We start from the raw sequence: 122,571 nt of genomic DNA on the forward strand, positions 1-122,571 counted from the left end.
GAGGAAGCTGAGGCCGGGGACTCGGAGGGGGACTCGTCCATTACCCTGGCTGAAGTTGCTGAGGTAGTCAAAAAACTCTTCGGTGGCAAGGCTCCGGGGGTGGATGAGTGTTCCAACTATAGGGGGATCACACTCCTTAGCCTCCCTGGGAAAGTCTATGCCAGGGTACTGGAAAGGAGAATCCGACCGATAGTCGAACCTCGGATTCAGGAGGAGCAATGCGGTTTTCGCCCTGGCCGTGGAACACTGGACCAGGTCTATACCCTCACTAGGGTGTTGGAGGGTTCATGGGAGTTTGCCCAACCAGTCCATATGTGTTTTGTGGACCTGGAGAAGGCATTCGACCGTGTCCCTCGTGACATCCTGTGGGAGGTACTTCGGGATTATGGGGTTCGGGGCTCGCTGCTACGGGCTGTTCATTCCCTGTATGACCGGAGCAGGAGCTTGGTTCGCATTGCCGGCAGTAAGTCAGACCTGTTCCCGGTGCATGTTGGACTCCGCCAGGGCTGCCCTTTGTCACCGATTCTGTTCATTATCTTCACGGACAGAATTTCTAGGCGCAGCCAGGGAACGGAAGGTGTCTGTTTTGGTGGCCTCAAGATCTCGTCTCTGCTTTTTGCGGATGATGTGGTCCTGTTGGCTTCATCAAGTCAAGACTTGCAGCGTGCACTGGGGAGGTTTGCAGCCGAGTGCGAAGCGGCAGGGATGAGAATCAGCACCTCCAAGTCCGAGGCCATGGTTCTCAGTCGGAAAAAGGTGGATTGCCCCCTCCGGGTTAGGGGGGAGTTGCTCCCTCAAGTGGAGGAGTTTAAGTATCTCGGGGTCTTGTTCACGAGTGAGGGAAAAATGGAGCGGCAGGTTGACAGACGGATCGGTGCGGCGTCCGCAGTAATGTGGTCATTGTACCGGTCTGTTGTGGTGAAGAAGGAGCTGAGTCGTAAGGCGAAGCTCTCAATTTACCGGTCGATCTACGTTCCTACCCTCACCTATGGTCATGAACTCTGGATCATGACCGAAAAAATGAGATCGCAGATACAAGCAGCAGAAATGAGTTTCCTCCGCAGAGTGGCTGGGCGCACCCTTAGGGATAGGATGAGGAGCTCAGTCACCCGGGAGTAGCTCGGAGTAGAGCCGCTGCTCCTCCACATCGAGAGGAGCCAATTGAGGTGGCTCGGGCATCTGTTCCGGATGCCTCCTGGACGCCTCCCTGGGGAGGTGTTCCAGGCATGTCCCACCGGGGGGAGGCCTCGGGGCAGACCCAGGACATGTTGGAGATACTATGTCTCCCGGCTGGCCTGGGAACGCCTTGGGGTTTCCCCAGAGGAACTGGAGGAGGTGTGTGGGGAGCGGGAAGTCTGGAGGACTCTGCTCGGACTGCTGCCCCTGCGACCTGGTCCCGGATAAGCGGAGGAAGATGGATGAATGGATGAAGATAGGCAGTCTCTCCTTAGCTCTTAAGTCCTGCAGTAGACAGTGATCTGGCAGTATATTAAACTAACAGTCTCAGATATACTTAGAAACTGTGGCATGTACTTCATAGTCTTTTAAATAAGGTGTGGCTCATGAAAGTGGTAGCATTCCTGCAGGAGGCTGCTTCATTCACAGCATTTTTGTGAACGCATACTCTATCTTTGCAGCTGAATTACTTTAAAAAGGGAACTATAGAAAAAACAGCCACTAGGAGGAGACAAAGAGTGGAGAATGGATCTGTGTTGAGTGAGTTTATTGACACACAGTATTTCAATGTGATAGGGGGTGCGGTGGCGCAGTGGGTTGGACCGCAGTCTTACTCTCCGGTGGGTCTGGGGTTCAAGTCCCGCTTGGGGTGCCTTGCGGCGGACTGGCGTCCCGTCCTGGGTGTGTCCCCTTCCCCCTCCTGCCTTACGCCCTGTGTTGCCGGGTAGGCTCCGGTTCCCCGTGACCCCGTAAGGGACAAGCGGTTCTGAAAATGTGTGTGTGTGTGTGTGTATTTCAATGTGTTTGTGTGTGGAATTGAAGGACTTGGAAAAATGGAAAATAGTTTAATTTCATGATGAAGCTCAGCTACACATTAGCCATTGTATCCTTCAATTTAATATGGTGCTTTCAGAGCATTTTGGTTAAATTATTTTAAAGTTTTTGGAAAAAAACATGCTTTAAAATGAATCATGTAATTTGCTCCAACCAGTGAGCCACAAAAGAATGACCATTTTTTTGTAGTGGAAATGTGCCAATTTTATGACCATTCCCAGCCCTAGAATAGGTGGGCTGACTGTTAATATACCAAAATAATTGATACTATGGCCAGTGAGCTGGAACACGCACAGACACACATGCACGCACACAGGATATCGGCTTAGTCCCGGATTGTGGGCCTGGTGCTTTGGATTAGGATTTTGTCTTTCCTCTCTGAACCTTACTTAGCGGTTGCCTAGCAACTGGAAGGTTTGACACGCCATTCTGTCTTTATAAAACTAGGATTATTTCAGCAACCTGACATCTCCTTTCATTTTTGGAAATGATTAGTATATGTTAGCCATGGAAGTTATGTAATCACAAAAAAAAAAATCAACTCTTATTTGACTGAGCAGCAGTCAAGTCATTCGTTCAGCACATTGTTCAGAGATTCACTTCTGCAGTAAAACTGTGCACCATATGAAGCAGAGTCCAGTTTTTTTATTATGGCTCAAAGCTGGAAAAACAAAAAAATTGCACCTTTAATGTTGTGCACAAATAATTGCACTGAGATAATCAGAAAATCTTTAATTATTAATTTAAATTAATCTAATTTAAATCATTAATCTTTTGTATGACTGCTATTCTCTGAGCAACAGAAGAAATTTGCATATAGGTAATCAATCTTCACAAATATGTAGTGATTCCCAAAGACATCTGCCACAAACAACAGTACGGTGTGACACATAACATCTTCTCTCAGTTCCATATGCCATGTGAAATAGGTGGGCACTATCCATATATACAGTAGCAAAACCCAGCATCCTCACGGCTTACTTGATCAACAGCTGCTTTACATGTAGTGTCTGCTTCACTGTTCCAGCCAAAATTCTGAGTGCCCTTGATGAAAATAGTTTTTTTCATGAGTCATTTAGACTTCAGGGGGGTGTGGTGGTGCAGTGGTGTAGTGGGTTTGGCCAGGGCCTCCTCCCTGGTAGGTCTGGGATTCGAGTCCTGTGGGGGGTGCCTTCTGACTGATGTCCTGTCTGGCGTGTGTCCTCCTCGTGCCCTTTGTTGCCAGATTAGGCTCCAGTTCACTGCAACCCAGCTTGGGGTCAGTCAGTCATTTACACGTCAATACAAAGTCATTCTGCATATTTTATGCAAGCATTTTATGTTTCTAAGCATGTAGCATAAGGTTAGATCTGCTGCCTCTCTACTCAGAGGTTGTGGGTTTCAATCCCATCTCCTGTGTGACCAAGGTGTTTGCCCTGAAATTCGTCCACTCCAGAAAATGTCCAGCTGTATGAATGTGGAACTGATTTTAAGTGCTTTTGGGGAAAAAAGCCCTGCCTGGAAGTAGGTTGTTTTGCTTTGGCACTTCTGTCCAGTTCAATTCATACAGTTCAATTCATACAATTATTGCCCAGATGTACTATTTTGTGGTATTATGGCTCTCACATAATATGCCATCATCTGTTTTCACCTGGGGGGTATGGTGGTGCAGTGAGTTCCGCCAGTGGCTGCTGTGTGGCAGCTCTGAGGTTTAAGCCCCACTTGGGGTGCCTTACGGGGGATTGGCACCCCATACTGGGTGCGTCCCCTCCGGCTCACCACGACCCCACTTGAGACAAGTGGTTACAAACGTTGGTTAGTTTTCACCTGTAGTGAATGATGGAAAAGTGAGCTGTTAGCTGGTCTAAAGAATGTTGTCTTATGCTACAACACTTTGCAGAACACTGTAACGACCCGCGTTACTGAGGAGTGGATATTTATTCTAAATAATTGGAAATTGTGGGAATAATGTAATGTCCAACGACTGACGGGGGTTATAAAGGAGATGAGTGCCCGTGGTGGAGTGTAAGAAGGATAAGAAAAGCTTGAAAAAAGCTAAAAAAAGAGCTGGAAAGGTTGACTTGAGGTGCAGGCCCTTGAGAAAAAGAGGTACTCTGACTGAGAGTATTATTTCTATTGGCTCGTGCTGAAACCTCTTGCTGTGTGCTTTTGTTTTAATAAGTGCTCCTAATGAACATGTCTGTGCTTCCTTCCGTGTCCCATCTGAACTCAGAGTGTCACACTACTTCTAAAATCTTATATTGTGTTAGTCCATTGTACCAGTTTGTCCCAGGCCGAATCTTATAGATATTAAATATGCCATATGTCCATCATATCTAATGTGATGGAAGCTATTACCACATCCAGGCTAAGAAAATTACATTATTATCTGTACTACACTGTATTCGTTTTTATGCTGCCTTATCCACCTGCAAAACATTTATTTTATCTGTCATTTTAGATGCAAAATGTGCTGTGATTTTATGTGCCTGTGCTTGCTTGAAAAACTGCGTTCTCGTAGAGTAACTGAGTGGATAAAAATGGACAGCTATATTTCCAGAATTTATTCGAGCTGCATATTCATATCACAGAAAAAGTCAATGCCATTTTATGGGACAGGCTTTGTCTTAAAACAGTCTGTTTAGTTTTTCCTTAAGCAGTCAGTCAATGGTGAATTTCCTTGTATTGGAAATAAGGACAGATATTTTATGAGCATCTAAACATCTATTACTTTTGAGACTGCTGAGTATGGAGTACTTTTTCAGTTATTATCAGTTTTTTAAACATGTATTTACATGTATTATACAGTACATGAATATACTAATCTTTTTTAGTGATTTTTTTTTCTTTTTTTGCATCGGCTCGTAACGTAACTGAGCGTGTCTCAAACAAGCAAGATCACTAAATGACACCGGTCACTTCGCTTATATCAGCGCTGCGATGTGGGGAGTGAAAATAAAAATTCTGGAAACCTTTCTCCGTGTATCATAACTCACAGACACGACTTCTGCGCTAGATCATATGTTAAGTACAAAAGAGCAGGTTGCCCAGTGTAAAATGCATCTACATCGCCTCGGCTCCGCCGCCGTCCTTCGTTCACACACAGGAAGAAGCGGCGCGCGGAGACGACGGCCGCGGTTCAGCAGGAAGCCACGTGCGCGGCGCATTAGACATCGTGGGCGAGGGCTGAGCCTTGTTCTTGGCTTTGCATCCGTGACCTCAGGCTGAATGAATGCTGACGGACACGAACTCAGCAAAGGAAGCTCCTCTTCCGAGGCTTCACATGGAAACAGTGTTTTGCTCTCGTTTGAAACGCGCGCTCTGACAGACTCTTGAACGCGCCCTGGCCGGCGCTGGTTGGGTCTCGATGCCATGTCCTATTTCAAGCCTCGAAACAGACTTGAGCATTTTGATGGACTGTCCCTCATCTACTGGTAAGTGGCGGGACAAATTGCCGTGTCCACGTTAAATATACGTGTGAAAAACACGCTTTGCAGAGCTCTGCTGAGCGCTAAAGCGCAGTTGTAATATCCGCTCATTCAGTGTACAGGCTACAGCAGTGAATATAATAATATAATAATCTATAAATGAGGGGGGTGCGGTGGCGCAGTGGGTTGGACCGCAGTCCTACTCTCCGGTGGGTCTGGGGTTCGAGTCCCGCTTGGGGTGCCTTGCGGTGGACTGGCGTCCTGTCCTGGGTGTGTCCCCTTCCCCCTCCGGCCTTACGCCCTGTGTTACCGGGTAGGCTCCGGTTCCCCGTGGCCCTGTAAGGGACGAGCGGTTCTGAAAATGTGTGTGTGTGTGTGTGTGTAATCTATAAATGACAGATAAATATTAATATTCTCAATGCACAACTACATAATCATACATATAACCTGCAGTAATACACTGTTCCTCGACGACGCGGCATTTCTACTTCGAAGCATCCTGCGTTTACGAAAACTGAAGGATATGACTCGTAATAATAGTAGATAAATAGGAGACCCAGAGGCAGAGCTGGTTATTGTCTTATTTGCCTTTATCCCGTACTGCAAAAAACTGATCAGTTAAAATCTTCACTTCAAGGCTTCATATATTTATTAATAAATCAAGTTTTAGAAGGTGATTGTAAAGGCACTAATTTAGGTTTAACGAAGTGCAGTTAAATATCATTTTGTTACTTGTATATATATATATTATGTATTCTTGTAAATATGAACTAAATGGAATAAATACAAGTTCAATATATTTTAAAAATTATTTAAAAAATATATTTATTGAATATTATTACTACTACTACCACCACTACTAATAATAATTGTTAATAAAAAGTACTAAGCTTTAATGCGGTACAGTGAAACTGTTTGAATATTCTGTGATTTTATTCTGTGGATGCAGATAAGTGTCACATGATGCATGTTGGTCCTGCAAAGTCTCCACATCCTCTGTAAACCTATTATTCTGATAATTGACTTAATGGCCATTCTTGTTGTGTGTTGCCTGGGCGTTCGAAAATATGCTACACATTTACTTACACACATACACACACACACACACATTTGCTGAAGCCACTTGTCCGAAGCAGAGCCGGAGCCTAACCCAGAAACACAGGGCGCAAGGCTGGAGGGGGAGGGGACACACCCAGGATGGGACGCCAGTCCGTCGCAAGGCACCCCAAGTGGGACTCGAACCTCAGACCCGCCAGAGAGCAGGACCTGGCCAAACCAACTATGCCACTGCACCCCCTGAGCCACACATTTTATGTCAAGGCAATACTGAACAAAACATCTGCATTTGCTTGGACATATTTTTTGGATTTGCTGCATTATTCTCTCCATAGGACATAGGTGCAATGTCCCTCTCCATCATTTAAGTGTATTTAGTTTTGTACCAAGTTACCTAATCCAAGCTATCTGGTAATCTATTTCAAGTACATTTTTATGATGTGTAATTCTTTGCACTGAACTTGTAATTTAAAATGAACTAAAAATGCTTAACACACACACACACATTTTCTGAACCGCTTGTCCCATACGGGGTCGCGGGGAACTGGAGCCTACCCAGCAACTCAGGGCATAAGGTCGGAGGGGGAGGGGACACACCCAGGACGGAACGCCAGTCTGCTGCAAGGCACCCCAAGCGGGACTCAAACCCCAGACCCACCAGAGAGAAGGACCCGGTCCAACCCACTGCGCCACCACACCCCCTAAAAATGGTTAACAGACTGTGCAAATATTTATCACGGCAGGAATTACAGTATTTTGGGTATTAAGGATATTACGTGGGAAGTATGGTTCTGCCCAGTGACAAACTGAATTCAGAGTCTAAACTGAAACCTTTTTGGACAACAGGGCAAGGCTCACTGATGTGTAATGCCAGTTATCCAGCTATGTATCTTTGAGTTCTTTGCTTTTTAATATGACTAATTAGGTTAAATCTAGGAACAAAAGTCTCCTGATAAATGTGGGGGATTTTAGCCCTTGTTGCCAAGATGGGAGAGGATAATGCACTTTCGGTCACACGCATCCCCAGACCGATTCTGTAACGCAAGGTACTTGTGTCATATATCATAATACATCTACAAGAAGAAACTGTTGCCATAAAAGTAGTACATACACATACATACACACACACACACACACACACACACACACACACACACACACACACACACACACACATTTTCAGAACCGCTTGTCCCATACAGGGTCACGGGGAACCGGACCCTACCCGGCAACACAGAGCGTAAGGCCGGAGGGGGAGGGGACACACCCAGGACAGGACACCAGTCCATCGCAAGGCACCCCAAGCGGGACTCAAACCCCAGACCCACCGGAGAGCAGGACCGCGGTCCAACCCACTGCGCCACCGCACCCCCCATTCATAAAAGTAGTAATGTAAGGAAAAAGATTTTTGTGACTCTTATAAATCCAAAATTTTATTAGTTTGAATAAGTAACTTCTTGTACAGATACTCAGACTCTTTCACATACAGTATCTGGAGCTAAATACATGTATTTTTTAAGTCTTGGCTTGATGTCATCAGTCTATTTTAAAACACTGAGTGCTTTATAACTATACACATCAAACTATTGGATTAGTTCAAATGTTTTTCCTTTAAAGTCTCAATTTACATTCTAGTCATACAGTTATATAGCACGTTTCATGTTACATCTTGAAAAGACAAATGTTTTATAACTACAGTATACTTTTCTGCATATGTTGTTAATATTTCTCAACTGAGTCTCCGGTTATTCATTTATTCCACTATATTGTGGATAAGGGGGTGCGGTGGCGCAGTGGGTTGGACCACGGTCCTGCTGTCCGGTGGGTCTGGGGTTCGAGTCCAGCTTAGGGTGCCTTGCGACGGACTGGCGTCCCGTCCTGGGTGTGTCCCCTTCCCCCTCCGGCCTTACGCCCTGTGTTGCCGGGTAGGCTCCGTGACCCCGTATGGGACAAGCGGTTCTGAAAATGTGTGTGTGTGTGTGTATTGTGGATAAATGGTTTCATCATGGGCTTGAAAATACATATGCATTCTGTTGTAATATGTGCACACATAACTGTATGTTGTCAATCAATAAATTCTGCTTTAGAATGTTTCCACTAGAATAGACTTTTACAGCATATACGTTTGCTGACTTGAGCCTGCTGCATAAAGTATCCATCAGCCAGTTGAAGTTTATTCAGTACAGTGCACTTTTGCAAACAAATGCTTTACAAGCAAGCTAGAGAGATTCAGAACACAAAACAAAGCAATCTTCTGATATGGGAAATACTGAAAAAATATCTGAAAAATCTCTGAAAATATCTGAAAAATTATCCCATGCTGACTGAAGATGCTGACCGACTGCCATGATGGATGAGATGTTCTATGCTGAGCTGGGGATTCAAGATACCATATAACAACAATATCATTATTACTTGTTTACTGGCTTAGAATTGTTACTTAATCTGAGTGACCAGGAGGGGTGGGCAACCACTGGCCCTTGGACCCCCAGAGATTTTTTTCTCCCTCAATTTTCAGTTGGGAGTTTTTGTTCCTTTCCTCCATGGATAAGTTTTTGTTCCTTTCCTCCACTTATAGCTCTATAAAAGTACTTTATTATGGTAGTCATTAGTCAACTCTCTTCTTTGTTTGATGTATTTGTTTTTCTTGCCTTATGCCTGTGTTAAAGCGCTCTGTGTCACTGCATGAGAAGAGCGCCCTATAAAAACAAATTGAATTAAATCAGAAAAATTAAATTGGAGAAAGTTACTTTAACAGTTAATGCTAATTATCTTAAAACAAGATAATAGTGCAGTTACCCTTAAATAATCACTCTATAATATTGTATGGCTGTCTACTTGCATTCATTCGGCTCTTGTGTCACTACTATGCACACTCAACAAACATTCACAAACAAAATATAAGTACAACTACATGTGATACATCGATACATATGATACTCAATGTTTAAATATTAATTTAACCCTTAATACAAAAAGCAAAACAGAACAGTAAATATAAAGAAATCAGCAAAAAATGCAAATGAATTCACACTTACCAAACAAGTTGACATGGTCCCACAGTTCTCAGTTCCAGTGTACCTCCAATATGGGGGAATGATCCCCTTCTCTTTCAAAACTGCTGATTCCTTCTCAACTTTCAACGAGGGTCTCAACACACATTTCTTTAAAATTCACTTTTCTCCTGGTCTCCTATGCATTCCATTCTATATGTTGCTACTCATGTAATGCTATTGTTAATATTATTGGTTTAAAAACAACAACAAATACAATCAAAAACAAACAAATTGGCTGTACTTTGTGTGGTACAGTGAATCATACTGCTGTCACGCCCCTGGGAATGAGCAAAACGGCAACACCTGCGGCCAATTAAGAAGATCCAGGATAAAAGGAGCCCCGTGCCCACACGTTAATGTGGATTTTTGCAGTTGCTTTGTGCCCTTGCAGTCTCAGTCTCAGTCTCAGTCTCAGTCTCAGTCTCAGTCTCAGTCTCAGTCTCAGTCTCAGTCTCAGTCTCAGTCTCAGTCTCAGTCTCAGTCTCAGTCTCAGTCTCAGTCTCAGTCTCAGTCCTCTTCGTGCCTTGCCTGGTCTCCTGTTTTGACCCTTGCCTGTTCTTTATGCCTACTGAGTTTGGATTGCCTGCATTGTGACGTTCACACTCAGAAAGACCTTTGCCTGTTCCTGACCTTGATCTCTTCTTGTCCTTCAAACCTGATTGCTAGAATAAAACCCACCCGTGATTGGGTCCTCTACTCACCTGTCTCCAGTGCCTGTGCCTGACAGCTACTGTCTCACAGCCCCTGGGTAGTGTGAGAGGACATGGGCTTAATTCCTGCTCATTCTGCTTGGAGTCTGCATGTTCTTCCCATGTCTGTGTGGGTTTCCTCTAGGTGCTCTGGTTTCCTCCCACAATCCAAAGACATGCTGTCCAGGTCCAGTATGTGAGTGACAGAGAGAGTGTGCTCCACTGAAGTATGGATAAGTGACCCATTGTAAGTAGTGTATCTAACAGTGTAAGTCACCTTGGTGAATAAGGTGTGTGGGCTGACAGCACTACATAGAGTTCATTGGAAGTTGCTTTGGAGAAAAGTGTCTGCTAAATAAATGTACTTTTAGAGTTGTGCTTCTAGAAGTACAGTATAGCTATTCATCTGTTGGTGTAATTTCTGGGGGGCGCGGTGGCGCAGTGGGTTGGACCACAGTCCTGCCTTCCGGTGGGTCTGGGGTTCGAGTCCCGCTTGGGGTGCCTTGTGGCGGACTGGCGTCCCGTCCTGGGTGTGTCCCCTCCCCCTCCGGCCTTACGCCCTGTGTTGCCGGGTAGGCTCCGTGACCCCGTATGGGACAAGCGGTTCTGAAAATGTGTGTGTGTGTGTGTGTGTGTGTGTGTGTGTGTGTGTATTGTGGATAAATGGTTTCATCATGGGCTTGAAAATACATATGCATTCTGTTGTAATATGTGCACACATAACTGTATGTTGTCAATCAATAAATTCTGCTTTAGAATGTTTCCACTAGAATAGACTTTTACAGCATATACGTTTGCTGACTTGAGCCTGCTGCATAAAGTATCCATCAGCCAGTTGAAGTTTATTCAGTACAGTGCACTTTTGCAAACAAATGCTTTACAAGCAAGCTAGAGAGATTCAGAACACAAAACAAAGCAATCTTCTGATATGGGAAATACTGAAAAAATATCTGAAAAATCTCTGAAAATATCTGAAAAATTATCCCATGCTGACTGAAGATGCTGACCGACTGCCATGATGGATGAGATGTTCTATGCTGAGCTGGGGATTCAAGATACCATATAACAACAATATCATTATTACTTGTTTACTGGCTTAGAATTGTTACTTAATCTGAGTGACCAGGAGGGGTGGGCAACCACTGGCCCTTGGACCCCCAGAGATTTTTTTCTCCCTCAATTTTCAGTTGGGAGTTTTTGTTCCTTTCCTCCATGGATAAGTTTTTGTTCCTTTCCTCCACTTATAGCTCTATAAAAGTACTTTATTATGGTAGTCATTAGTCAACTCTCTTCTTTGTTTGATGTATTTGTTTTTCTTGCCTTATGCCTGTGTTAAAGCGCTCTGTGTCACTGCATGAGAAGAGCGCCCTATAAAAACAAATTGAATTAAATCAGAAAAATTAAATTGGAGAAAGTTACTTTAACAGTTAATGCTAATTATCTTAAAACAAGATAATAGTGCAGTTACCCTTAAATAATCACTCTATAATATTGTATGGCTGTCTACTTGCATTCATTCGGCTCTTGTGTCACTACTATGCACACTCAACAAACATTCACAAACAAAATATAAGTACAACTACATGTGATACATCGATACATATGATACTCAATGTTTAAATATTAATTTAACCCTTAATACAAAAAGCAAAACAGAACAGTAAATATAAAGAAATCAGCAAAAAATGCAAATGAATTCACACTTACCAAACAAGTTGACATGGTCCCACAGTTCTCAGTTCCAGTGTACCTCCAATATGGGGGAATGATCCCCTTCTCTTTCAAAACTGCTGATTCCTTCTCAACTTTCAACGAGGGTCTCAACACACATTTCTTTAAAATTCACTTTTCTCCTGGTCTCCTATGCATTCCATTCTATATGTTGCTACTCATGTAATGCTATTGTTAATATTATTGGTTTAAAAACAACAACAAATACAATCAAAAACAAACAAATTGGCTGTACTTTGTGTGGTACAGTGAATCATACTGCTGTCACGCCCCTGGGAATGAGCAAAACGGCAACACCTGCGGCCAATTAAGAAGATCCAGGATAAAAGGAGCCCCGTGCCCACACGTTAATGTGGATTTTTGCAGTTGCTTTGTGCCCTTGCAGTCTCAGTCTCAGTCTCAGTCTCAGTCCTCTTCGTGCCTTGCCTGGTCTCCTGTTTTGACCCTTGCCTGTTCTTTATGCCTACTGAGTTTGGATTGCCTGCATTGTGACGTTCACACTCAGAAAGACCTTTGCCTGTTCCTGACCTTGATCTCTTCTTGTCCTTCAAACCTGATTGCTAGAATAAAACCCACCCGTGATTGGGTCCTCTACTCACCTGTCTCCAGTGCCTGTGCCTGACAGCTACTGTCTCACAGCCCCTGGGTAGTGTGAGAGGACATGGGCTTAATTCCTGCTCATTCTGCTTGGAGTCTGCATGTTCTTCCCATGTCTGTGTGGGTTTCCTCTAGGTGCTCTGGTTTCCTCCCACAATCCAAAGACATGCTGTCCAGGTCCAGTATGTGAGTGACAGAGAGAGTGTGCTCCACTGAAGTATGGATAAGTGACCCATTGTAAGTAGTGTATCTAACAGTGTAAGTCACCTTGGTGAATAAGGTGTGTGGGCTGACAGCACTACATAGAGTTCATTGGAAGTTGCTTTGGAGAAAAGTGTCTGCTAAATAAATGTACTTTTAGAGTTGTGCTTCTAGAAGTACAGTATAGCTATTCATCTGTTGGTGTAATTTCTGGGGGGCGCGGTGGCGCAGTGGGTTGGACCACAGTCCTGCCTTCCGGTGGGTCTGGGGTTCGAGTCCCGCTTGGGGTGCCTTGTGGCGGACTGGCGTCCCGTCCTGGGTGTGTCCCCTCCCCCTCCGGCCTTACGCCCTGTGTTGCCGGGTAGGCTCCGTGACCCCGTATGGGACAAGCGGTTCTGAAAATGTGTGTGTGTGTGTGTGTGTGTGTGTGTGTGTGTGTGTGTGTGTAAATACTAGTTAGTAATCATTGTAAGTTGCTTCCTTTGGAGAAAAGCATCTGCTAAATCAATAAAGGTATATTAAAAAGCTTCTTGCAGTGCTCAACTGTCGGGAGACACAAGAAATCCAAATGTAGTTCTTGAAAAGAAGAAGTTATACCCTGTAAGCCAAAATGGGTATTAAATGAAGCTCCTTGTAAAGTTAAATTCTCACAAGTGCATATCTTAGGTTATGACTGTATTTAGAAGAACATTCTGTTAACATATATTGCTGTATATTCACACACACACACATTTTCGGAACCGCTTGTCCCATACAGGGTCGCGGGGAACCGGAGCCTACCCGGCAACACAGGGCGTAAGGCCAGAGGGGGAGGGGACACACCCAGGACGGGATGCCAGTCTGCCGCAAGGCACCCCAAGCGGGACTCGAACCCCAGACCCACCGGAGAGCAGGACCTGGTCCAACCCACTGCGCCACCGCGCCCCCTGCTGTATGTTCAATTCAATTTATTTTTATAGAGCTCTTTTCACACAGTGACACAGACCACTTTAACACAGGCATAAGCCAAGAAAAACAACAATCAGAACAAAGAAACAAAGAAGACAGTTGACTACAGCCTATCATAACACAATGCTTTTATAAAGCAATAAGTAAGCCTACTGGCCACGGAGGAAAGGCACAAAAACTCCCAAACGAAAATTGAGGGAAAATAAAACCTCTGGGGGTCCAAGGGCCAGTGGCTGCCCACCCCTCCTGGGCATTCTAGATTAAATAAGACTTCTTAGCCAGTTTAATAAGTAAGTAAGTAATAATGTGATTATTGCTGTATGGTAGCTTGATTTCCCAGTTCAGCAAGGTATGTCTCGTCCATCATGGCAGAGGGTCACCATCTTCACTCGGCATGGGGTGAATCTGTGACTGCTGGCCAGCCTCCTCAGGTCTTATTATAGGGAGACAATGCTCAACAAGAAAAAAAAGTTAGTAATTTGTAGCTTAAACAAGTAAATTTAATATGCTTTGGTTTAGAGGTTGGAAAAGCAAACACAGCCAGGATTACATTTCGAGGTGGAATACCTGAGTAAACATGTAAGTCTCTAGTCTGGATTTGAAGACTGATACAGATGGGACATTTCTGACAATAACTGGTTGACTATTCCACAGTTTAGGTGCTCTATAACTAAAGTTGCGACCACCAACTTAGGTCTTATTGATCACAGGTACTTTAAGGTAACCTGCATTCAGTGAATGAACATATCATCCTGGGATATAAGAATCAATAATCTCACAAAGGTAAGCCAGAGCAATGCCATGTACTGCCTTATAGGTCAAAAGAAGGATTTTATAATCAACTCTAAATGTGACCGGGCAAGTCAAGCACAACTTGGGCAGCAGCATTCTGTATCAGCTGTACAGATTTGATGGCAGTAGCAGGAAAGCCAGCCAGGAGAGAGTTACAGTAGCTCAGATGGGATGTCACCATGGCCTGGACAAGTAGTTGCGCAGAGTCTGTTGTGAGATAAGGACGGATCCTGGTTGTGGCTTCGATGTGCTAAGAGAAAGACAGACTCGAGTCAGTCGTCACTCCCAGACTCTTAGCCAAGGAGGTAGGCAAAATGAGGGAGTTGTCCAGTTTGATCGATAGATCATGACAGGAGGACAGGCCAGTTGGGAGGTGAAGAATCTGTTCTAGAGAGGTTGAGTTGGAGGCGGTGACCAGACATCCATGCAGAGATGTCCGACAGGCAAGCAGCAATGCGCACAGAAATGTCTGATGCTCCAACTTCACTTACTCCACTTAATGGATTTAAAGAACACAGGTAATATAATATATATCCTTGATATTGCCTCCTTCTCTGCTAAACAGTATCATATGCAGTTAATCAAAATTTTTACTGCTTTGTGTATATATTTGTAAAAATTACGAATCAGCATCAGCTGACTGCATTGAATTTAGGCCAGTTGATGCAGACTAAAAAAGATGCTTAATTTCCCAATATTTGACATTTAAACAAAAAGGTTATTAATGAGTTTTTTAATTACTAGTCTTCATTCTTCACCCAGCCTCTTGTATGTTGTCATGTATTGATTTTCTCTACATCGCTGTATTGATTTCATTTTTTTTTTTCTGCCAGCAGTCTACTGTAGCACATCTTTACAAACTGCTGACAGATTTCCTAAGAGGAAACATTCAGGATTTTTGCCATCAATCCAATAACTGAGTAAGCTTGGTTAGGAAAGTTTTGCACTCCTGATGTCAATGAGCATCGATTGTGTTCATTCTCAGGCCTATGGATGTACTCCCCACACTAGACCAAAAGATGGCAGAGAAGACATAAGGTCAGATTGCTGCCCCCATATTTGCAGATCTCCATGAAAACATTTTAAGGCCTTCACCAGTAATCTCTTGATAGCAGCTCGATTCACTGTGCATCCCAGTCCCTGACTCATTCTCACTCAGCTCTGTGCTCTAGGCTGGTGAGATGCATGGGTTTGGCTGTTTTTGGAGGATATGGTAGGAAAAGGAGAATGGAGCCTTGGGTTTGGGACTTGCTGTTATGATTCCTTGATGTGGCTGGGATTATCCTTTAATCTCATAACAACCTACTGTGCAGATTTTGTGATTAATTTTATGATGCAAACAGTGGTTGCCATGACTGCTGTAGGGCAAGGGGATTGTTATATTAGTGTGCAGGAGAGAGCATGCTTCCTGTTTTTTAAATTTTATCTGCTTTTTCCATGCATACTGATTTATTTCTGTACTATCTCATTATGCAGTACTTTCCTAGAATAATAATAATTACAGCTTTGCTTCCATATAGAATGTGTAGGTATTCATATTCACATGAGAAAAAGGTTTCAATTTTCCAAAGTACACTTCAGTGAAAATCACACACACACACACACTGTCTGAAACCGCTTGTCCCGAGTGGGGTCGTGGTGAACCGGAGCCTAACCCGGCAACACAGGGTGCAAGGCTGGAGGGGGAAGGGACACACTCAAGACGGGATGCCAGAAAGCCCAGACCCACCAGAAAACAGGACCCAGCCAAACCTGTTGCCCCACTGCACCCCCTGTCTTCAATGAAAACGAGTTGTTGAATTTATTTGTTTATGCACAGCTTTTGTCTAGCATGAATTATAAAAACATAATGAACATAACATGAAATACAGAAATCATGATTATATTGAAATAAGAATCTTCAGCCAACTATACTGTATACACAAGCTATTTCTATCTTGTAGATTCTAGATTATCTCTGTAATTTGTCTGTTGTATTTGTTTCTTTGCTCTATGCTTGTGTTCAAATGCTCTGTGTCAGGGTGAGAAGAGAGCTCTATCAAAAAAATGAATTGAATTGAATTTGTGATTAGAATATTTCAAGTATAAAATTTCAGGAAAAAAAAAATAATCAAAAATGATTGACACTTTAAATTAGAGAATAACAATAACATTGGAGAAGCCACAGTAAGAATCAGTACTACATGACATGTCAAAATGTATTTAGCTTTGCTCATTTAATTGTCCTATATTATTATATAATTATCCCCTCCGGCCTTACGCCCTGTGTTGCCGGGTAGGCTCCGGTTCCCCGCGACCCCGTATGGGACAAGCGATTCTGGAAATGTGTGTGTGTGTGTGTGTGTGTATTTAATATTATTTAATAAAACTATTTAATTTGAAGGGGCGCGGTGGGGCGGTGGGTTGGACCACAGTCCTGCTCTCTGGTGGGTCTGGGGTTCGAGTCCTGCTTGGGGTGCCTTGCGACGGACTGGCGTCCCGTCCTGGGTGTGTCCCCTCCCCCTCTGGCCTTACGCCCTGTGTTGCAAGGTTGGCTCTGGTTCCCTGTGACCCCGTATGGGACAAGTGGTTCAGAAAGTGTGTGTGTGTGTATTTAATTATATCCATCCATCCATCCATCCATCCATCCATCTTCCTCCGCTTATCCGGGACCAGGTCGCAGGGGCAGTAGTCCAAGCAGAGCCCCCCAGACTTCGGTCTCCCCACACACCTCCTCCAGCTCCTCTGGGGGAACCCCAAGGCATTCCCAGGCCAGCTGGGAGACGTAGTATCTCCAACGTGTCCTGGGTCTGCCCCGAGGCCTCCTCCCAGTGGGACATACCTGGAACACCTTCCCAGGGAGGCGTCCAGGAGGCATCCGGAACAGATGCCCGAGCCACCTCAACTGGCTCCTCTCGATGCGGAGGAGCAACGGCTCTACTCCGAGCTACTCCCGGGTGACTGAGCTCCGCACCCTATCCTTAAGTGTGCGCCCAGCCACTCTGCAGAGGAAACTCATTTCTGCCACTTGTATCCGCGATCTCATTTTTTCGGTCATGATCCAAAGTTCATGACCATAGGTGAGGGTAGGAACGTAGATCGACTGGTAAATTGAGAGCTTTGCCTTACGACTCAGCTCCTTCTTCACCACAACAGACCGGTATAATGACCGCATTACTGCGGACGCCGCACCGATCCGTCCGTCAACCTGCCGCTCCATTTTTCCCTCACTCGTGAACAAGACCCCGAGATACTTAAACTCCAATCCACCTTTTTCCGACTGAGAACCATGGACTCGGATTTGGAGGTGCTGATTCTCATCCCCGCCGCTTCGCACTCGGCTGCAAACCTCTCCAGTGCACGCTGTAAGTCTTGACTTGATGAAGCCAACAGGATCACATCATCCGCAAAAAGCAGAGACGAGATCTTGCGGCCACCAAAACAGACACCCTCTGTTCCCTGGCTGCGCCTAGAAATTCTGTCCATGAAGATAATGAACAGAATCGGTGACAAAGGGCAGCCCTGGCGGAGTCCAACATGCACCGGGAACAGGTCTGACTTACTGCCGGCAATGCGAACCAAGCTCCTGCTTCGGTCATACAGGGAACGAACAGCCCGTAGCAGCGAGCCCTGAACCCCATAATCCCAAAGTACCCCCCACAGGATGCCACGAGGGACACGGTCGAATGCCTTCTCCAGGTCCACAAAACACATATGGACTGGTTGGGCAAACTCCCATGAACCCTCCAACACCCTAGTAAGGGTATAGAGCTGGTCCAGTGTTCCACGGCCAGGGCGAAAACCGCATTGCTCCTCCTAGATCCGAGGTTCGACTATCGGTCGGATTCTCCTTTCCAGTACCCCGGCATAGACTTTCCCAGGGAGGCTAACGAGTGTGATTCCCTTATAGTTGGAACACAATCTCCAGTCCCCCTTCTTAAAAAGAGGGACCACCACCCCGGTCTGCCAGTCCAGAGGCACCCTTCCCGAGCTCCACGCAATGCTGCAGAGGCGTGTCAGCCAAGACAGCCCCACTACACCCAGAGACTTGAGAAACTCGGGGCGGATCTCATCCACCCCCGGAGCCTTGCCACCGAGGAGTTTTTTGACTACCTCAGCAACTTCAGCCAGGGTGATGGACGAGTCCCCCTCCGAGTCCCCAGCCTCAGCTTCCTCTATGGAATGCGTGTCGGAGGGATTGAGAAGATCCTCAAAGTACTCCTTCCACCGCCCGAGGACATCCTCAGTTGAGGTCAGCAGCGGACCACTTCCACTGTAAACAGTGGTGGCGGAACACCGCTTCCCCCTTCCGAGTCGCCGCACGGTTTGCCAGAATCTCTTTGAGGCGGACCGAAAGTCTTCTTCCATGGCCTCACTGAACTCCTCCCAGGCCCGAGTTTTTGCCGCGGCGACTGCCAGAGCTGCATTCCTTCTGGCCCACCGCTACCCGTCAGCTGCTTCAGGAGTCCCATGAGCCAGCCAGGCTCGATAGAACTCCTTCTTCAGCTTGACGGCATCCCTTACCTCCGGTGTCCACCACCATGTTCGGGGATTGCCGCCGCGACAGGCGCCGGAGACTTTATGGCCGCAGCTCCGAACCGCCGCCCCGACAATGGAGGTGTGGAACATAGTCCATTCGGACTCAATGTCCCCAGTCTCCCTCGGGACCTGGTTGAAGCTCTGTCGGAGGTGGGAGTTGAAGACCTCTCTGACAGGGGCCTCTGCCAAACATTCCCAACAGACCCTCACTATGCGTTTGCGCCTGCCAGGTCTGTCCAGCTTTTTCCCCCGCCATCGAATCCAACTCACCACCAGGTGGTGATCAGTTGACAGCTCAGCCCCTCTCTTCACCCGAGTGTCCAAGACATATGGCCGAAAATCAGAAGAAACGACTACAAAGTCGATCATCGACCTCCGACCTAGGGTGTCCTGGTGCCAAGTGCACTGATGGACACCCTTATGCATGAACATGGTGTTTGTTATGGATAAACTGTGACTAGCACAGAAATCCAATAACTCACTACTCGGGTTCAGATCAGGGAGGCCGTTCCTCCCAATCATGCCCCTCCAGGTGTCACTGTCGCTGCCCACGTGGGTGTTAAAGTCCCCCAGTAGAACGACAGAGTCCCCAGTGGGAGTGCTTTCCAGCACGCCCCCCCAAGGACTCTAAAAAGGCCGGGTACTCTACACTGCCACTAGGCGCATAAGCACAAACGACAGTGAGAGACCGTTTCCTGACCCGAAGGCGTAGAGAGACGACCCTATCATTCACCGGGGTAGACTCCAACACATGGCGGCTGAACTGGGGGGCTATTAATAAGCCCACACCCGCCCGCCGCCATCTCACCCAGGGCAATGCCAGAATAGTGGAGAGTCCACCCCTGGTCGAGAAGAGTGGTTCCAGAACCCCAGCTGTGAGTGGAAGTGAGCCCAACTATATCTAGACGGTATCTCTCAACCTCCTGCACTAGCTCAGGCTCCTTCCCCGCCAGTGAGATGACATTCCAAGTCCCAAAAACCAGAGTTGGCGTCCGAGGTTTGGGTCGGCCGGGCACTCGGCCTCGACCACCGCCCAAATCACAATGCACCAGCCCCTTACGGCCTCTCCGGCAGGTGGTGAGCCCACCGAAGAGTGGCTCCACGTCTTGGCTTTGGGCTAAGCCCGGCCAGGCCCCGTGGGCATAGACCTGGCCACCAGGCGCTCGCATGCGAGCCCTCCCCCCCAGGCCTGGCTCCAGGGTGGGGCCTCGGTGACCCCATACCGGGCGGGGTAAACGAGAACCTTGATTTTATAGTCATAAGGGGGTTTTGAACTGTGCTTTGTCTTAGCTGTCACCCAGGACCTGTTTGGCAATGGAGACCCAACCAGGGGCATATAGCCCCAGGCAACATAGCTCCTGAGATCATTCAGGCCCTCAAACCCCTACACCACGTTAAGGTGGCGGTTCGCGGAGGGGTATTTAATTATATTATTATATTAATTTCCTTCTTTAATTTTACATAACACTGTATAAAGCAGTGAGAGGGTGTGGGGGCGCAGCGGGTTTGCTCAGGTCCTGCTCTCTAGTAGGTCTGGGGTTTGATTCCTGCTTGTGGTGCCTTGCGATGGACTGGTGTCCTGTTCTGGGTGTTTCCCCTCCCCCTCCAGCCTTGTGCCCTGTGTTTGCCAGGTGAGACTCGGGTTCACTGCAACCCCTGCTTGGGACAAGACTGTGTGTGTGTGTGTGTGTGTGTGTGTGTGTGTGTGTGTGTGTGTGTGTGTATAAAGTGGTATCAAAGTAGTACCTAGGTAATAAATAATGTGGTGTCAGGATTTATAAGGATTAGACTGAAGGTGAATGTGGGGGGTGTCAGTGGCAAGGAACACTCAGCTGCACTGACATACCTGGACTCAATGAACACCAAATTCCCAGCACTATAAAGGGAATGAAGGACAAACAACTAGTATGGATTCTTGGTCAGTTCTTCACTGCAGTTCCTCCAATCTCACTGTGTTTCTTGTTTCATGTTTACTCACCTGCTTCTGAAGTTCTATTCACAGTGTGTTTGTAGTCTAGTCCAAGGCTTCAGTCTTGTCTGCGTCCATCTTCCGGGCTCTTGTCCCAGTCCTATTTCCCAGCCTGGTCTAAGTTACGTTTCTGTGTACTAATTCAGTTTCCCTTAGAAGAACACTCGGCGCAGTTCTTCGCTCCGTGTTCCTCGTCTCACTTAGACACTTCCTGTTTTACTATGCACAGTGCACATACTGTTTACAGGTATGCGCTGCTTTATGATGTTTAGGGTAGCGACGGACCGCATATATGATGGTGGTCCCATAAAAATACATGTGTCACTTAATGACGGGGATACATTCGGAGAAATGTGTCATTAGGCGTTTTCGTTGTTGTGCAAACATAAAATGTTCTTATACAAGCCTAGATGGTATAGACTCGATGCAGTCAAGAGACGCGGTAAACTCAAGATTTATGACCCTGGTCCCTGCTGCCGGCGTAACACAGCATACTGTTTTACAGTAAAATTTGTTTGTTTACACCAGCAGCACCACCACCTACACGTGAGTAACATACTGCGTTACGACATCGCTAGTCAATTAGAATTTTTCAGCTCCATTCACCCTCTTATGGGACCACCGTCGGATATGGGGTCAGTCGTTAATCGAAACATCGTTAAATGGCATTAAACCACTGTTTGTCATAGTACACATGGGAAACTGGGGTTCGAATCCTGGTCATGGCCTACCTCCAGTAGGGGGTCCTTAGGCAAGACCTCCTTACGGCTGGCTCTGCCTACCTCTGATATGAGAGCGAAACAAACAAAGAGAGTCATGCCAGCTCAGATGTCGCCTGGATTAACAAGGTCTGCGCCAGATGTTGGGGAACCAGGACATAATGACGATAAGTGGGCTACTGGAACTAGAACAAGGCATGCATGGACAAGAGATGAGAATAGGGAACTGTTGGAATGCTACTACACAAGTAACCCCAGTGAAAGGGGTTACATGAAGAGGATGTGGGACCTATGGATACTTCGAAACCCAACATCAAGACTAACGCCTAAACAACTAGTAGCTCAGGGTTACAACATCCGCAAGAAACAACTGCTATCACAACTAGAGATTGATGAGGTACAACACAAATGTTACGGCATGGGAGAGCCAGGACAGGTCAAGGGGGAGATATCATCATCCCCACACTCCGAGATTGGGTACCAAGCCCCAAGAACAATGAGCCCTTGTAAGCTGAATGCAAGAGCAGCTGACCTAAGAGATAAGATCATGGCTAAGAAGGACACCTGGAGCCGATTACCAAGACCAAGTGAAGTACCTACTGAAAGTCTACTAGAAGATGTGAATGCAGCACTACGAACAATCCCAACTGTGACCATCACTGAGATCAACCAGCTGATGTACAACACAGCAACAGTGATCCTTGAGATGCTTGGATACAAGATGAATACCAAGCAGAAGAAGCAGTATCCTCCATGGAAAAGAAGGCTAGAGGCCAAGATCAAGGCAGCATGAAGGGAAGTTAGCCGGCTATCGGAACTGCAGAAAGGGGTGATGAAGACCCTGCCTAAGAAGTACAGCAGGCTGTCTATACCTGAGGCCTTTGAAACTGCCAAGCAAAGCCTCATAACCTTGGCTAACTGCCTGAAGAGGTACACAAGAGAGATAGAGGGCAGAAGAATAAACCAGATGTTCTCCACAGAACCATCCAAAGTGTACTCTCAGTGGCAGGGTAATAACATGAGAGCAGACCCACCAAGGCTGGAGACTGAGCAATACTGGAAAAACATATGGGAGAAGGAGGCATCACATAACAACAAAGCCCAGTGGCTAGTGGATCTAAGAGCAGACCACAGCAATCTCCCTGAACAGGATCCAGTAACCATCACAGTGGCAGACATCCAAGAAAGAGTCTCAAGTATGAAGAACTGGACAGCACCAGGCCCTGACATGATCCACGCCTTCTGGCTAAAGAAGCTAACTGTACTCCATGAGCGCCTGGCTACACAAATGAACCAGCTGCTAATGGATGGGAGCCACCCTGAATGGTTAACAGAAGGCCGGACAGTCCTGATCCTGAAGGACCCCCAGAAAGGAGCAGTCTCATCCAACTATCGCCTGATAACCTGCCTCTGCACAACATGGAAGCTGCTCTCAGGTATCATAGCGGATAAGATGAACAGGCATATGGCTCAATACATGAGCGGGGCCCAGAAGGGAATTGGTAGAGACACCAGAGGAGCAAAACACCAGCTACTGGTAGACAGAACAGTCACTCGAGACTGCAAGACCAGACAGACCAACCTGTGCACCGCCTGGATTGACTACAAGAAAGCCTATGACTCGATGCCTCACTCATGGATCCTGGGATGCTTAGAACTATACAAGATCAACAGGACACTAAAAGCCTTCATCAGGAACTCAATGGGGCAGTGGAAAACAATCCTAGAGGCTAACTCCAAGCAAATTGCGCAAGTCACCATCAAGTGCGGCATTTACCAAGGAGATGCGTTGTCCCCACTGCTGTTCTGCATAGTCCTGAACCCCCTCAGCGAGATCATCACCAAGACTGGCTACGGATACTGACTACGGAATGGAGTAAACATCAGTCACCTCCTCTACATGGATGACATCAAGCTGTATGCCAAGAGTGAACGAGACATCGATTCCCTGATCCACACCACCAGGATCTACAGCAATGACATCGGAATGTCATTCGGATTGGATAAGTGTAGCCGGATGGTAACAAAGAGAGGGAAGGTAGTCAGAACTGAGGGGATTGTACTACCAGAAGGCAACATAGCAGATGTTGAGGATAGCTACAAGTACCTTGGAATCCCACAGGCGCATGGGAATCATGAAGAGGCCGCAAGGAAAGCAGCAATCGCCAAATACCTGCAGAGAGTAAGGCAAGTCCTGAGAAGTCAGCTGAATGGGAAGAACAAGGTCCGGGCTATCAACACCTACGCCCTGCCGGTCATCAGAAACCCCGCTGGCATAATAAGCTGGCCAAAAGAGTAGATAGAAGCCACTGACATCAAGACAAGGAAGCTCCTGACAATGCATGGAGGGTTTCACCCCAAATCCAGCACCCTGAGGCTGTACGCTAAGCGGAAAGAAGGAGGCCGAGGACTAGTGAGCGTCAGAGCCACTTTCCAGGATGAAACAACAAAGATCCTTGACTACATCAGGAAGATGGCCCCGACTGATGAGATGCTTAGTGAATACCTCAGGCAGCAGAAACCCGAGAAGGAGGACGAGGAAGAACAGGAACCATCGTGGAAGGACAAACCCCTACACGGTATGTACCACCGGCAGATTGAAGAAGTGGCTGATATCGAAAAATCATACCAGTGGCTGGAAAAAGCTGGACTGAAAGACAGCACAGAGGCACGCACTAATCATAGCAGCACAGGAACAAGCTCTAAGTACAAGATCAATAGAGGCCGGGGTCTACCGCACCAGGCAGGACCCCAGGTGCAGGCTGTACAAAGATGCCCCTGAGACAATCCAGCACATAACAGCAGGGTGTAAGATGCTAGCAGGCAAGGCATACATGGAACGCCATAACCAAGTGGCTGGCATAGTGTACAGGAACATCTGTGCCGAGTATGGGCTGGAAGCCCCAGGATCAAAGTGGGATACACCCCCAAGGGTGGTCGAGAATGACCAAGCTAAGATCCTGTGGGACTTCCAGATCCAGACTGACAAACTGGTAATGGCTAACCAACCGGACATAGTAGTGGTGGACAAACAGAGGAAGAAAGCCATAGTGATAGATGTCGCCATCCCAAGCGATGGCAACATCAGAAAGAAAGAACATGAGAAGCTTGAGAAATACCAAGGACTGAGAGAGGAGCTAGAAAAGATGTGGAAGGTAAAGGCAACAGTGGTCGCCGTGGTAATCGGAACACTTGGGGCTGTGACCCCTAAGCTGGGAAAGTGGCTCCAGCAGATCCCGGGAACAACATCGGAGATCTCTGTCCAGAAGAGCGCGGTCCTAGGAACAGCTAAGATACTGCGCAGAACCCTCAAGCTCCCAGGCCTCTGGTAGAGGACCCGAGCTTGAAGGAGTAAGACCGCCTGCAAAAAGGGGGGGTGAGTGGGGAATTTTTTTTTATATGTGACAACCCACATTACTGAAAAGTGTCAAGTTGGGGTGGGAACAGATGTTCATTGTAAACAGTTTGGAATGATGGAAACTGTGGGAAAAATGTAAAATAGTTGTTCAACTGCCGTGGGTGCTGAAAGGGATTATAAGGGGCTGAGTGCCATTTGGGGAGTGTGGAAAGGCTAAGAGAAAGGCTGTAAAGACTGACTAGAGGTGTGGGCTGCTTCTTGGCCAATTGGCTAAGATCAAAGTGTGGGTCTTTCAGGAAAATGGGTCCATGGACCGAAAGCATAATTTCCATTAGTTTGCACCAATACCTTTTGTTGTGTACCGGAGTTCTAACAAACATTCATAATGGTCAGTGTCCGTGTGTTCTTCTTTGTATCTGAATGCAGAGTTCTGCACGGTACTATATATATTCAGTCTGTGGTTTGAGAACGTAACCCTTCTCATCCGCACAGCAACACACATCCGTGTCCTAATTATCTCTGGGTATTACATTTGGTCCCTATTTCAAGTGAAAACTGAAACCAGTGGCATTGTGCAAAGCTATTTGAACATTATGTTGACTATACTGATTTGATCCACATAATATATTTGCACAATGCCACTGGTTTCAGTTCTTAATTTGCCAACAGTAATCCTTAGTGTTAATGTCATGCCCCCACCCTCGAGCCAAACGACTGCACCTGCCCTGAATCAGAGCTGCAGGGTATAAAAGATGCCATCCCAGCTCGCCTGGTTGCAGAACCTCATTGAGTCAAACCACTTCTCCTGCAATATGAAAAGAACCGCACTTACCTCCTCTTCTTTCCATTCCCTCTTCACCCTTTGTCCTTCGTTCCCTGTTTGCTGCCTTTCTGGTTTCAGATCCCCTGCCTCACCTGATCAACTTAGATTCCTGTTTTGTCCCAAGAACAATGTCTGCGCCTTGAACGGCCCACACCTGTTCCTGACTACGACCCTGGATTGCCCCTTGACTGTTCCACAATAAATGAACCTGCGAATGGGTCCACAATAACTCGTCAGTCTCTCACCCTCATCCCCATGACAGTTAAAAACTTTAGATTTTTTTTAAACCTGCTGTCTTTAAAAAAATGTGCCATCTGTATGTTTCAAAATCGCGCGGAATGGTTGCTTTCTGCATTTTTCTTGGTCATCATGCTTTAACCTTGTGTTTTGAAGGATTTGCAACATTGATTTTTGATTCCCACAGGGAATCAAAAAAACCTGCTCATCCCTCATCAGGAAGCACATCACATGTTCTAATTAGCTTTGCACATACCCCTCAGTTTGAGCATTCTGACTTACTAGGGTCCATCTGGATATTGTCTGGATTTAGTCTACTGTACCAGTGACTCCTGTGACACTGCTCTCTTACTGAAATCTTATTAATCATGGATACTGTAAGATATTCAGCATCTAAGGATTGCAGAAAAAAAGGATACTTTTTGCACCAGGGTGGAAATGTTCAACTTCAACAGCTAAAACATGCCTTGGAGCAAACTGTGAAACTGACTATGAACGACTGATGAATAAACTGAATCAGAAATATACGTGAAACTTTTAGGAAGATAGAGCAAGAAGAAATTTGGCAAATCAAAAAAAACATAAAGAAAAGAAAAGATGTGAAGAGATTGTTGAAAGTAGGAAGAAGACACCTAAATGGTATTGATGAAGCATATTGATCTTATAAAGGAAATGAACAGAGAATTTAAAAAAAAGAGATGAAAGTAGCATTTAAACATCTGAAAAGATAATGAAAACAGAATCAGGTGTGGAAGAACAGAAGGTCTTCCAAAAATTAAAAAAATCAAAAAGTTCCAAATTCAGTCTGGAATTCTCTAAGAGGAAAGTGGGAAGATAAATAATATAGTGCTGATGCAAAAATGTAAGAATGAATATAGTGAAAAAAAGTATAACAACAGGAAACATGTTATGCTCTTTGCAGTGGAGAATGAATTATGATTAGCAATAGTCATTACCAAGAGAAAAATCCACTGTAAGAGATTAGAAGTCCACTGTAAGAGAAGGCATCAGTCTCAAAAGTGTCACAGTGGCCAACAGTCTGGAAAAGGTCTATTTCCGTTACAATTCTGTATTTACGCTTATTCATTCAGATGATGCTTCATACCGACTTATAGTATTAAGCAACCTGCCATTATTTAAACAGCTGGGTAATGTTTTACTTGAGCAGTTCAAGCAAGTTCCTTGCTCACTAGTGTTACACCAGGGGAGAGATACAAACCTGTGAGCTCTGAGTGAAAAAGTAGCAGCACTAACTACTACACTATGTGCTGTCCCTCTAGAGAAGAGATGCCGTTAGATATGAAGTAAAATTTCCGACCCCCTACTGTCACACAGAGCCATCACCTGTTCGCTCAGTCCGATCCCATTGACTCTCCTATAGCCCATCTCCCCACAGCTCTCCACCTTCATCTCCAAGATCATCAACTCCTCGCTCTGCTCTGGCTGCTTCCCATCCACTTTCAAAACTGCCCTCATTTCACCTCTTGTTCATTACTCTCTTTGGATCCTGACTCAGTCCAAAACTACAGGCAAGTCTACCCCTTATCAAAAACATGGTTGTATTTCGTAGTTCTAGTAACAATTCTCACAGCCGCATTTTGTACCAACTGTAGCCTGAATACTGTCTGGTATGAACAACCCGATAATAAAGCATTACAATAGTCCAGCCTGCTTGAAACAAAAGCATGAACTAATTTCTCAGCCTACAGAGGAATCGCCGTAATTTAGCTATGTTTCTTAACTGAAGGAAGCATGACTTAGTCAAAGTATTTACATGAGATACAAATGGCAGCTTCCCATCCAACAGGGTACCCAAATGTTTGACAGAATCTGTACGCTTGAAACTAATACCATTTGTTGTAAATATTGGCATGATTGTGTTGAGAGCTTTGGCATCACCACCCACCACAAGTACCTCTGTTTTACTGGCATTTAGAGATAAAAAAAATGTTTACTCATCCATAGTTTTATATTGGTAAATCAATTAGCTAAAGATACCACATGTGATGGATCATCAGACTTAAACAAAACATATAGCTGTGTGTCTTTGTCATGAGAATGGAAATTCATACTGTGTTTGCGAATACACACGCACACATTTTCAGAACCGCTTGTCCCATACGGGGTCACGGGGAACCGGAGCCTACCCGGCAACATAGGGCGTAAGGCCGGAGGGGGAGGGGACACACCCAGGACGGGACGCCAGTCCGTCACAAGGCACCTCAAGCAGGACTCGAACCCCAGACCCACCGGAGAGCAGGACCGTGGACCAACCCACTGTGCCACCACACCCCCGTGTTTGCAAATAATGTCACCCAATGGTAACATATATAGTGAGAGGAGTAATGGACCTAACAGAGCCCTGTGACACACCATACTGAACCATAGTTGAGATGGAGGGGGTGCAGTCCTCAGATTTCAGTACAAATTTAACAGGAAGCGTGGGTTCTTCTGATTTTCATCAATTAAATCGGATCTGGCATGAAAAAGTGCTTTTCTGTATTTTTTTAGACAATTGGACCAGGCTACATAATAAACGTTTAGTTTAGGTGAATGCCATTTATTGTCTAATTTATGACATTCTAACTTTCTTGCACAAGTTGAGTCATTCAACCACGGGGAGTTCTAATAAGTTGAGTTTTTGGTGGAGCCGCAGAATCGAAGGTGAATTTGTGAGTTGAGGTGTACACCATCACGTGTGAAAAACCTGGGCCTTTCCCAGAAATCATCTGAGTTATTAACAAATGATATGCAATTAGAGTGGCACCACGTCTCCAACCACCTGTTAAAGGACACCAGTCTACTGTAGACTGTGTCCCCCATGAAGAGTCTAGGTAAAGGACCAAACACTATTGGATTATGACATTTCCTTGTGGCCTTATTACACATAGAAATAAATCGGCTTTTTAACACCTCAGACTGCTGGTCTAGGCAAGATGAAGAAAAATATCCCAGGGCAGGTTCAGATGGTAAGTGTGGTCATGTTACTTTATTTAAGATGATCTTTAAGGTGTGCATATCTTCCACAGTTCAGTTTGTTTTTCAGGTCTACAGGAGCTGCTTGTGTGGATCAGAGACAAAGATTAAAGTTTGTCACAAATCTTTTGAATAGCTAAATGAATGTTGTTCCTCTTAGCCTGCATCTTACCACATTCCTAGAACAACTTTATCCTTTATAACTTGAGCAATATAAATTTATATTGCTTAGAGTGGTCTTACATTTAAAACACAGCTGATCTTCTGTAGATGTACTGGAGTAAGATAAATTCTGTGAATGGACTTTGAGTGAAACACACTCCTCTGTGATACAACAGAGCATATGAAGTTTGAGCTATGACCAGACATGGGCGTTTGTCGTTGATCTTGCGCTTACTTTTATTCACAAACTCAAACTTTCCAAATCAAACTAAGAGAAACAGAACTTCAAGCCTAAATCCTACAGCTAACACAATATACCAATTATCAAGTCACTTCTAACTGTTAAAGTCACCACACCAGCAGCCTTCCAGCACTCCATCACACCTGCTTTATACAGTCCCATTGTTATAGGTAGGCACACTTGGTACTCGTTTCATAATAAGCCGAGCCAAGATGTGGGTGTCACACTGAGTGGGAAATGGGTGTGGTCAGGCTGTAGACTGCCACGTCCTCTTAATCAAAATGCCTGTATGTCTCATGTTAAATCTAAAGGAAGAAAATAAAGCTTGACCAGCCAAGAGTCTTAAAAGTGTTTCATGTTTTGTTGAGCAGATATGGGTTTCTTGCATTAATGCTATTTTTCTTTTTTTTTTTTTTTAAGAATGCTCAAGTCCAATCTCAGTCTTACTCTTAATTACATTATAAACATTACACCTGTGGTAAACATAATGGAATGTGATCATCTGTATGTTGTTTATCTTGCAAAATTACTTGAACTATTTTTCATTGTATAGCAGTTGAACCTGCAACATTTTTGACAAATGTGTATGTCCAAGCACACTCACATGGCAGAGTTCAGTTCTTCCACTGTTTGTCTGATTAAACTAATTCTGGCTGTAGATTTTCTGTTTGGGAAAATAGTTGCATCATGTAGCCTATATAGAACTGATAGACAAGATTGTCTAAATAAAGTATATAATTTATATTGATTTTGGCACTGGAAGATGATATTCATATGACTGCGGACAGATAATTATGGAACAAATCTGTATACCTATATTCCTTGCCGATGATAAACAGATTCTTGTTGTTTTTTTCACTTTTTGCATGAATGCCAGCGAAAATATTATTAGTCAGAGAAATACATTTACCTGGCAGTTTCCTCCAAAGCAAATTAAAATGTTGAGCTTCTTTAATATTATTTGCCCCTTTATACAACTGGAAAACATCTACAGGAGCAATTTAGGGTGAGTATCTTCCTCAAGAGTACTACACTTAGAGGTGAGACTCAATGAGACCAGCAACCTTTTGGTCCAAAGGCAACAGCTCATCTCACTATGCCAGAGACAGCAGCACTGGCTTACAAACACAAAAAGTTTGACTAAATATGAAAATCACAAAGTAAAAAGCTTAAAAAACAGCAGAAAGTACACACCTTGTCTGAAGCCCCTCATCGTGAGCAGGGTCACAGCAAGCCAGAGCCTAGCACGCTACACAGGATGCAGGGATACACCGAGGACGAGATGCCAGTCCGTTGCAGGGCGACCCAAGCAGGACTCAAACCCCAGACCCACCAAAAACAGGCACAGGGCAAACCTGCTGTGCCACTACGTACCCCAAGGAGAAAGTAGGCTAGTAACAATTTAAAAATGAGTGCACATTTCTTCCATCGTTATCAAACTATAATCTTGTTTAATAAAGATGTAAAATCTGGATTAAATTCCTTTTAACAAAATACCGCTATTCAATATCACCTTATTTAAATAGTGAGCATTAGATCATATTGAAATGCTTGCTGGTGCTGTCATTTTTTCATTTCTTGTGGTAATTTGCAATACGCAAAAACAAATATAGATTTAAAAAATGGCATAACCCTGGTTTGTTTCCATATTGCATAAGAGTTAATCTGCTCTCAAAGTTAGTGATGTTTTTTGGATGATCTGTTAAACAGCGAGTGGAATTAAAGAGATGTAAGAGAGGATCATGTGGCTTTACTGAAGCAGTGAGGGAATGGGCAGGTTGTGGTTGCGACTGAATGCAAGGATTCAAATGTGAAAAATGCCAACCTTTTCCGTGATGTACAAAGGCGCCGTCATGATAAGCAGGTAAGTGGGTGCTGGAATTGCAGAGTGAATTTGTAGTCAAAGTGCAATGAATCTAGTGTTGGTAGCTGCTTTCAAAAGTTAGAGAAAAGCAGTGTCTGGTTGTGTACAGAGAAGTAGATCCTCTGTGTGATATATTTACGTTCTCACTATTTGCACATCAGAGTCGGAAGCACGGGTTAAGTTTGAAATGTACATGTCTTACGCGTTGTTGGTATCATCTACAGTATATTCTAGCTGTGTACTGAAACTCCAGAATGTTTGGTTGCAAGATGTTGCTACAAGCAGAATTAATTGACTAGGAAGGTGATATTCCTAATGTAATACACAAATTCTGTTTCCTCTGAGATGAACATCGCTTTGGAGAAAAGCATCTACTAAATGAATAAATGTAAATGTACTTGTTTCTCTATATGGAAGCATTTGAAAACTTGATGGAATCAAATTTCAAGTCATTTGATTTTTCAGTTTTGGTGTTTGAAAATTTTTACGTAGCAGAAGCAATCTCTCAGTTAAATACAGTGGTGTTGCGTCCTGTGCACATTTGACTTTATATGGTTACAGTCTTATCCTGAGGACGCATTAATAATATGTATATATTTTTTTGTGCTGTAAAAAAATTATATGCAAAAATAATTTCCATGTGTGCCTAATGCTTCTGAACACACCTCACCCCTGCTGAGATACAGTTATAATTTAATTAAATTCAATTCAGTTAATTTTTATAGAGTCCTCTTCTCATACAGTGACACAGAGCACTGAACAAAGGCTTAAGAGAAATAGACAAAAAGATAAGACAAATGGATTGGTGGCTGTATATTAATTAAAAGTATCCATGTTGTTATTAAAGTTGTAAGTAAGCCAGTTGGCTATAAAAGAAAGGAACAAAAAATTCCCAACTGGAAGGAAAAGGAGAAAAAACCTCTGGGGGACCTTGTGGCCTCCTGGGCATTCCAGAATTAAAAAAAAGGCTTTTAATTCATTTTGATAGCATGCAGTCATTAGCTTTCATCAACAAGTAATGCTCGTATCAAGGCTGACCTCCTCCTTCAATAATTTACTTGACTCTTTTTTTACAGTGCAATTTACAGTGTTAAGGTATAGAATTATTCACCCATGTATACAGCTGGGTAATTTTACTGGTGAAATTCAGGATAAGTACTTTGCTCTAGGGTACTATAGCAGTACGTGAAAATCAAACTGATCTATTACTGTTTTGTAAGCGCAAGCTTATGGAAACATATCTCATGAGGTTTATCTGGTTATTTATTGGCCTTATACAGAAACAGAAAAAATCCTGTATTGTTAATGAAAGATGATGTGAAGTAACTCAAGTACTAAAACACTTCCAATTTTATCAATTTTCAAATTTCTACTCACTTTACTAATTTTCTTTAAACCTGGAGAGGCATGCCCTTACAACAGAAGAATGTTGCCTCTACTATAGACTGACTGCCTAGTCTACATACTGGATTCACATCTGCCTATCAAGGACTTTAAAAAGGAAGTCATCAGAGAGGGTTGTTGTGGAATCTTATCCAGTGTTTTCCTTCTTATTTTGATGTTCTGCTTTGGGTTTGTCCCATTAGGTTATTTGTGACCCCTTTTCTGATATCTGAGTTTCTTTAAAGTTGTGTCCTTGTAATCACTGTAAAAAAACTGCACTTATGTCCAGCACAATTGTCTATCCCGGTGTCTCTGATACAGAATTCTGCCAGCTATGAATGGATCCACTAAGCAAAATTACATTTATTTTTTTAGCAGACACTTTTCTCCAAAATGACTTCCAGTGAACTCTATGTAGTGTTATCAGCCCACACACCTTATTCACCAAGGTGACTTACACTGCTAGATACACTATTTACAATTGGTCACTCATCCATACATCAGTGGAACACACTCTCTCTCTGTCACTCGCACACTATGGAGGAACCTGAACAGCGTGGCTTTGGACTATGGGAGGAAACCCACGCAGACATGGGGAGAACATGCAGACTCCACACAGACTGAGCAGGGATTGAATCCATGTCCTCTTGCACCACCCAGGCGCTGTTAGACAGCAGTGCTACTCACTATGCCACTGTGCCACCGTGCCACCCACTACAGTGAGAAGTGCTACCTTCACCTAGCAATCACTCTGTGGTACTCATGATCAATATCTACAATGTTTTAGTGACTCAAAGAAAGTGCTCACAAAGCTTCAAAGAAGGATCAAAACACTACCTGTACTTCCAATACATCTGGTTGCCATCTCACTACCTTGAACAGCAACCCTCCAACCAAACACCTGTCTTGCAGTGCTAGAGAGATACGATAACTCACAAGATCACTACTAAAGATTCCTCCTGCGGTTTTTGTTTTTGTTCTTGCCCCAAATCATTGTCTAAACCTCAAATGCTGCCTGGATGCCTTTCATAATATCTCTGCTATAAGGTAAAACTCTCAAGTAGGCAACAGCAGTATGGAACTAGGAAAGCTCCATTTTCTCTCTGTAAAACTTCTACACAGAATACTTCCAGGACGTGTTTAATCATCCTTCAGAAGGGAAGGCTGCAGGAAACTTTATGCTGGAAATAAGCTATAGGAGTCAGCTGGCAGCTGAGTGTATACTTGATTTTTGTGCACTTGCAGGTGCCAGCAGATGAAATGATGCCGCTCCTGTTTCAATTTCACTAAGGATTAAACCAGAAGCTCCAAATAGAGCTTGTATCATGTTGTACAAGGGAGATGTTCCTGGAGGACTCAGGTGCAGGTGCTTTTATTGTGAGGGGAAATCCACAAGAATAGTTGGGGACAGTCAGGGTTTGCTTGATTCACAATAGTCGTTCAAAGGGGCGTTCAGTAATCAAAGTTGAGGACAGGAGCACAAGTCAGGGAGCCAAAGGAGATGTCAGGGGGGCAACCAGGAGAAGGGAGCAGGGAAACACAGCGAGTAGAGCACAGGGCATGGAGCATTGGATGTGGTGGCACGTATGAGGTTCCGCGATCTGCTCCGGTCTGGTTACGTCCTTTATGCTCATGTGCCTGGATTTCTCGCAGGTGCGGTGGCGAGTGAGACAGAACCCCTCTTCCCTAAAGGCGGCACCGGCCTTCCTACAGCGGGAAGGAGGACACTCTTTGGGATGAGGCTCTGGCCGGTCTGGGTGGTACCTGTGAAAAGCAGAGATAAGGGCAGGGTCCAGAATGTCGTGGGCCGAAACCCAACACTGCTCCTCCAGCCCATACCCCTCCCAGTCAACAAGGTATTGCAAGCCGCCCCGTCGACGGCGGGAGTTGAGGAGGGCTTTCACCATGTATGCGGAACCCCCATTCACCTGAACTGGAGGGGCCATCTGCTCCAGTCTGGAGACCTGTAAAGGGATGTACCACATGCATCTTGGGGTATCAACCTGCTCTATTCCCTTGGCGATCAACTCCCAGCCAGGTCCCCACTGTGGACGCTTGGTACAAGGACAGCGAGGATACCTGGCGAATTCTGCGGAACATCCTGACAACACAGACCCAACGGTACAAACACCAGGCAGACAGACACTGTCACTATCTCACCTTCACGCTAGGACAGCGGTTGTCCACTAGGAACCTGAAGCTACACCTCCTGTCACAAAAACTTAGCCCCCGATACATAGGCCTATTTAAAGTCCTCAAACGGTTTACCCCAGACACCTACAAACTCCTCCTGCTGCCCTGATTGCAAGTACACTCCATGTCTCCTTGCTGACTGGAATGGTGACATTCCTGTGGATGTGTGGGGCTGGGTGTTATGGGCGTATTCTTCCCAAGGCAGGAAGCGGGCCCACTTGTGCTGCTTCACCAAGCAGTAGCTCTGAAGGTACTTGCTGATCTCTTGCTGTAGATGCTCGACTTGCCCGTTGGCTTGAGGGCAGCAGCCCGAGGTCAGGCTGACAGACACTCCGAGCCTGTCCCAGAATGCTTTCCAGACCCTTGAGTTGAATGGTGGCCCTCCGTCGTACATAATGTCATCCGGGAGGCCATAGCACCAGGAGAAGTGCTGCTGTTTGTAGAGCTGTGAGGAGCTTTGGGAGAGGGATCAATTGACAGGCTTTGGAGAAGTGGTTGACCAGAGTGAGGATTACGGTCTTACTGTCCGATGTGGGTAGGTCAGCCAGGTAGTCTACAGCAACATGGGTCCAAGGACATGATGGGATGGCCAGGGGTTCTAATAGGCTTAGAGGCTTTTGTGTAGGTGTTTTCACCTGGGCACAGGTGACACATGCCCCAACATAGTCCCACACGTCATCAGGCATCGATGGCCACAATAATCACCCTTGTAGGCAGTAAAGTGTCCGGTGCACCCCTGGGTGTCCTGCTTCAGGAGCGAGCATCATGAGCCCATTGTAGGACCGATGACCAGAAGCGGCCTGGCACATATACTGAGATCAGCATCTGCCTTGGTGTTCTTAGAGCCTGGTCTGTAAAAAACAGTGAAACTTAAACGGATGAAAAATAAGGCTTACCTTGCTTGGCGAGAATTCAGCAGGCATGCTGTTTGGAGGTATTCCAGGTTACAGTGATCAGTTAGGACCAGGAAAGGGTGCACTGCTTCCTCCAACCAGTGGCGCCACTCCATGAGAGCCAGTTTGATAGCTAGCAACTCCTGGTTCCCGATATCATAGTTCTGCCAACTGAGCTGAGTTTGTGAGAAAAGAAAACGCCTTGTATAATTTTCATGAGGCGTTCGCTGGCAGCTTGAGAGGACATGGCGTGGATGAACACACCATCGAACCTTTTCTTAAACTCCTCATAGGTCGCCAGGGAGCGGGTTTTCCAGCCCACCATTGCCCAGTGCCATGGCAGACCCATCAGCAGGGAGATGAGGTACTCCACTTGGGTTTCATCGTTATGGAACAAGTGCGGGGAACATGAGAATACCAGCTCACTGCTCATAAATCCTTGACAATTTTCCGGAGACCCATCGTACCTCTCAGGAGCGGCCAGAGGGGGGGCTGTTGTGGGGTGCTGCCAGAGCGGAAAACGTCTCTGGAGGGGTTGGGGCCGTGGCACTGGGGAGCTCTGGCGATGCTGGCGTTGTAGCTACCTGTACTATCCCACTCTCCTCCAGGACGGAGACCAAACCACTGAGTGTCTATTCAATCCGGCGCAGGAATTCCTCATGCAAGCTCAACATGGCACCTTGGGAGGAGACAGCGTGGTTCAAACAGTCGAGCACCGTTGAGTCCGGGTTGTTAGCAAAACTTTCTATCATGTTGTACACAGGAGCGGTACGTGGCGGACTCAGGTGCAGGTGCTTTTATTATGAAGGGAAATCCACAAGAATAGTTGGGGACAGTTGGGGTTCACTCAGTAATCAAAGTCAAGGACAAGAGCACAAGTCAGGGAGCCAAAGGAGACATCAGGGGAAACCAGGAGCAGGGAGCAAGGAAGCACAGCAAGTAGAGCACATGGCATGAAGCACTGGTTGGGGTGGCTCATTGTTATCATTATGTACCACCTCATTCACAGTTTTATAGTCATGTATCTGTTGTGGCAAGAGCAGACCATTTCCAGGTGTCTTGCTCTTCTAGGAAGCACTGAAGAACTTAATTAGTGGTGAGTGGTGTTCCTAAACCTACCTCACAATTTTTTACATTAAGGCTGTTACAAGGTACTTTGGTGCATGATTTTCTAGCCTGTACACTGCAGGTTCTGGAGGAACAGGGAATTTTTTTGTATATATTTTTTATGTGTTTTTTTCTTGGACTTCAAGAGAATTGGTTTCATGGCAGAAAAGATGTCTTATTCTCCCTTGCCATGTTATTTCTATAAAGCCATTGACATTCTCCATAGCAGCTGACCACCCTGAGGAAGAGTGTATTGCCTCTCTCTGCAGAAAAGTTATGCAGGCATACATTTCCAAGACCTTTCCTGGATCTGGGCCTTAGCATGGTGGAAGGGCTTGCATGATCTAGGGATCTCCAGAGCTATGTCATCTGGAGCACTATGCTCCTGGTAGGGTCTCCCAAGGCGAACAGGTCTGGAGTGAAGATCCAGACTAACACGATCCAAAAACCTCCATGGAAAAAGTAAACAGGAGATCGTTTACCCTGCCCGGAATAGGGTCACCAGGACCTACCCCTGGAGCCAGGCCTGGGGGTAGTGTTCCTAGGCGAGCACCTGGTGGCCGGGCAGCCCACATAGCCTAGCCGGGCTCAGCCCGAAAAGGCATCGTGGGGGGGCCATATGGGCCCACCACCTGCAAGGTCCAGCACAGGGGTCGGGTGCAATGTATACCTGATCTGATGGCGGGAGGGGGCGAGGTGGCGCATGGCGTCGTAGCCCCTTGCTGCGAAAACTGGCTCTTGGTACGTGAAATGTCACCTCACTTGGCGGGAAGGAGCCAGAACTGGTGCGGGAGGTTGAGAAATATGAACTAGATATAGTTGGGCTCACCTCCATTCACAGTGTTGGCTCTGGAACCAAACTCCTTGATAGGGGGTGGTCCCTCTCCTACTCAGGAGTTGCACGAGGTGAGAGGTGCCAGGTGGGTGTGGGGATACTCACAAGCCCCCGGCTGGCTGCCATGCAGTTGGAGTTTGCCCCGGTGGACAAGAGGGTCGCCTCAATGTGACTTAGGGTTGCAGAGAGGAAAACTTTGACTGTTGTGTGTGCTTATGCACCAAACAGCAGTTCAGAGTATTCGGCCTTCTTGGAGAAGGTGGGTGGGGTTCTGGACAGGGCCCCGCCTACAGACTCCATAGTCCTGCTGGGGGACTTCAACGTTCACTTTGGCAATGACTGGGAAATCTGGCGGGGGGTGATTGGGAAGAACGGCTTGCCCAATTTGAACCCAAATAGAGAAATCTTATTGGACTTCTGTGCTAGTCATGGTTTGTCCATAACAAACACCATGTTCGAACACAAGGATGCTCATAAATCTACTTGGTACCAGAGCTCTTTGAGCCAAAGGTCAATGATCGACTTTGTAGTTGTTTCTTCTGACTTGAGGCCACATGTTCTGGACACTCGGGTTAAGAGAGGTGCTGAGCTGTCAACCAATCACCACCTGGTGGTGAGTTGGATCAGATGGCGGGGAAAACTGATGGACAGACCTGGTAGTCCCAGGCGTTTAATGAGGGTGTGCTGGAAACGGCTGTCAGAGGACCTTGTCCGGAATGATTTTTACTCGCACCTCCAAGGGTGCTTCTCCCATGTCCCAAAGGAGGTAGGGGACATGGAGTCTGAATGGACCCTGTTCAAAACCTCCATTGTGGAAGCAGCCTGGCACAGCTGTGGCCCAAAGTTTGTTGCTGCCAGCCAGGGCCGCAACCAGAGAACCCGCTGGTGGACACCAGTGGTGAGGGATGCCGTCAAGCTGAAGAAGGAGGACTTTAGGGCCTGGTTAGCTCTGGGGACTCCTGACTCAGCAGACAGGTACCGGCAGGCGAAAAAGGCAGCAGCGGCTGTGGTTGCAGAAGCAAAATCCCGGGCATAGGAAGAGTTTGGAGAGGCCATGGAAAACGACTATCGGTCGGCTTCAAAGAGGTTCTGGAGAACCATCCGGCAGCTCAGAAGGGGTCGGAGGAGTTTCGCTCAGGCTGTGTTCAGCAGGAGTGGAGAAACTCTGACCTCTGATGAGGACATTATCGGGAGGTAGAAGGAACACTTTGAAGAACTCTTAAACCCGAGTGATATGCCTCCCTTACAGGAGTCAGGACCAGAGGCTTTCGGGCTGTCAGAGTCCATTTCCCTGATGGAAGTCACTGAGGTAGTCGGTAAGCTCCACAGTGGCAAAGCACCGGGGGTGGATGAGATCTGTCTGGAAATGTTTAAGGCCCTGGATGTTGCAGGGATGTCATGGTTGACACACCTCTGCAATGTTGCATGGACCTCGGGGACAGTGCCCTTGGATTGGCAAACTGGGGTGGTGGTCCCTATTTTTAAGAAAGAGGACTGGAGAGTGTGTGCCAACTATTAGGGTGTCACGCTTCTCAGCCTCCCTGGGAAAGTCTATGCTGGGGTGCTGGAGAGGAAGCTCCAGCCGATAGTTGAACCTCAAATTGAAGAGGAACAATCCGGATTCCGCCCTGGCCGTGGAACAGTGGACCAGCTTTTTACCCTCTCACAGATAATTGAAGGGGCATGGGAATTTGCTAATCCAGTCTACATGTGTTTTGTGGACTTGGAGAAGGCCTATGACCATGTTCCCTGGAAAATTCTGTAGCAGGTGCTTTGGGAGTATGGGGTACCGGGGCCACTACTGCGGGCCATTTGGTCCTTATACATACGGAGCGAAAGCTGTGTCCGCATACTCGGCATTAAGTCAAGTCTGTTCAGTGTGGGTGTTGGACTTCGCCAAGGTTGTGCCTTGTCTCCACTCGTGTTTGTGGTTTTCATGGACAGGATATCAAGGCGCAGCCGCAGTCAGGAGGGCATTCTGTGTGGGAGTCGGAAGGTGACGTCTCTGCTTTTTGCAGATGATGTTGTCCTTTTGGCACCGTCACATGGTTGCCTCCAGCATGCACTGGAACAGTTTGCAGCTGAGTGTGAAGCGGTGGGATGAGGATCAGCACCTCAAAGTCTGAGTCCATGGTTCTCTCACAGAAAAGGATGACATGCCCCCTCCAGGTAAGGGGAGAGTTTTTGCCCCAGGTGGAGGAGTTCAAGTATCTTGGGGTCTTGTTCACGAGTGAGGGAAGAAGGGAGCGTGAGATCGGCCATAGACTGGGAGCAGCGGCAGCAGTAATGCGGTCGCTGTACCGGACTGTAGTGGTGAAGGGGGAGCTGAGCCATAAGGTGAAGCTCTCCATTTACTGGCCAATCTACATCCTTACCCTCACCTATGGTCATCAACTTTGGGTGATGACCGAAAGAATAAGATCGCGGATACAAGCGGCCGAAATGAGTTTTCTCTGCAGGGTGCTGGGACTCATTCCCTGTGACAGGGTGAGGAGTTCGGACATCCGGGAGGAGCTCAGAATAGAGCCGCTACTCCTCCACATTCAGCGAAGCCAGTTGAGGTGGTTCGGGCATCTGATAAGGATGCCCCCTTGGCGCCTCCCTTTGGAAGTATACCAGGCACAGCCAACTGGGGCGAAGCTCTGAGGTCATCCCAGAACCCGCTGGAGGGATTATGTCTCGCAGTTGGCCTGGGAATGGCTGGGGATCCCCCAGGCTGAGCTGGAGGAAGTTGAGGGGGACAGAGGCGGCTGGGCCTCTCTGCTCTCCCTGCTGCCGCCGCGACCCTTTTAGGACAAGCGGGACAGAAGATGAGATGAGATGAGATGAGATGAGATGAGATGACACATTTCCAAGACCTTTGACTCATAAATCATACATCCATCCACCATAGTGGTGTTGAGAAGAAAGACATCCATCGGTCTTTCAGACATTTTCTAATGACATACTCAGAGATATTACCTCTCCAGTTTCTCCTTGTTTACTTTGATGATTATCACTAGAAGGAACCAGTAGGTATAAGGGGTGTGGTGGTACAGTGGGTTTAACTGGGTCCTGCTCTCCGGTGGGTCTGGGGTTCAAGTTCTGCTTGTGATAGACTGGAGTCCCATCCTGGGACTCCCTCTTCACCTGCATTACCTGTTCTCCTTTCAATAGCATGTTGTCTCTATCACTGCCTCAATCACTCTTGTTGTGGTTGTTCTCTATCGTTCTCCTGGCCCTCTTCGGCTGCTTCTTGGATGACCTTGACATCTTGTTGAACTTTCTCCCTGGAGACAATGCTCCGTTGATTCTCCTGGGTGACTTCAACCTGCATTTCAACGACATTCATGCAAGCGGCCTTCTGTTGCTCCTACAGTCCTTCGACCTCTCCCTGTTCCAATCCCCTGCTACTCACAAAGCAGGCAATTGTCTTGACCTTGTATTTCCCCACAACTGTGGCTCTCCTGTCCTTTCTGTCACTCGAGTCGAGTCGAGTCGAGCTTTATTGTCATTCCACTACATGTGTGGACATACAGTGGGACGAAATGTCGTGTCTCGCAGGACCACGGTGCTGTGTAAATAAGCATAAATATAAACATACAACACTAGACATAAGGACAGTTTTTAGACCTACATAGCTAACTTACTAAGTCGGTAATCTAAAATTAGGGCAAATATACATATACTATAAACCGTTAACTATACATACACATAATCTAAGGCAGACTATACAAGTACTTACATAATAACTGTACATGATATTGTGCAATAGAGGTATTTAAGAAGGAAGTAGTGCAATATGATTTGTAGTGCATTCACAAGTAAACACTTCTGTTATCTTATTAAGTCCTTGTAACATGGGGGGTTTTATAAGAAAGTGTCTGGTGCATATAGAGAAAAAAAGTATGTTTCTACAGGTGGTTTGCATATAGAAAGGAAAAGAGTGTGTTTCCACAGAAGGTTTCCAACAGTTTACATGTGGTGCGTGTGATGTGGTGGGTTGGGGGGGAGAGAGGATCCTGGTTTCAGGAGCTAAGGTTGTGGATGAGGTTTCAGAGGGTGGTAAGGTGATTGCAGTTGAGGGCTCTCACAGCCTAGGGGAAAAAGCTGTTGAGCAGTCTGGCAGAGCGGGCTCTGATGCTCCGATACCGTCTTCCTGATGGCAAGAGCTGGAAGAGACTGTGAGAGGGATGAGTGGGGTCTTTCACAATACTGGTGGCTTTACTGGAGTATTGTGCAAGGAAAATGTCCAGAATGGAGGGGAGAGGGGCACCGATGATCCTTGCAGCTGTGTTCACTGTCCGCTGTAGGGTCTTGCGGTCTGCTGCACTACAGTTCCCATACCAGACAGTGATGCAGCTGGTTAGCACACTCTCAATTGTTCCACTATAGAATGTGGTGAGGATGGGAGGAGGGAGACTTGCTCTTTTAAGTTGGCGCAGGAAGTGGAGCCGCTGTTGCGCCTTCTTGGAGAGTGATGTAGTGTTGGTGGTCCAGGTGAGGTCTTCTGTAATGTGCACCCCCAGGAATTTAGTGCTGCTGACTCTCTCCACAGTCGAGCTGTCGATGGTCAGTGGGGGGTGGTCAACAGAGTTCTTCCTGAAGTCCATCACAACCTCCTTTGTCTTACTCACATTGAGGGACAGGTTGTTTGCACCACACCATTCAACCAGTTGTGCCACTTCCTCTCTGTAGGGTGTTTCATCATTGTTGCTGATGAGACCTACCACCGTTGTGTCATCAGCAAACTTGATGATGTGGTTGGAGCTGAACCTGGCAGTGCAGTCGTGGGTCAGCAGCGTAAAGAGCAGCGGGCTGAGCACACAGCCTTGTGGGGCACCTGTGCTCAGTGTGGTAGTGCTGGAGGTGTTGTGGCCGACACGGACTGACTGAGGTCTTCCGGTTAGAAAGTCCAGGATCCAATTACAGAGGGAGGCATTTAGGCCCAGCAGGTTTAGTTTGCTGATGAGCTGTTGTGGGATTATTGTGTTGAATGCTGAGCTGAAGTCGATGAACAGCAATCTAACATAAGAGTCTTTGTTTTCCAAGTGGGTAAGAGCCAGGTGGAGAGTGGAGGAGATGGCATCGTCCGTAGAGCGGTTTGGACGGTATGCAAATTGGAGCGGGTCAAGTGTGTTGGGGAGATTGGATTTGATATGGTGCATGACTAACCTCTCAAAGCACTTCATCATGATTGGGGTCAGTGCTATGGGGCGGTAGTCATTCAGGAAGGACACAGGTGACTTCTTTGGTACTGGGATGATGGTGGTGGACTTGAGACATGTGGGGACAACTACTTGGCTTAATGAGATGTTAAAGATGTCTGACCTTGAATTTCCCCGCAACTGTGACTCTCCTGTCCTTTCTGTCAGTCCGCTGCATGTCTCTGATCACTTCTTCATTTCCTTACAACCCTGCCTTTCCACTAATTCCTCAACTTTTCTGCACCCGTTGTCACCTTCTGCTGCAACTTAAAATCTCTTGCACCTTCCTGCTTTGCCTCTGCTACGCTGTCCACTCTCCCTTCTGCCGCACAATTCTCGGCTCAATCAACAGACGGTGACACTTGACTCTCTCTGTCCACTGTCTTCCAGACCAGCACGCTCCAGTGCCACCCCATAGCTGACTGATTTGTTACGTGTTAACAGGACCAAACTCCGGGCTGCAGAGCTTCTACCACAACAAAATACAGTCTGCAACTAAAAACCACACAGACTCTGTGCCACCTTCTTATCCCTTCTGTGTGCTCCGCTGAAGTCAAAGCAATCACTGACAAGTCCTCAGCATCACCCTGCCTGGTTCGCGCTGGACCTCCCTGCAAAACTATGCTCTCCAAATTCAAGCTGCTCTCCGAATCTGAAATCTCCGACCTCCTGATATCGCTCTCCTCTGGCTGTTTCCCAACTGCCTTCAAAATTGCTCTCATTTCACCTCTGTTGAAGAAACTCTCCCTGGATCCCAATTCATTCCAAAACTACAGACTGGCCTCCCTCCTCTCCTTCCTGTATACAACTCTAGAGCGGGGGGCCTGTGATCAGTTATCTGATTTCCTCACCCAGAACCATCTCCTCGATGGATATCAGTCTGGTTTCAAAGTTGGTTACTCCACTGCTTTCCAGTTTGCTAGAGCTGCCTCCCTCTCCTTGGTCCTCATCCTCCTCGATCTGTCTGCAGCATTCGACACTGTCAACCACCGGATTCTACTCTTCTCTCTTAGTCACCTTGGGATCAAATGAGCGGTACTAAGATGGTTTGAGTCGTACCGACAGATCTATCAATTGGTCTAGTGTAGCTCTCGTTCTTCTCCTCTGCCTCTCTCAACTGGTGTCCCGCAGGGCTCGGTACTAGGTCCTCTTCTCTTCTCGATCTACACCTCTTCCCTCGGCCAGGTCATAACCTCCCATGGATTCAAATACCACTGTTATGCTGATGATACCCAGCTCTTCCTCTCCTTTCCACCTGGAGCATCAGACATTTCCGCATGCATTGCTGCCTGACTGTCGGACATCTCTGCGTGGATGTCTAATCAATACCTCAAACTCAACCTCTCCAAAACAGAGTTTCTTCTCCTCCTGGCTGGCCTGTCCTCCTGTCCTCCTGTCATGATCTGTCGATCAGACTGGACAACTCACTTGTTATGCATACCTCCTCAGCTAAAGTCTCAGAGTGACAATTGACTCAAGTCTGTCTTTCTCTCAGCACATCGAAGCCACAACCTGGTCCTGCAGATACATCCTGCATAACATTCATAGGATCCATCACTACCCCACAACTGACTCTGCCCAACTACTTGTCCAGGCCATAGTGACACCGTGTCTGGACTAGTACAACTCTCTCCTGTGTGGGCTTCCTGCTACTGCCACCAAACCTTTGCAGCTGATACAGAATGTTGCTGCATGAGTTGTATTTCATTTGCCAAAGCATTCCCATGTATCTCCTCTACTCATTTCTCTGCACTGGCTTCCTATAGCTGCCGGATCAAATTCAAGACCCTGATTATTGTCTACAAATGCATCAATAGAACTAGCTATTTACAAAACTTGATCAACTACTACACCCAAGCCAGACCTCATCGCTCCTCTACTTCTGCTCACTTAGTGGTCCCGTGCACGAAAATTAAAGCATGGAGGTTCTCTGTTTTGGCTCCGTTGTGGTGAAATAACCTCTTCCTCTCACTCAGAACTGCAGAAACTCTGTCTACATTGAAGAAGGGTCTGAAAACTCACCTTCTCCGGACTCCAAGATCTCTCCAGCTCATGTATGGTGTAAATGTTCATGCACCGTAACTTTATGATCATCCCCAGATAAGCCTTTACACAGCCGCTACTCCTGCATTGCATATGAATGTTTGTGTACCTTAAAAAAAAAAAATTGTAGGAAGGTTATCAGGATTCATCTATCCTGCGTTTTATGCAGCTACTCGAGCAATGAAGATCGCTGCATCAAGTGGAACATAACAAACTAGGTTTACTTAAGAATCACGTCTGCAGCTATGTCTCTTTCTCTTAATGTAATGCACAAATTGTATTTTTGCTGAGATGTACTTCACTTTGGAATGCGTCTGCTAAATGAATAAATGTAAATGTAAATAAAACTTTGTCTGAATATCAATGATTCCTTCCTAGTAATAATATAGATGTTTAACAATTCTGATATCCAAGTTATAGTGTATGAACATTTACACATTGCATGGACTTTGTAATGGATCATGGGTGAAGTGAGTGAGCAAAATAAGAAGGAAAACACTGGATAAGATTCCACAACAACCCTCTCTGATGACTTCCTTTAAAGGTCCTTGATAGCCAAATATGAATCCAGTGTGTAGACTAGGCAGTCAGTCTGCAGTAGAGGCAATGTTCTGCTGTTGTAAGGGCATGCCTCTCCAGGTTTAAAGAAAACTAGTAAAGTGAGGATAAATTTGATACAATTGCAACCTGCTCATTCCATTTGACCCAAGCAGGGGTTGGGGAGAACCAGAGCCTGGTCCGGTAACACAGGACACAAGGCTGGAGGGGCCACACCCAGGATGGGACTCCAGTCTATCACAAGGCACCCCAAGCAGAACTTGAACCCCAGACCCACCGGAGAGCAGGACCCAGTTAAACCCACTGTACCACCACACCCCTTATACCTACTGGTTCCTTTTAATGATAATTATTTTAGAATTCACAAGCAGGCAAACAATACAGGGTTTCTTTGCCCACATTTCATTTTTTGTATCTTCTCTTAAGTTGAAAAGTTAATTTCGTAATGTTATCAATCTATTTTCGACAAGGAGTATACTTGAGGGGACGCAGTGGCGCAGTGGGTTGGACTGGGTCCTGCTCTCTGGTGAGTCTGGGGTTTGAGTCCTGCTTGGGGTACCTTGCGGTGGACTGGTGTCCTGTCCTGGGTGTGTCCCCTCCCCTTACGCCCTGTGTTGCCAGGTAGGCTCCGCAACCCTGTGTGGGACACGCGGTTCAGAAAATGTGTGTGTGTGTGAGTATACTTGACTTTTGAAATTTCTATGGAACCGTTTTAGTACTTGAGTTACTTCACATCATCTTTCATTAACAATACAGGATTTTTTTTGTTTCTGCATAAAGCTAATAACCAGATAAACCTCACGAGATATGTTTGCATAGGCTTGCACTTACAAAACAGTAATAGATCAGTTTGATTGTCACATACTGCTGTAGTACCCTAGACCAAAGTACTTACCCTGAATTTCTCCAGTAAAATTACCAAGCTGTATAAGTGGGTGGATAAGGTACCTTAACATTGTAAATTGCACTGTAGAAAAAGAGTCAAGCAAATTATTAAACGACGAGGTAAGCCTTGATACCAGCATCCCATGTTGATGAAAGCTGATGACTGCATACCACAATAGGCAAGACTTGCCTATGTATTTACATTTATTCATTTAGCTGATGCTTTTCTCCAAAGTGGCTTACAATGTTAAGATGAGAACAAGATGTGAACCAGGAAATTAAGTTATAAGCGTTTAGCAATGATGTTATAAATACTGGGGTGCGGTGGTGCAGTCGGTTGGACCACAGTCCTGCTCTCCGGTGGGTCTGGGGTTTGAGTCCTGCTTGGGGTGCCTTGCGGTGGACTGGTGTCCTGTCCTGGGTGTGTCCCCTCCCCCTCCGGCCTTACGCCCTGTGTTACTGGGTAGGCTCTGGTTCCCCGTGACTCTGTATGGGCCAAGCGGTTCTGAAAATGTGTGTGTGTGTGTGTGTGTGTGTGTGTGTGTGTGTGTGTGTGTGTGTGTGTGTGTGTGTGTGTGTTATGAATACCAGGGGGCATGGTGGTGCAGTGAGATTGACTGGGTTCTGCTTTCTGGTGGGTCTGGGGTTTAAGTCCTGCTTGGGGTGCCTTGCAGCAGGCTGGCATTCTGCCCTGTGTGTCCCCTCCCCCATAGCCTTACACCTTGTGCTACCAGGTTAGGCTTCAGCTCCCCATGAGCCTGCATAGGCAAAGCAGTTCAGATGATGTGTGTGTATGTTATGAATACCATCAAACTGAATTAAAAGTCTTCTTTCTTTTTTTTTTAAATTCTGGAATGCCCAGGAGGCCACAACTGGCACTTGAACCCCCAGAGGTTTTTTTTTTTTTCCTTTTCCTTCCAGTTGGGAATTTTTTGTTCCTTTCCTCCATAGCCAGCTGGTTTAGTTACAACTTTAATAACAACATGGATACTTTTAATTAAAATACAGCCACCTATCCATTTGTCTTATCTTTTTGTCTATTTCTCTTAAGCCTTTGTTCAGTGCTCTGTGTCACTGTATGAGAAGAGGACTCTATAAAAATTAACTGAATTGAATTTAATTAAATTATAACTGTATCTCAGCAGGGGTGAGGTGTGTTCAGAAGCATTAGGCACACATGGAAATTATTTTTGCATATAATTTTTTACAGCACAAAAAAAATATACATATTAGTGACACGTCCTCAGGATAAGGCTGTAACCACACACACACATTTTCAGAACCGCTCGTCCCATACGGGGTCACAGGGAACCAGAGCCTACCCGGTAACACAAGGTGTAAGGCCGGAGGGGGAGGGGACACACCCAGGATGAGACGCCAGTCCGTTGCAAGGCACCCCAAGGGGGACTCGAACCCCAGACCCACTGGAGAGCAGGACCTGCTCCAACCCACTGCGCCACTGCGCCACCGTGCCCCCCTGAGGCTGTAACCATATCAAGTCAAATGTGCATGGGCCGAAACGCCACTATTTAAATGAAAGATTGCATTCTGCTACGTAAAAATTTTCAAACACCAAAACTGAAAAATCAAATGACTTGAAATTTGATTCTGTCAAGTTTTCAAATACTTCCATGTAGAGAGACAATTACATTTATTCATTTAGCAGACACTTTTCTCCAAAGCAACGCACATCTCATAGAAAGTGCAATGTGTGCATTACATTAGCAGAAAGAAAGACTTAGATGCAGATGCATGATTCTTAAGAACACACACACTTTCTGAACCGCTTACCCCATACGGGATGGGGGGGAGCCGGAGCCTAACCCGGCAACTCAGGGCGTAAGGCTGGAGGGGGAGGGGACACACCCAGGATGAGATGCCAGTCCATCGCAAGGCACCCCAAGCAGGACTTGAACCCCAGAACCCCTAGAGAGCAGGACCCGGTCCAACCCACTGCACCACTGCACCCCCGCACCCCCCTTCTTAAGAACAGTTAGTTTCTTTCTACCATATGAACTGATATACATCACACGAGTAGCTGCATTAAACTTTTTCCAAATATCAACGATTCCTTTCTAGTAATAATACAGATGTTTAACAGTTATGATCTCAAAGTTATAGTGTATGTACATTTACACATTACATGAACTTTATAATAGGTCAGGGGCGAAGTGAGTCTAGAAGAGGTGAGTTTTAAGACCCTTTTTTAAATGTGGCCAGGGATTCAGCAGGTCTGAGTGGGAGTGAGAGGTCATTCTACCACACTGGAGCCAGATCCAAAAACCTTTGTGCTTTTGCTTTTGGACCTTTTGTGCTTGGGACCACCAAGCAAGCAGAGGTGGAGGAGCATAACTGTGTGGTTGGGGTGTAGTGGATGATCAAGTTTTCTATATAGTTGGGAGCAGTTCTATTGATGCTTTTGTATGCCATAACCAGGGTCTGAAGTTTGATCCTGGCAGCTATGGAAAGCCAATGCAGAGAGACGAGGAGGGAACATACAGTATGTGGCAATGCTTTGACAAGTCAAACACAACTCGTTCAGCAGCATTCTGTATCAGCTGTAGAGGTTTGATGGCAGTAGCTGGGAAGCCAGACAGGAGAGAGTTCCAGTAGTCCAGGCAGGATATTATCATGGCCTGGACAAGTAGTTGTGCAGAGTCTGTTGTGAGATAAGGACGGATCCTCTGGATGTTGTGTTGCCCTCCATGATGTATCTGCAGGTCCAGGTTATGGTTTTGATGCGATGAGAGAAAGATACACTTGAGTCAATCATCACTCCCAGACTCTTAGCTGAGGAGGTGGGCAAAATCAGTGAGTTGTCCAGTTTGATAGCGAGTTTACAACAGGAAGATGGGACAGCTGGGAGGGGAAGGATCTGTTTTCGAGAGGCTGAGGTGTAGGTGGTGATCAGACATGTCGGACAGGCAAGCAGTGATACACATGGAAATGTCTGATGCTCCAGGTGTGGAAACGGGAAGAAGAGCTGGATATCATCGACACAGTAGTAGTGTTTGAATCCATGGGAGACCATGACGTTTCTCCTGATTCCATCTTGCCTGCCTTTTGCATCATGGCGTTAGTCCAAAGGGCAACAGTAAATGACTTCAAGCCTGCACAGGCAACAAATAGCTTCATGAAGTTGGCACCCCTAAACGCACACACACACTTTCTGAACCGCTTGTCCCATACAGGGTCACGGGGAACAACCAGGACAGGACACCAGTCTGTCACAAGGCACCCCAAGCGGGACTTGAACCCCAGACCCATCGGAGAGCAGGACCCACGCCAACCCACTGCGCCACCACACCCCTGCAGGCACCCTTACAAACAGCACAAATAAAAAAAAAAACTTGAATCATTAGTGCTACATTTGTACCATTTTTTGCCATAAAAATTAGAATTTGTGCTGTTGCAGTTTTTGACATTTAACATTTATTTATTTCAAAAGTGATGTCACTCCACCCCCTTCCAATACCGCAGGAACTCAAATTTGGGCTCATTCGTTTGTGTTACATTTATGCCGTTTAAACCACGGTTCTACCTACTTTGGTTTTGGAGTTATATATGGTTGTTTACATGGTATGTTACCTCATGACCATGCGTTTAAAAAATACTCACAAAAAAATACATACATGCGATACTCATTGTTTATATAGTAATTCAACCTTTAATATACGAAAACAGAAAACACAAAAGAAATTAATGCAAACAAACAAAAATCTATGCAAATAAATCCAACTCACCAAACAAGCTTAAATTGTTTATATAGTCTGAACAGGGAACATGATTGCAAAACTTTAACAGGTGAAATGAGCAAAGAAAGGGTTATGGAGGTTGAGAACATAGGCCAAATTATAACTGCACAGAAAACTGCATGGTGGCACTGATCATTGGTCTGGATGGCAAGGTAATGTAGTTATAGTATGTCTCACAGTGCCAGGACTGTGCAGTTTAATGTGCATTTGATCCCTGCTCTGTGTGAAGTTTTGTGTTCTAGTGTTTGCATGCATTTCTGTATTATCGACTATATTATCGCAAATGCTGAGATAATGGAAACCCAGGTGCAGAGCTTTTTACATTTATTTGTTTAGCTGATGCTTTTCTCTAAAGCAACTCACAGTGTTTATCTAATAATAGATATTCACCCATATAAACAGCTGGGTAATTATTTTACTGGAGCAATGTAGGCTAACTACTTGCTTAAAGGTACTGCAACCCAGCTGTATTTGAACCTGTGGGTCCTCAGGCAGCAGCTCTAACCATTATACTACCACACACACACACACACACACACACACACACACACAAATGGGGTCATGGCAAGCCGGAGCCTAACCCGGCAACACAGGACGCGTGGCTGGAGACACACCCAGGACAGGATGCCAGTCCATCACAAGGCACCTCCAGCAGGGATTGAACCCTAGATCTGCCAGAGAGCAGGACCCAGCCAAGCACGCTGCACCACTGCACCCCCCAATTATACTACCAGCTGTCCCAAATAGGTTTTCTTTATAATTTCATTTACTGACAAGGCATTAACATGCAACTACCAGACAAAGTGCCTAGGCAATAACAAGGCAGGAACAGCAGGTCTTCTGGAACACACAAGGCAAAATTCCTCTGGGACTGTTTGTACTGGTTTCACTTGTGAAGTCTTCCTTAAATGTATCATGTGAAACTGGTGTGGGGAAACAGAATAGAATTTAAGATGTAAGAACCAAGGTTCCATGGGACAGAACTCCTGGTGTTGTTTGTTCATAATGTATTGGAAAAGGTTGTTGGCAAATTAAATTCTAGTTTCAATTTCATATATATAATTATAAGTATGCATGAACATAATAGGAGAGAATTTTTGTGTTGTTAAAGCAGATGCAGTTGGCATTGCATGGCAGCTTTTTTTCTCAAGTTATTATATATTTACATTCCTTTTATGTGAATGAGTAAAGAGTGATATTCATTTGTTTATTGTAGAAATTAGGAAAATTATCAGTATTTAAAGTCATTAAATTATACTAAGTATATGTTTTTTAGAAATTGAAGGTGATTGATAATCAGCTTTTTTCTTCCTTCGAATCCTACCATGGCATGAAGGACACTGATGGGTCCATATGGAATAGACCGAACAGTGCACAATCTGGAGTTTACAGATTGCGAGAATGGGCTGGGTAAGTTTTTGCCTTCTGTTCTTGTATATGGAGGAAAGAAAACAACAATATAGTAGAATGTTCCTTAGGCTACAGTCTCAGCTTTGTTGCCAACATCAAAAACCTCACACGTTCTTACATTTGTATAGGTCATCTTCAAGCAAATGTAGAGAAAAAAAACATAAATGTCTCTTGAGGAGTGGTCCTTGATTCTGCAAGGCAACTTCACATTCTCCAGATCTCCACAACTTCATATCTTTTCAAAAGATTAATTTTGTATTCTGATTTGTTATTATGCAATCCATGCAGATGTTCTTCAATTTGCACAATACAGGTTTAAATTACAGGGGGATATGGCATTCCAAAAACAGGGTTGCAGACCTCTGTTTTAATCTGACTCCCTTTGTTAACTAAGATTCTATCTGGTGGAAAAATGATGAAACATTTTTAGGACTGTTACTGTCTTTTCAAAGGCATTCACATATGGAAGCTGTTTCATTTGCTACAAAAAGCAAAACAAAATGGCATCGGTTATGCAAGATGACCTTAGCACGAATTAACCTAAATGTTGAAAATGAGTAGCAAAACAGGTATTCTTTTAATAAATAATGTATCAGGCCTGTACCAACTCTTTTACATTATATTGTCACTTTAAGACACAAATACCTGCAGCTCTTGGTAACACATTAAAAGTCCAAATGGAAAGCAGTGGTTGTACTATATTGTGTATCTGATCCTAATAATGTTTTACAGGCAGTCCCTGGGTTACGAATGTCTGATTTACATACAGCCCGTAGTTACGAACCATTCCCTTGCTGACCAGAAGTTAATTTCTTTTGTTACCCTTAACTAACAATCAAATAAAAACTTCATAATTAAGTCTGTTATATTCAAAATTTGAGTAACATACAATGGTTTGTAATAACAAACAGGTGCTATTTTGTGACCCGCATCAAAACATTGAGCATCTACAGCGATTCGTCAGCTCGCGGGTGGGGCACGTGAGCCCACGGTAGGGCAAAGACTTCCTTTTATGCAGTCAGACCATGTTGCCGTTAGCAGTGTCTCATATGTTACTGTATTTGACTTTAATTTTTTTTCTTTTTACCCTCCTAAACATTGCACTAAAGCTTAAATGTGATGCAACTGATGGCGATGCATCAAAGAAAAGGGAAATGATCATGACTGAAACTAAAGTGGAAATAAAGAAGCAAAAGGTGAAATGCCAACAAACATTGGAAAACCAAACAAAGTTTCTTTCATGTTTTGCACGCATGCGCACGCGAACTCTCTCTTTCTCTCTCTCTCACTCTCTCTCTCAGAGAGCACTCTGCTATAAAAGACTCTGCTTCTTCCCAGTTGCAAAATCTCACTCATGACAACCCTCCCCTGGGTTCTCAAACCTCCCTCACTTTGCTCTTCCGAGGCCTGTCCCTCATCATGTCCCAGTCCTGTTTCATGTCTCCAACCACGGTTTCAGATCCTCGTCTCTGTTCAGTTTGCCGATCGAACGACCATTCATCCGTCCCCGATCATAAGAAGTTCAGTCCTTTGATTCTGAATAAACAATCCTGCACTTGGGTCCAGCCTCCTTTGTGTACTCTGTTCATCATGACCGTAGTAAAATTTATTATTTCCTCTCTTTCTTTCTATGTAACTCTGTATTATAAATACTGTAATTACATTCTATTATTATTATTGTTGTTGTTGTTGTTATCATTACATCATTACATTGTATTATTACTGTTATATTAAAGCTTTAGTGTATCCGGAAGTTTTTGTTTAATTTTCTGTTATGCATAGAAAGGTACACTATATACTATATATTAAGAGAAACATTTGACAAACTGACATTAGATACCCACCATACCTAACTGTTCTGACTTACACTAAAATCCGACTTAAAGACAGACTGAGGAAATGGAACTCTTTTGTAAATTGAGGACTGCCAGTATTTATTAAAAACGGGAAGATTTTGCTTAAAAAATCTTGAAGATAAATCATTGTACTTAAAAATCAGACCTGGCAGAAAAGTTCTGTAGAGTCATCAGAGGTGCAGAATGCCTGCGGGGTTATTCATTAGAATGATGTTAACATGAAGTGAAATCATTCACATATATCTCTGTACTGAGGTTAATGAAGACCTTTGTGCTAGATTTGCAAATTTAGTTAACTGTTTTATATTCTTACTCCAAACGGTAAGGTAGAATTAAAATAAGTATCAATTTAAAAAAATTGCAACCCATGTTCTTTCAAGGACAATCTTAGTAAAAGTTGCAGATAAACACAGATGACATGGTTAAAAATGAAGGCAAGCCTCAAAATAGTATGGCCTGAAAGTCATCTGCGACACGCAACTGTCTCCTCTAATTTCTAACTTCCTTTTATTTACACTAAATATTTCATATGCAGGGGGTGCGGTGGCACGGTGGGTTGGACCGGGTCCTGCTCTCCAGTGGGTCTGGGGTTCGAGTCCCGCTTGGGGTGCCTTGCGACGGACTGGCGTCCCGTCCTGGGTGTGTCCCCTCCCCCTCCGGCCTTACGCCCTGTGTTGCTGGGTAGGCTCCGGCTCCCCACGACCCCGTATGGGACAAGCGGTTCAGAAGATGTGTGTGTGTGTGTGTGTGTGTGAAAAACCCTATGAGAAATGGGAACAAGAGAATGTTTACCCTGCCTGGAATAGGGTCACAGGGACCTCCCCCCGGGGTAGTGAACCTAGTGGCCGGGCAGTCATATAACACGGGCGGGCTCAGCCCAAAAAGGCAAGGAGGCTTTGGAAAGGAGGCTGATAGTTGAACATCAGATTGAAGAGGAACAATGTGTATTCTGTCCTGGCCGTGGAACAGTTGACCAGCTTTTTACCCTCTCACAGATAATTGAGGGGGCATGGGAGTTCGCTAATCCAGTCTACGTGTGTTTTGTGGACTTGGAGAAGGTCTACGACCGTGTTTCCTGAGAAATTCTGAAGGAGGTATTTCAGGGGTATGGGGTGCCAGGGCCACTACTGCAGGCCATCCGGTCTCTGTACAGATGGAACAGGAGCTGTGTCTGCCTACTCGGCATTAAATCAAGCCTGTTCGATGTGGGTGTTGGACTCTGCCAAGGCTGTGCCTTGTCTCCTCTCCTGTTTGTGGTTTTCATGGACAGGATATCAAGGCGCAGCTGCAGTCAGGAGGGCATTCTATGTGGGAGTCGGAAAGTGATGTCTATACTTTTTGCAAATGATGTTGTCCTTTTGGCACCATCACATGGGTGCCTCCAACATGCACTGAAATGGTTTGCAGCTGACTGTGAAGCAGTTAGTATGAGCATCAGCACCTCAAGGTCTGAGTCCATGGTTCTCTCACTGATAAAGATGACATGCCTCCTTCAGGGAAGGGGAGAGAATTTGCCCCAGGTGGAGAAGTTTAAGTATCTTAGGTTCTAATTCACGAGCGAGGGGAGAAGGGACCTTGCGATCAGCTACAGACTAGGAGCAACGACAGCAATAATGTGGTCGCTGTACTGAACTGTAGTGGTAAAGGGAGAGCTGAGCCATAAGGCAAAGCTCTCTGTTTACCAGTCGAGCTACGTCCCTACCCTCACCTGTGGTCGTGAACTCTGAGTAATGACCGAAAGAATAACATTGCAGATACAAGCAGCTGAAATGAGTTTTCTCCGCAGGGTCTTGGGACTCACTTTGCATGACAGGGTGAGGAGTTTGGACATCTGGGAGGAACTCAGAGTGGAGCCGCTACTCCTCTACATTGAGAGGAGTTGGGCTTCTCTGCTCTTCCTATTGCCACCACAACCCTAAAAGAACAAGAGGGCAAGAAAATGGATGGATGGATGTGGATGGATGGATAAAATAAAATTAAATTCCAATGCATGAATACACTTTATTGTTTTCTAAATGTTGTTGATATGTGTAACTAATCACACAGTGCAGAAACAAATAATGGTTTCCATGTAGCCTGCTAAGAAAAGGTCTTCAAAATATGAAGACAAACGTCATAACTGAATAGAATTCTTACAGCATTATAACTTGGTTTAATTTGATCTCATTGCTTTTATGTCACTCTGGAGATACCTGCAAATCTTCATCTTGATCTTCTATTTCATATTGTATGTATGAAGCAAAATGAATCTATGCCATTTTGACTCATCTAATTCGAAGTCATTCTTAAAGATAATTGTTTATGGCATTTTGGGACACCATGTTCAGACAAAAATATTGGACATTTTGCTGAAAAATAAATGGATAAGTCTTTAATCATGAATTGCTAAGTAATATGTAAAAGTTAAGTAGACTATAGCTAGATGTAGTTTCAGTGACTATTCTCTGTAGCAACACATTTTATCCCCCCATTAAGGTATGAATAGGATGTGGACCCGTACTAGTTCTGGACTAGTATTGCCATGTTGATAACATTCAGTTTCAATTCACTTCAATCTATTATGGCACTTGGTGCTTTGGGTTTGGATTGGGTGAAGAAGGATGCACAGGCAGCGTTCATAATGAATGCTTTATTAAAACAGCAGCGTACACAGAGAAATAATGCTTTTGGGTCAAGGACGCTGGTTCCTCAAGGAACTGCGCCTTAAGCCAGCCTGCTTAGCACCCCTGGGCTTTTTCTCTCATTGAGAAACACACACACACACACACACACACACACACACACACACATACATTTTCGGAACCGCTCGTCCTATACGGGGTCACGGGGAACCGGAGCCTACCTGGCAACACAGGGTGTAAGGCCAGAGGAGGAGGGAACACACTCAGGACGGGACGCCAGTCCATCGCAAGGCACCCCAAGCGGGACTCGAACCCCAGACCCACCAGAGAGCAGGACCTGGTCCAACCCACTGCGCCACCACACCCCCCATTGAGAAACATTGTCACTCCATTTTTTTGCCTGTAAGTCCCCCCAGTGCTTGTACACTTACATTTCACATTTAACCCAGAATGCAACTATTTACAATAAACATTTTGCTGCTCAAACACAGAGTAACGCAGGTCGTCACATTGCCCTCCGTCAATAAAAATGGCAGCGTCCCTGCTGCCACCTGCCCCAGAAACATCCACACTGTCCGGCGCTGTCTTGAATGTGCCTCCGGTCGGGAGTGCAGGCCCCGGACGCTCAGCACTGGTTGTTGGGGCAGGGACAATCAAAGTGGTGGCATGCACGGGGGTTGAGGCGGCCATCCTCGTTTCTTGTCAGCCCAGCCTCAGTCCCAGCACTGCTCTTCTCCACACACCACTCGCTGCATGTCGAGTCCGCCACAATGTTCATGTGTCGGTTTGCTTCGTGCTGCGAAGTACTCCTACTTTTGCGGCGTTATAGCTCGCTCCACCACGTCGCCCTTTTTCACAAACCTCATGGGGGCTGCAGGCAGGCTAGGCGATTTCTTCATGAAAGGGGCAATGTCTTCGCCCGTGAGTGAATTCGCGTTCAAAGGTTCGCTCACCTTGGCCATGATGCCTTGCCTGTTTGTCGAGGTACACTGTTCCTCGTAATACGTTGTCTGACCTTTTCCGGAAAATGTTGCTTTCTGCGGGGAAACTTTCCTCAGCACCCACGCTCAACAGCTGTTCGCTGCCTCCTTCAGCCGCATTTTCCCTTGGCCCAGGGAGACCCCACTTGACCTTCTCACCCCTCTCCAGAGGCATCTCGCAGCTCTTCTCTGCTGTCTTCACCATAGCGTGCACTTCCCCGGGGTCCCCTGAACACCCGTGTTCTGCAGCAGCTCCCCTGCTTTGATCTCTACTGTTGCAGACTCTTCTTCTGCTGGACGCCATTCCATCGTCCTGCTGGCTTCTCTCCTTGCACCGATTTCCCCTTCTCCGTCTTTGGTGTTTCACAGCTCCTGAATTCAGTCTCTCATCATTCTGCCCCATTCCACTTCAGACACCAATGTGGCATGCGGCACTCTGAGTTTGGATGGGAGAAAAAAGGATGTGCAAGCAGCGTTCATAATGAACTTTCTGTTCGAACACCGGCACACTAGGAAATAGTGCTCTCGGTCCAAGGACCCCAGTTCCTCAAAGATTTAATTCAACTCATTTCAGTTTATTTTCATAGAGCGCTCTTCTCACACAGTGACACAGAGCGCTTTAACACAGGCATAAAGCAAGAAAAACAGATACAAACAAAGAAGACAGTCAGCTAATAGCTACCATAATAAAGTACTTTTATAGAACTATAAGTATGCCTACTGGCCACTGGGGAAAGGAACAAAAACTCCCAACTGAAGATTGAGGGAGAAAAAAAAACCTCTGGGGTCCACAAGCCAGTGGTTGCCCACCCCTCCTAGGCATGCTAGAAAGTAACAACTGTAAGCCAGTGTAACAAGTAATAATGATAATGTTGCTAAACGGCATCTTGGATCCTCAGCTCAGCATGGAACGTCTCATTCGATGAACTACACCTCAAGCCAGCCTTCTCAATCTGCTAAGCACCCCCAGGCTTTTTCACCACAGACTGCCAAACATAGCCACCCCATTATATTCCCCAGAATTCCCCCCAGTGGTTGAACACCTTATTTACAATTCATCCAGACTCCAACTATTTACAATAGACCGAGCTCTCAGAAACGCAGGTCGTTACACTATTTTTATAAAGCACTTTTCTCACAGAGTGACATATAGCGCTGAACAAAGGGATAAGGCAAATAGACAAATAGAAAGTTGGCTATACATTAAATTACTACAGTATACATTCAGTTATTAAAGCTGCAGGTAAACCTACTAGCCATGGAGAAAAGGAACAAAAAACTCCCAACCGAAAGGCAAAGCGGAAAAAAATTCTCTGGGCATCCAAGTGCTAGTGACTGCCCACACCTCCTGAACATTCTAGATTAAAAAAACACTTTTATGTCAGTTTACAGCTAAAAATTTTCATCGTTCCGAAGGACAGGACAAGAGACCAAACTCAGGTGCAGGTGCTGTGTTTATTGAGGGGCGAGACAGGAGAATGGTTAGGGTACAAGCAAGAGTCAGCTGAGGTTCGAACATTGTCCTGCAGATATCACAATACTCAGAAAACCAGAAAGACAAAAGTCAGAGGTGATGGAGCTGGGGGAAGCAAATGATGGGACAGAAGCAGGATTAAGGGGAAACAACAATGCTAGCAACAGAGCACAGGTGAGATGCGAAGGAGGTTTCACATTCTGTCCTCTAGCAAGCTGCTCCTTTTATTGCCTGCTGATGATTGCCTACAGGTGCAGCGGATGGGCGTGCTGCCTGGGGTGTGACAGTAAACCCCCCCATGGGCAGTAATCGTCGCCCATTCCGGGATTGAGGACAGCCTCACGGGGTGAGGCACCAGCCAGTCCCTCTGGAAATCAGAGATGAGAGAGGGATCAAGAATGTCATGGGCCGACACCCAACACTTCTCCTCTGGCCCGTACCCCTCCCAGTCCACCAGGTACTGGAGCACTCCCCATCTGCGGCAGGAGTTGAGCAGGGCCTTCTCTCTGTAAGCAGGACCCCCATTAACCTGTACCGGAGGAAGCGGTTGGTCAGGGGAGGCAGCCTGAAGGAGAGAGGTACTGCAGGGCTTTTGGAGGGATACATGGAAGATCAGATTGACCCTCCACCTTGGGGAAAGGAGGAGACGGTGACCCTGTGGGGGACCTTAAATGAGCTGATGAAATGGGGACTCCATTTTTTTGAAGGGAGCTCCGCTTTGAGATTCCAAGTTCACATATTTACCCTTTGCCCTGGGTGGAGGATGAGGTGGCGCTGGTGTCAGTCCGCCTGTTGCTTGTACTTGTTGGCACTGTTGCTGGACCGCTCGCCTGGTGTTGCCGCTGTTCTTGTACCAGTCCTCCATCGTCGGGTTCTGGCTTGGTGGGGAGTGCCAGGGGAACAGCGCTGACTGGAAACCTAGCACGCACTGGAACGGGGACGTACCTGTAGATGTACTCGGCCCAGGGCAGGAAACTGGACCACAGGTGCTGCTTCTGGGAGCAGTAACTCCTGAGATAGCGCCCAATGTCCTGCTGCACTTGTTCCACCTCTCCATTATCCTGTGGATGATACCCTGAGTTTAAGCTCACAGTGACCCAGAGTCGGTCCCAGAACACTTGCCACACTCTGAAAGTCAATTGTAGGCCTCAGTCCGAAACAATGTCCTCGGGGAGTCCGAAGAACCAGAACACCTGTTGAAAGAGGACTTTGGCAATCTGTAGTGCGGTCGGGAGTTTTTGAAGCGGGATCAGTCGGCACACTTTGGAAAACCAGTCCATGAAGGTCAGAATTACCATCTTGCCTTCTGAAGGGGGCAGGTCAACCAGAAAATCCACAACTATGTGGGACCATGGACGTGACGGGATTGGAAGTGGCACCAGGAGACCGGCTGGTTAGTGGGTTGGGGTCTTGGCTTATGTGCAGCTCGCACAGGCCCCCATGTACTCCTGCATGTCGGCTGGCATCGAGGGCCACCAAAACCTGTTCTGAAGGAGGGAGAGTGTGTGATGAGCATGAGGATGTCCTACCTCCGGGGAGTCATGAACCCAGTGTAGGGCAGTTGGGAGCATGCTGATGGGGACGTATTCCTGTCCTTGAGGCTTGTTGGTGGGCTCCGGCTCCTGGGCCTGGGCGGCCTGGAGTTCTTGGAAGAACTGCCATCAGACCAGCGCCATGATGCAGCACTGGGGGAGAATGGCCTCAGATTGACTGGGAGGTGGGTTGGGGTCATGGATGCAAGACAGAGCTTCGGCCTTGGTGTTTTTGGAGCCGGGTCTGTAGGAGACGGTGAATCTGAAACAGGTGAAGAAAAGCACCCACCGGGCCTGACGTGGGTTCAGTCGCCAGGTGGACTGGAGGTAGTCCAGGTTCTGGTGGTCAGTTAGGACCAGGAATGGATGGGCCGCACCCACCAGGCAGTGGTGCTACTCCTCAAGAGCCAGTTTGATGGGAAAGAAACAAATGCATCAAAGAAGGAAAGAAAGAAGACAGTTGACTACAGACTAGTGTAATATGTTATTAATGCTTTTGAAGATCATAGAGAATATTGGTGGTCTTCGTAGCTCGGGTAGATGGTTGAGGTGTTCGGTTGTTCGCTGAGCTTGGCCGAGTTGATTGACCAATCAGAAATCAGAAGAACTGCTCATGCTCAAGGTCACATGAAACCAACCAATCACCTCCAAGCTTCAGGCAATCCCATCCATCAAACCATATATAAAGGAGGAAGCATCCAACACAAATCACACAATTTGTGCACTGATGATGTCACCTCGACCGGTGACGAAACGTTTGCAAACTAAATGCCAAGCTCGGTGAACAACTGAACACCTCATTAATGCTTTTATAAAGCTATAACTATGCGTACTGCCCACAGAGGAAAGGAACAAAAAACTCACAGCTGAAAGTCAAGAGAGAAAAAACTTCTGGGGGTCCAAGTGCCAGTGGCTGCACACCCCTTCTGGACATTCTAGATTAAATAACACTTCTAAGTCAATTTACAGGTAATAATGGCATTGTTGCTGTATGGTAGCTTGATTTCCCAGTTCAGCAAGGTACGTCTTATTCATCATGGTGGTTGCTCATCATCTTCAGTTAGCATAGGGTGCTTCTGTAACGACTGGCCAGCCTCCTCAGGTCTTGTTGCAAATAAATGATGCTCAACAAGAAGAAATTGTTAGTAACTTATAACTTAAAGAAATTAGTTTAATACGTTTTGATATAGAGGTGGGAAAAAACGGGAACACGGGCAAGTGGAATTACATTTCATAGTCATATGCTTGAGAGAACAAGTAGGGCTTTAGTCTGGATTTGAAGACTGAGATGGACGGGGCAATTCTGACAGTAACTGGTAGACCATTCCACAGTTTAGGTGCTCTATAGCTAAAGGCGTGACCTCCTACTGAGGTCTTACCGATCACAGGTACTTTAAGGTAACCTGCATCCAATGAACAAAGATATCATCTTGGAACGTAAGAATCAATAATCTCATAAAGGTAAACTGGAGCAATGCCATGTACTGCCTTATAGGTCAGAACCAGGTTTTTAAAATAAACTCCAAGTGTAACTGGGAGCCAGTGCAGCGATTTTAGTACTGGTGTTATATGGTTGTGCTTCCTAGCTCTAGTGACAATTCTCGCAGCAACATTTTGTACAAACTATAGCCCGGATACAGTCTGGTATAGACAACCCAATAATAAAGCATTACAAAAGTTCAGCCTGCTTGAAACAAAAGCATGAATCAATTTCTCAGCATTCTTCCTACATAGAAATTGCCATAATTTAGCTATGCTTCTTAACTGAAGAAAGCATGACTTAGTTAAAGCATTTACATGAGACACAAGTGACAGCTTTCCATCCAACAAGACACCCAAATCCTTAACAGTTTGTACATTTGCACCTATACCATTTGTTGTAAAGATTGGCGTAACTATGTCAAGAGTTGTGGTATCACCACCCACCACAACAAACTATGTTTCAGTGGCATTTAGCTATAAAAAATTTTTACACATCCATAATTTTACATTGGTAAAATAATTAGCTAAAGACACCACGTGTGACGGGTCATCAGGCTTAAATGAAACATATAGCTGTCTGTCATCGGCATATGACTAGAAACTTACATTGTGTTTGCGACTAATATCATCCAGTGGTAACGAATAGAGTGAGAACAATAATGGACCTAACACGGAATCCTGTGGCACACCATATCATAGTTGAGATGGAGGGAGGGGATACAGTCATTAGATTTCAAAAGAAATTGTTCCTGGTTAGCTAAATATGAGTCAAACCACTTCAGGACAGTACCCCTTAGTCCAACGAGGTTTTCAAGTCTACTCAGTATGATACAATGGTGTACAGTATCAAATGGAGCACTCAAGTCCAGTAACATAACAACAGAGATATTACCGGAATTTTAAGAAATGAGAATTACTATTTACAATAAACCCCTTTTCCTGAAACTCCCTAGTAATGTGGGTCTTTACATTATGATGCACTTTTAAATTTTTAGTTTTCTTCAGTATTTATATCATGCTTTTAATTGTTGTTTCACAACGATAATTTTTAAATGCAAAATGTTAATTTTGTCTGTCCAGGAATTAAAGTTATAGGTGGCATAAAGGCGCTCACTGGAGAGGAGTATGGGGTATATGTGAAAAGAATTTTACCCGGTGGCCTTGCGTCAATTGATGGTAAGTATTTGTATGTGATTAACATATTCTTATAATTTTATTACAATTGCTCTTTACATTTACATGTATTTATTTAGCTGATGCTTTTCTTCAAAGTAGCATACAATGAGTTTTAACTAATATTTGGCTTACATTGTCACCTATTTAAGGCAGAAAACAGTATTAGATTCACACACACAATTGCTGCAACCACTTATCCTGTGTGGGGTCATGGCAAACAGGAGCCTAACCCAGCAACGCAGGGCGTGGGGCTGGAGACACATCCCAGGCGGGGTGCCAGTCCACCGCAGGGCACCCCAAGCAGGACTCAAACCCCAGACCCTGCAGAGAGCAGGACCTGGCCAAACCTGCTGCATCACCTCACCCCCAGTATTAAATACATACATCTTTATAACAGATCAGTATAAAACATAAAGTAAAATATACCTTTAATGGGAATTTTACAGTCAAGTATTCACCTTAAACAAGTCCCAACACTGGGATGAAATCAGAGTACCCAGACGAAACCCAAGTGAACACAGAGGACAATGTGCCAACTCCACACAGACTGGGGAGGTCAAACCTGTGTTCCAAAAAGCAGCAAACATCCTTTGAGAAACCAACATGATCTGATACTGTGCTGTGCTATCACTTACTATCACAAAGTGAATCCACACAGTTTGGAACACCTTGTGCTTTAAATAACCAAAGATTAGTCATCTCATTAATAGAGATGAAGGGAACAGAAAGGCAACTAAGATTTCACTAAGATTGCAACTTTAAATATTTTGCTGATTTAGTAGGTTCAATACACAAACAACTCAGAAGTAAAATTACAGATCTGGAAACTGAAAACTTTTGAGGTTACTCTTACAAAGACAGGGAAACATCCTACTCTGTTATGTTCTCAAATATGCTAGAGACATTAAATCAGTCTCTCAGATTACAGAATGAAAGTTGACCTTCAGCTTGTTTTGTACATAATGTAGCATAGTATAATACATTACAAAAAGTTGTGTTGGTGGTGCTGCAGTTAGAGCTTCTGCTGTTGGACCCAGTGGTGGCTGGTTCAAATCCCTTCTCCAGCAATATTGCCCAAGCAAGGTACTTACACACTGAATTGCATCAGTAAAATCATCCAGATTTATAAATGGGTAAATAATTGTAGGTAGCTTAACATCACAAGTTCTGTTGGAGAAAAACATTAGCTGCATGAGTAAATGTATTTGAAGATATGTTTATATAACTCAGTGACAGACCCAGGTAATGTGATAGTAATTACCATTGCTCTTTGAAAGACCATTAATGTAAAATGGCAAATTCCCAGCAATAATCTTGTAAACAAAACAACTGCTAGTGAATGTAAAGAAATATAACAGGTAAACCAGAACATAACAAACAATGTCAGGTAAGAGAAAAAAATTGACTCATTGTGATAAGTATTTCACTGTTCTGCATAATTTAGCTGTATGTAATCCCTCCAAGTCAAAGCTACACTAAGCCTGTAATAAAAGTAGACGATCTGCTTTGCTCCCGTTTTAGTTTAACATTGAAAATAATACAGTGGCAAGGGGTGAAGTCACTTATATTAAGTAATTTGAAAAGCATGATGACAGTATTCAGTGCTGAAGATGGTCACAGTGAACAAACACAGAAGCTAATACATAAAATACTGTTAATACTGTAGTATATCTACCCACACCTACCTGCTCCTTTATTCTCAGTTGCATTTAACCTTTTTATAGGGATTTGATCCCTCAATAACCTCAGTGTTTTACCCAGCAAGGTCTGGGTTTATGTTTATATCACCAAGTTTGTTTCATAACTTGCCACAAGTACTCTTCCTTTTAGAAGACTGATTCAGTCAATCCAACTTTAAAGTGACTTTCATATAAAACATTTAAGTGTTTCCTTATTATTTTTATACTGAGTCTCATGTCTTTCCTTTCAGTTTAAACAACCATTATGTGATGTAGGTACAGTGCAATATTCCTCAAATGTTGGACATATGCACACAAACATGAACTGTCCTGCATATTTACAATATACTGATGCATTACTACCATGTGATTAGTGACAAAGAATATTTCATGCAAATGTTACCTGTAATAGCAGTCGCTTTTGTGGAAAGAATTACAGTACAGTAATTATAGCAATAAATACATTTTATGTATAAAATATATACATTGATTATAGTTAAATTATTGACAGTAGAATATACTGATTCATTGACAGAAACATACATTTAAGAAAACCGATATTAGGTGAAAAAAATCTTGAATTCAGTATGAATATGAATAAAACAAAAGTATATTACAGATAAAGGGTTCTTTACAGACTTAAACTGTGCTGTGAGATTAGGTGGGGTCAAATTACCATTGATTAATTACCATTATTGCCTACAGAAAACTATATGCATTCATGTGCCTCAAAGGCACTGAAACAAAATAAAGGCACTGAACAGTAAAATCATCACAACACACTGTCTGTGTGCAGGATATGATGATGATGATGATGATGATGATGGTTGTGAGAAATGCTGATTTATTTCCTGATTATCCTCATTGAAACAAAAACATTGGCTGATGAAAAACAAGAAACATTCAATGTCAAAAAAGTATAAAAGTAACAATGAAAAGGTAATTTTTGAACAATGTGAGCATTTCAACAATGCAGTTAATACAGAAAACACACACACACACACACACATTTTCAGAACCGCTCGTCCCATACGGGGAACCGGAGCCTACCCGGTAACACAGGGCGTAAGGCCAGAGGGGGAAGGGGACACACCCAGGACGGGACGCCAGTCCGTCGCAAGGCACCCCAAGCAGGACTCGAACCCCAGACCCACCGGAGAGGAGGACTGTGGTCCAACCCACTGCGCCACCGCACCCCCTTATACAGAAAACAATAACAAATTATTATTTTAGTTTTACGAAACATTGTCAAAACCAAACAGTCTACTCACTTTTTTGAGGAAGCAGGTGTTGAAGAAGAGGGCAGAGGATGGCACTTTACTGATTTGGAATGTGAATCCCTTGACATCTTAAGCTGGCTCAGTGCTATATGAAGGTTTTCTTAAATTTTTCCCTCCTTCAGTATTGCAAAATCCCAGCGAAACTAATTGCTCTTATGTGAATCAAAGGGTATTTCTCTTCATGTAAATTATACTAAGCAAGGCTTTCTGCAGGGAGGAGTATAGTTGTGAGGATATATGTACATGCATGAAAACAGCACATAAAAAGTATCTTACTTCACAGTGGATTTAATTTACAAGAAACTATACAGTGAATGCAGGGTATTGAAACTGAGAACAAATGTCCCACATAATCATGTGGTTGCAATCACAAGTAGGCTGTTTATAACAATCATTGTGTTTTGTTATCGACGCAGGACATCTGCAACCTGGTGACCAGATTTTGGAAGTGAATGGGGAAGGTTTAATAGGAGTCACAAGTGAAAGGTAGTGCTTTTTATTGTCCCTTATTTAAATGAAACCTTCCCAAAGATGGGCTTATTGTTGGTACATTTGTATCAGGGTTTTTTTTTTTCTGTTTCCTACTGCAGAGCTGTGGAAATTCTTAGAGCAGCATCCTCTACCAACCACATGCACCTTCTGATAGCTAGAGATGAAGAAGCCAGGTACGGCATAGCTAATTTTAGAAGAGTTCAGTCTTGTATGTACTGTGGTTTTCACACAGTCCTTGAATTCTCACAGTGGCATGATTAACCTAATTCGCATAATCACTGGCTTTAATGCCGAGAACGCAAAGCAGAGTGAACAGCAGTCTGATTTATTTCCTTTAAATTTCTGACTTTCTTTATTATGGACATATTTACTACTGTTATTTGTGAAGAAATGTGTTTTCAAATTTTATTCCTGTAATTTGAAAAAAAAAATATATAGGGAGTTAATGATTTTCTTCATGAACTACAATATGTCTGTATTTCTGTTGTGGGCAGGCGCTGCCTTCTTGAGCTTGACTTGATAGCAGCATTGGCTGCTACATTGAAGCTGGGGACATGTGGGGCATCATCAGCTTACTCATGATACCAAGTGGTGCCAATAGAAGTGTGGCTAGTAAAGCATCCCCTGGTGCAATAAACATTCCAAAACTCTTCTGGGCTAGTTTACCTTACTGAAATTACCCATCATGAAACACCTGTAAAGCAAAAGGATTTCTGTACCATTGGTAACATCCAGTTTTGTTTTGATGCATATACTTTCGGCTGTTCCTTTCTGGGAAAATTAACACTTTGAAAATAAGGTATCTGTCATGCGTAGCAGAGAACACAGGGAAGGCAGGATCCGAGTGCAGGATACTTCATTCAAGGCCAAGGAGATAGACTTGTTCTCATTGTCAGGGACAGGCAAACGGTCATTTGATCGGCGGTCAGGGTGAAAGCGAAGATCCCTGGGCAAAGTCGGGAAGCGAGGCAAATGGTCAAGAGCCAGGAAATGAAGGTGAGGACATGAGGATGATGGGGACCAGGACCGGGACCGTGATAAGTGCTGTTAGCACAGAGTGGACAATTATCTCAATGAGATTCCAAAAGTGAGAAAGAGCCGAAAAGTGTCTTTTAAAGTCTGGTGCTCCGATTACCGCCAGGTGCTTAATCGGAGTTAGGTGCTGCTGGTTGAGGTGTGGGTTGCAAGTTCACCATAAAGCAGGTCCTTGAGGATTCTTTCATCTGCCATGTGATGGACATAACCAAGTCATTCGAGATGGCACTGTTGCAGCAGAGTATAGATGCACAACATCTTTGCTCGGTTTAAGACCTCTTCGTTGGTCACTCGGTGCTACCACCGAACGTCAAGGATGCACCTGAGGTTGCGCATGTGGAAGGCATTGAGGTGTCATTCTTGCCTGGAGTACGGAGACTGAGACTCAGTTCCATACAGCAGAGTGCTGAGGATGCAGGTGCTGTAGACAGTCATCTTGGTGCGTACCATCAGATTGCTGTTATTCCAGACTCTCATCGTCAGCCTGGTGAAAGTTGCTGCAGCTAGCCGATCCTATGGTCGATCTCAGAGTCCAGAGAGAGATTGTCAGTGTGTTCTGTGTTCTCCCTGTGTTCTCATGGGTTTTCTCCCACAGTCCAAAGACATATATTTCATATGAATTGGTGACTTCACATATCTCAAACTGTTTTTGTGAGCATATACAAGTGGGAATGAAAATGTTTCCTTTCCATGTAAATGATTTGTTTTGTTTTTATATTCAGCACAGGTAGAGCTTACAGGCAGAGACAGTACACTGAGAAACTGCAAATATGTCCACAAACATGGGGCGCAGGCTCAGAGTTAAAAGATTACAATTTATCACCGATATGATCATAGAGCACTTTCCAATAACTCCCAGAAGGGTGTCCATATATTCTTGAATTCATTAAAATTGTCATATGAATCAAATGTCAGTTTTTCAAGTGGGAGAAATTTAGACACTTTGGTCATCCACATGTTTGTAAAGGAAATGTTAGTTGTGAACAACATTAAAATAAATTTTTTTGCAAAATATGTTAGAGTAGTTAGCCTGTATACCATAACATCTTGAGAGAAAGGAGTTTGGAATGGGATTTAACACGAGGAATAGCTGGAGAGAAATCAGATTTTTTGTTAAAGGTTTCATGGATAGTTGTATGTACCCCAATCCAGTAAGTTTGTACCTTATCACATTTCAAGAATAGATTTATCAAAGTGCCCGGAAGGCCTTTGCGTTTAAAGCATAGGCGAGATGTCCTTGAGAAAAATTCTATGAAGGTGTGTAATTGATTTGTAATTGAGTCCCATTATGGATGTACCTTGTATCACACACTATACTTCCGAGACAGATTCCAGACCACCACAACCATGCACTAGACAACATGATAAATAGTGGATAGAATTATATGTTCAATTGGTACCTAAAATCACATTGTCAAATTTTGTTTAGTATTCATTTAGTTCGCTCCTTGGTCCCTAGACCTTTAGTTTCATGCAAAACTGGACTGTGTAAAAAAAAAAATGTTTAAAGAGACTCAGTCATACTTTTGCTGAAGTAGACTTCAATACCAGCACAATGAGAAAATAGTTTTATAGTGTATTTCTATTTTTTTTGTTATTCTATGTTGTGTGTTTAAACAAATTATAGTGTGTTACTGATTTGGCCCTCGTGAAAGGGATTGGAGTCTCAATGGGATTATTTGTGGTAAAATTAAAGTTGAATAAATGAATAAACATAACAGCTGCCTTGAGAAATGTTAGATGAAATTGTGATGAGATGAGATGGGTTCCCTTGATCTTGTGTGAATTAATCTGAATTCTGTCTGCACCACCCCAGTCTGAAGGATTATGTCTCTCCTTCTGTACTTCAGTGGGCTATTTGTAATGCCCTTCATCAGTGTTACCCAGTGTTAGAAAAACACTCCCAAGCCCTTCCCAGCCAAATTAATGCAAACTGTCTTCAGACAACAAGATATGTACAGTCTTAACTACTGACTTAGATGCATAACCCCCTTTGACCACCAGCACGCTAGTTCGAGTGATAAAATTCCATCTCTGGCAAAAGGACATTCTGAGGGCCAGCGTTTATTTAAAAAAATAAAATGTACTTAGTGAGGATCTATTGTTATTCAAAGATTATTATTAAATGAGAGGGGGGTGCGGTGGCGCAGCGGCGCAGTGGGTTGGACCACAGTCCTGCTCTCTGGTGGGTCTGGGGTTCGAGTCCCGCTTGGGGTGCCTTGCAACGGACTGGCATCCCATCCTGGGTGTGTCCCCCTCCCCCTTCGGCCTTACGCCCTGTGTTACCGGGTAGGCTCTGGTTCCCCGTGACCCTGTATGGGACAAGCGGTTCTGAAAATGTGTGTGTGTGTGTGTGTATTATTAAATGAGGTGGAAAAATATGGAAATGTAATTGAACAATGTAACTCAAAATTTCTGAGAGTAGTCATCACAAAGCAGACTCAAGGGTTGAGGTTGGAATCTGAGCCAATTAAAATTAAACACCATTTTGAGATGTATACATTGTAACTGTCCTTTGTGAACAGCACACTTTACAGAATCCAATAATCAATTATTTATGGAATGCACTAAAATTATAAGGATTAAGAATTGCAGTCCAAAAATTGATTTAAAAACAATTCATTGTTGGATTATATAACCAGAAAAGAACAGCTTTTAATAAAATGTTAAAACCTGATAGTAAGACAGTTTATGGCACCTTGCAAAGTAAGTAGGACAGTTTAGGAGTCAGGGGTGTACTGTTTCTTGCTGCACTTTTTGCAGGTTTTATTGTACTCCATCATTTAGGCACTCTACATGAATAATTTCATAGTTTACTTTCCATTAATTTGGCACAGATAATCCACAGGTTTGAGTTTCTCATTTTTTAGATGTGAATGATGTTTTGATGATTAGTTGATTGGTGGGTTTGGTTATGGGGGGTATGTGATGGTGCAGTGGGTTTGGCTGCAGCCTGCTCTCTAGTGGGTCTAGGGTTCCAGTCCTGCCTTGTGTGCATTGTGAGAGACTGGTGCCCTGTCCTGGGTGTGTCCCCTGCCCTGTGCCCTATGTTGCTGGATTAGGCTCAAGTTTGCTGGGACCAGTGACTTTTGACAATGTCTGTGTATGTGTGGTTTGTTTACAGGGGGGTGTGGTGGCATAGCAGGTTTGGCCAGGGCCTGCTATTGGGTGTGTCTGGGGTTCAAGTCTTGCTTGGGGGGACTCGAACAAAGGGTGCCTTTCAACACACTGGTATCCCTCCCAGGGTGTTTCCCTTTCAGCCTTGCACCCTGTGTTGCCAGGTTAGGCTCTGGTTCACCACAACCCCACTTGGGACAAGCAGTTTCAGAAAGTGTGCATGGTTTGTTTATCCATTGTTGGTGCACATTTTTGACACTCTGGATAATAGCGCACACACACACGCACGCACACGCACACAGATTTCTGAACCGCTTGTCCCATACAGGGTCGCAGAGCCTACCCAGCAACACAGGGTGTAAGGCCAAAGGGGGAGGGGACACACCCAGGACGGGATGCCAGTCCACCGCAAGGCAGCCCAAGCAGGACTCGAACCCCAGACCCACTGGAGAGCAGGATTGTGGTCCAACCCACTGCACCACCACACCGCCACTGGATAATAGCAAATTCAGCAAAATAAGAGTGAAAAACAGAATTTTATAAAATAACTTTTAGTGACAATTAACATAATTATATCATTTACATTTATTGAACCAACCACACCACTGTACTTTATTCCAGTATTTTTAGTTTAGTAGTTAGTTATTGTGAACTTTGCTGTAGTAGTAATAGTAATATAACATAACTTAGTAATGTTGAATATCTTGTCCTCTGTGTCACACTGTGGTCCAAAAGAAATGCTACTTGACTCCGATGTATGTTCTAAACATACTGTGGAAGTGACATTAAAGTTGACTTTGACTTTTTCTCCTTTTTCAAAGGAAGGAGTTTGCTGAGCTTCTGGAGAAGTATGGCTCCAGTGGAAGCATTGGCTCTATGCGGAATTCCCCAGTCCAGCATGGTAGGAACACTGCTGTATGCCAGCATGTTTCGTTTTCTGACAGGTTGTGTAGCTGAACTTTGGAGTAAATGGGTTCAGCATTTTTGCATGCATGTCATGAAAAGTGCTTGATTTACAGAAGAATCTATTAAAACATAGTCTGCATGTGCTGCCCCATGCTGGGAAGAGGAAAGAACAATTCTCTGAAAAGGGCTTATGCCAGCATGCTTGCCAATTATGTAATCCTCAACATCTGTTTCTCCCTGAAAAAAAAGGCATTTATATATATATATATATATATATATATATATATTTTTTTTTTTAAATTTTTTATTGAGCTGACACTTTTCTAAAGCAACTTTCAGTGTTAAGCTACTTACAATGAGTTATCCATTTACATATGTGGTTGGATAATTTTTACTGGAGCAATTCAGGGTACGTTCCTTGATCAAAGCAACTACAGAAGGAAATGGGATCTGGGTCATACAAGTGGAAGGGAGTACAACTAATTACTACTGAATAAATGAATCAGGAAAGCTGGGTTGGTCCTTGGAATTAGGTTGTAAATTCTTCAGGAAGGACACTTATCCCTTATTAATTAATCAGGAAGTGTACTTCCTCCAGAGAACACAACCTAACTGCTAGGATCGAGTCATTGCATCATTAGATCATTTTTTTAATGTCACTTTGGAGAAAAGTGTCTGTTAAAGGAATAATTGTTAATCTATTTTTACTCTGAAAAAAGATCACCATACACCATATCCTCTAGTAACCAACTGCAAGAAAATTGCAAAATTCAGTTGTCTGGCTTCTTGTAGTTAAAGACTGAGTTTTTGAATAACAGCCTTGTTGTGCTTTGTTTAGAAAATCTTATAAGTATAATGGACTAAGGTATATTTTTAAACTGGAGCAGTTCATTTCATTTTTCCAGCTTGTTCTCCTTACCAGCTTTGTTTCTATGGAACAGGCAGGTACATGGACAGCACTTCATCTGGGTCATCGTCCCGGTCACAGAGCCCACTGCTGCTTAGCCCTGCTGGTTCTCAGTGCACCTACAGCAGCACAGGACCTTTACTGCGGTCTCTAAGGTAAAATTCAGGGATAACCTTTCAAATCCTTCATTCTCCTCCATTTAAACAGACTCCACCAAAAGCCATTGTCTCCTGTTTCTTTGGTTGTATCCATGCCATTACTTCCCTATGAAGTCAGCATTGCTCTCTCCATGGGCCTGATCAAGCGAGTAATGCCCAGGAGATCAAGTGTAATCAATAGTCACAGGGAATAGTGGGTAGAATCATTTCATGTAAGTTTCAAAGATGATTTTAAAATCATTGTTTGTACAATTTGAGTTTCTGTGGAATAATGTGGACTCGCTAAACTTAAATGTCAAAATAAGTTTGAAATGTAAAGTTTATATACACATTGTCTGAACCACTTCTCCCATACGGGGTTGCGGGGAACTGGAGCCTAACCCAGCAACACAGGGCGTAAGGCTGGAGGGGGAGGGGACACACCCAGGACGGGACGCCAGTCCGTCACAAGGCACCCCAAGCGGGATTCAAACCCCAGACCCACCGGAGAGCAGGACCCAGTCCAACCCACTGCGCCACCGCACCCCCGAGTTTATATATTTAATTGAATTTTATATTTAATAATCCTTTTTTATTTAATTTGATTTAATATCACATAGTTGCAGATCAGATAGAGAAATCAGAGGGAAAAACATGAAGAATAAATATTTCTGCCATGTTTTCGTCCGGAAGGAGAAGGTGGACTCAGTTGTGGAGTATACTGGAGTTTATTTAGGGTCTGGACAGGAACCGTAGTCATGGACAGGCGTGGGTCTTCGGACTGCAAACATCGTTTATCAGGAAATCCAGAATCGTGGTCAGTAAACACAGGCAACAGGTCAAACACGAAAAAACGGATCAGATCACAGGAAGGGAAGAGGTTCCAGGAGAAGGACTCAGGCGGGTGGGCTAGGAACAGGGATCAAGGATCAGAAGCGAGAACCAGGATGACTCAGAACGAGTGAGCTGTTGGCGAACAAGGTTACGCGTCCTTCTATGTTTGCTTCTGCCTTATATCCTGCCAGGTCCCAGGTGTGTCTGATTATGTTGATGGCATGGGTGTGGCAATTTCAGTTCAAAGTCTACAGTTATATAACGGATATAGTGTTTTTTTGGTAAGTCGAATTCATATATTCATTGTTTTAATGATTTTTAAATAAAACCTTCAGCATATAACCTTTTTAAGTTCTCCAATGTCATGTCGGGAATGAGTGATGGACTCAGGTGTGGGCTTGTCTTTTTATTGAAAACAGGAGAATGCCAAAAGAATGTTCGAAATTCATGGAGTCGATTGATCAGCAAACATCGTTCCGGGGAGAAACACAAGAATCGTAGTCGGTGAGGCAAAACAGAGATCAAAACTAGGAAATCTATAACACAGGGGGGCAAGGAAACAATCAGAAGTAAAGCGCTGCGGCTTCTTATCTGAGGTTCCGCACTGTGGAGCTTCCAGGACGCCCTTTTATACCGTTGCCCTTTGATTGGCTGCAGGTGTTGTTGAGAGGCCATGACAGTTTGGGGAGCAGGATCAGGGGACAGGCTTTAGCAAAATGGTCAACCAAGGTGAGTATGGTGGTCTTACCTTCAGACAAAGGAAGGTTGACCAGGAAATCGACTGGCACGTGAGACCAAGGATGGGAGGCTATCAGTAGGGGTTGAATTGACGACTCCCGTGTGTCCAACGATTCCTGGCCTTTTCAAAGTTCCTGATCTCCTGACTACCGACCTCTGCTTTGTCTCGTCGTTTACACCCCTTGTTTTCTCCAAGAAACCCTGAGTGCTCATCGCCCGACCCTCACTTGTCCCCAGCTACAGCTCTTTATCTCGCTCCTTGGCTTTGTTTCTTAATAAATGGAATCCGCGATTGGTTTTTACTCACCTTTGCCCCGGCTTCCATTGTTCCATGTACATTGCTTTGGAGAAAAGCATCTGCTAAATGAATAAATGTAAATGTATGTTAGCAAACCCCAGGAACCGTTGAAGCACCTTAATGGTGGTTAGCCTATGTCATTCCAACACAGCACGGACCTTCTTAGGGTCTATGGCCACTCTCTCTTTACTGAGAATATATCTCAGGAAGGACACCTGTGGCTGGTTTCTCTCCCTTGACGTTGAGGCGAGCAGCCGTTTTTGAGATATTAACATTTATTTCTTCCAGTATGTGATGTCACTCAGCCCACCAACAATGACAGAGACACTAAAATTTGGGCTCATTCGTTTGTGCTTCGTGTGTGCCCATTTGTGCCATTTAAACTGCGGTTGTATCTCCTTTGGTATGGAGATATTAAAGGTTGTTTACATGGCACGTGACATCACTCCAGCTCCCCGAATCTGGGTTCATCCATTTGTGCTATGTTTGTGCCGATTTGTGCTTTTCAAACTTCGGTTACATCTCCGTTTCTTTTGGCGATAATGGAAGTTGTTTACATGGCACGTGACATCACCAGCCCCCCATCTCAAAAGCAGCAATGGTACAAATTCTAATCTTTACAGCACAAAATGACACAAATGTAGCACTAACGAATCCTGAGTTTTTTCATTTGTGCTGCTTGTAGGAGGACCATCTTCACAGAGCTTAAAGGTTTCTTTGATTGCTGCATGTAACCCAGTACAGTAAATTTGTATCTTACCACATTCTCAGAATAAATGTACCAAAGTGACCAAAGCGGCTTTGCGTTTGAAACGCAGATGTCCCTGGGAACCTCTTGTATAGAGACGTAATGTTTTGTTTTGAGGGAAGTGCTGACAAGGGAACTTTAGCACATACAGTATCGATAACTGTTCTTAATCATACTGTTCCCAAGTCCCCATCTCTGTGTCAAAGGATACAGTACCAGCACTTGATAAAATGTATACAATGCAAAAATCCTGTCTCTAAAGTAACGAGCCGTTTCTTGCCTTTTGTTAACTTTGAATAATCTGTTGTCCTTTTCAATAACAACAATAAAATGACATTGTGGATGTTTGTCAAACCTCTCCATTGCTTAACAGAACACAAGTGCAGAATGCTTGCAGACAAAGGGAGGGGGTGTGTATCTGGGCAATGACACTGTGTCTTGAAATAGGTGACAGAACAGACAGGATGGGACCTTGGACATATGGAGGAGAAAATAGACGAAGTGGAGGCAGTGGCCATGGGCTTGGTTCAAGGTCACGATCTTGGGAATCATGTTCGTGGTCCAAGAAACAAGGGTCTTGATCCAAAGATGTGTGGTCCGAGGTTATGGTCTGAAGAATCATGGACATGGTCTTAAACCAAAGAACTTGGAACAAAGAGGCATGAAGAAAGGCGTATGGTCTCACAGGACAGCCTTTGTGTCTTGGACCACATTGTTTTATACATTTATTCATTTAGCAGATGCTTTTCTCTGAAGCAACGTACATCTTATAGAAAAAACAATTTGTGCATTACTTTAGGAGAAAGAGGCATAGCTGTTGATGTGTGATTCTTAAGTACATTTACTCATTTAGCTAACACTTTTCTCCAAAGGAACTTACAATGTTAAGGTTATAATTATCACAGGCTTACAATTATTTAACCATTTATACAGATGGGTAATTTTTATCAGAGCAATTTAGGGGAGGTACCTTGCTCAAGGGGACTGTAGCTGGGGATCAAACCTGCAACCTTTAGATCCAAAGACAGTAGCTCTAACCATTACACTACCAGCTGTCCAATACAGTTAATACAGCTAGTTTGTTTCCGTCACCACATGCACCGATGTTCATCACACAAGTAGCTGCATAAAACTTTACCATAATATCTCCAACTCCTAATCATCTTCCTAGTATTTTTTTTTGAGATACATAAAAACTACAAATATTCACATGGTTCTGTAAAGGATTGATCCGAGCATGAACGCGTGTACCTTACGGGCATGAACACACACACACACACACACACACACACTTTCTGAACCGCTTGTCCCATACAGGGTTACGGAGCCTAACCTGGCAACTCAGAGCGTAAGGCTGGAGGGGGAGGGGACACACGTCCATCGCAAGGCACCTCAAGCAGGACTTGAACCCCAGACCCACCAGAGAGCAGGACCTGGTCCAACCCACTGCACCACCGCACCCCCCCGGGCACAAACATTCATACCTTACATGAACTTAAGAGAGCATGGGCGAAATCAGTCCAGAAGAGATGAGTTTTAAGACCATTTTTAAATATGAACAAATATGCAGTAATTCTGAGCGAGAGGGTTAGGTCGTTCCACCACAACGGAGCCAGAACCGAGAACCTCCATGCTTTATCTTCTGTGTGTGGAACCACCAAGCGGGCAGATGTGGAAGAGTGTTGCAGTCTGGCTGGTGTGTTGCGAATGATCAAGTCCTGTACTGGGAGCAGTTCTATTGATGCATTTGTAGGCCATAACCAGTGTCTTAAATTTGATCCGGGCAGTTATGGGAAGCCAGTGCAGAGAAAAAAGTAGAGTAGATAGATGCAAATGCTTTGGCAAGTCAAACACAACTCGGGCAGCAGTGTTCTGAATCAGCTGTAGAGGTTTGATAGCAGTAGCAGGAAAACCAAACAAGAGAGAGTTGCAGTAGTCCAGATGGGATGTCACCATGGCCTGGACAAGTAGTTGCACATAGTCAGTTTTGAGGTAAAGATGGATCCTGCGAATATTATGCAGGATGTATCTACAGGCCTGGGTTGTGGTTTCAATGTGCTGAGAAAAAGATAGACTTGAGACAATCATCACTTGAAGACTCTTAGCCGACAAGGTAGGCAAAATGAGTGAGTTGTGCAACTTGATCGAGAGGTCACGACAGGAAGACAGGCCAGCTGGGAGGTGTAGGATCTCTGTTTTGGAGTTGTAGGTGGTGATCAGACATCCATGCAGAGATGTCTGACAGGCAGGCAGTGATGCACGCGGAAATGTATGATGCTCCCGGTGGAAGGAGAGGAAGAGCTGGGTATCATCAGCGTAGCAGTGGTATTTGAATACATGGGAGGCTATGACTGGGCCCAGGGAGGAGATGTAGATTGAGAACAGCAGTGGACCGTGGCCTTTGGGACACCAGTTGACAGAGGCAGAGGAGAAGAGCAGGAGCACCCCCAGACCACTTGATAAGATCTGTCAGATAGGTAGGACTCAAACCATCTTAGTGCTTTTCCTTTGATCCCAAGTTGACTAAGGGAGGAGAGTAGAATATGGTGATTGGCAGTGTTGAATGCTGCAGACAGGTAAGGTGGATGAGGACAGAGGAGAGGAAGGCTGCTCTGGCTGACTGGAGAGCATCAGACACTACCAGGAGCACCCTCTCCGTGGAGTTACTAACTGAATCTAGACTGATATCCATCAAGGCGATGGTTCCAAGTAAGGAAATCAGACAGTTGATCACAGGCTGCTCGTTCTAGAGTTTTAGACAGAAAGGAAAAGAGGGAGCCTGGCCTATAATTCTGGACCGAGTTAGGATCCAGAGCGGGTTCTTTTACCAGAGGTGAAATGAGAGCAGTTTTGAAGGCAGATGGGATGCAGCTAGAAGAAAACGAGGAGTTGATGATCTTAGCAACAAAGGTGGAGAGTTGCAGGGAGATGGTCTGTAGAAGTGAGGATGAGATTGGATCTAGCGAATAGGTGATGGGTCGGTGTGGTATCAGGAGGTCAGAAACTTCAGATTCTGAGAGTTGCTTGAATTCAGAGAGCATGTCTTCGCAAGGAAATCCAGCACAAACAGGGCAGGATGATGCCAAGAACTTGTTCGTGATTGCGTTGACTTTGTCTCTGAAAACCAAAACAAAGTCATCCACTATAAGAGAAGAAGGAGGAGGGGGCGGAGGACACAGTAGCGATGAGAAGGTGCCATAGAGTCTGTGTGGTTTTTTTGTTGCAGACTGTATTTTGTTGTAGAAGAAGGTTGTTTTAGCTGAAGAGACAGCAAAGTGAAAAGTAGATAAGGGTTGTTTTTAGAGATCCAAGTCCGTGCGAGTCTTGGATTTATGCCATCATCACTCTGCAGCCCGGAGTTTCGTCCTGTTAGTACATAACGTATCAGTCAGCAATGGAGTGGTACTTGGGTATGCTGGTCTAGAAGATAGTGGACAGAGAGAGTCAAGGGTGGAAGATAGGGCAGAGAGGAAAATGTTAGTAGCATTGTCTGTTGATCGATCTGAGATTTGCGCAGCAGACGGGAGAGCACACCGTGTGGCAAAGAGAAGGCAATAAGGCGAGAGAGATTTTAAGTTACGGCAGAAGGTAACAATGGGTGCAGAAGAAGGAGAGGGATTAGTGGTGAAGCATGGTTGGAAGGAGACGAAGCAGTGATTGAAAGGATTGGAGCGGGGTATCAGACAGTATAGGACAGCGACAGTTACAGGAGAAGACAAGGTCAAGGCAATTGCCAGCTTTGCAGCATGGGACAGGGAGAGGGAGAGGTCAAGGGACTGCAGGAGCAACAAAAGGCCAGTTGCATGAATGTCCTCAACATGCAGATTGAAGTCACTCAGGAGAATCAGCAGAGTGGTGTCCCCTGGGAGAGAGCTCAACAAGATGTCGAGATTATCCAGGAAGTGGCGGTGAGGGATGGGGGGCAGTACAGAACAACCACAACAAGAGTGACTGGGGCAGTGATAGAGACAACATGCTATTGAAAGGAGGAAAGGTCATGCAGATGGAGAGAGAGAACAGAATATTCCCACGGAGGAGAGATGAGCAGGGCCGTACCTCCACCTCTGCCAGAGGGACGGAGGGTGTGGGAGAAAGAGTAGTTACTGGAGATGGCTGCAGGTGTGGCTGTGTTGTCTTGGGTAATCCAGGTTTCAGTTAGGGCCAGGAGGTCCAGTGAGAGATAGGAGGCATAGGCAGGTATGAAATCAGCCTTTCTTACCGCAGACTGGCAGTTCCATGGAGAAATAGAGGGTTTGACAGATGAGGATTAACCAGGTTGCTGTAGCAGCAGGGGTGTCTGAGTCTTTGGTGGTGGTGTTGTTGCACAGTTCAGTTGCCGTAAACAACTTTGATGTTCGACAAGTTTGACTCATGATCCCTTGCGGACCACGATGGTGATGGCGGACTTCACATGGTGGCAGCCTCCCTCGGTGGACTTCCACAGGTAGACTCCCTTGTCTTTGCACCCCGAGTCTTTGCACCAAAAGGCTGCTGCTATCTCTGCTGCTACGAGTCACCAGCTGCTATCATCAGCTGAGTCCTAATCAAAATTGACACTACTCCCACAGTGAAAAACAAAGCAAACAGATGCCATTTTAATCAAGTGGACAGAGACACTCCTACTCCACTCAACGGGACACAGTATTTTTACCTTTACAAGCACCCATCAAAATGCAAATTCACTTAAATAAGTAAATCCATAAATAAATAAACATAACCGACAACTTCACCAACACACAACCGATTGCTTCTTTCTAACCATACAGCTACACAACAAGAATGCGCAATGGGATATAACGCTAGTAAATAAACTTACCGTAATCAAAACGAACTGCAGCGACGATCCTCTCATATGAAATATAATGCACAATTGTATACACTGTCTGAATGAGAAACAAGTGTGCTGAGACCAGTTAGGTATGATCGGAGCAGCAACTCCTGTGGTCCCCATGAGTGTTATCCTCTGAGGCTGTGACAATATTTGCATTAAGTCCACACTCAGTAGGTCAAAATTATCTCTTGGAATGTTGAAGTTCCCCACTGATTGATCTGTAAATAAAAACAATATCCAAAACCCTTTTAGGCAGCCATTTTTGGAGCTCAGTTTGGCAAATACTTTTGGATTGAGGGCAACAGGAGACCGTAATGATCCCCAGTCCCCAGGTGTCTCATAAAATCTCTCCAAACTAGAGAAGTATTGAATATGACAAAACATTTGGAAACAGATTTATTATCTTATGATATTTCTGAAGGAAAGACAGTGATTTTAATAGTCTTGGAGAAGACTATTAATACTATTGAGAAGGTTTTCAGGGGTATTCAGCTGAATACTATTAAAAGAAGATTATCTTTACAACCAGAAAGTTTACTATAGTAAGATATCACCTTTAGTACTACTGGGACTGATGTTTCAGGGTTACTTGGGTATAATAGTGTATCATCAGCATATACAGAAATACAATGGTCCTCTTCATGGATCTTAGTACCGGAAGTCTTGAATGCATCTAATAGCTTCTACTAAAGGTTCAGTCATAAGTGTGAATAGATAGGGGGAGAGGGGGCAGCCTTTCCAGCACCCTCTACCAACAGAGAAACTGTCTGACAGAAAATCATTTGTGTTGACTTCCACCAATTGGTTTGAATATTAGAGCTTGATTAGGTTGATTAAATTATTACTTGTCTTAAATGAATCCAAGAACACTGCAAACATTTCATGAAACTTGATTATCCATGATCAGTGAAACCAACAAACTTTACTTCAATGAAAGAAACAGTGTTTGATAGCTTCCTAAGCTCAATTTTAATTGGTATTTCAATCCTGATGTCTTAACATCATCCAGTTTTACTTTTAGATCGCTCACCTTTATGAGCTCAGCTCCTAGACTATTCAGAAATAGCTTGATACACTTTCTTCCATCGTGTCCATAACAATGCCCATAGCTACAAAAGTCTTTCTGACTTTTTCTTTAACTCCTTTGGTTAATTTACCTTTCCTCAAACAGGTGTATAATGTTTTTTACTACCCTTGAAGCAGGGCATAGCTTGAGTGTTTAAGACGTGGCCTATAAAAGTTGTCTTGTGAAAACAAAGTAAAAATTGTGGATTTCTGGAGTGGAGAAAGAAATTAAGTGGCCGTATTTTTTCAGGCCACATGACCTCGGGATATAGTACATTTTTATGCAGAGGAATGTAATTACATTAATCGATACACGTGGACATTTTGCATGAGTGACTGAGTAGTCAAGCGTTTTCTTTGTGATTCAACAGTAAAAGCTTTTCTGAGACTTACGTACAGTATATGTACAGCCTTGTCGTGCTGGAGAAAATAGATGTGTGTGATGTTCTTAATGTGTGCTGTTTCTGTTGCTAGCCACCCGGGGGAAGGAGTCATTCAGCTTATCACGGTTGCTCAATCCTGCAGCCTTGGCATCACAATTGGAGGGGGCTCTAACCGTCCTGATGGGCCAGCTGTCTTCATCCAGGAGGTCCTCTCAGGGGGTGACTGCCACAGGGTAAGAGAGAGAAACCTGGCTTTCTGTCTGTGATGGGATTACTGAACATCCTTCCCACCTGTTCTGTATGGCATCCTATGTATCTGTATGTGGGCAGAACAAGCTTAGTTTTGTATGTCTCAGTACTGCATTTTCGGAACAGACTCTGGAGGGACGGATTCAAACATATTCAGAAACAGTTTGGCATCCAAAACTCTCACAATCTTTACTTTACCTAGCCTCAAGTGTCTTATTTTATTAAAGCCCGCAAATGTCAGTTAAGAGGATACAATTGATTTCTAGATAGTTCTGCCTGTGTTTGGAGGAAATAAAAATGCATAGAAGAAATAGGCAGTGTTTCTGTTATTGTGTCAAAGTGATTTCATCAAGTGATCATGCATTTTATGTAGCGTAGTAATAATAGCAAGTATTAAGTTAGTATTGCTCATAATCAGTAAGGGGACAACTGGGTGTAGTGTGTGTTGGGTTTAATGGTTGGAGCTGCTGCTACCTGCTGGACCCAAAGGTTGGAGGTTTAAATCCCACCCTCCAGCTGTCTTGTCCTTGAGCAAGGTGCTTACCCTAAATTACTCCAGTTTGTGTACTTTACTTTCTTTAATTTTCTCCAAAGCGACTTTCAATGAACACTGTGATGTTTTATCAGCCCTCACCTCATTCATCCAAGGTGACTTACACTACTATATGCACTATTTGCAATGAGCTACTCCTTCATACATCAGTGAAACACACTCTCTGTGTAACTTGCACACTATGAGTGACTTGGAGTCACCAATTTACCTGAACAGCATGTCTTTGTACTGTGAGAGGAAACCAGAGCACACCCAGAGGAAACCCACGCAGACTGAGCAGGGATACAGCTCACATTCTCTTGCACTGCCCAGCAGCTGTGAGACGGCAGCACTACTCACTGTGTCACCCGTAACGTCACCCAGTTGTAAAAATTGGGTAAATAATTGTAGATGGATTAACATTGTAAGTTGTTTTGGAAAATTGTCAGCAACTAAATGAATAACTAGAAATATAAAGACTGAAAATGCTCCTGAGAAAGAATCATATATGAGCAACTAATGTCTTCAATACTTAGCTCCATTCTGTATCGCAAATCCAGTCAATATCAGTAAAAATTAACACAATAAAACAATATTTGAGTAAAAAAATTTACAGGTACTTTAAAGTATGTTTACATTTACACTTACGTTTACATTTATTCATTTAGCAGACACTTTTCTCCAAAGCAGGGGGGGCGTGGTGGCGCAGTGGGTTGGACTGGGTCCTGCTCTCCGGTGGGTCTGGGGTTTGAGTCCTGCTTGGGGTGCCTTGCGACAGACTGGTGTCCCGTCCTGGGTGTGTCCCCTCCCCCTCCAGCCTTATGCCCTCTGTTGCCAGGTTAGGCTCTGCCTCCCTATGACCCCGAATGGGACAAGCGGTTCAGAAAGTGTGTGTGTGTGTTTTCTCCAAAGCAACTTCTAATGAACACCATGTAGTGTTACCAATCCACACCTTATTCAGCCGAGGTAACTTACAATGCTAGAGACACTACTTACATTTACAATTAGACCCAATGGGTTAAATATCTTTTGTCCACAAATGAGACTGCTGGGAGATGTAAAGTGAATGGCTGTTGGCAGAATCCTGTTAATGGCTGAGCTGCCCTTGCTGCACTTTGATGATTTACAGTAGGAACTAACTTGAATTTAGAGATGGAGTACTCTTCTTTTACGTATGAGAGCTATGTGGATGAACTATGGTTTATGGTGTTGACACTTCCCATTCTCTATATGGGCAGAGTTAGAAAATATACAATACCAAATATTGACCACAAAGGATTAGAATATTTCCTGTATTTATTTTAAATATTATAATTAATGAATAAATGTTGTAATTCTGTTTCTCTGGTAAATTAAAATGATACTAATTGATAGTGTAGTAGAAGAGTTTAAGTATCTTGGGGTCTTGTTCACGAGTGAGGGGAGAATGAAGCGTAAGATCGGCCGCAGACTGGGAGCAGCAGCAGCAATAATGTGGTCGCTGTACCGAACTGTAGTTGTAAAGGGGGAGCCGAGCCATTTATTTTATTTATTTTTATTTTTATAGAGCGCTCTTCTCACACAGTGACACAGAGCGCTTTAACACAGGCAAACAAAGAAGACAGTCAACTAATGGCTACAATAATGAAGAACTTATTATGGAGCTATAAGTATACCTACTGGCCACCGGAGAAAGGAACAAAAACTCCCAACTGAAGGTTGAGGGAGAAAAAAACCTCTGGGGGTCCATGGGCCAGTGGTTGCCCACCCCTCCTGGGCATTCAAGAAAGTAACAATTTGTAAGCCAGTGTGTAACAAGTAATTATAATGTTGGTAAATGGCATCTTGGATCCTCAGCTCGGCATGGAACGTCTCGATCATCATGGCAGATGTGTGGGATTCGTCTGTCACCACTGGCCGGCCTCCTCAGGTCTTATGTAGCGAGGTAGTGCTCAATGAGAAGATAGGACAGAGTTAGTAATTTGTTACTTAAGTAAATTTGAAATGCATTTTTGTAAAGGTGATAAAATAAACAACCAAGGCAGGTCGAATTACATTACGAGGTGGAATGCCTGAGTGAACATGTAAGTCTTTAGTCAGTATTTGAAAACAGAAACAGACGGGGCATTTCTGACAGTAACTGGTAGACTATTCCACAGTTTAGGTGCTCTATAACTAAAGGCGCGAACTCCTACTGAGGTCTTATTGATCACAGGTACTTTAAGGTAACCTGCATCTAATGAACGGAGATATTGTCCTGGGATATAAAAATTAATGATCTCACAAAGGTAAGCCGGAGCAATGCCATCTATTGCCTCATAGGTCAAAAGTAAGATTTTATAATCAACTCTGTAGGAGACCAGGAGCCAATGCAACGATTTAGGTACTGGTGTTATATGGTCGTACTTCCTAGCTCTAGTAACAATTCTCGCAGCAGCATTTTGTACCAGCTGCAGCCTGGATACAGTCTGGCATGAACAACCTGACAATAAAGCATTACAGTAATCCAGTCTGCTGGAAACAAAAGCATGAACCAGTTTCTCAGAATCCCGTCTACAAAGGAATTGCCGCATTTTAGCTATGCTTCTTAATTGAAGGAAGCATGACTTAGTCAAAGCATTTACATGCGATACAAATGATAGCTTTCCATCCAGCAGGACACCCAAATCCTTGACACAATCCGGACGCTTGAAGGTAATACCATTAGCCATAAGGCAAAGCTCTCCATTTACCAGTCAATTTATGTCCCTACCCTCACCTATGGTCATGAACTTTGGGTAATGACCGAAAGAATAAGATCACAGATACAAGCAGCTGAAACGAGTTTTCTCTGCAGGGTATTGGGACTCACTCTCCGTAATAGGGTGAGGAGTTTGGACAACAGGGAGGAACTCAGAGTAGAGCTGCTACTCCTCCACATTGAGAGGAGTCAGTTGACGTGGTTCGGGCATCTGATAAGGATGCCCCCTGGGCGCCTCCCTTTGGAGGTATACCAAGCACGGCCAACTGGGACGAGGCCCTGAGGTCGGCCTAGGATCCGGTGGAGGGATTATATCTCACAGTTGGCCGGGAACCGCTGGGGATCCCACAGGCTAATCTGGAGGAAGTTGTGGGGGACAGAGGCGGCTGGGCCTCTCTGCTCTCCCTGCTGCCACTGCGACCATATTAGGACAAGAGGGATGGATGGATGGATGGATGGATGGATGGATGGATGGTAATTAATCTGTACTAGGTATACTTGTAGCACTATAATAAGTTCTTCATTATGGTAGCCATTAGTTGACTGTCTTCTTTGTGTCAATTTTTCTTGCTGTATGCCTGTGTTAAAGCGCTCTGTGTCACTACATGAGAAGAGCGCTCTATAAAAAATAAATAATAAAAATACTAATTTGACATTTAAAAAGCAATTTTTATCTTTAGGCCCAATAAAAGATATATATTAGTTTGTTTCCTTTTTTATGTTATACCAGTTTTTGGTTTGTTCACATAGGGGGTGTGGTGGCGCGGTGGCGCAGTGGCGCAGTGGGTTGGACCGCAGTCCTGCTGTCTGGTGGGTCTGGGGTTCAAATCCCGCTTGGGGTGCCTTGCGATGGACTGGCGTCCCGTCCTGGGTGTGTCCCCTCCCCCTCCGGCCTTACGCCCTGTGTTGCCGGGTTAGGCTCTGGTTCCCCGTGACCCTGTATAGGACAAGCGGTTCTGAAAATGTGTGTGTGTGTGTGTGTGTGTGTGTGTGTGTGGTTTGTTCACTCCTGTGGGTGATTATGGAGGATCCCTCAGCAGAAATCACTAAGCCACCTTTTCTTTCTTGTATCAGGGTCCTTTGTTGAATTCTCTGCAGGTATATGCTGGCAGAGAGAGAACCATCTGCTGCCACTAGAATTGGCTGAGCATGCAACACTTAATTCAGTCTAGCCCTTTGTTTCATTTAAGTGTTTATTATTAACAGAGGGGTGTCTGGTGGTGCAATGCATTTGGCAAGTGCCTGCTGTGTGGTAGGTACGGGGTTTGAGTCGTGCGTGGGGGGCCTTGTAATGGACTGGCATCCTGTCCAGGGTGTTTCCCCTCCTCCTTCAGACTTGTGCTTTGTGTTTCCAAGATAGACTCCGGTTCGCTGTGACACCGCTTGGGACAAGCAGTTGTTGACGTTGGTTATCAACAGATAAATCCTGGGTCAAGAGAGCTCAGATAATGGAAAAAATTTCAGAGCACAAATCCTCATCCATGTGGGATAACTGAGCTTTTAGTGTAAATGGCTTGTTTTTCTGTTCTTAGTGTGCTTACGGGTTCACTTACCTCTCAAGAATGAGGATTTTGGCAATATTATATCGGTGGTCTTCTCCGAAAATGTATGTTTCATTTTGTCAGAGGTACAAGTTCGTAATTCAAGATTCTGAATAAAAATGGAAAGTACTGGAAAAACTGTAATTTATTCAGCAAGTCTCTAACTGCTCAGAAGATTCATCTGAAATGCTTTCAATCCGGGGGTGCGGTGGCGCAGTGGGTTGAACCACAGTCCTTCTCTCCGGTGGGTCTGGGGTTCAAGTCCTGCTTGGGGTGCCTTGCGACGGACTGGCGTCCCGTCCTGGGTGTGTCCCCTCCCCCTCCGGCCTTACGCCCTGTGTTGCCGGGTAGGCTCTGGTTCCCCGTGTCCCTGTATGGGACAAGCGGTTCTGAAAATGTGTGTGTGTGTGTGTGTGTGTGTGTGTGCTTTCAATCTACTGAGCATAATCCCTGGCAAAACAGCAGTCATCCATAATCATCTCAATACCATCAAATGATGCTTGAAATAACCCAGAATAAATTTTAGACATTAAAATGGTGCAGTGTTCATTACATGTTTAAAGGTGCCTGTCAAATGTGAGGAATGTTAGAGGAAGCACTGCACAGTGCACTTCACAGTGAATGTTGTGGTTATTCTGATTTATGTATTGTGCCTACATTCAGATTTATTTAAGCAAGATTAGATCTGTTTGTCATGGCACAGTTATAAAGATTTATTTATATCACTCATCTTCCAGAAATTAGGATCATTCTTGCCCTGTTCTGGAACATCATACACATATGAATGGCCTTTAAACATGTCAACACACAATGGGTGATGTCTGATATGAGTGTCTGTATTTTTAGGCACTTAATGTGGCTTATGAAATACCTGTATTATTTTGATTTTGCTACCTAGGAAAGATAGTTACCTATGTATACACTCAGTCTTGTTACCCACAGGACGGCCGACTGAGACCAGGAGATCAACTCATTGCTATCAACAAGGAATCTCTGATTGGAGTTACTCATGAAGAAGCCAAAGCCATTGTCAACAATGCCAAATTCAGGTACTTATGCTAATTTCAACTGTAACATGTGGGTATCAAAACATTAAGTCATAACTGTTCACTTTTACACTTTCTTTTGGAGACTAGAAAAGGAACAGAAAATATAATGTATTTTTTTGTTATGACAATAATTTTGTGTCCTTGAAGCCAAGAACCTTCAATGGATATTGCTTTCATCCCTGGAAGAGGCCCATTTATGAGTGGAATCATGTTACAGAATGGAGTCCAAAGGGCTGTAGGAAATGGACATAATGCCTGTAGGCTAAAAATACATGTAAAATCCTCAGAGGTGAGTGTCCAAGACCTGTCATTTCTCTTTGTTGACAACATCAATATCAAATGAAAGTCCAACCATTTTTAATGAACAAGAGTTTGGGGCTCCCACTGCACAGTACTGGAGTGCCTGCTTTCTCAAACAGTACATTAAAGGAATGCCTATTAACAACATAAGTCAACAGCAGTATGGCTGAATTAAAGCCTGTCTTGTCTGAAATATTGTTATATAAAGAAGCTTATATGAATCTCTCCATTCTCTCCCTGAATGCTAGAGCAATATTATAAAAGATTTATCAAACCTTCCTTTGAATGTAGCATTCTTCAGTTCTGTTCTCTGCTTTGTAGAACCAACAAGAGGATCCCATGCCAGTGCTTTCATCGTCTCTTGACGTGTGCCCCCCTGACACTTATGAATCAGGTAGTCATCCTCAGTCATGCAGTGGCTTTATAAGCTTAGTGCATAGTCCTTTAGCTAATATTGCAGATGCTGATATGTGCACAAGTATAGAAATGTTAGCAAAAAATTAATTTTTATGTTGTGATGAAATCTTCCTCTTTCTCTGAAGCGTGTATCAGCACTGCCTCCATTTGTACATATGCTTGCAGACTTCATTGCAGCTGCTATTACTACATAATTCATACGGTATATATACAGCCGTCCTTCACCTAAGAGTTACTTCATCTTCATCTTCCTCCGCTTCTCCCTGGGAAAGAGTTACTTTGTTCCATTAAATCATCCTGCTAGGCCAACACTCTTTGTGAGTGGATTGAATTACCTTTTTAGATATAGAAGACAACAACCAGTTTCCAGATAAAATACGTAATGCAAAATTCATTAAAATACCAAAATGAAAGGCATTATTATGCATGTCAATTACAACACCAACAAATTCTATGTGTAACAAAAAATATTATTTCTATCTTGTCTTTTGACATTGTATTTTAATTCAACCCATACTGATAACTGCTTGTGCTAATGCCAACAGGTGGATGTCCTTAGCCTATCATAGAAACATAGGGTGTGAGACAGGGTACACCATCGATACTGTACCAGTACATTTAAAACATAATACTGTATTCAATTTATATTTCTCTGCCTTCGCAGCCTTTCCTTTGAAATTTGTTTCAATCCTTCAGTAAGACATTTTGATAATTTAGCACTCATGTGTTTACAATATGAAGTTTACAAGAGCATAGTTTATGTCTTTTACTCTGCAAACCATGCAGCCAAAGAGACACTGGGTAGTGTGATGAACCAGGATGTTAAATGATCTTTACTTCATCGTGAGATTAAGGCTTTATTTATTTTAGCTGTCATTGTTTCCAGGATAATTTAGAGATTAATACATTACATTCATCCTGGACATAGCCAGAGTGACACTACAGAGGGACTAAAACATTGAAACACGTGCTGTATATCTCTGATACCAGTGGTGATGCCATTTTAAAGAGTAAAAAAACCTGTTGTGGAAGTTACTGCATCATGGGAAAAGGCCTCTGTACAGAATAAAAACCTGGAAACCTTTTATTAATATTTTATATTGGTTCATTCTATGGGATCTCATTACATAAGGGTTGAGTTTAATCTACTTCTGTTCCTTTCACAATTTAATGGACAATTGGATTTCTCTTGTTTTTACTTTACTGGCACAGGCATTCCATCCTTGGTACAGTGAAGGTCACCTAGTCAATTTTAAGTGGTAATTTTGACATGCTATTTTAGACTTGGCTAAAAAATACGCTATGCAATATGGACTGTCCCCTTTACTCTCCAGGTGGGAGAGAGCCATATAGAAACTATCAGGTTCTATCTGATTCAGTACCCTCACAACAATATAATACTTGGCCACCCCTGTCTGGTTGCCCATGATCTTGTACTGTCCTGGAGCACAGGGGAAAATAGTTTTCTCAAGTATGCCTTACTTCCCTCTGCGAACCGTCACCTTAACGTGGTGGAGGGGTTTGAGTGCCTGAATGACCTCAGGAGCTATGTTGCCTGGGGCTATACGCTCCTGGTTGGGTCTCCCAAGGCAAACAGGTCCTGGGTGACAGACGAGACAAAGCACGATTCAAAACACCCTTATGACTATAAAATCAAGGCTCTTGTTCATCCTGCCCGGTATGGGGTCACAGGGGCCCCACCCTGGAGCCAGACATGGGGGAGGGGCTCGCATGCGAGCGCCTGGTGGCCAGGTCTATGCCCATGGGGCCTGGCCGGGCTCAGCCCGAAGCCAAGACGTGGAGCCACTCTTCGGCGGGCTCACCACCTGCTGGAGAGGCCGGAAGGGGCCAGTGCGTTGTGATTTGGGCAGTGGTCGGGGCCGAGCGCCCGGCCGACCCAAACCTCGGGCGCCAACTCTGGCTTTTGGGACTTGGAATGTCACTTCACTGGCGGGGAAGGAGCCTGAGCTAGTGCAGGAGGTTGAGAGATACCGTCTAGATATAGTTGGGCTCACTTCCACTCACAGCTGGGGTTCTGGAACCACTCTTCTCGACCAGGGGTGGACTCTCCACTATTCTGGCATTGCCCAGGGTGAGAGGCGGCGGGCGGGTGTGGGCTTATTAATAGCCCCCCAGTTCAGCCGCCATGTGTTGGAGTCTACCCCGGTGAATGATAGGGTCGTCTCCCTGCACCTTCGGGTCAGGGAACGGTCTCTCACTGTTGTTTGTGCTTATGCGCGTAGCGGCAGTGCAGAGTACCCGGCCTTTTTAGAGTCCCTGGGGGCCGTGCTGGAAAGCACTCCCACTGGGGACTCTGTCGTTCTACTGGGGGACTTTAACGCTCACGTGGGCAGCGACAGTGACACCTGGAGGGGCGTGATTGGGAGGAACGGCCTCCCTGATCTGAACCCGAGTGGTGAGTTGTTATTGGATTTCTGTGCTAGTCACGGTTTGTCCATAACAAACACCATGTTCATGCATAAGGGTGTCCATCAGTACACTTGGCACCAGGACACCCTAGGTCGGAGGTCGATGATAAACTTTGTAGTTGTTTCATCTGATCTTCGGCCATATGTCTTGGACACTCGGGTGAAGAGAAGGACTGAGCTGTCAACTGATCACCACCTGGTGGTGAGTTGGATTCGATGGCGGGGGAAAAAGTTAGACAGACCTGGCAGGCCCAAACGCATAGTGAGGGTTTGTTGGGAACGTTTGGCGGAGGCCCCTGTCAGAGAGGTCTTCAACTCCCACCTCCGACAGAGCTTCAACCAGGTCCCGAGGGAGACTGGGGACATTGAGTCCGAATGGACTATGTTCCACACCTCCATTGTCGGGGCGGCAGTTCGGAGCTGCGGCCATAAAGTCTCCGGCGCCTGTCGCGGCGGCAATCCCCGAACACGATGGTGGACACTGGAGGTAAGGGATGCCGTCAAGCTGAAGAAGGAGTTCTATCGAGCCTGGCTGGCTCATGGGACTCCTGAAGCAGCTGACGGGTAGCGGCAGGCCAGACGGAATGCGGCTCTGGCAGTCGCCGCGGCAAAAACTCGGGCCTGGGAGGAGTTTGGTGAAGCCATGGAGAAAGACTTTCGGTCCGCCTCAAAGAGATTCTGGCAAACCATCCGGCGACTCGGAAGGGGGAAGCGGTGTTCCGCCAACACTGTCTACAGTGGAAGTGGTGCGCTGCTGACCTCAACTGAGGATGTCCTCGGGCGGTGGAAGGAGTACTTTGAGGATCTCCTCAATCCCTCCGACACGCCTTCCGTAGAGGAAGCTGAGGCCGGGGACTCAGAGGGGGACTCGTCCATCACCCTGGCTGAAGTTGCTGAGGTAGTCAAAAAACTCCTCGGTGGCAAGGCTCCGGGGGTGGATGAGATCCGCCCCGAGTTTCTCAAGTCTCTGGATGTTGTGGGGCTGTCTTGGCTGACACGCCTCTGCAGCATTGCGTGGAGCTCGGGAACGGTGCCTCTGGACTGGCAGACCGGGGTGGTGGTCCCTCTTTTTAAGAAGGGGGACCGGAGATCGTGTTCCAACTATAGGGGGATCACACTCCTTAGCCTCCCTGGGAAAGTCTATGCCGGAGTACTGGAGAGGAGAATCCGACCAATAGTCGAACCTTGGATTCAGGAGGAGCAATGCGGTTTTCGCCCTGGCCATGGAACACTGGACCAGCTCTATACCCTCACTAGGGTGCTGGAGGGTTCATGGGAGTTTGCCCAACCAGTCCATATGTGTTTTGTGGACCTGGAGAAGGCATTCGACTGTGTCCTCGTGGCATCCTGTGGGAGGTACTTCAGGATTATGGGGTTCAGGGCTCGCTGCTACGGGCTGTTCGTTCCCTGTATGACCGGAGCAGGAGCTTGGTTCGCATTGCCGGCAGTAAGTCAGACCTGTTCCCGGCGCATGTTGGACTCCGCCAGGGCTGCCCTTTGTCACCGATTCTGTTCATTATCTTCATGGACAGAATTTCTAGGCGCAGCCAGGGAACAGAGGGTGTCTGTTTTGGTGGCCGCGAGATCTCGTCTCTGCCTTTTGCGGACGATGTGATCCTGTTGGCTTCATTGAATCAAGACTTACAGCGTGCACTGGAGAGGTTTGCAGCCGAGTGCGAAGCGGCGGGGATGAGAATCAGCACCTCCAAATCCGAGGCCATGGTTCTCAGTCGGAAAAAGGTGGATTGCCCCCTCCGGGTTAGGGGGGAGTTGCTCCCTCAAGTGGAGGAGTTTAAGTATCTCGGGGTCTTGTTCACGAGTGAGGGAAAAAATGGAGCGGCAGGTTGACAGATGGATCGGTGCGGTATCTGCAGTAATGCGGTCATTGTACCGGTTTGTTGTGGTGAAGAGGGAGCTGAGTCGTAAGGTGAAGCTCTCAATTTACCGGTCGACCTACGTTCCTACCCTCACCTATGGTCATGAACTCTGGATCGTGACCGAAAGAATGAGATCGCGGATACAAGTGGCAGAAATGAGTTTCTTCCGCAGAGTGGCTGGGCGCACCCTTAGGGATAGGGTGAGGAGCTCAGTCACCCGGGAGGAGCTCGGAGTAGAGCCGCTGCTCCTCCGCATCGAGAGGAGCCAGTTGAGGTGGCTCGGGCATCTGTTCCGGATGCCTCCTGGACGCCTCCCTGGGGAGGTGTTCCGGGCTTGTCCCACTGGGAGGAGGCCTCGGGGCAGACCAAGGACACGTTGGAGAGACTACGTCTCCCAGCTGGCCTGGGAACGCCTTGGGGTTCCCTCAGAGGAGCTGGAGGAGGTGTGCGGGGAGACGGAAATCTGGGGGGCTCTGCTCGGACTACTGCCCCCGCGACCCGGCCCCGGATAAAAGCAGAGGAAGATGGATGGATGGATGGTATGCCTTACTATTCGTTGCAGAGTCACTGTGGTGGAAAGTCCTAACACATCTCTGCTCTTGTCAATCCCTGTCAAATATCAGGACCTAGCACAGGTGTTCAGCAAGGTTCAGGTGTCTGAATCCCTCACCCCATCAGCTTTGGGACTGCACAGTTGATCTATTGCCAGGCACCACATCCTCAAGGGGTAAGGTGTATCTTCTCTCAAAACCCAAGAAGGAAACTATAGAAGCTTATGTGGCTGAAGCTTTAGAACTGGCATCTATTCTGCCATCCACTTCCTCTGCATCTGCAGGTTTCTTCTTTGTCAAGAAGAAGGCCTTGTACTGATTACTGAGACGTGAATGAGATTTCTGTAAGTACCCAGATCCCTTTCCACTGATCACCTTGGCCCTTGAACAGCTTAATGGAGCAAAGATATTTAAAAGACCTTATAACCTCATCCGAATTAGGGAGAGGGTTGAATAGAAGATCGCCTTTAGCACCACTCTGAGACACTATGAATATCTCGTTATGCCTTTTGGCCTGTCTAATGCATCTTCTGTATTTCAGGCTTTTGTGAACAAGGTACTTGAATGAGGATATAATTAATAAATATCTTTTAGTGTACCTTTAGTGACATTCTTGGCTTCTGCAGTTCCTATGAAAAGCATGTCAGAGAAGTCTTGATGTTATTGGATAATCAAATGTTTGTCAAAGGTGAGAAATACCAATTTCATCATGACAGGGTTATGCTCTTGGGACCTCAGGAGGTTTACACACACACACACACACACACACACACACACACACACACACACACACACAGTCTGAAACTGCTTGTCCCAACAATCTGGAGCCTAACCAGCGAAACAGGGTGCAGGGCTGGAGGGGGATATACCCAGGACAGGACATCAGTTCTCCAGGCACCCCAAGCAGGACTTGAACCCCGGACCCAGCTAAACCCACTTCTCTACCATACCCCCTCATGGGGTTTAGATGTGTAGCCCTGTAGCGCTACTGGTTGCGTGTTTAATTTTGAAGGTTTAAATAAAGCTTCATCAATTGGATTCCTAGTTTGGTTGAAGCCCTACCACCATATGTTGGAACAGGTGCAACCTACACGTTGTGCTAGTTCTGCACGCACTGTGAGTTGAGTGGGGGGTTTGGTTTGGTGCCGAACCAATGAGAGAACAGGGGGATGGAACGAAGGGAAAAAGTTTCAAGACTTTTCTAGAAGGGTCGAAGGAGAGTGTGAGATTGAGGTGGTCGAGAGAGAGCTGTAGAGTGTGGGTCGTGATATTTTTTTGGTTGCTGGATGAGTAAACAAAGAGAAAATATCATCTTGCGTGGATTGTGTAGGCGAGTTTTAGTTTCTGTGGTGTCCTCGTGGTCCGACGAGACGTCCAGTTAAAACAAGTTTTCAGCCGTCTTGTCGAACTGCTACGCCGGTGTGACGGAGGAGGACTGAGGAGAACCCGATAGCGCTTCGTGCTACCAGTAATGCGCGAAGTTCCTCGGGCATCGCTGGAGTTTTCATCTGCCCCCGAACGCGAGTGGACGGGGGATGAGGTAAACTGCGGGTTTTTTTTCCCCTTTGCTTTGCTCGTAAGAGTGAAGCGACCCATAATTTTGGGTCTCAACGACGCACACGAGCTGCGCCCAGGCCTGCAACGAGGCCCGAGGGGGTTTTTACGTGTGTTAAATACTCCGGAGTATTCGAGGCATTATTATTGATATTCATTGTGTGCATGCAAGAAAAGAAGGTTAAGAAACTTCTAGTCTGTTGTGCGTCGAAGTGTGTAGCACCGAGGTTATTCGTTGTAAGATATTATTATATTTGAGTGTACATTGTTGCATTCGTTTTGTGTTGGGATTTTCAATTTGGGGTTACTAACTTTGAATATTTCTTTGGGTCTTATGGGGGTTCGGAGAATTTATTAAATTTGTTCTTGTGGAAATACTTGAGTTGGGACATTCATTGATTGGAATACAACCCAGGGCACCACTCTCATAATTAGGCAAAATGGAGGGTGGCGCTACAGATGGATTCAAAAAAGGTGTATGCTGTGGTTTCTGGGCCTCAGCTGAGGTCTGTGGGGAAAAAAATGAAGAGGATTTTGGGGTTGTCCCGGTTTTTATAGATGACTTATCAGAGGTTTTAGCAGCATTATGGCATCATTGTCTTGGGGGGGTCCAACATGGCTGACCTGGAATCCAAAAGCATTGATTGCAAATCTTTGAGGAGCTGGAGGATCATCTCACCACAGCCCCTATTTTAACACATCTAGATCCTTCATTGCCTTTTGTGGTTAAGGTGGATGCATCAAAGGTTGGGGAAGGGACTGTGTTGTCACAAAGGCAAGGATATCCCATTAAAATATATCCCTGTGCCTTCTTTTCACACAAGTTGTGTGCCTCCAAAAGTAATTCTGATGTCAGAAATGGAATTATTGGCAATTAGTCTTGCCTTGGAAGAATATGATGTATGGATGAGTGACCCATTGTAAGTAGTGTATCTAACAGTGTAAGTCACCTTGGTGAATAAGGTGTGTGGGCTGATAACACTATACATAATACAGAGTTCAGTGGAGGTGCTTTGGAGAAAAGCATCTGCTAAGTGAGTAAATGTAAATGTAAGAATAGTGGCACTGCTTGGAGGGTGCAACTGAACAAGTCGTAGCGTTGACTGAACAATACCCACAAAATGCCAAGAAGTTCAATTCCAGGCAAGTGCAATGGGCCTTGTTCTTTCCCACTGTAATTTTACATTCACATATTATCCAGGACTTAAGAATGGTGAAGCAGATGCTCTTTCCTGACTGTACAAGGTGTCCCCAAGTCTGCAGCCCACAGAGCCAATACTTCTTACCTCAGATCTCCTTGCCCCAATCAGGGCAGCCAAAGAAAAGGAACCAGGTCCCAGCAAGAAACCACAGGACATGGAGTGTATCCTTTCCATGGTTCGCTCACAGCTTCTGCACTGGCTACATGACTGCCTCAGTACAGGAAACCCATTAGTGCACAGAACATTGGGCCTGGTTTCTGAGAGATTTTGGTAGCCCACTCTTAACCAAAACGCTGAGGACTTTGTTGTAGCATGTACTACATGTGCCTAAGTGAAGGTCACACAGCAGTTGCTAGCTGGGCTCCTAGAACCCCTACCAGTCCTTAGTTCACATCCGGGGTCTGGAAAGCATTTTGTTCTTGTCCTGGGGTATTTCTTAGCCTTACCTCAGGGTATCACCCTCAATTAAATGGATAAGTGGAGAGGCTAAACCAGGAGACTGAGTGGTTCCTACGCAGCTACTGTGCACAGAACCAGGTCAATTGGTACCACATGTGGGCAGAATATGCATGGAGCTCTCTGGTACACTCATCCACCAAATTGATTCTATTACAGAGTATACTTGGTTATCAGCCTCTTTTGTTGCCTTTCACTACATCACTTTTACAGCGCGCACACACACAGCAGTCTCCGATTGCACCACCTCCAACCAGGAGGTAGATGGCACCCCTGCTTATACTGTCAAGACTCTCCTGGATGCCAGACAACACAGGGATTACATGTATTACCTTGTGGACTGGGAATGGTAAGAGCTTGAAGAGCAGTATTGGGTCCTAGCAGATGATACCTTAGACCTGAGCCTCATTGAGGACTTCCACCAGGCACATCCTGACAGTCCTGCTCCCATGCTCAAGGGGGCTTTGTGATAGAGAGCAGGCAGAGCTGCTCGTACAGTATGGGGGTACTGTCATGATCCCTGTCGATCAGACTTGGGATGAACGTAGTGGGAATCTCCTTCAGAGCCACTTAGCCACATCTATACACTTGAACCCACTGAACATCAAATCCCCAGCATCATAAAAGGAGTGACTGAGAAACATGTACTTGCAGATTCCTGACTGGGTCTTTACTGCTTTTCCTGGTGATCTCATAGCAATTCTCATTCCATGTCTCCTCACATGCTTCTAAAGCCCTATTCACAGTGCTTGTGTTCTAGTCCAGAGTTGCAGTTCTGTCTGCATCAGTCCTTTATGCTCTTGTCCTGGTACCCATGTCTCTGACCAGTCCAAGTCACATTTCTGTGTACTCAGTTTCCCTTACAAGGACACTCAGTGCGTCTCTTCAGTCTGTGTTCCTCGTCTCACTTTGGCACTTTGTCTGTTTACACGATGCACTAAAATATATTCATTCTGCTTTTGAGAACATCACTCTTTTTGTCATGCACAGCAACACATGTCCATGTCTGCATTACCTCCGGATATGACACCCACGTACTGTATGTGTGTGTGTTTTTCCCAAAAAAGTTTTTCTGTTTTATTAGCAAACTTAGAATCGCTGTTTCCCAATTAATACTTTTACCATTAATACTAAGGGTTACTTTAAGCTTGCTTTGCAAGGTTTCTTCAGAATCCATTACCTTTGTAAGGCAGGGAAGGCTGTGCACTGGAACAGCTGATAGTGTAGTAGTTAGACCTGTTGCCTTTTGACCCAAAAGTTGCACGTTTGATCCCCACCTCCAGCTGTAGTACCCCTGAGCAAGGTTTTACCCTAAAATTGCTCCAGTAACATTACCCACCTGTATAAAAGGGTAAATAATTGTAGGTAGACTAACATTGTAAGCTACTTTGGAAGAAAAGCATCAGCTAAGTAAATAAAGGTGAACTTTTATGCTATGAGGTGCAAGCCTGGCACCACAGAGGATATGCTTTTACGCAGATGAGCCACACACCACAGGATCTACTGTGGTGTTGAGGATTGTATTCAAAAACATACGTTTAGCTGTACTATAAATGCCAGTTTGAATTCCATGGGGACAGCTGGTAGCATATTGGTTAGAGTTTCTGCCTTTGGATCCAAAGGCCAAAGGTTGCATCCCCACACCTCTGGCTATAGTACCCTTGAACAAGGTATTTAACCTAAAATTGCTCCAATAAATTTACCCAGCTGTAGAAATGGGTGAATAATTGTAAGCTTGTAACTGTAATAGTTGTAACCTTAATATTATAAGTCGCTTTGGAGAAAAGCATCAGCTAAATGAATAAGTATATGCGTATGTCCACATGTACTTTGTTGTCTTTATCACAGCCACTCACTTTTTGCACCTTGAACCCCATTCACTTTATCAATAAATTCAGTTGCCATCTCTAAATCATTGCTGATAGTAAGTAAAATTTCTGGACCTTCTGGTTTTATTTTCTGATCCCATGTCTTCGAAGAATAGGTAATTCTGCAATACACAATGCAAGGATCATCTGTGTCTACTATAATCTGGTCTTCATGAAACACCTGGTGGTTTGTTGATTGAATGACACTTGACAATGGGCTGTTATACAATCCTAGCAAATACTAATTGCTTCAAATAAAGAACATTAGCAAGTTTCTGATCATCTCAAGCCAAAGCTGCTTTCAGACATGTTCTTTTCCCCATAGGTGTTGTGGAAATGCAGTCGTGCAAAAACACAGAATGGCTGTTGCTATATATTAGCAACATATATATATATAATATAAGGGGGTGCGGTGGCGCAGTGGGTTGGACCGCAGTCCTGCTCTCCGGTAGGTCTGGGGTTCAAGTCCCGCTTGGGGTGCCTTGCGGCGGACTGGCGTCCCGTCCTGGGTGTGTCCCCTCCCCCTCCGGCCTTACGCCCTGTGTTACCGGGTAGGCTCCGGTTCCCCGTGACCCCGTCAGGGACATGCGGTTCTGAAAATGTGTGTGTGTGTGTGTGTGTGTGAGAAATTTTTATTTTGTTGTTGTTAATCTTTGTTTTTGAGTGTGGGGGATTTAGAGAATCCCCCGCACCACCTGTTCAGTGTACTCAAATTGAAGCATGGCCTCTACCAAAGTCTCCCGTGTTGTGTAAGGACAGAGGGAATTGGTGAACCTCCACTGCACTGCAATGTCTGTGGGTTGAACATGGCACTTTATTCTGCTGTCATGCTCAGTCATGCCAGGAGATGAGAACCATTAGCATTTATTCCATTATAGCAGGGGATGACCTGTGTTAAACTCAGGATTCCAAAAACAGCTTGGACCAATTGCAGAAGCAGAGAAAGTTAGCAATGGACCAGAACTTAAACAGTTGAAAAGCTAAATTCTGTGATGTACATTGTGTAATTTTTGTTTAATATGCAAACACAGTATAGTCAGATGCTGTAAAGTTAACGTTGAATCATTTGAGTCTTTATTTCGGCACAAGACCTGTTGTGGCCAGAAGCCCGTGATAGTTTGGTTGTTTCCCCTTATTCTGTCTGCCGCAGCCCAGGGGACGACTACAGCTACCAAACCCAAGATCACTTTGGATCCACACATTCGCCTCAAGTCAGAAAAACTGGACTTGGTGAGTCAGCACTAGACAGCAAAAATTGTACTAGAGTGATGTTCTTCACCTGTGAATTACCTCAGTAATCTACCAGGGAGTTTTTAGTTTTTTAAATAATTGTGACTTACAATTGATCAAAAAATATTATATGCACCCTGTGATGTAGGCCATTGCATATCTGGGGCTGGAGCTTACGGAAGAGAACAAGAGGAAGTTGAGACGGACCCTGACGACAGACTCCCAGGGAACAGTGTCCTATGGAGGTGACTTTATATTTCTGTTCTAGAGAGTGAGAGGGCAGCAACATGAGTTTCAGAATTAAAACAAGCCCTCAAAGTCCAGTGTATAGACACACTATGAAGGCATATGTCATTAAGATCAAAAGGGACCGAATATGTACAACATTTGGATGATGTGTGGAAATTACACCAACCCACAATTTACGCACATATATATTTGCTACCTAATCCAAAGATGGGATGTTCAATTAATGGTGATGTGGCAAATTAAAGAATTTTATGGAAATATTAAAAAATCCCACTAAATTGCAGAGGTAGTACATATTAAAAATAGGAAAACCATTATCCATATGCCTCAAGTACTGTTTGTGGCCACCAGTTGTGGACTGTACCCAGTCAAGTTATCAGTTATGATCACTCACAAAATGAGCCACTTCATATTTGTATGTACTGGATCTGGTGAGCTACATCTTATAGCCACTAGTCAGCTAGTGCTTGTATAAGTTTGGATGTCTGCCATTTACCAAAAGTCTTTGTAATCATGTCTTGTTAAATGGGGAACCTTAGTGGAACTCTTTCTCAGCTTATAAAATCCTTTTCTGATATATTATCCCAGTAACGTTATTAACACATATACAAGATTGCTGTGCCTCCATCTCGACACTTTATTATTGTACGATAGACACTAGATACTCATTGCTGCAGTTTTTCACTTTATATATGGCTTTGTTAAAGCAACAGTTTTAACATGTAACAACCTTTTCATTCAGTACTGAAACTGCTCTTTGTATTTGCTGTACCCATTGCGATGTTTGTCTCTGTTCTGTTTTAGTACAGTTAATGAACCGGCATGTTCAACCTGAAGAAAAGTATCTGCAAAATGAGAAAAAATAAATGTAAAATGTAAATGTTAATTTCAGTTTTTCCATTCCAAGTTTTGGTGTCTTTGTGAACTTGATGAATTTTCTTTGGCATAAAGAGCAACCTGTTTTTTGCAAATGGGCCAGAGTTTGAAGAAGCCACCCGAGATATATTTCAAGACAAACTGGATGAAGCGGGACTAGCAGAAGGACCTTTCATGTTCTCCTATCATGAAGCAGCCAGCTTGATGGACACATCTGCCTTCCACTCTCCTGTATGTTCCTCTGAGTGTTCTAAAAAAGTGTTAAAAATTTAAAAACCATGGTGTAGTTACACTGAGACACTTGTAAAACTAGCAAGTCTCTGTAGAATCTCTTGTGCAAAGCAGACTATTAACTGAGCTTTCTTCATTTTGAGTATTACTGATAAAACAGGGATTTCATCTCTATGGAAATATTCATTGAATTACAAGGGGATTATGAAAGCAGGTTTTTAAGTGCAGCCATTCCCCGACATACATCCAAGTTCTGTTCTCACCAACCTGTCGGATCTGGAAATGGACGTATGTTAGCATGGCATGTAGAAGTCGTATACTTGTACAACATTCTTTTATCCTACTCAGTTTCTATATGATTATCTTGTTTTTATTAGCCAGTTTTATTAATTGTCATTTTATATGATTCAGTATATTTTTTTCACCTTTTATGTACGATTCTTTAGTTCATATTTCATTATTTTTATTTTTTGTTATACAGGTTCATGTTGTCGTTTTTGTTTAACCAGTTTTATGAATTGACATGTTTTTAAATCACTCTATTTTTTTAAAAGTAGAATTTTTGGTTTATTTTTTACCTTCTTAGTCTTTTATGATTTCACCAAACATAGTACAGTAGATAGGGGGTGCGGTGGCGCAGTGGGTTGGGCCGCAGTCCTGCTGTCCGGTGGGTCTGGGGTTCGAGTCCTGCTTGGGGTACCTTGCGACGGACTGGCGTCCCGTCCTGGGTGTGTCCCCTCCCCCTCCGGCCTTACGCCCTGTGTTGCCGGGTAGGCTCCGTGACCCCGTATGGGACGAGCGGTTCTGAAAGTGTGTGTGTGTGTGTGTGTGTGTGTGTGTGTGTGTGTAGTACAGTAGTATATTTATCATTCTTTAGTTTCTGTTTCGTGGGGGGCGTGGTGGCACAGCAGGCTTGGCCGGGGCCTGCTCTGTGGTGGGCCTGGAGTTTGAGCCCTGCTTCGGGTGCCCTGTAGTGGACTAGTGTTCCCTCCAGGTTGTGTCCCTTGCGCCCTGTGTTGCTGGTTTAGGCTCCAGCTCACCATGACCCTGCTTGGGACAAGCTGTTGTAGACATTGTGTGCGTATTTCCTGTTTTAAAATTTTTAAAATACCATTCTTTAGTTTCTATTTTATAATTTTAAAGTATTACCGTAAACTTCATACTTGCCGAACCTTTCACTGCTTCCTATATTTTTTCTTTGTCCTTTAAAATATTGGAGACCATCAAATGGGACAACTGTAGATCACATGCAATCACATTAACTTTTTTCCTCCTTCATATTTGGTTGATTACCCTAATTTTCAATTCCAGATTGAGTGTTTTCCTGTGCTTCTTGCCAGATCCATCAGCAGGGGATGGGTTTTTCCTCTTGTTCATTATCTTCTTTGGAGTTTAATATAGTAATGGTTTAATCCAGCACAAAATTTTATTAGATTTCCTTGAATAACACACATTTACCAAGTGGCAACTGTGAGTGAGACCTGAGAGAGATGCTGTGAAATACACAGTGCTGGGGATATCGTCTGATGGTCACTATCATACGCATGCAGCCATTAGCACTGGTGGACATACAAGATCATCGTACACACACAGCTGTTAGCACTGGTGGACGTAGGACCAAGCATACTTTTTATATTTACATATATTTTTTTCTTTATTTTTTTAAATTTATGCAGTATTTTTTTGGTTCTTTGTATAGATGGTCGTAAGTTGCATAGGTTTTAAGTATGGGAGAGGCTGTACTGAAACCTTCAATGTCCATTATGTCTGTATCATGCCCACAAAAAGAACTGTTTTTCTTTCTCCATTATATCTTGTAGAGGTATTTAAAGCTAATAATCACAGACACAGGAGCAATATAAAAAGGTATTTTGCCTCTGTGTGTGTAGTGATTGAAGGGTGATTATATATGTCCTTTCCTTGCCTGGTTCTGCGCCATACTGGCTGCAGACATACGAGTTGGAGCACAGCTACACCACAGAGGAGCTGGAGCAGTATCACATGGACACTGTGCAGATGCAGCACCAGATGAAGCAATTAACGGTAACAGAAGTTTGGAATCCCTGCTGAAAACCACATACTTTGGACAACTGCCTCTCAACTTAATTCTTCATAGAATTTTAAATTCTGTTTGTGAGACAGGAGACACATACCAATGTAGTGCTGAGTGTGGAAGGAATGACAATGAGTTCCAGGAGCTACTGTTGTACATTTAAAATGTTCTAGAGCAGGACTTCACTGTTGAATGATTGTCATGCTCCTCCAATATGTTCTGAACAATAATAACAGTATTGTACAGGTACTAAAACTAGCTACTGGACACTAAGGATAAAAAAGGGAAACTCACTGAAAAACTTAATCAGCCTATTTGTACATGTATCTGTGGCCAGGATCTACTGTAGAGAGCACAACTTTGAACATATCATGTGATTTTAAGTCATCTACGGTGTAGTCAGTGTAGTGAGTTGTTCATGCAAAAAATAATGAATATACCTGTGCCATATTAAGAGGTCTTTATTTTTACACATTAATTGGTAGCCCTCTACTATATATACTGTAAATGTAATGTGAAAATTTTAATCACTATAACAACTTCTAAAACCTTGACATGGGCTAAAAATATGTAGTACTATTAACCTCAGTATCTTCACTTGAATTTTCAAATTGATTCCAGCCAGTAAAATATCACAATACTTCCTTAGTTCAATTCCTTTAAAAACTGAAAATGGCTGGCTGGAAAGAAAAAAAATTAAAAAAAAAAAAAAAAAAAGAAACATTCAGGGTTTATACTATCTCAGAGAAATAGACCAAAGCATTGTATTGATTAGGAAGCACACCATACATATTTTGCTTTAATATTGTGTTTTTTTGGTGGTGAACATTAAGATAATACTTGCAGAATTATTTTATTCTTTTTTTTAATTCAAATTAGCTTATGGCCAATGGACAAAAAATAAACAGAAAAATAAGAAAAATTATTAATACTAAGTAAGCAGTAACAATAATTAATAATTCTTGATTTGGTTGTCTCATTTTGTGGTGTGTCCCTGATCTTAAGTTCATAAATAATTTAACTAAAACCTCCTTTACATTGATTTTTTTTTTTTGTCACATTTTCCCAGATGTTATTGAAGGACATGGAAGACAGCAAGAAAGCTCTAGAAGAAGAGTTTCAGAAGACTACAGAGGTAAGACTTCAGAATTATGCAGTCTTGTTATCAGAATGTTTAGCTGTGTAATATTTTGTAAAGTTTTAAACGGTGCTTTTAACTTTATGTATACCACTCTTCTATACATGGTTCCTCAGAGCACCTCAAGTAGCATACTGAGACATGCAAGTAGCATCTTTAATGCAAAACAAAGTTAAACTCAGTACCCACTCTTTCTGGGCATGTTAATATTACACAGTTATAGGAATAGATGTTTTTTAAACATTTCCTTGGTCAATCAGATGGTTGTCCATACTGCACTGTATGATCAGCAGGTCACTTTCAGTGGGTCACACACCACAAAAGAGAGCTAGTAACATAGTGGTGAGCACTGCTACTTTTGGGTTCAAAGGCTGGTGGTTCAAATCACACCTCCAGCGGTAGTTTCCTTCAGTATTTGCACACAATTCACAAACTCCATTTCCAGAAAAGTTGGGACACTTTCTAAAAATGCAACAAAAACTAAAAACTGTAATCTGTTCATTCACTTAAACCTTTATTTAACAAACAAAAGGACAAAGAAAAGATTTTCAGTGTTTTCACTGATGAACTTAGTTCTATTTGTTAAATATAAACAAATTTAGAAATTGATGCCTGCAGCACAGTCAAAAAAAGTTGGGACAGAGGCATGTTTACCTCTGGGTCACATCACCTTTTCTTTTAATTACACATTGTAATCGTTTGGGAACTGAAGAAATCAATTGTTGCAGTTTTTCCAAGTGGAATTTTTGCCCATTCTTGCTGTATGCAAGACTTGAGCTGCTCAACAGTCCGTGGTTGCCATTGTCCGATTCTCCTCTTCATGATGCACCATACATTTTCAATAGGAGACAGATCTGGACTGCAGACAGGCCAGTCAAGCACACGCGCACTATGCCTCCGAAGCCACGCTGCTGTAACTCGTGCTGAATGAGGCCTGGCATTTTCCTGCTGAAATAGACATGGAGTTCCTGGGAAAAGATGTCGCCTTGACGGGAGCATATGTCTCTCCAAAATTCCAATAAAAGCCTCCTCATCAATGGTATCTTCACATATATGCAGATCACCCATGCCGTGGGCACCGATGCACCCCCATACCATCACAGAGGCTGGTTTTTTCACTTTTCGTTGGTAAGTCTTTTTCATCTTCGGCACGTAGAATCCAATGTCCATTTTTCCCCAAAAACAAGCCGAAATGTAGACTCGGCTGACCACAGAACACGTTTCCACTGTCTTTTGGTCCATCTAAGATGACTTCTGGCCCAGAGAACTCAGCTGTGTTTGTGCACAAAATTAATAAATGGCTTCCTCTTTGCATAATACAATTTCAAGTTGCATTTCTTGATGCAGCAGCAGACTGTGTTGAGTGACAAATGATTTTTCAAAGTACTCCTGAGCCCATGTGGCTATGTCCATCATGGTAGCATGGTGCTTTCTCAAACAATACCACCTGAGTGCTTGATGGTTACATGCATTCAACAGCAGTTTCCGCCCTTGGCCTTTACGCACCGAGATTTTCCCTGACTCCCTGGATCTTTTCATGATATTATGAACTATAGATGGTGAAATACCTAAATTCTTTGCAATCTTGCACTGAGAAACTCTCTTTGAACTGACTGACCATTCTCTCACGAAGTTTAGCACAAAGTGGTGAACCACGACCCCCACTTGCTTGCAAAGACTAAGTGTTTGGTGGATGCTCCTTTTTTATTCAATCTTGATAACCTCACCTGTTACCGGTTAAACTGCTAACTGTGGAACCTTTCAGAACAGTGTTACTTGTAACCTTTTCAGTCTTGTTTTTGCCTCTGTCCAAACTTTTTTTGAGTGTGTTGCAGGCATCACATTCTGTTGTTTTTTAAATTTACAAAGTACAATTAGCTTTGTCACTGAAAACGCTGAAAATGTTTTCTCTGTACTTTTATCAGTTAAATAAAAGTTCAAGTGATTGAACAAATTACAGTTTTTAGTTTTTGTTGCATTTACAGAAAGTGTCCCAACTTTTCTGGAAATAGGGTTTGTATTTCTATGGAACGCTCTTCTCACACAGTCACACAAAGCACTGAACAAAGGGATAAGACAAAGAAACAAGATAGTTGACTGTATACTAGAGTACTGCATTATTTATGCAGCTATTAAAGCTGTAAGTTTGCCTATTGGCCACGGAGGAAAGGAACAAAAAGCTGCCAACTGGAATTCAAGGGAGAAAAAAAATCTTTTCTAAAATTTTGGATAAAAATGGTACATTAGAGATAGATCTATAATTACTTGGGTTATTACAATCAAGATCCGATTTCTTCAGCAGAGGTCTAATAAAGGCGACTTTAAAAGTGTTTGGAACACAGCCATTAAGTAATGTCATATTAAAAATATTGACAATAGGTTCCATAAGCAGGGGGCGCAGTGGGCTGGATTGGGTCCTGCTCTCCAGTGGGTCTGGGGTTCAAGTCCCGCTTGGGGTGCCTTGCGCCGGACTGACGTCCCACCCTGGGTGTGTCCCCTCCAGCCTTACGCCCTGTGTTGCCGGGTTAGGCTCCGGTTCCCCGCGACCCCGTATGGGACAAGCAGTTCAGAAAAAGTGTGTGTGTGTGTGTGTGTGTGTGTGTGTGTGTGTGTGTATTTGTTCAATAAGCAAGTTTCTTATAAGTCTAGTTTTTGGTAGAGCTGCAGAATCTAAGGCAAATTTGACAACAGAATTGTATTCAAAAGCCATTTGATGTATATCCGCGTTCATTCCAAAATCAGATTTGCTCATGTAATCAATAACTTTTGCAGTTGTAGTTTCATTAATATGTCATACGATTTTGGTTTTCCTGTTGTTAGACAACAGACAGTAGGGCACGACAGGCAGGTATATAACAAAGGTTAACAAGTAATGATCGGAAATAACATGAACATCTACGCCGTAAGTTATGATGAGATCAAGCTTATGGTTATGGGAATGAGTAGGACTGTTAACAACTTGAGTAAATTGATGGAAATTAAGACATAAAACTATTACCAAGAGTATCCAATGACACATCTAGATGAATATTGAAATCAAAATTATTTTGTTATGAGTAATGGCGAAATCGGCTATAAAGTTCCTGAATTCGTCAATAAAAGAGGAGCACAGTCCAGGTGGATGGTAGATAAAAAAAAATATAATCATATTAGGTTTCGACTTCAAATCTAGTGGTAAAACTTCAAATGAGGCAAATTATCATGATTTCCAGGGGTTATTTGCAGTCCATTATTGAAAAGAACGCCAACTCCACCTCCATAATGAACAGGGTGAGACTTATGGAAGTAATTATATGTATCTGCAGCAGCTTCAATTAACAGAATTGTATCGGAATCACCAGGCCAGGTTTCAGTAAGAAAGATCAGATTTAGAACTTAGTATTAAACCATTTACCAAAGCAGCTGTAAGAGACGAGGCTGGAGACAAGAGGTGCAGTTCCCCATAGATGAAGGCCTTTATTTGCCCTTAGAGCAGGGATAAGGAAGTGGATGGAAATGGGGGACGAGGGAACAGGTAGGATGAGGTTTTGTGCGGGTTGGGGGGTTGGGAGAGTCGGGTCAGTCGGGACGCGGGCATCGTCTCTGGGGTCACGTTTGAGCTCGGGTTCGTTTCTGTCTCGTTCTCCTCCTTGGTCTCTTCTCTCTACTGCTGGGCACCGGGGAAGAAATAGGGAGTGTAATCAGCCCCAGTTGTTGGCTGCTTTGCCCCTGTCTCTACCCCCTCCCCAGGCTGCCTCGGCGTGCTACAGCAGCTTTACTTGTTAGTGAGCAAATATTTAACAGACAGCATTTTAGACCACTGTTTGGTGGCAGGGGTAAGTTGAGAGTATTTGTTTTAATATATCTTAGGTTACCTGTGCGAGCACTCCTATCAGTAAGTCTAGTTAAATGTCGTGGTCTCATAACAGTTTGTATTTTTAGCTCCCGTTACCGCTTTCATTTATAGTACTAAGGTTTCACTGGATACCTCACAAGAAATCTCATCACATAAGAACTGACTACTAGTACCAGAACGAGTAAGAAACTACTCAAAAGAGCTAAAGAGAGATGATCCATGGCTGAGTCAATCCTGGAGGCCAAGTTTCTGGGATAGTACAAAAGAACCCTTCCAGTTGGGGTGTACACTATCATTCCTGAAACACCCAGGCCTTTCCCAGAAATCATCCCAGTTATTAACAAATGATATGCAATTAGAGCAGCACCACATGTCCAAACACCTGTTAAAGAGCACCGGTCGACCGTAGACTATGCCCCCGATGAACAGTCTAGGAAAAGGACCAGACGCTATTAGATTTGTTCATTTAGCTGATGCTTTTCTCCAAAGTGGCTTACAGTGTTAAGATAGATACAATTGTTTACTCGTTTACTCATTGGTCTAGCAGGACCAGCAGATCCTGAGGGTTCGGAACTCAGAAACAGTTGCTTGATTCATCATAATCTAAATTTGGCTTATTGATTAATAGTTAAAAGCGGAGGAAGATGGATGGATGGATGGATGGTTAATAGTTTGACTACAGCTGTTTTTTAAGAGAAAGATCCTGAAGTTAAAACAAGAATTCTGACTGCTGGATTCCAAAAATTGTCAGTGAGTAATCAGGGCATGCAGGACATGGCATGATGACTGATTTGGTGTTTAAAGTGAAAAGCTGTTGTGAACAACAGCAGGAGTGAGACGTATTGAGCGCTTCTTTCATTGTAGCACACAATATCATCAGTCTATGCTAAGAAGATGACCTACTAATTAGTGTTCTTCCACTCTGTTCTATAATTTTTAACACAATTTGCAGAAGTGTGACGTAAAACCAAGAAAGAGTATTTGGCGCTCCTGACAGCCAAGTTTCAGCCCAGTTTTCACAGGGAATAGCCTATCCTGCACTTGTCTTGCCAGCATGAGTTAATTAGCTGTGCCTGAATGAAAATGAAGAAGGATGAATACTTTCAGGAGTTCTATAAAATAACACTATTTACTCACTTACTGTCAGTAACCGCTCGTTGCTCTCCAGAGTTGAGATGGTCCGAAGCCTATCTTGGATACACAGGGCAGTAGGTAAAGTAGGGTATACTCTGAATGGGATAACTTTATATAGCTATCATTTGTACCTCAAAAGTCTCAAATTCAAGAAGCTTGAATCCCTTTGTATATTTTCATAAAAAATCTATAAATTTTTCATGTGGGTTTTCGTCATGGATTTCTTCTGGGTACTCCAGTTTCCTCCTACAGTCTGAAGACATGCAGTTCAGGTAGATTGGTGATGTTAAATGGCACATAGTGTGTGAATGGGTGAGTGACTTTGTACATGTGTGGCTACCATAAAATTGACTGGCATCCCGTCCAGGGTGTACCCCCTCAGCCTTGTACCCAATGCTTCCGATATAGGCTCCAGTTCACCCTGACCCTGCTCAGGACAAGCAAATATTGAAATTGGGTGGATGAATGAAGCCTTTAGACAAAGCGGCAATAAGCACTGTCATATTTGAAGATCTAAGCCAAGGTTCTCTAAGCAGAGGTCCGATCAGCGGTCCAATCAAAGTTAACAAACTCAGTCATACTTTGCAATTTTTACAGAATATAATCAAAGCTGATGGGTCACATGTAAGCTTTCCAGTACTAAAAGTGTGCAATATTGCCTTGAAGTCCAATTTTGTAAGGTTATGAACAGTGTATAACTGATTATCTGTACAGATTCTTAATGACATGCAAATTAAAGAATTCATGTGAGCAAGTACAATACCATCCCCTACAGAAGGCCAAAGCAACATTTGCTGAAAACCGGACACTAAAGAACAGACTCCAGGAGGCAGAGACAGTGCAACAGGAAACATGTGGTGCTGAGCAGGACTATGAAGAGGTTATCCAGCTGCTGGAGGCTGAGATCAGGGATCTGAAGAATGAGCTGGCCACTTGGAAGCAGGCCAAGAGCTTGGAGCCCACCAAGGCAGGACAGGCTATTGAGCCCTCTGAACTCTTCTGTTTTCATGGCCTTCTCTCTCTTCTGTCTCTCCTTCCCTTTCAGTTTCCTACTTTCCAATTGTACTCTTGTTAGTTTGATAAATTGTCATTTACATGCCAGAGGACGACAATTTCCCACAACGTATCTGTGCTGGTTTGTACCTGTGTTTGTGGTGTTAGTTACGCAGTATAGGTATGGCGGTGTTACTGGTTTGCTAATGCGATGTACATTTTGGCCAGGAGGATGTCATGGAACTGAGCAGAAGGCTGGCTGTGATTGACTGCCAGTTGCGGAAGTCCGAACTCAGCAGAAAACATTTGGAAATTTCCAACAAAAAACTGCTGGGATTTGCCCAGGTAATCATCCCTGTGAGGCTGCAGACTGTGACACAGTGCCAGTGGAGTCCAGATGGGCTTCTGCTCTTTACAATTAGAGGCAAAGGAAAGCAGAGACAATTACTTATGGTGGTAACTGTTCTATAAATATTTTTTTTACCTGAACTGTGTTAAACTTGATTTTATTCATTATGACCAAACGCATGCTGTGTCACACTGCCATCTTGTGGTTGGAAACACTTAACAGTACAGATGGTCCCCGATTTATGATGGAGTTACGTTTCGTGAAACCTATTGTAAGTCTAAAATATCGTAAGTCGAAAATGTATTTAATGCACAATTCTGCGTGACAGACTGGGAAATGCAGATTGCTGTCACTGCTCAGCATCGCGAGAGAGTATCGCTCTACATATCACTTGCCCAGGAAAAAATCAAAATTCAAAATTTGAAGTACAGTTTCTACTGAATGTCTATCGCCAGCTCACCATCATAAAGTCGAAAAAATCGTAAGTCAAACCATCATAAATCGGGGACCACCTGCAACGTGTAACATGATGAAGAGGCTGCCACACACAGCAAGAAGTCCTGTTTTGGAAGCAGTTTGGAAATCTAGCGATCCACTTGTTTCTAATTTATGTATTGGATGTGTTTTTTTCTGCAGAATGTTCACAAAGTGTTAACATGTACCAGTTTATTTGGGACAGACTCTGGGTGAGTAATGAACATTTAAATTTGCATTTGTTTCGTGGTTTTCCTGTTAAAGGGGATGTAAGAAGGATGGAAAACTACTTGTTTTAATGTGTGGTGTGTGTGTGTGTGTGTGTGTGTTTCAGAAGCACTAGGATGACGCCAGGTGAAGACAGCCCTGATTTCCTGTCTCCTATCCTGGACCCAGCTGCCCAGTTAGCTGCTGAAGCAAAGGAACTAGTGGAAGGAGTGAGGACCCTCAACATCAAAGACTGTGAGTGTAAGATGGCAAAGGACAAATGATGTAACTTGCAAGAGAATCTTAACAATGAATATAGACAGACCTATGTGTATTGTAGTTCCTTGTTTCTTTGTTCTGATGTACTTGTCTTGCCTGATGCCTGTGAAAGTGCTTTGTCACTGCATGAGAAGAACACTCTATAAAAACAAATTGAACTGAATTGAATAGTTTGCCTTAAGAGGTCTGATAATTATTTTCCACTTACATATATAATGAAATATCTCCATGATGCGATGTGTGATTCTTTTTGAATAAATGACAATGTCTGCTAGACACTACTGACTAGCGTAATGCAAATGCTTTTACAGAGCTATAAGTATGCTTATTGGCCTTGGAGAAAAGGAATAAAAACTCCTAACTGAAAGTCGAGAGAGAAAAAAACCTCTGGGTGTCCAAGTACCACTGGTTGCCCACCCCTCATGGGCATTCTAGATTAAACTTCTAAGTCAGTTTACAGGTAATAACAACAGTGTTGCTGTATGGTAGCTTGATTTTCCAGTTCAGTAAGGCATGTCTCATTCATCATGGCGGTTGCTCATCATCTTCAGTCAACATGGGGTGCTTGAGCAACGGCCAGGCAGCCTCCTTAGATCTTATTGTAGGGAGACAATGTTCAAAAAGAAGAAATTGTTAGTAACATAACTTCATGAAATAAGTTAAATACGTTTTGACAGAAAGGTAGGAAAAACTGAAATACAGCTAAGTGGAATTAAATTTCGTGGTGATATGCCCGAGTGAGCATATAAGTCTTTAGTCTGGAGTCTGGTAAATCAACGTTACAGTTTTTAATTATGTGTGTATACATTATATAAGTCTTCAAAGTCATATGGTCCTTTTTTTATGCAGGAATGAGCAGAGTACATCTAGATTTATAATTTCATGTTTTCAAAATGAGTCAAAAAAAATTCCTAAATTATAAGCAAAATAAATGTAATTAAATGTGATATGCTGCATAATGATCATCACCTGTAGCAAAAGTAGTGTACTGAACTGTTGCTAAGCAGCTGCTGATTTACTGTTTTTGTATTTAGTTTTGTTATTAAAAATGAAATACAAATGAGTGATCATTTTAAGTGTCATGCAGTTGCCAACAATTCTATAGTTACATCTTTGGTTTTTCTTTTTTTTTTAGCCTTATCATTTGGCGTGGAGGAAGAAATGAGTTGTTGTCCATCAGGAGCAATAGATTTGGCAGAGTAAGTGTCTTAAAGTGTTTAAACTGCTTAGCATCCTTAAATTTACTTCTATGTGAAGAAAAAAAATCAGAATTTCATAAAGACGGGTCGTAAGGCATGCCAAGAGTTCAATGCTGTTCTTTACTTGAAATGTGCTAATCATGGTCTGCTGTCTTTATTGCAGTCGGACCCCTACTTAGGACCTTAATTGGGTCCGAGTTGGCTCACTACGTAAATTGTTAGCAAACTTTTGACGCACAGGGCTTCTATAATTCTGCTCTGTATTCTATTCTAATTCTAGATGGTGCTTATGGTGTAATGTGCGCAAGCGGAAATGACAGTTTTAGACTAAGTGGCTACTTGCACAAGCACTGTATCTGTGTCGCTCTGTGTGTTGGTGAAATGCAGTTTTGAGACTTTTGAGTCGTACATCCCTTTGGAGAAAAGTGTCTTTTAAATGAATGAATGTAAATGTCAGTAATGTGGCAGTACTGTCTGTCTCTGTCTCTCCTATTGAGCAGCTCACAGAGACCATGCCAGCAAACATATGCCTTTGAATCTTGAGCTCCCACTTTGTGACCCGTTATAAGAAAGTAAGAACAATAAAGATCCTGGCCAGAGCTAAAACAAGGAACATAAGGCATCCAGTTATTATTCATAGCTGCTGTCTGTCGGCAGATTGGGTGAAGCTTTGGCGTGCAGTTTAAATTTTGTACTTGCTCAGTTAATGGAAAAAAGTACAAGGTACTTCTCAAAAAAGGTCATAACGGCTAAACGTTTGCTGGTAGGGTAGCTAGGTAGGGGATTAACTGTACTTTGTGTGTGTGTTTGTGGTAAATATTCATTTGTGCTTCCATGCAGAGACTGTGAGCACTGTGACTGAAGTAATGTGTCAGTACTCTTAGCAGGTAAGGGTCCAGGCCTCTCAGTGCTGCAGTGCTCAGGTTATCCAAGATTGCAAGCAAACTGTCTATCGCTACATTACATACATTTACATTAACATTTACATTAATTTTTTTAGCAGAAACTTTTCTCCAAAGCAACTTCCAATGGATACAGTATAATGTTATCAGCCCACACACCTTATTCACCAAGGTGACTTAAACTGCTAGATACACTACTTACAATGGGTCACTCATTCACACATCTGTTGGTAATAGTATTTCATGCACAACATTATGAAAAATAGCACATTTGTAACACATTTTGGAATAAATTGTTACACTGTAAGGCACATTTTAAATTCTTGCATAAACTTTATGTCATGGTAGTTTAATTTTCAGTCTGTGATTTTGAAGGGTTTTGTATTTTTACTGGGAGAATAAGAAATAATGCTCTATGTACTTCCATAACTTAATCAGTTCAGTATTTGTTTGTTTTCCCTCAGTTCCTGAGGTCATGATGTCCTCCTCCTTGGTCCCCTGCCAAAGTAAAAAGCTCATATCTTGGACTTGGAGAAAAAAAAAAAAATAAAAATGTGACAGTAAAGTCATATTTAGAAACTGAGTACTCATTACAACAAAAAAGCAAAAAAATTCATTCATTCATTCACACTTTCTGAACCACTTGTCCCCTTCAGGGTCACGGGGAGCCAGAGCCTAACCTGGCAACACAGGGCGGAAGGGGACACACCCAGGACAGGATGCCAGTCCGTCGCAAGGCACCCCAAGTGGGACTCGAAGCCCAGACCCACAGGAGAGCAGGACCTGGTCCAACCCACTGTGCCACCGCACCCCCGTTTCATTCATTTATTCATTCATAATTTAAAAGGACACATCAACAGGCTACTTGTTGGGACTGCTTTCTAGCTGGACCTTGAGTAGTCAAACAAAAGTGAGGCTTTTTTTAAAACCACTGTGTGTATAACATTATTTAAATGTGTCTTATGTAACACAGAAGGCAGAGTGTATTGGGAAAATAAAATAGGAAAGAATGTAAGACCTTCTGAGATGAGTACTCAAAGGATGTGGATTGAAGCATGTAAAAATCTGAAATATTGTTAATGGGTGGTAGCACAGCTTTATTTTTTCATGTACACAAGTGAATGTTTCTAGAGCTACCATAGAGTGTTTTGGCTGTATGAAAATCTAGTGAAATGTTACTGGTTGAGTCCCGCTTGGGGTGCCTTGCGACGGACTGGCGTCCCGTCCTGGGTGTGTCCCCTCCCCCTCCGGCCTTACACCCTGTGTTGCCAGGTTAGGCTCTGGCTCCCTGTGACCCTGTGTAGGACAAGCGGTTTAGACAATGACATGACATGACATGTTCCTGATTATATCTATAAACACACAGGGAGTGAGTTGTTTTTCCATCATTTTAGTTTTTGTGAAGATGCTATTTAAAGAAGAGTGATTACTTTTTATTTACACATACAATGTATTATGTCTAGGATCTAAAATCCTCTAATGCTACAGAGGGTTTTGTCTGCTTTTGTCAAGAAGATACTTGTGCTGTTCTGCAACTTTTGCACTGAAAACCATCTGGGTCTTCACGTTTCTGCTGAAAATACTGTTTACCTGAAACATACTAATTTCACAGTATCCATATTAGCAATTGTTGTATGCTTAAGACGTGTGGTATGGGAACTGCACAGCCTCTGACCGCGAGACCCTACAGCGAGTGATAAAAACAGCTGAAAAGATCATCGGAGTTCCTCTTCCCGCCATCAGCTCCACATACAAAAACCGTTGCATCCACAAGGCCACCAGCATTGTGGACAACACTTCTCACCCCTCTCATAGACTCTTCGCCCTGTTGCCATCTGGCAGGAGGTACAGGAGCATCCGTGCCACCACCAGCAGACTCCGAAACAGTTTCTTCCCTGAGGCAGTCAGATTACTCAACACCCAGCTGCCTCCCAACACTCACCTGGCACCGTCAAACAATTAACTCAGCACTACACTACACCACAACTGCCTACAGCTTGCAGCCATACCTGCAACCGCGTCCTGCCTCTGTATTTATTTATTGTCTTGTGCTATGTTCTGTGTTGCACCTTGGTCTCCTAAGAAATGACATTTTGTTCCACTGTACACAAGCTGTATAGAGGAATGACAAAAACAACTTGAACTTGAATTAATCAAGTGTCCAGTACCTGTAGTATAATACTGCAGTACAAGTAATTTTAACTTCTTTTAAATAGGATTAAATACTATATGTGATTTATTCAGAAATTACCAAAGCTAGTTTTATCGTTTAGACACGTCCTAAAATTCTAACTGGTGTCTTTTGTGAGGACGAAGATAGCTAAAACCATAAGTTTCAGATAGAATCCAAATGTAGCTTGAGCTGTGCAGTTTGATTGATACCAAGACACTGTGCATGGGATGAACAGCCACAGGCTTTATGAGACCAAAGTGAGATGGATTGCTGTACCACTGAATCAAAAACAATGCAAGTAGATCACTGTTCATCCAATATAATAAAGCAGAAATGCAAAACGGATAACCTGTCATATATTTTATTGATATCAATAAATGGAGGGCACGGTGGCGCAGCAGGCTTGGCCGAGTCCTGCTCCCTGGCAGGTCTGGGGTTGAAGTCCTGCTTGGGGTGCCCTGTGACGGACATTACAATAGACCAGCCTACTTGAAACAAAAGCATGAACCAATTTCTCATCATCTTGCCAACATAGGAATTGCCTTAATTTAGTGACACTTCTCAAGTGAAAGAAGCATGGCCTAGTCAGTATAGAAACGTGACACACAAATGACTGATTTCCATCCAACAAAACACCTAAGTCCTTCATACAATCTGTACACTTGAAGTTTATACCATTGTTGATAAAGATTGGTGTGATTGGATCAAGAGTTTTGTCATAACCACCCACCACAAGTACCTGTTTTGTTGGCATTTAGAGATTAAATTATTACTCATCCATAATTTTACATTGGTAAAACAGTTTGCTAAAAACACAGCATGTGATGGGTCATCAGGCTTTAACAAAACATATAGATGTGCGTCAGCATATGATTGGAAACATACATTATGTTACAGGGGGTGCGGTGGTGCAGTGGGTTGGCTCGGGTCCTGCTCTCTGGTGGGCCTGGGGTTCGAGTCCTGCTTGGGGTGCCTTGAGACGGACTGGTGTCCTGTCCTGGGTGTGTGTGTCCCCAGCCTCATGCCCTGAGTTGCCGGGTTAGGCTCCGGTTCCCTGCAACCCCGTATGGGACAAGCGGTTTGGAAAGTGTGTGCGTGTATTATGTTACATAATGTTTGCGAAAAATATCACCCAGTGGTAACATGTAGAGTGAGAACAATAATGAACCCAACCCAGAGCCCTCAGGTATACCGAATCAGAATGAGTTTTACTGGCTCAATGTGCTGATGCAGACAAGGAATTTGTTATGGTTCTAGAAGTGTCCAGTATTTACAAACAAACAAACAGCTGACACAGAGTTACAGAATATATTGCGGCGCGCAGTACCGTGGGTTAGGATGGGGTGAAGAAGGATGCAAAGGCAGCGTTCATTTCAAACGTTTTATTAGAACACCGGCATACAGGTGAACACAGGGAAATAACGCTCTCTGTCCGAGGACCCCGTTTCCTCCAGGACCTGCGCCCCTAGCCAGCTTTCCCAGCTTGCTTAGTGCCACCAGGCTCTCTTCTCTTTCTCCCCTGGCAGACGCAATCCCTGTAAGTCACCAAACGTTAACCAAATACAATAAACACATTTCCCACTCAAACACTGTAACGCGGGTTGTTACAATATAGATAAATAACATATTTTCAGTGTACAAACATGAGAAGTATAAATAGTAGTATAAATACTAAAAAGAAGTAAATAAGAATTAAATTACTAAAAGTGGTTAGATAATGATACACTGACATTCCTGAAGTCTACTTTCATTGCCACTGTTTTGAGCATGTTCAGCTCCAGGTTGTTTATGCTGCAGCAGGCTGCCAGCTGTTCAGCTTCCCTTCGGTATGCAGGCTTCTCACCATCCTGGATGAGGCTGATAACTGTCATGTTGTTTGCAAACTTCAGGAGCATCACAGAGGAGTCTTTGGAGGTGCAGCCATTTGTGTACAGGGAGAAAACTAGTGGGGAGAGCACACATTTATTCATTTAGCTGATGCTTTTCTCCAAAGCAGCTTACAGCATTAAGGTTACAATTATTTACCCATTTCTACAGCTGGGTAACTTTACTAGAGCAAATAAGGGTAAGTACCTTGCTCAAGGGTACTACAGTTGGTGGTAGGGATCAAATCTGCAACCTTTAGATCCAAAGGCACTATCCATCCATCCATCCATCTTCCTCCGCTTTTATCCGGGGCCGGGTCGCGGGGGCAGCAGTCCGAGCAGAGTACTCCAGACCTCCCTCTCCCCGCACACCTCCTCCAGTTCCTCTGGGGGAACCCCAAGGCGTTCCCAGGCCAGCCGGGAGACATAGTCTCTCCAACGTGTCCTGGGTCTGCCCCGAGGCCTCCTCCCAGTGGGACAAGCCCGGAGCACCTCCCCAGGGAGGCGTCCAGGAGGCATCCGGAACAGATGCCCGAGCCACCTCAACTGGCTCCTCTCGATGCGGAGGAGCAGCGGCTCTACTCCGAGCTCCTCCCGGGTGACTGAGCTCCTCACCCTATCCCTAAGGGTGCGCCCAGCCACTCTGCGGAGGAAACTCATTTCTGCCGCTTGTATCCGCGATCTCATTCTTTCGGTCATGATCCAGAGTTCATGACCATAGGTGAGGGTAGGAACGTAGATCGACCGGTAAATTGAGAGCTTCGCCTTACGACTCAGCTCCCTCTTCACCACAACAGACCGGTACAATGACCGCATTACTGCAGACGCCGCACCGAAGGCACTAGCTCTAACTAATACGCTACCAGCTGTCCACAAGCTTGGAAACACCAGTATTAACTGTGCAGGTGCTAGAAGTGAGTTTCCCCAGCTTCACCAGTTGCTGTCTGCCTGTCAGGAAGTTGGTGATCCACTGACAGATTTTGGTGGGCACAGAAATCTGCATCAGTTTGATCTGAAGAAGATCTGGGATGATGGTGTTTAATGCCGAACTGAAGTCCACATATAGGACCCTTGCATAAGTCTCTGCTTTGTTGAGGTGTTGCAGGATGAAATGCAGTCCCGTGTTGACTGCACCATCCAATGACCTGTTCGTCCGGTAGGCAAACTGGAGGGGATACAGCAGGAGTCCAGTGATGTCCTTCAGGTAGGCCAACTCCAGCCTTTCGAATGACTTCATGACTACAGAAAAACGTGTGGGAACTGAAGAATGTGTGGGGGGGCCAGAGTTCTGACAGTCAAGATCCATCCATCCATCTTCCTCCGCTTTTATCCGGGGCCGGGTCGCGGGGGCAGCAGTCCGAGCAGAGTCCTCCAGACTTCCCTCTCCCCGCACACCTCCTCCAGTTCCTCTGGGGGAACCCCAAGGCGTTCCCAGGCCAGCCGGGAGACATAGTCTCTCCAACGTGTCCTGGGTCTGCCCCGAGGCCTCCTCCCAGTGGGACAAGCCCGGAACACCTCCCCAGGGAGGCGTCCAGGAGGCATCCGGAACAGATGCCCGAGCCACCTCAACTGGCTCCTCTCGATGCGGAGGAGCAGCGGCTCTACTCCGAGCTCCTCCCGGGTGACTGAGCTCCTCACCCTATCCCCAAGGGTGCGCCCAGCCACTCTGCGGAGGAAACTCATTTCTGCCACTTGTATCCGCGATCTCATTCTTTCGGTCATGATCCAGAGTTCATGACCATAGGTGAGGGTAGGAACGTAGGTCGACCGGTAAATTGAGAGCTTCGCCTTACGACTCAGCTCCCTCTTCACCACAACAGACCGGTACAATGACCGCATTACTGCGGACGCCGCACCGATCCATCTGTCAACCTGCCGCTCCATTTTTTCCCTCACTCGTGAACAAGACTCCGAGATACTTAAACTCCTCCACTTGAGGGAGCAACTCCCCCCTAACCCGGAGGGGGCAATCCACCTTTTTCCGACTGAGAACCATGGCCTCGGATTTGGAGGTGCTGATTCTCATCCCCGCCGCTTCGCACTCGGCTGCAAACCTCACAGTCAAGATCAAGATCCGAATCTTCAGCTCCAACGTAAAGTCAGTCCTACTTTACGGAGCAGAGACCTGGAGGACCACCATCACCACCACAAAAAAGATACAGACATTCATCAACAACTGTTTGTGACAGATTTTCAGGATCCACTGGCCCATGATCATCAGCAATCAAAAGCTATGGCAGAGATCAGGACAACAACCAGTAGAAGAAGATATCCTGCAAAGACACTGGAGATGGATCATCCATACCCTGCGGAAGCCAGCTTCAAACACTACAAGAAGAGCCCTCACATGAAACCCCCAAGGCAAGAGGAAGTGAGACCGGCCAAAAAACACATGGCAACGCCACCTGGATGCTGAAGCCAAGAGGATGGGCCACACCTGGGGACAACTGGAAAAGCTGGCCCAGGACAGAGATGCCAGGAGAGCCCTTGTCGGCGGCCTATGCCCCAGGAGGGGTAGTCGGCATAAGTAAGTAAGTCATGACTACAGACGTCAAGGTAACAGGTCTGTAGTCATTCAGCCCTGTGATCTTGGGTTTTTTTTTGTGACTGGGATGATGGTGGAGCATTTGAAGCAGGAGATCTGTTGAAGATCTGGGTAAAGATGGGTGACAACTGGTCAGCACAGACTTTCAGACAGGTAGGTGAGACACTGACAGGGGCTGGTGCTTTCCTTGTCTTCTGTTTCCGGAAGACCCGGCATACATCCTCTTCACAGATCCTCAGAGTAGTTTGAATAACAGAAGGAGGAAAAGGCGGGCAAGAAGTGTTGATGGTCATGTGGGGAGAAGATTGAAGTGGGTGTGGGATGAGAGACCGACCTTTTCAAACCTGTGGTAAAACACATTCAGGTCGTCGGCCAGTAGTTGATTAGTCTTGTAGGAGTCTTGTAGTTGGTGATCTCTTTCACGCCTTCCCATACCGATGCATGGTCGTTAGCAGAGAACTTTAGCTTATCGGAGTAGCTTTTCTTAACCAGTCCTATCTACTTTTTCAGTATGTTTCGGACCTGATTGAACAAGACTCTGTCCACAGTTCTGTAGGCCTCCTCCTTTGCCTGATGGAGTTGTCCAAGTTTTGCTGTGAACCATAGTTTGTCATTATTATATGTTAAACGCATCCTGGTGGTAACACACATATCGTCACAGAAACTGATGTAAGATGTCACAGTATCAGTGAGCTCATCCAAGTTAGTGGTTGCAACTATAAAGACATTCCAAACAAACCTGTAGTTAAAACTCTGCTTCCTTGGTCCATCTCTTTACAGTCCTTACTACAGGCTTAGCTAGTTTAAGTTTCAGCGTTTAGGTCAAGAGGAGATGAACCAGACAGTGATCAGAGAGACCAAAAGATGCATCAGGGACAGAGCAATATGATTCCTTTAAATGCGGTGTAGCAATGGTCCAGTATGTTTCCCTTTCTGATGGGGCATATAATGTGCTACCTGTATTTGGGCAGCTCCCAGGTGAGGATTGCTCTGTTAAAATCTCCCAGGATGATAATAAAAGAGTCCAGGTACAGTTGCTCTATGTGTGATCTCATCAGCCAGCTGTTGGAGTGCTACACTCACACAGGCTTGAGGAGGAATATAAACACTCACCAGAATAAACAAGGAAAACTCCCATGGCGAATATAAACGCTTGCAGTTAATGAAGAGCGCTTCTAGATCAGGACAGCACATCTTCTTCATTGTCTCATATTGAACCATGGATGAGAATGAAGGGAGTCAGTCATCAGATTTCAGTACAAATTGTTTTTGGTTATCTAAATACAAATGGAACCATTTCAGAACAGTGCACCTTAGTCCAACCAGGTTTTCAAGTCTAATGAGAAGGATACTATGGTCAAAAGTATCAAATGCAGCACTCAAGTCCATTAACATAACAACAAAGATATGACCAGCATCAGAGGAGATGAGAATACTGTAATGGCACTGGGGAGACTGGCATGGATTAATGAGAACAGTTAGAGCCTATTCCTGTATACAGTCCTGGGTTTATTTCATTTAGCAGAAGCTTTTTGCCAAAGCAACATACAATTATTTACTCATTTATACAGCTGGGTAATGTTACTAGAGCAATTTAGGGTAAGTACCTTGCTCAAGAGTATAACAGCCAGAGAGGGGAATCAAACCTACAATCTTTAGGCCTAAAAGCAACAGCACTTACCACCATGCTACCAGCTATCCTAGCTCAGATACCTTTCTGACTTGCTGCTATGTTGTTGATGCTTTGTCTGCCATGGGGGAATTGTTGGGGGTTCAAGGGATGACCCCCTAACCATTGTGTGGAGTCGGGGGACTCCGAAGTGAAATGGGGGAACTCTTGATTATTCAGCTCATTATTCAGCTCGTTATTATTCAGCTATTGCAAAGTCATGTATGCGTTCAATAAAGAGTATTTTCCTAGAATCCTGTCTCCAGTAGCTCCATGGGGGATGTTACATTGGTGTCAGAAGCAGGATGGAGCAGGATTCATGGGAGAGACTGTGGTGATGTGGGGAAGATAAAGCTGCTGCATGGTTGTGGGCAGCCTGCAGATGGAGCACAGGTTCTGGCTTCAGGAGATCCAGGATTTGTACATTGTGAGGATGGACCTCCTAGCCAAGATGGGAGTGTTACTGGATCTGGGCAGGATATCACTCTGGCTTGCAGGGGAGACTATTAGTCTTGCTCCCCCTCCGCAGCAGCAGTGGCAGACCCATGAGGCCTGGGTTCCCCTCCCTAGTTTGGGGGTGGTTGAGACTGAAGCTGTGTGCTCTGCAGCAGTGGATGGAGAGACTCAGGCACACAGCAACACAGGACCCAGATGGTACAATGTGGATGCCACAGGTGTGGCATGTGACCCTTAGCCCTCTGCAGAGACTTACAAGGTGGTGCAGACGCTGTGACAGCGCAGCGGGGCAGGTTTGGAGGAGGGCTAGTGAGAGCAGTTGAGGAAACTGCTAGAGGCCTTCAGACATCTTTGCAACCAGGGATGAGGACTGCACCAGATCCATGCACCACATCGAGACAAGTGATGTGACCACATCTGCATACAATCACATCGTCTTGCTCTGATGAAAAGGTAGACTGCGAAGGAAAATACTCGTGTCTGTATACTCTGTAAATATGTTTGTTTATGTATTTATTCTGTGTCAGCTGTTTGTTGTCTATAAATAGTGGAAGCATCAAGAACCACAGCAAATTCCTTGTGTGCCTTAGCACATTTGGTCAATAAAAGTCATTGTCATTGTCATTCTCTAAAAGTTAAGGAGATAGCCACAGTGAGAATCATCAAACCATCCAGCAACGTTTCTTGTAATTTAACTTTCTAACTCTCCTTACTGGCCATGCGTTCTTCCCATGGAACTGTAAGCTTCCTAAAGAAGACTTATCAAGAAGCATAAAGTAGCAGCATGATGTCTAATC

The 122,571-nt window shown here is 44.4% G+C and overlaps 1 protein-coding gene across 1 annotated transcript; it reads left to right on the plus strand.

The window, feature by feature from the left end:
• Positions 1-49,350: 49,350 nt before the first annotated feature.
• Positions 49,351-110,970, plus strand: LOC108929579 (syntaxin-binding protein 4). The gene is made up of 21 exons (XM_018744218.2): positions 49,351-49,361; positions 51,529-51,602; positions 62,628-62,723; positions 66,099-66,168; positions 66,273-66,347; positions 71,148-71,227; positions 72,174-72,294; positions 81,265-81,406; positions 87,157-87,263; positions 87,411-87,552; positions 87,885-87,960; positions 92,934-92,939; positions 99,068-99,147; positions 99,296-99,392; positions 100,376-100,503; positions 102,454-102,546; positions 103,626-103,691; positions 109,439-109,630; positions 109,885-110,001; positions 110,642-110,691; positions 110,814-110,970. Exons 1-21 carry the CDS (start codon positions 49,351-49,353, stop codon positions 110,968-110,970), a joined length of 1,980 nt encoding a protein of 659 aa, XP_018599734.2.
• Positions 110,971-122,571: the final 11,601 nt, after the last annotated feature.

Source organism: Scleropages formosus, chromosome 3 (assembly GCF_900964775.1).
Source record: "Scleropages formosus chromosome 3, fSclFor1.1, whole genome shotgun sequence".
NCBI lineage: Eukaryota > Metazoa > Chordata > Actinopteri > Osteoglossiformes > Osteoglossidae > Scleropages > Scleropages formosus.

Excerpts from the sequence above, each read along its gene's own strand:
- LOC108929579 (XM_018744218.2), top strand. Across the intron at positions 62,724-66,098 it reads TGGCCTTGCGTCAATTGATG|GACATCTGCAACCTGGTGAC; the intron begins GTAAGTATTTGT and ends TTATCGACGCAG. Across the intron at positions 66,348-71,147 it reads GCTAGAGATGAAGAAGCCAG|GAAGGAGTTTGCTGAGCTTC; the intron begins GTACGGCATAGC and ends CCTTTTTCAAAG.